General features: G+C 40.7%; 8 protein-coding genes across 14 annotated transcripts in view; 1 reads left to right on the forward strand and 7 right to left on the reverse strand.

The window, feature by feature from the left end:
* Positions 1 to 3680, reverse strand: part of LOC308083538 (myelin-associated glycoprotein-like) — a gene marked incomplete at its 3' end in the record, with an annotated part of 4664 nt that extends 984 nt beyond the window's left edge. The window contains exons 1-7 of the mRNA XM_080425852.1: positions 3632 to 3680; positions 3392 to 3432; positions 2920 to 3288; positions 2427 to 2645; positions 1567 to 1836; positions 692 to 964; positions 1 to 214 (exon numbers count right to left, since the gene is read on the reverse strand). The exon at positions 1 to 214 is cut by the window's left edge and continues 53 nt beyond it. Coding sequence (XP_080281978.1) covers positions 1 to 214; positions 692 to 964; positions 1567 to 1836; positions 2427 to 2645; positions 2920 to 3288; positions 3392 to 3428 — 1382 coding nt within the window. The 5' untranslated portion in view covers positions 3429 to 3432; positions 3632 to 3680. The remainder of the gene's footprint in view (positions 215 to 691; positions 965 to 1566; positions 1837 to 2426; positions 2646 to 2919; positions 3289 to 3391; positions 3433 to 3631) is intronic.
* Positions 3681 to 4532: 852 nt separating this feature from the next.
* vsig10l (V-set and immunoglobulin domain containing 10 like) lies at positions 4533 to 11796 on the reverse strand. Of its 2 annotated transcripts, none has more exons than XM_080426861.1 (12): positions 11567 to 11796; positions 10917 to 11249; positions 10030 to 10302; positions 9050 to 9244; positions 8502 to 8747; positions 7581 to 7859; positions 7152 to 7244; positions 6410 to 6622; positions 5343 to 5462; positions 5179 to 5216; positions 4990 to 5082; positions 4533 to 4899 (listed from the first exon to the last, which is right to left on the reverse strand). In XM_080426861.1, the coding sequence occupies exons 1-12, from the start codon at positions 11640 to 11642 to the stop codon at positions 4822 to 4824; spliced, it is 2037 nt and encodes a 678-aa protein (XP_080282987.1). In that variant the 5' UTR covers positions 11643 to 11796; the 3' UTR covers positions 4533 to 4821. The 2 variants fall into 2 exon arrangements, with proteins under 2 accessions (XP_080282987.1, XP_080282986.1); XM_080426860.1 differs by having other exon boundaries at positions 8975 to 9244.
* A 2263-nt stretch (positions 11797 to 14059) lies between these two features.
* irgq2 (immunity-related GTPase family, q2) lies at positions 14060 to 15190 on the reverse strand (the record flags this gene model as incomplete). The annotated part of the gene is made up of 1 exon (XM_080425853.1): positions 14060 to 15190. One exon carries the CDS (start codon positions 15188 to 15190, stop codon positions 14060 to 14062), a length of 1131 nt encoding a protein of 376 aa, XP_080281979.1.
* Positions 15191 to 16382: 1192 nt separating this feature from the next.
* mag (myelin associated glycoprotein) lies at positions 16383 to 39195 on the reverse strand. Of its 3 annotated transcripts, none has more exons than XM_080426867.1 (12): positions 39079 to 39195; positions 29076 to 29200; positions 27283 to 27400; positions 26941 to 27013; positions 24953 to 25321; positions 24157 to 24453; positions 22875 to 23132; positions 21717 to 21977; positions 20885 to 21187; positions 20522 to 20621; positions 19831 to 19933; positions 16383 to 19056 (listed from the first exon to the last, which is right to left on the reverse strand). In XM_080426867.1, exons 4-12 carry the CDS (start codon positions 26984 to 26986, stop codon positions 18898 to 18900), a joined length of 1896 nt encoding a protein of 631 aa, XP_080282993.1. In that variant the 5' UTR covers positions 26987 to 27013; positions 27283 to 27400; positions 29076 to 29200; positions 39079 to 39195; the 3' UTR covers positions 16383 to 18897. The 3 variants fall into 3 exon arrangements, with proteins under 3 accessions (XP_080282993.1, XP_080282992.1, XP_080282994.1); XM_080426866.1 differs by lacking the exon at positions 39079 to 39195 and adding an exon at positions 33488 to 33619; XM_080426868.1 differs by lacking the exons at positions 19831 to 19933; positions 39079 to 39195 and adding an exon at positions 33488 to 33619.
* An 802-nt stretch (positions 39196 to 39997) lies between these two features.
* On the reverse strand, positions 39998 to 56181 carry lsr (lipolysis stimulated lipoprotein receptor). Of its 2 annotated transcripts, XM_080426862.1 has the most exons (11): positions 55959 to 56181; positions 54490 to 54819; positions 53326 to 53445; positions 52762 to 52818; positions 48901 to 49047; positions 47733 to 47939; positions 47463 to 47519; positions 44778 to 44906; positions 44019 to 44337; positions 41223 to 41691; positions 39998 to 40765 (listed from the first exon to the last, which is right to left on the reverse strand). In XM_080426862.1, the coding sequence occupies exons 1-11, from the start codon at positions 55996 to 55998 to the stop codon at positions 40730 to 40732; spliced, it is 1911 nt and encodes a 636-aa protein (XP_080282988.1). In that variant the 5' UTR covers positions 55999 to 56181; the 3' UTR covers positions 39998 to 40729. The 2 variants fall into 2 exon arrangements, with proteins under 2 accessions (XP_080282988.1, XP_080282989.1); XM_080426863.1 differs by lacking the exon at positions 52762 to 52818.
* Positions 56182 to 57743: 1562 nt separating this feature from the next.
* Positions 57744 to 70431, reverse strand: LOC308084296 (uncharacterized protein). Of its 2 annotated transcripts, none has more exons than XM_080426873.1 (14): positions 70322 to 70431; positions 68331 to 68355; positions 67552 to 68003; positions 67380 to 67445; positions 65563 to 65601; positions 63502 to 63741; positions 62876 to 62911; positions 61700 to 61774; positions 60207 to 60446; positions 59893 to 59919; positions 58892 to 58972; positions 58742 to 58787; positions 58544 to 58561; positions 57744 to 58297 (listed from the first exon to the last, which is right to left on the reverse strand). In XM_080426873.1, the coding sequence occupies exons 1-14, from the start codon at positions 70350 to 70352 to the stop codon at positions 58279 to 58281; spliced, it is 1395 nt and encodes a 464-aa protein (XP_080282999.1). In that variant the 5' UTR covers positions 70353 to 70431; the 3' UTR covers positions 57744 to 58278. The 2 variants fall into 2 exon arrangements, with proteins under 2 accessions (XP_080282999.1, XP_080282998.1); XM_080426872.1 differs by having other exon boundaries at positions 59884 to 59919.
* A 2864-nt stretch (positions 70432 to 73295) lies between these two features.
* On the forward strand, positions 73296 to 78371 carry LOC308084297 (uncharacterized protein). Of its 2 annotated transcripts, XM_080426875.1 has the most exons (6): positions 73296 to 73339; positions 74571 to 74716; positions 74823 to 74961; positions 76229 to 76336; positions 76428 to 76973; positions 77091 to 78371. In XM_080426875.1, the coding sequence occupies exons 2-6, from the start codon at positions 74571 to 74573 to the stop codon at positions 77430 to 77432; spliced, it is 1281 nt and encodes a 426-aa protein (XP_080283001.1). In that variant the 5' UTR covers positions 73296 to 73339; the 3' UTR covers positions 77433 to 78371. The 2 variants fall into 2 exon arrangements, with proteins under 2 accessions (XP_080283001.1, XP_080283000.1); XM_080426874.1 differs by having other exon boundaries at positions 76428 to 78371.
* Positions 78372 to 83415: 5044 nt separating this feature from the next.
* Positions 83416 to 114175, reverse strand: LOC308084298 (beta-1,4-galactosyltransferase 3). The gene is made up of 8 exons (XM_080426876.1): positions 113999 to 114175; positions 98172 to 99361; positions 97470 to 97745; positions 92436 to 92671; positions 88858 to 89045; positions 86600 to 86722; positions 85718 to 85822; positions 83416 to 85235 (listed from the first exon to the last, which is right to left on the reverse strand). The coding sequence occupies exons 3-8, from the start codon at positions 97732 to 97734 to the stop codon at positions 84782 to 84784; spliced, it is 1371 nt and encodes a 456-aa protein (XP_080283002.1). The 5' UTR covers positions 97735 to 97745; positions 98172 to 99361; positions 113999 to 114175; the 3' UTR covers positions 83416 to 84781.
* Positions 114176 to 123225: the final 9050 nt, after the last annotated feature.

Genomic DNA, 123225 nt, shown 5'->3' on the forward strand with positions numbered 1-123225 from the left:
GCTAAGCAACGAAATGATCCAATGTCTCTGGTCAGCTCCATGAGGCAGAGGTCCTCAGTGTTCTCGCTGCGCTGGACGACATGTTGCCCCTGCATTTGGTACCATCTAAAGGAGCTCAGGGGTGGGTAGCCCTGGCCCAGGCAGGAGAGGGTAACAGTTTCTCCCACCATCGGCCGCACCGGTGACTGGCTGATGGTCACATTTGTCGGAGGGGCTGGTGGCTGGCTGATGGTCACATTTGTCGGAGGGGCTGGTGGCTGGCTGATGGTCACATTTGTCGGAGGGGCTGGTGGCTGGATGATGGTCACATTTGTCGGAGGGGCTGGTGGCTGGATGATGGTCACATTTGTCGAACGCACCGGTGACTGGCTGATGGTCACATTTGTCGGAGGGGCTGGTGACTGGTTGATGGTCACATTTGTCGGAGGGGCTGGTGGCTGGATGATGGTCTCATTTGTAGGAGGGGCTGGTGGCTGGATGATGGTCACATTTGTTGGAGGGGCTGGTGGCTGGATAATGGTCTCATTTGTCGGAGGGTCTGGAAAGGTTATATCCATGTAAGTGTGCTCCTATTAATGAGGCCATCCCATACTATGATACATTTTAAGATTGAGAATATCACTTAATTTGAAGCACTGAATTTGAGACATTTCTTTTGAATGATATCTTTGCAAAGAAGACATTTCACTACCTTTAACAAAGACTTTGAGAAGTCTTTTTTGTTGGCCGTGGGTGTTGTTGACCATACATGTCACAGACAGGTCCTGAGTAGCATCTGTAGTGGACCAAGTGTCCACTACTACGTGATTCGGGAGAGAGTCGACTGCAGTAGAAGTGGAGGCTTGTTGTTGTCCATTTACCTCCCAAAACACTGCAGCCGAAGGATGAGCCTTGACTAAACACCTGCACACCATGTGACCAGTGTGATAGGAACAGCTGGACTCTGGCAAAATTGTTGGCTCATCTGAGAAAAAAAACAATGAATGATGAATTGCCATGTGCAACGATTTGAGTGGGAAATCAGGCAACGTGTAATTAACCACTTAAACCCCATTATACCTGTTGACCAGGGTACCCAAGGGTCCTGTACTTCGCCCCTCCTTTTTCCTTCAACATCAAATCTCTTCACCAAATATAGGTCTGCTATTTTCGCTGAATGTATAAAGTTAATATTTGGGTACATGAACAAGCCTCACCCTCAGTCAGGATTAAGATAGCTGGGACTGTAATCTCCAGCAGGGACAGTAATCTCTAATGTAACATTGTAAATAGCTGACATTCGGGAACACTGGAAACCGTCTCTAGGTGATTGGCAATATAGAAATATAGAAATATACATGCATGTTGCCATAGACCCGTTAGTTCTACCATGAAATAAACCTTACTTGACTGTGACTGTGTACTTCGCCCCTCCTTTTTCCCTCAACATCTCTTCACCAAACATAGGTCTGCTATTTTTGCTGAATGTTTGCCTATTTTCACCGAATGCTCATCTACTGTATGATGACATGTCCAGAATAGGAATGCTAGGGTTCATGTGGTTAAAGTCATCTTTTGAGAACTCACATTCAGCCATGATCTCATAAGCAGCTGAAGAGTTGGCCCTGCCCAGAGCATTGACTGCCGTGCAGTGGAAAATGTTCTTGTCAGGGTTCAGCCTGGAGACCGTGATAGTCTTTGTGGTGTGGTTCAGAGCTGTGCAGAGGCCATCCTTCACACTGTACCACACGAAGGAACTGGCAGGGGGGTTAGCATCACTGGTACATGCAAGGGACACATCTGTACCAACTCTAACCACTGTCAAGTCTCCACGGATGTCCACAGACCTGGGGGAATCTGTAATAATAGGGCCAGAGGACGTGGAGGAAATTGACGATGTCACAAAATAAAAACACAACTGTGGAACATACAGTATTGCATGCAACATTGTTTCAGAGTGACGTCTGTTGCAACAGCTCACTTTCCTTTCTTTGTATTAATTATTAGTTCTTCCTCATTTTGGTGCTGACACAGGAGCTTAGAATGAGTTTCCTTTGTACACATTACCTTTGTACGTAACCTTATTCACCAAGAAGACATGGCAAAGCTGCACATTTAGTGAGAGAGACTGTTTTTCACTGCTCTGTACACCAATCCATAGCTCTAATGACTAAATGGACAAAAGATTCAGTTCAAGATCTCAAGGTAGTGGTTTTCTCAATCATTACGAAATAGCACCCTCTACTGCACGGAGTAAAACCTACACGTATTCTCAGCCTCATCTATTCAAAAGGTGGTTATTTGCACAAGCAAAGCTCACATTAACGATACAGTAACATGGTCATTGTAACAACAATGGTGACAGTACTCACAGCTCACGTTGAGAACTAACTTTTCAGCAGCGCTCTGTCCTCCTGGGTGCATGACCTCACACACAATGACCCTACCATGATCCTCTGCTTTGGCAGTGAATGTAAAAACAGAGCGGAGACGCCAGCGACCGTCTCCCTCATCCGTGTCGTTCACCTCTGCCTCACCTCCTTGCTTCCCAAAGGAAAGGGAGGGAGGATGTGCGGGGCAGGAGTGGATAACCTCACAGGAAACCCTCACATGGCGTCCCTCCACCTGCTCTCCGCTGACAGTCATTTCTGGCTTAGCTGCAGTTTCTGTAAAAGAAGACATATTTATAATATGTATGCACATTGTATGTGAAATACAAGAAGGTACCATAAATGGTGAGTGACATTTTTCTGACATTAGTAATTCACCCCTTTCAAAAATAAATACTCACAGGGATGGCATGTTTCAATGCTAGGTTTTCCAGGTTTTAAATTCAATCACCTACACATATTTCTCATCAAAGATCACTGCGTTTCCTGCATTTGATTACATCCCTGACTCCTGAGTAATTGAAAGTGTTGTTTGTCAGCTGACAGTTACCTGTGACTACCAGGGTTACCACCGTCTCATAGAAGTTAAACTTAGCTGAATCGATCCAGGCATAGATTTCCTGTCCATTGTCCAGGGCAATCATGTCATTAATCTTCAAAGTACAATTTCCATCAGCGGCATTGCCCATAAGTTCAGTTCTGCCTCTGAAGTGCACTATTACGTCTTGTGGCCAAGTCCTACTGTATACCAATGGGTAGCGCATCTTGGAATACTGGTACCAAACAACATCATGGGGCTTGTGAGAACTTGGGTGAGTGAAGGAACAGGGGATGACCACACAAGACCCAGTGAAGGCAGAAACCTGGGTTGGAATGGCAACACTCCACTTCTCACCCACCGCTAATGCACTCCAAACCACTGAAGACAGAAGTTGAGATAGGTGATTGATTAAAGCCCAAGCCCAAGCTAGCCATATACAAATGTGCATAAGACAACCAAAAAATGATAGAATCAAAAGTACCTTGAAGGACAAAACAGTGATGTCCTCTAAAGGCCATGATCCTGGGTCATGAGTTTAACATAAAAGTTAATATAATTTATGCAGGTTTCTGCTATACAGAATAAAAGATGAAAAGTCAAAAACACAGAATAATGTGGTAAGTGAATCAAATCATTATTTGCAAATTATATTCCACTTGCATAGCCATGCCCACATCTTGACATCATTAGTGCATTTAAAAAGTACTTTTAAAAAGAATACCTTGAATAACTTGTTGTCTCTGTTGATGATGGACCAACCAGTCCTTGACAGTCTTCACGTCACTCGCAACACTCTTCTCTTTTGTTTTTGATCTGTGGTCAAATCGGTTTAGCCACTCCCTCACATACAAACCACATCAAACTGGTATCATTTGACACGCAAGTTCCAAACAACTTTTTGTAGATGCTATAGAATCAGACACTCATCATCAAAACACAATAATAGCGCATAGACCGGAAGGGAGAAACAGAAAACATCTAAACACAATAATAGCGCATAGACCGGAAGGGAGAAACAGAAGCAGTCACAATCAAGGCCAAATGATATGAACAAAATATCATTTTTCATCACTATCTGCATTTCCCTAAGGTCAGTTCAAACATGCACAGTAGGATATGTATAATTATAAACATGTGTCAGCTACAGTTGCAAAGAAACCAAAACAGGAAAAATATATCTGCAAGTGATCTTTAACAGCTAAAAGATGACAGTCGATGTAAAACAATAAACACATTTATTTCCCACAATTATTTCATAAGATATGGGTTAAATATTTATAAAATGAGGCAATGTTCTGAAACTAAGAGAATAGTAGAGTGACATTGGACATGAAAGCAGAACTGTTATGAACTATAGTAAATGGGAAGAGCCAGGAATGTCTTGAAATAATTCTAGCAAGAAAAGGTTAACATAGAACATCTTATAGTCCACAAGAAAAAAATCTCTATATTATGATCAAAACTAGTTGTGTCACTGAGCAATTCAGCCTGCCTTAAAGATAGGCTAAATTAATTAATTGATGCAAACATTACCTGAATTTACATTTGTTTTATTGTAAATAAATAACATTGTTACAGAACATAAGAAAATAAGAACTCATAGTTTAACTTATTAACCCTGTCGTCCCCATTTTGGGCATGTCAGATATAAAATGTAAAATAGGGCTTAAGTTAAGTGGTTAAAAGGAGTATTACATGGTTGATGCCTCAAGCAATATCTCTCCCCTAGTGGAATAAATAGTATATGCCACCAACTACTGGCAATATAAATTATGATGTATATTTACATAATAATTGTATAAATAAATAACACATTAAAACAATCAAAGTATGAATAAAATAACACCCAGCAACTATTGATAATCTAAATCATGATATCTGAATATATAAAATGTGCATTAAAAAAAAGTGTTACACAGTTGTGGCAAATCTCACAGGTGGAGAAGGGACAAATGTGGGGAGGGGCATCGATCTCTCAGACGAATCGCTCTGAAAGAAATTAACATGCATTTACTCATTGCATATATAATTATAATCCTTTTTATTTGCTTTTCTTTTTAAATCAGACAGGGAGGGTACCTGATGTAATCTGTTGTAGTCAGGGGGAGGTTTCAGGCCTCCAGTCAGCAGGGTATGGGGGACTAACATTATATCTGGTGGTGTTGTCACCGCCTGTGTGAAAGCAGAGATGGAAATTAAGCTCAAACAAACCACAATAAAACACTAAGAATTAATTAAATCATTCCCATCTGACATCCGAATTCTAACCTTGACAACATTGGACTTCGGGTAACTTCTCTGTTGACCTACAGTATGAAACGGATTATAGTGCAAGTGTTAATGGGGAAAGTGTCAGAATTTAAAACCCAACAACATGTTCAAACGTCTTCACAGGAGATTAGGGTTTGGTGCTGAAGAAAGATGAGCGTTACCTTTTTTCTTGTAGCACGTGACACAGAGGCCAATGAGGAGGACGAGGAGGATGAGGAAGAGGAGGCTGCAGGGAATTCCTGCTGCAAGACCAGCGATAGCTGGGCCACTTAGACCCCCACCTACAGTTCAAATACCACAAATTATGGTCAAGTTAAAGTACATTAGGCTGTGCCTGCTATAACCCATTCAATCCAGAAACGCATTTGTGTCATTTTAAGATTTCTTTGGCTATTCAAAAATAGCCGATCTACAAGCTCATTTTCACGATTTTTGAAAAATCTTAAAAATGTGTGCAAATCTAATACATATATTTTTAAGGTGAACATTAGTAACTAAAATCTTTACTTCTGGGGTCCCTGGAACAAAACATTTTGAGATGAGGGTCCATGGCCAAATACATCTAAAAATGTTTTCTAAATCCTAACAGTTTACAGTTTAGGCATTTAGCAGACGCTCTTAATCCAGAGCGATTTACAGTAAGCAAGGACACAAGATAATACATCATAATACATCAAATGCATAAAAAATTGTAATCTAATAATAAAGTAATACATGAATAAACCAATAATCTAATAATAACTAATACATACATAAACCAAGAACCTATCATCAGCCTACATTGAAACTATACACACTATAGGATGCCAGGTCAACAATGACCTGGCATCTGTCTACATAACATGCTATCTAAGTTCCATTTTAACAGTATGTTGCTATATCAGTGGTGCTCCAACTTTTCCATGTCAAGGACCCACAAAATGATCTCTATTTGGCCGTGGACCCCCCCCCCCCCCCCCCCATCTCAAAATATGTTGTTCCAGGGACCCCCAGAAGCACAGATCGGAGTTAAAAATGTTCGCTTTAAAACATATATTCAAGGACACAAGCGCTATGAGTTTGTATATCTGCCATTTTTTTAACTTAAAATGACACAGATGTGTTCCCGGTCTTAATGGATTAATTGACAGATATTGAGGAATAATGAACATCAGGCAACAATTGCTTCGTTGAAATGGATGTCTAATAAAGTTTTAAAATAGAACTTAAGGGGCCTTTCATGTCATACCTGGTCCAATTCTATGGACCTCAGATGGTTCTCCGGCGGTTCGACCAACCTTCGGGATGACACGGAACCTGTATGTTGATTTGGGATCCAGGGTAGAGATATCTGTACTTCGAGTGGAGCCAGGTTTCTGCTGAATGGTTTCGAATTGCCTTGAGGCCCCTCTATTTTGTTTGGTGTCGCTGAGATCAGGTCCTTTCATTTGGATGGCAAAACCTGCAAGGGAGCATATGTGACCATGTTGAATCAAAATGATAAGATAAGTGCAAAGAATGTAATGATCTGTAGCCCCCATTGACACATGGCCCCATGATATTTAAGATAACACACATTCAGACTTCTTCAGATTTTTCTTTAAATCTGCTGTCTATAAGGTTTATGTCCTAACCAAGTTTCAAACCCTGCCCTCCCGTGTGGGATACCAATTAATTAAATTAAACCAGTGTACAAGTTTAACCAAATGACCATTTTTTATATTTAACTACCACAATCATTTTGTACTTTTCCAACACAAAACCTAGTAACCTAGTGCTCAACCAATGCCTTGGCATATTGAGCAATATTTACACCCCTATGTTTAGAGTTTCTGTTTTCAACATACCGTGTCATCATTCCTCCCGCGCAGTTTTGCTGACATGCACATAGTTTTTTTAAAGGAAGGCTAGGTTCCCATGCAATGTAAGGATTATTGGTGGGTGGGGGGGTTACCGGTAACCCCGTTGCAGCAAAATCATGTTTACTTTACCTGTAACGACAGAGGTAGGCGGGACCTCCCAGGTCAATGTGATGATGGTTCCATCTTGATTAGGGAACAGACTGGAATCTGAGATGGTGGGGCCTAAAGAGAGAGAGAGTGGGGTGGATTTGTGAGAGACAGCTAGGGAGAGCGAGAGAGAGAGAAAGCAAAGGGGGGAGTGCAAGGAGACTATGGAGCCTTGTTTGAGCAAGAAAGCAATCTCAGGTATTACTTAGCATTCTGTCTAAGGGTTCATTGTGCAGCTGAGGTCTTGCTAACACTCTTGTCGTGCCCATGCTCTACATAGGAATGTGTAGGCAAATGACTCCTTACTACTTTAATACAAATATCTAAACTGGGAAGTGTAGTATGGCAACAAAAAAAGAGCCTATAAACAAAACAAAATACAAGAAAACGCTGACAAAGGAAGCACTATACCTTGTAATTGAGTGTCCCTTGTCTGGCTGCCCAGTGGGTTGCTACAAGTACATGTGTAGTTTTCCTGGAGAAAGCTGCTGATATTGAAATCTCTAATACGGAGTTGTGTGGTGTCAGTACTGATCTGGTACTGCATCCCGTCGGTTAAAGATTCATTCCCTTTGGACCATGAGATGACAGCCGTAGGTGAGGCATGACTGACGCACTGAATGGTGACCAGTATTTTGCCAGTCATCTCAATTGTGGTCCTGACAATTGGTAAGAACGGCATTGGGCTTCCTGGCAAATATTAAGATTTTTACAAAAGTGAGTAATAGCATCATTGGGACATTGTGCAATCGACCATATCCAGACAGGGGCCATTTGCGCTCTTACGTCATATTACGTTAAAGGAGGAGTTCACCCAAAAAAAATCTTATTTTCTATCAATTACACACCCCATGAAGCCTTGATTTCATGGATTTATTTTTGTTTTTGTGGCATTCCTAAGACAATCATTTGATGACCGTGTGTATTTCCAGTAGGAGACGGTAGGAGACGGGAATCAAATTATTAGCTTAGGAATGCGACAAAAACAAAAAAGAATCCATGGATTCAAGGCTTTGCAATTGATAGAAAATAAGTCGTTTTTTGGGTGAAAATGGCCATCGTGTGAATATGGTCAATGCTACATCTATCTTCCAATCATATATCATTATGAGGTCTAACAACTTAAAGCCTATACAGCCTTAGTTCACCAGAGTCCAGCAGGGACTCTATACTGTACTAGGCCCCCCTTCTGTTTTTCCTCTACACTAATATCTTCGGCGAAGATAGCTGATCTACAAGCTCACAACGTGTCGCAATGTGACACGTTGTGAGCTTGTAGATCAGCTATTTTTGCCTAATGTTCACCTAATGTGGTTAAAGTCTGAAACTTACGTGCAGTAATGTTGCAGTTATTCTGTTGGAGTTCGTGATCAGCAACGCATATAACAGTTTTCCCGCTGAGTTCCTGTGAGGCAGGCATTGTCAGGCTAAACTCCCCAGCACCACTACTGCCATTGGCCAGAGCAGGGAATGAGAGCAGGGCCTTTGGTGTGCCCCCAGGCCACCGACAGTTGTACTGCAGACGACTGTTGTCAGAGACTGAATGTACAGAGCACAGCGGGCTGCCCAAGGGCCTCTCTGTCCAACAAGAGATTAGATATAGTATGTATTGCAGTTGAATTACAAAATAACAGAAACATTTATTCAGTTACTACTAAATCACTATGGTTGTGTATTGTTGCATAAAACATCATTCATCAATGTTTCCTCTAGGACAGATTACAGTTTGAATTGAATATGTCTAAAGACATTGGGAGCAGTGCAACCCTTCATACACTTTAAAGTATGCCCAGTATTCTGCATACCATAAACATTGACGGTCACATTCCTCTGTCGACGTTTTCCAGTCTCCTCATTGAGTAGCATGCAGGTGTACACACCTCCCTGATGATTGGCTTGTAAATTAGTCAGATTGAGGAATCCTGTGTGGGAACTGGGAAGGCTGTGTCCTCCAAAGAGCCATTCAGCAGCTGGCACTGGGAAGCCCTCAGACTGACAGGAGAGGTTGAGGGAATCCCCAGATACATAGAAGGGCTTTTCTGGACTGACCACAACTCTGGGTTCATCTGGTCCATCTGTAGGAAACCATAAAGCATGGATGAGACATGGGTTTCATTCCAAAATCCAATAGGAAAATATTATGATTACACATTCATTCACAATGGATTATTGTCGAGCAGGAATGTTACTACTCAATTAACATAGGTTTAATAACAGTGTGGATCTCGGACTTCATGTGGCCAGTCTATGAAGTCAGCCATCTATGATGTACGACTCCAGATTTGGGTAAGGTTTCGGTCCAACCTGACCCCCATTAACTTCCACTATAAAATAAAAGTTTAATTTTTCATAGTTTGCAAGATTAGCCCCAGAGAGTCAAAGAGTGTAGACCCTCTTTCTCCACCAAAAACAAGACAGGAGTACAATAATCATGTAGCCTCCCAAAGCAATCTCTACTCTAGTTGTCAACAGCAAGTTAACTAGAGAGGGGCGCTCATTGGAGCACATATGTGAGAGAGAATCATGTCAAATATGGAGTGGTGGATGGGTGATTATGAGATTATGAATTCACAAAATCTGAACAATATTCACATATTAAGACACCAGAGAACTATTATTTCAGAAAGTTGCTATAAATCCTACAGATTATTAAATGAGATGTGTGAAGTCAGATCAAGAAAAATCTTCCTTTTGGTCTGCAGATAGGGAATACAAGAAGTACAGGCTTTTCAAAATGTATGCTTGTGGGTGAGTATGTATGAGGTCAGATCAAAATAGCCGCCATGTATATTTTGGTCAATTTGTGTGTAACAGTCTTATCACAATTAAATTCCTGCCACAACGTTCTCTTCCTTCTTACACAGCACAGTGATGTTCTTGTAAGTCGTAACATTGCTATAGGGGTTCCTCAGGCTCAAACTGTATTGTCCCGTGTCGTTGCGGTTTGGCTGACTGATCACAAGACTCTTTTGCTTGACTGAGTAGTGGGAGTTGTCCTTTATCTCCTTTCTGTTGAAGTACCACGTCCACTGCTCAGGCACTCCTTGCACCGTGCTATAATGCAGAGTGAACCTGTTGGATCCCTCCAGAGCATTATCAGGTTCTGTATTCACAGTAACAGTCTCAATGAGTTCTGCAAAAGAAAAGGTTAGGGTTACTGATGAAGATGCATCAAATATGATATACTGTATACAACAATGGTGTTTCAAATCTTTTGAAATGCAAAATCTGACTATTGTTTAACTCATTTAAGTCTGTTTTTAGGCCCACTATCATCAGGGCTCCAAAGATCAAATGGGTGAATTGCCATGGCAAATGCTGGGCGAATTCATTAAAATGGATGAACTCTGTTGATTTTGGTGACCCCATGGCCTTTCCTCTAGCACCACCCTTTGGCCAAATTGTCCAACTGCACACTAGATAACAAAAAATGTTGGTGTGTGTACCTCATAACAAACTATTCCATAGCCTAATTATAAAAAAAACAATATCTAATTCAGCTCATCTTCATTTGAGGAACTAGAGCAATTTAGTCTTTTTATTTCAAGGACTCCCATAAAACTCAGTTACAGACCTTTAAGGGTCCATTTGGAACACCCTCAAGGAACCCCGAGGCCCTCTGGACCGCACTTTGAGATCTACTGCTCCAGAAATTCCAGAATAATTTGCTGACCCAACTCTATCTGCCGGTGAACCACCTTTGAGTTTTGCCCAACACATCTACAAACAATGACCTCATATACTTACCATATACTTTAAGAGTGAACAAAGCAGAGTCTGTACCCAGTCCAGCCTTTGTTATTTCGATAGTGTAGTTGTTGCTGTTCCCAAGCTGTACATTTAAAAAAGTAAGAGATCCGTTTGTTTCAAGCTTCAATACTCCTTTGTGGCTATCTGCTATATCCGGGATTGAAGTAGTGGAGCCAATAATCCAGGTGACCACGGGTAGACTATCCATAAACCACCCAATCGCAGGATCTGAAGCGCCACTGATGGACACGGCCAACGTCACATTGCTGCCAACTTGGGCATTGACCAGATTGGGCCCAGGGGGTGAAATGTCCAGGGCACAACGTACACCTGGATAAATACAACAGGAAATTTACATGGGTAAGTAGCACTCATTTAGATCTATTTCTCTCCATATGTAGATCCAGCCATCCAGATAGATGCCCCCCCACACACACACACAAAAATAAAACATACATCTTAAGACAGATAGAATGCTGTTATGGAATTTAAGGCTGCAATCTCTCTATATAAATAAATACATAAATCATACACCATCTTAGATAGGTAAAAATGCTGTTATGCAATTAGGCTGAAATCTCTCTCAAAACACACACACACACACACACACATACACACACTGCAACAGTTTCAGTCTTCGTTCTTACCTGAAATAGTCAACAACGTCAACAAAATTGCCCTCACTGAGTGTCCCCTGACGATTTCGAGTGTGTTCAGCCACATAGCCTATATTGGAGGTAAAAATCCAAGGAAAGGGTTGTCCGAGCTCACTTTATAGCAGTTAGGCTATGTTAAAGTTTGTCCCCCTGCAGCCTCTAGAACAGAAAGGCTGGGAAATGTCCTTGAAACGCTAACCCGAGTGACGGTCAATGGCTCCTCTATGTCCTCCAGGTGCTGTCTGCTGTGATGTGTGATCACACTGGGAAGGAAACGCACCTGTGTAGAAAACCCTGATGCTGCACATGAGACCACACCCCCATCTCTTTGGAAATACAACTTTGATTTTTTTTTTTTTAAATAAGGGGTGGCTCGGACTTAGTTTAGTCAATGAAAGTCAAATGGAGAGAGAGGGAGTTTTGATTGATTGAATACTTTATTAAGAAAGACATGGTAAAAGTACATGTAGTACAATTCACTAAGAGAGAGAGACCATTTCAATACAAAAAGGGAAAATAAAAAAATGGATTTGGATAGTTAGTTCGTTTAGTTAGTTACTTTATTGACACAATTGTATAAAACATTGGGTCCAAACAACAGTCAAAAACCCATGAATAAAAACGGTACAATACATTAAAATATACATTACACAACACAAAATCCCTTGACTCATAAAACAGGAGCTTTCTGATGCTCCAGAAGTGACAGGCAGGCATGTAGCATACACAAAGTTCCTTTTTTAGTGCCCACAAAGAGAGCAATGTGAACTTGTCCATACATGAGTTACATGAGATACATTTATTCTGGTTCTGTCGGTCCAGATTGGTTTTGGAGTTGTTGAATGCTCTGGAACACAACACCACACTGGAGGAACTTTGGACATCATGGCATCATCTCAGACGAGCATAGAGAACAATGTACTGTAACTGTAGTAAAGCAAGAACAGCTGACTATGCAGCGCTCACAGCTTTCAGAAACATGATCACACTGCCATCTACTGGTGTGTGCGGTGAATGACTCTTCCCCGGTGGTTTGATCAGCATTGTGGGGGAGGACAAGAAGGAGTGGGGTTATGTGTCCTCCTGACTGTCCTTACTTGTGACATGACCCCACCACTCCTAAATGAGGACCTGTTTATCCTTTTATTGTGGTCAGCAAGAGAGCTTCACCATCATCTTCTCAGTTGAAATTTGGCCATGGTGTTATTATAGTTTGAGCCATTTACCTTTAAAACAATCTTTCAATTCTGGTGGGTCTGTAGTATGATGCTGCCTACATGAACTTGAAGTGGTAACACTGGACTGAATGTCCAGCTCCTTCATGACTGTTAGACTCAAAGATGGTCTGGCAGGGATTGTCTGCCATTGTGCACAGGTTGAAGGCCTACTGTAGCAGAGCAGGGATTCGAGTGAATTATGAATACAATAATTTGTCACCTGGATTTAAGTCTATCTAGACTCAAGTCAAAATTGTATTTAGCCTATACTTGAGGCAAGAGTTGATCTATAGGGAAAATTGATATATTACTTGAGACTTGGTGTGGGGATATAATTTTCATATTTGAACTGAAAGTTTGCGTTTAGAGTTTAATATGTAACCATTCACAAACTCCCTTGTACACATGAAAAATGTGTGGCCCTTACTTATGGTACTCTATACTTTGTGTAATAAAATAAATACACATTATTAAAGTTAATATATATTTTTATATATATTTTTTACATATCACTGCTTCATAATATTTTTTATAAAGCAGTGATGTAAGTATATAGTAATTTGTTTTTACTTTTGTTATTGCCAGAAACCAATAAAGGCAATATTCTCAAAATCTTAATTATGCAAGAGCACATCCATAAGACTAAACAGAGAACTACATATTCATATAACAAATAGTTTTTTTGCACAATTCTTTGGCTCATGGCTCAAGGGAAATTCTTACTTAAGGGACGTGAAGTAAAGTACATTCTTTATTTTTTATTTTCTTTATTTTTTTACTTGGGGCAGATGTTTCCATCACAGGCAAGCACGGAAAGAGTATCTTTTATTGGATGTGGTACAATATTTTTTTCCTACGCTCTCTGCATGATGTAACATCATGCATAGTGTTGGCTGAGTTAAACTTCCTCTCTTCAGTTATTTCATGCATATGTGAAAAATACAACCCACCGACCAGCATCTGTTTCTGATGACATTTACAGTACAATTGTTCACAAACAGTATATTGTAACTTGACTTCGTGTTGCAGATTTTCTGAATGCTGCTATCAGCTCTTACTTTATAATTATCTTAATGTTATGCCCCTTGGATTGTTTAGTTGTTTTTCAGAAACAATAATGAAAGTGTTCGATTGAAGTCCAGGAGCGCTGCATCTGACAGTATGTCAATCAGTCTTATGTGCTATTGCAGATACTGAGCAAAAAGCAAGTAGAAACAAAATGTACAGTATGAAAAGTCACATAAAAATAAATTGCATCTGCCAGGCCTCACTTCCCCTCCCCAATAGCAACAGCCACTATCTTCTCAGCATCAGACGCCATCTCATCGATGGCACCATTGAGGGCCTGCAGCATGGCAGTGAAGGACCGACTAGCAGAGCGGGCTTGTCTAGGCATAGCCATCGACACCAGCCTAGATGAAACTGTAGCCAAGTCCTTCTCTGCAGCTTTCAAGCGCTTTTTCACTCCCCCCTTGGTAACCTCTGTGGACAGGTCACAGGTCCGTAAGGCTTTGAGCGTTGCTGGATCCACACCCCTTTGCCGGGCCAGCCTTTCGACTGAGTCATCATCCAGACATAGTGATGTCCGCGCTTTGTTCAGGATCCTCACTCCTACACTGCAATCAACCATAGATGACACCAAGGGGACAGGGATAGCAGATACCCCACCTGAAAGCGAGGCAGCTGCCCAAACCAGTGCTTTAAAAGCATCCTTTTTCTGGGAGACCAGAGTGGAGGTGAGGGTTGGCAGCGCCAGCAGGAGTGCATTGGCTCTTATCTCTGGGAGGTCCCTGCCTATGTCCTCCAGCAGGGCAGGGAAGTCCAACTTCTCCAAGGCTGATGGTCTCACTAGGTAGATTTTCGGCAGGGCCACCCCCTCAGCCTTTAGAATCTCCAGACTGGTGTTCCTCTTGGTCTCCAGGCTATTTTCTGTGTCATTTTCTGAAGCTAGTAGAGTGAAGTACACAGTTTCTCGCTGGAATGAGCGGGCCTCCAAAAACACAGCCACGCTGTTAGGTTGTGGAGACTCTGTGAATGTCATGAAGACAGCATTATAGCGCAGGAATTTGACCTGGTCTGTGTATACATGAGGTGTAAAGGGTGAAGTGGTTGGGACTGGCGGCAAATCCCACAGGCGAAAGTCAGGATGTTTTGGGTTGGGGTAAACTGCCAATGCATCTGGGGCAGTATTGGGTGGAGACAGGGCGGACCCCTCATCATCAGGCCCGAGGCCATGGAGTGCATTGATAAAGGACATCTTTTCATCTCCACGGTCCCCCACTACGGCCAAGTTGATCCTGCTGATGAGAAGATCCTCCACAGCCTCCTTGACATCTGATAAGTTGTTGCTTTCCATAGACGCTTTGAGGGTCTCCATGAGGCATAGGCTTCTTTCCATTTCTGGGGGGGGGGATAAAAGATCATTTGCAGGCAGTATTATTGGGTATTGTACCAGCTGTAGTGCATATTGTACTTCTATCAAGGGTGCCATTTCCATGATCACGTGGATGCATTTTTTTAGGATATTTGTTTTTAGGATACTAACAAATTATATGAGGGAATAGCAGGGCTCTTTGATACCTGGATGTAAACTAAATCACTGTCAGTGGGCCAATGGTACTCATGACATACAGGTTCAAAACACAAAATAAAATTCCCTCTGTGTTACAGAAAAACTGTTACATATTTTACCCTTTTATGAATGTCCCTGATGTGATTGCTTGACATGGTCAAGTAAAATAATAAATCATTAAAAAGTAAGATTCATTTGGTTTTCATATGACACCCAACAATATTTTGAACCTTACCTCAAAACTGGATTGAAAATGAGCACTACGGGCAGAATGCGATCGCTTGAAAGGCCTGTTCTCAGTCGCCAACTGCAGATTCCTCGTCAAGATTCTACTACTGTATTGTACCTGACGGTCTGTCTGATCTATTTAAGGGCTCTGTGCAGTTAGTGGAACATTCTAATCCTGTAAGCTCATCCCTAATCCTGAATGATGGAATGCACACACATGGATACTGTTGATACATAGACTGAATGTAATATGCTGACACACATGTTACCGCACACTATTTACAACATTTTAATGACCATTAGTGAGGACCAATTATATGAATGATTTCCAATTATTTCCAGGCAAATGTCATACTTTTACTTCACTACAATTATTTGAAAACTTTAGTTACTGTAGATTTTGATTATTATTACAAAACATACATTAACCATTTCAGCCCTGGCCCCTATATACTTTGGCTATTTGAAAATAGCAGATCTACAAGCTCACAATGTTGTGAGCTTATAGATCGGCTATTTTCAAATGATTGTTTAACTCATCAAATTAGTCATTACGGTTTTTTTTTTAACTAATTGTTGTGTCGTAATAAATTACAATATTTATCTCTGAGATGTAGTGGAGTAGAAGTACAAGTTACAAATTGGAAATACTCCAGTAAAGTAAAAGTACATAAGTACTCACTTACTGTACTTTACACCACTGCTTGTACCTGGAGAAAAGGGGGTGCAACTGCTACCCTTGTAGAATATGAAACATAATACTAATGTCAAACCTTTTCATTTAATGTTTTTCACTTTATTTATCTTTGCATGGAAGTGAAGACAGATGAATTTGCTTGAGGCAGGAAAGACATGTTTTTAAATAAAAAAGCGAGCAAACAACATATCACTGAAATCGTATTGTCATTAAGTACTAACAGTGCTAATTTGCAGATAGATTGCAAAATCCTGATGAGAATTATTGTGTCAGTGATATAGAAAAAAATCCTCTTCATAATAATTATGATCACCACAAAGTATAGAATGTACAAAGTTTGCTTTACAACACTATGTGACAAGAGATTAGATAATACATACTTGATACTTCTCCAGTGTGTTTACAAAAAATATAAAGCCTCATGAGGCATTCAGAGATAGAGATTGGTTATTGGCTGTTTGTTTGTTTTGATAATTTCATATATGTCATATACAGTATTATGGTAATAATAGCTGACTGACCATTGACACTGAGGTTCCTGGCTTGACTGATACACACATTTTAGAGTGTCTGGCTGTTTCCTAACATCAGCTATGATGACTAGTTATGAAATAATTTAAGCATTGAGTCACTAAAAGACATATCGGCTGTATGAAGTGTCACCAAAATATATGACTTGCCACGCTGGCATGGACTATTATTACAATGTCCATAGTGTCCATAGATTACTTACATATATGCCTGCTAGCAAAAGTCATGCAGGGTATTTACATACTGGCATCACTTTACCCCTTCTTATACAGCTTATTAATATATTATCAACACAATAATTATCTAGTTAGACCATTAGTGAGCTTTGATATTACATTACATGAGTTGATCAAGTGTCTTTGAATAGAACAGCCAACTGGCTAGTGAGTATCACTTTGTGTCATTTGATGCAAACCCATGAGAATCAAGGCTAATTCAAGATTGAGTTATACTTAGCGTGTGGGTGTCTCACACTGAAAATAGCTGATCTACAAGCTCACAACATATCACGCTTATAGATCTACTATTTTCAGTGCACGACACCGGCAAGCAACTAAGTATAAATCAGATGTTATACTTTGTTTTGCACGACCTTTTCGCTTGACGCAAATTACAGATATTCAACTGAAAAAAAGTATGTAACTTTTGTCAAGCGACAATTGTTGAAAGGATCATACGACAAAGTATAAATTAAGCTCAAAGCATCAACATCAACCACAACCATGGACAAACAAACACACTTTGAGAAGCAGTCTCAGGTAAAGTGGACTCTAAACACCCTTAAGATCCCATTGATCAGTATCCTCTGATCTCTCAGCACTGTTTGAATACACACACGCACACACACGCATTGTCTCAACGAGATACATTTAGGCCGGCTGCACAACTACTGTACATCACTGGAGTAATTCAGTATTTCCAGTGCCTATCCCATAAAATGCTTTGGGAGATATCTTCAAAAAGTTGGAATGAAATCGGCATAAGACATTCTTTGTTGCCTCCTAAAGTACATTATAAGCACAAATTATGTGCTTTACACTGATTGCTGGAAACTGACACTCTTCAAAACTGTTCAGCTCTTGAACAGACTCTCAAGGGGAGAGTCTGTTCAACTACTCACCTGAAGGTACAAAACCTGCTAATTTCTTATCCTACAGAGATGACGGTGACAGATTCCCAACATTTTCATTAACCATCAGAGGCTACTGATTCACAGTGCACACTAAATATAACCATGTGGAAAGCCGATGCAGGGATAATATGTATGAATAGGATGCAGACCAGACTATCATCTTCAACAATTATCTTCTCGGGACATCTTGGTATGTAAATAAAATAACTGGACTGAGAGGAGAAGCAAACCCCTTTCCTCTCAGCCCAGAATCAAGAATATAGCTAAGAAAACATAAAGAGCAGTCACCCCTTTCCCTGACACTTCGACAGGCAGCAGACACAGTGGTATGGTAGCAGACAGATATAAATCAAATAGTGAGGACTAAAGCCTAATTTTTACTTTTTCCGCATGACAGTTTTCAAGGCAACAATGCTACTACGCATGTGCTTGAAAATCTGTTATTTTCAGCGGGCAACACCATTGTGCGACAGAGTATAAATTAGGCTCAGTCAAGAACCCGGAGAGGCCCAGATTTCTTATGGGCAACATTGACAATACAAATTAAGATGATGGATGAATGAATCAAACTGACACAACATCCATTAGGGACTTGAGGCCATGTATTGCAAGAGTTGGTTGATGAAACTTCTGAGAATTCAGAGGGCTTTTGTATGTTGTCCAATGGGTCATTCTCCAACCCAGCAAGTATGAGTTGTCCCATATGGTGGTGTTACTTGCATTCCATGGAGAAGGTGTGTGTGTGTGGGGGGGGGAGGGGGTGTACTTCGAATCTGGAGTAATGAGCAAGCGAGAGGTCATCGCGTAAGGAACATTTTCCAGTTGAGATGAATCAGACAGTTTATGGGGTACATGGCCCTGGAGCAGAAGGGTACACGGGGAGGCATGGGGAGTATGGCTGCCACTGCGTCTCGCATAGCCGAGGGATCAGGGAAGGATCGCGATTCATTTGGCTTTGATTTCACTATAGTCGCTGCCATCATCCCCCCTCCCCAAGGGCCCCTCCCTGGACCTGGCCCCGATGAACTCCAGAGCAGCATAATTCAGCTCTTGCCTCTCCAGGTGTGCAAGAGAGCCAACAGGTTGGTAATCCCCCTCTTCTCCCTGTGGAAAGAAAGACAATGAATGATCGAGTCACAACACACCTGCAGTATAATGTCACTATGTCAGAGAGACACATCAGGTCAAAGACATGAGTGACACGAAGCAGCGTAACGCCAGGGAGAAAGGACGATATTAGTGATTATTGGTCAACATAGGGTAAGAGTTAACAAGGAGATTTGATTCTGTTATTTTAGCAGTTCCAGTTAGCAGTGATGCGGCCATGCAAGAGCAATTTTGGATGTCGAAGGCAGTACAGAACAAAGAAGCTGATATGTAGCCGGATGATGTCTCTCACTGAGAGACGTGATATTTTTGGAGGGGAATGTGTTTAGGAACCTTACCGTGGTCTCCTCTAGAATGGAGTTAAACTTTGAGCCCAACAGCTCTGTCTTAAGCTGTGCAAGAGTTAGGGAAGAGAAACAGAGACAGAAAAACGCAGAGAAGCGATGAAAGCAAGAGAAAACAGTGTTGGAAAGGTCATGCTTGTAGCTACTTTCAATGGTAGTGGGAGAGATTGGGTCTAGGAATTAAAAGTGCTTAGATTTCTCCGCTTTCAGAGGTTAAATGGAGTTTCACACTTAATGACTTAGTTTCACAACACAAAACTAGCCCCAAAGCCGGACAAAACTAGCCCAGAACCCCAAAACGGGACATAATTAATAGGGCCTGCTCTTAACACAGAGTGATTGTAGTAGTCTAATGGTAACAGTCAGAGAATGGTCATCCAACCCATTCTCCATAATAATAATAATCAGTGACACCAACATGTCTCACCACTTTCTTCCTCAGATTATGTTTGTCCTTCTTGACTGCGCTGTAGTACAAAGCTGGGTTCTCCAGTTTACAGACCAGGTCCTGCCCAGGGTTGCCATTCTCTCTGGGGGACGGAGTCACATAATCAGACTCTCTCTGCCGCTAACGCAGGGCGACACTCCAAGCCTGGGCATCCATTTTAAAACAACAAGCTCTACGAGGTTATGCTCGCAGCCAAATGTGGTCAACGTGGTTATTTTCATGGGTTTAGTTGCTGATATCACGGTTTGCTTCAGAAGGGACTTGCAATGGCAAGTCCCTTCTGAAGCACGTTTATTTTGGCCCAAATATGCCACTTTGGTTAAGAGGGCTACCCGGATTTCATTTAGCATAGCAGGTCAGGGGTATAAAGCAGTGTCAAAGCAGGGAATTGTGCCTGCAAACTATGGTTAGTCCAGCTTGCTAACCCACTCGAGGCAGCCAATATGGATCTCCAAGGAGTTCAAAAGAAACTGGTGATGGCAAATAAAGAAGTTGCGATACATGACTCTGTCTCCCACGGCCTTCGATCCAACACTCACTCATGTGTACACAAGTGTGCTTTAGAATGGATGACTAGGCTTAAGTGTTTCCATCAAAATAAGACTTTGACAGGAAAATGTCTACCCATGCCTTGCAGGACGCTCTCCATTAGTACATGAAGTATGCTCACTTTTTGTTGTTGTGCCCCACGTATCTCACTGCTGCAATGATGAAGGCTATGACCGCCACGCCTCCAATGGTGCCAACTATAACCGCCATCATGTACTTTTCTGAAATAACAGTGATCCAAAGTGAAAAGGAGGGCCTATCGATTAGATTATGGACGTATCACATCCACTTATTAATGACATTTGGGTGCTTTAACAAAAAGGTCAAAAAATATCTAGTAATGACTACTACTAGTAACAGTAATATTACTGTTACTTAATATAATATTAATATATATTTATATTGTGCTTTTGGCAGCCACAAAGCACTACAATATAAGAAACTGGCGCTATTTGGTTTCACTAGCCTGTCAGGCTCCACTCACTCTCTTGCTGTAGTTCCAGAAGTACGCTCTCCGTTCCATACGTGTTAGTGATGCTACAGTGGACGTTGGGGCTGCCATTGCCCGCCCGATCGCCTTTCTCTCTCAGCTTGATCATGCCCGTGGAGGTGTGTCCGTCGGTGTGCGTGTAGAAGTTGTACCGGCCGTCTGTTTCGTTGATGGTGATATTCAGGTCAGGGAGATAGAACTCAATGACGGGCTCAGGGTTGCCTGTGGCCATGCACACGCACTGGACGCCCTCCCTCACCACGGTGCACTTCGATTCTTCCAGCAGGATCGGGGCATCTGGGGAATGGGGGGGGTATAGTGAATATAATTCGGTCACAGATTCTCAACCTGGGGTCTGGGGCCCAACAGGGGTCCTTTACGGTGGGTCCCCAGCTACATGACCGATAGATAAATGTCTGATCCAAATGGACTCTTATGGGTCTGTAACTCTGAGTGTACAAATGAAACATAACACTGAGGATTTAACACTGTAGATTGGGATCCCAGAGATATATTTTTAAAAAATCAAATGGGGGAATACTGTGGTTCACTGAGGTATTTTGGAATCACTTGGCGTGACCACGGATGAGCACAATGCATTTGAAAATGCAGGTATTAAAAGTGTCAGCAGTGCACAATGAAGTGTTCATTTAACTCTTAAGAGTATAAAAATCTTTACACTCTCAGAGGTAGTTAACACTGATGATTTTACTATTTAGCTAAACGTCTTTGTGACAGAGTATCTGTAGCGGTCTATGTGTGTAAGTGTCGTATGGTTTGGTTTGAATGGGAATCTATAAAGAATGATGTCAGAGGACCCACTCACACTCGACAGTGATGTTGAGGGAGCTGCTGGCTCGGCCATGCTCGTTCTCAGCCAGGCAGCGGTACTGTCCGTCCCCCTGTGGCGTGATCTCCACGATGTCCAGCACTGACAGTTCATCTGCAGTGATGGTGCCCACTATCTCCCCGTCCTTCAGCCAAGTCAGCGTGGGTGCTGGGCTGCCTTGTGTGCTGCAGTGGAGGGCCAGTGTAGAGCCCTCCAGGATGGTCAGAGAATTGTTCACCAGGGGCTCACGGGGAGGATCTGCAAGTAAAACACAGGGAGGCATCCGGAGAACTTAACTTAACTTTTTCTGTCCTGAGCTGGTTCTGATATAACCTGACTCTGCCAGACGGAAGAAGCTTGCGTCACATTTGTTTCACAGGCTACTTCCATCTGGGGGAGTCCAGATGGAGGCTGTATTGTGAAGTCAATACCGCCCCCATCTGGCGGAGAATCAGGTTAGTTCTGATCAACATAAATGTGGAACTGCTGTGTTGTTATTATATATATAATGTGTAATGTGCCAATGTGCAAGATTCTCTATAATCGTTTGATGATTTTTATGTGTATTTTGTTTTTACTGTTACTAGTGTGAGGACCAATCATTTTCCCAGTTCTCATCCCCGTCAGCACATGTCTTTCTATTGTCTTTCTCCTTTTTTGAAAATAAAATCTACATCTTTAACATAATGAAAATTATAATGGAGATTGTGCATCGGTTAAAGAAAGTGGTCTTCAGTCCAGAACTAGAAAATAAGACAGAAATTGAGAGCAAGTAGCCAATCAGGATAATCAAACAGCCACTACTCATGAGTCACAACCGCTCATGGTATGATGTACGACAAGAAAATTAAAAAATCGTCTTTTATTTAGCTAGCACTTCTACGTACATGATAATTGCAGGGACACAGGAATACTTGGTGGATCTATTGTCTCAACCCTTGCAACCTTTAAGTCTGATTTATACTTAGTTGAGCACCGGTGTCGCGCACAGAAAATTGCAGATCTACAAGCTCACAACTTGTCACAGCATGACACATTGGGAGCTTGTAGATCAGCTGTTTTCACCGCACGACATGGCCCGTAATCAAGTATAACACAGGCCTTATTGCGATATTTTTTACAGTGCATCAGTTGGGAAATGTGTCTGTCACTTACACTTGACAGCCAGGTACATTGAGGTGTTCATCACACCGTAGCCGTTGTCCCCGACACAGGTGTAGAGTCCCTCCTGAGACGACGTCACGTCGTCCAGGGAGAGTGAGGCGTTGGACGCCGTGTCCCACAGCAGCTCCTGGTCCCCGAACATCCAGGAGATCCTGGGAGTAGGGTTGCTGTCCACCTCGCAGTGCAGCATCACAGAGCTGCCCTCCATCACCTCGGAGGAGACGTTCACCCACACTGAGCGAGGAGGATCTGGGAGGCCAGAAAAGCAGGATGATGCAATGTCAAATTCAGTGTGTAGTTGGGCTGTGCATATTTTTATGTGAAGTTAGATAAAAGAGCCAAAATACGAATTACATGACCAATGTCTATGATGTTTTGTCTCCTTTTGTCTTCTGATTTTGTTTTTCGGTTGTGTGTTTTTTTTATTAACCATGAAATTGAGGACTGTTGTTGTTAATCATCAAATACGGAAATAATATTGTATGATGAATTTCATGGAATAGATAAAAAGAAAATTGTGTTAATCTAACTTGGAGAGTGCATTGGTGGACCTGTAAGAGTCCATATACACCCTCAGAGTGAATTAACACAGGATTTTGAAGTGTACATACGTTTACAATCCCTGAATGTGTGTGGATGGGGAACACGAAAGAGGTGCTTCTGTATATTGCAGCAGAACTGATCTGCTAAAAACGACTGTGTGTGTATGTCTGCACGCTTGTGTGTGCCTGCATGCACGTGTGTGTGTGTGTGTGTGTGTGTGTGTGTGTGTGTGTGTGTGTGTGTGTGTGTGTGTGTGTGTGTGTGTGTGTGTGTGTGTGTGTGTGTGTGTGTGTGTGTGTGTGTGTGTGTTAGCAATAGACAGATTTTCAAGAAAATTGGAAGGAATGATCAGTTATTAAGAGACGATTAATTTTTGGGTCCACATATTCAAAGGTCAAGGCAAGAATCAAGGTCAAATTCAAAAACGGGTGGGTGGATTCTTTGGAAACTTGATGGGAATTATCAGTAAGTTGACGCAAAGAGATGATTACATTTTGGATCAAAAAGGTCATGGTCACAGTCACCGTTATGGTTAACATCGTGAATGGAAGGGCAGATTTTTGTTTATGCAAATAATCAGTAGGTTGCCCAGAAAAGATTATCACATTTCGGTTCAAAAATGTCAAAAAGCATGGTCACAATTGAGAGAAAATAGAACAAGACATTTTGGTGCAGGCAGGGTTTCCTAGGCGCATTTGTTTAATTTGAATATGAAACATCCGTTACTTACACTTGACATCTAGGGAGATGAGCCTCTCATAGACCAGTGTGGTGTTGGGGTAGTAGACCCTGCAGCCCAGCAGTTGTCCATTGTGCATGGGCCTGGGGGTGAAGGTGAGAGTGCTGGAGAGCACCGCCGTGTTGCTTTCCTCCACGTAGTCAGTGGTGAACTCCGGGTCAGGCAGATAGTCGGTGTACATCCATTGGATCTCTGGAGCCATTTCTGGACAGTTGTCTGGAGCGTAGCACGTCAGCTCCAGATTCTCATCGCTGACAATCTCATCTGGGACGTCAATGTTGGGTTGATCTGGAGGAAAGACACAAAGGACAATAATATTGTGCTACTTCGGTGAGGAATCTACTGTACACAGTGAAATCCTCAGTGTCAGTCACAGGTCCAGTTTGTTCCATTTGTACACTTTCAGTTTCAGTTTCAGTTAAGGCACTAGGTGGGCCAAATGCTACACCTGTTTAGTCTTCTACAAATAATTTACAATTCAAACAGTGCAGTTTTACATTTGTTAACTTAATGTTTTTCCTTTTGAACCATTTATCTATGAATCAATGTAAGGCAATACATTACAAAAAAAACATTACAAGAAAACAACTTATTACAGAAACAATGTACCCAATGAACACATAAAAACAAAAAAAATCAATGAAGTTTTAGGTCTCATTTTAGGTCACACATTTCTACGCTTTTCCAATAATTTACTAAATTAACACTGAAGATGTTACTGTATATGCAATGCTGTACGTACTGTGGCCCTACTAAGGGCCTTTGACACACCAATCAGTCAACTTACCCAGAACTTTAAGCTCAGCAAAATCTGGGTATGTGTAAATGTTGGCGCCCCCCAGGTCAGCGCGAAAGTAGTATCTCCCTGAGTGCTCTGTGCCAATGTTGTTGATGAGTAGAGTGCAGTTCCTCTGGTGCAAGTCACCCAACAACTTGGTGCGGCCCTTATAGCTCTCATGGACAACATCCGTGCGTGACTTGTACACTACAGGTGGGAAGAGCTGAGGGTAGGGTTGACCAAAGTACCAAATACCGTGAATTCCACGGTACGGCCTGATGCCAGAGGGATACATAAAGGTACATGGGATGACAACGCAGGAGTTAGTCATGGTGGAGATGTCTCGAGGTACCCATACGTTCCACTGGGAAGTGACATCTAAGAGAAGAGCAGAGACAAGTGTATAGTGAGATGCACTGAGAAGCAGTCAAGCCCATTAGATGAGGTGATATGCTTAGGAATGGCCAGTAGCTTAATAAATATTGCATTGATATATGGAATTATTAGAAACATTCACTGTTCACTATTTCCCTAATCTCTCGAGACAGACTGTTGGCTCACAGCGTTTTCAAATGCTTCCGCCTAACAGTCTGTACATCGGAAGCGTGAAAATGCGTCTTGCCTCCCCCACTTATGTTTTGCCTTTGCAGTCGTATAAATAAGTCCTACTATAAATCAAATTAGTCGAAGCCTATCTAGCGTGCTGCGCAGAAATGGACATTCTAAAATATATATATATATATTTTTTATATTTTATGGACGGTAATAACTAATTTTGCAAGGCACAGTTACAGACTATAGTATTCAGAGTTTGTGGAAATCTGGCTTGAGAGACTACAATTTCGCTGCTCCTAAAGCCTGCTAAAGTAAACATGTTAACATGTTAATGCATATCTAAAAATATATGTACTGTACATGTACAGTATGAACAGATACATTGTTATACAAAAATTAGCAACTTTTGTGTCAGCTTGTGCTTATAGCCAACTCTTGTATGGAGATGTTGTCTTGTTGTAGAAAAGAAATAAATCCCAAAGACATTGCTATTACATAACGAGCAGAGAGAGAGGCAGAGACTGTAGCGCAGGCCATCCATGAGACACTCTCATGGGGAGATAGAATGAACAAAACTTCCCATGGACAAAGCATTATGTCTACAACACGATTCAGCCTGAACTAAAGACATTATTGGATCAAAATGGAGGGCAGCCAACCTCTACTGGAGAGAAGACAAGCAAGCCCACTGCATTTTGTCCACAAGAATATGCAGAAGTAGAGCAAACAAAGCCACAGAGGCTTTGAAATGTTCACTCAAGACTCACTTTTTCTCCCTGGGCTTTAATCATATTAGTTGACCCTGGCCCCTTGCTGTGTATTGTTGCTGTAACCTTCTGTCTTTTTTCTTTCACTTGTGTAATACCTGTTTTTTTCCCCATTGCAACCTTTTTCTGCTGTTTTGCTTTCAGATTTTTTACTTGTACAGCACTTTGGTCAGCCATGGTTGCTTTAAATGTGCTTCATAAATAAAGTTACATTTGAGTTGTGTGACCTTGTAAGTTCCTAGCTTTTCAAATTCTCACCTAGCATTTAAGTAACAGGGGTCTCTCCTCTCTATCTTTTTATTAAACAGAAATTACATTTTCAGGTGGGTTGACAATTTCAGGAGAGAGAACCATCTATTAGCTTCAATTGTATCGTGCTCCAGTTCCAATTTTGTCAGTTAGTTGTTTCATCACTTCCAATTTCACTTGTTTATCCTGTATCTGTATGAGTTCTCTCTCCTCATTGGATGAAATACCGTAAATATCCCGAACTGAAAATGTATTTTCTGTTTACGACAGAGCTGGAGAGACGGGGAGACCCCTGTTACTTAACAAACAATCTATAGCAATGAGTACTATCAGAATACAGGGCTTTAATAAAAATATCACTTACAGTATCTTTAATAGGTTCTACTGTTTAACATCAAATGGAGAAGAGGAAGATTAACATGTTACCTTTGATTATTAGCAACAGTGGCACAAGCAGCTGTAAACACCACATGGTATCTGGTTAGCGTATCATAGACTTCTGGAACAGATAAGAGACATTCAGTCAATGTAGTGTTGCAATACAGTACACACACAATGAATCAAGTCATTTTCAAAACACTTGTAAACTGCATGATATATAATTAGCTACATAAATACTATAATAGAATAAAGATTTGGGGTCCTTCTGTTTCTTAATATGTAGAGCATAACAACCATTCCATAAAAGAAACCCAACATTTAAACTACATGAACAAGTTAAATTAAGTGCATCTTCACAAAAATGTTGATTGACTGATTGGGGTTCACCTTGAAATGTTGATTGGGAGCAATGGACAGAGGGTCTTGTAGGACAGCTTGCCAGCAGCTTCACCAGAGGGCGCTCAATAACACCCAGACAGCTTGACAGCCTTTGCACGCCACTCCGCTGCAAAAAAAAAGAAACAAGTGACATCAGCATCATCAGATGATGAGTGATGACATCAGTTATAGTGTAGGCCCTTCACTCACACAAGGCATTATGCAAATGAGTGCACACTCAAACACAAATGTAAACACACACACACACACACACACACACAGTCAAGCACCTGTTTGTGCCTCCTTAGTGGAGTCAGTCATTATCGCAGTCATACGTAATCCAATGAGCAATCAACGACAGTCACTGTTAGCTCTGCTCTAGCACCATGACGCACTACAGTATATGAAACCTCAGTGTGCCACATAATGTCATCAACCTCGTCACCATTCGCATGGTTGTTTTGGATGCATCTGCCAGTTAATGTGTCCTCCTTTATGTCATAGCTACTGTAATGCAGTTGATGTACTATATAGAAGGCTAGAAAGACTATATAGTGTGTGTAGTTTTTTGTGTGTACACATTTTATAGCGTTTCCATCGTGGCTTGTTTTACCGTACTGTTGTCCTGTTATAGTTAGCGCTTTAAACTTTGATATTGATGAATCATCAATGATTAGGACTCTGTAACTCTTGAAACATGCTATACAAATTAACTCTTAGCAGCAGTAGTAGTAATTTCAGTCAAAGTAATAGTATTACTGCTAGTAGGAGCAATAGTAGGTATTAGGTAACAGCAGAAAAAAGAAAAGAAAGTAGTAAAGATGTAGGAAAAAAAAGTAAAACAAATTCTAGAGGTAGAAGTATAAATATAAGTACCGGTAAAAGTATTAGTGCTAAGATTAACTAATACTGTCACTGAACAAATTAAGATGATTCCAAGGCCCAGGGTGCCCCTAAAGATGACATAATTTGGCCTAGTATTCCAAACAGATTCCTCACATGGACTAACAGCACTAGTAGAAGTAACAATGGAAGTACTACTAGTAGCAGTAACAGTAGTAATAGAAGTGGAGGTTTCAGCAGCCGGGTGGAGCAGCCGTCGGTGCAGATGGCAGGCCTAAGGCTGGATTGTCTTTCAGAGCTCTGTGATTAACACATCAGAACATCTCCAGATATCTATCACCAATGTAAGCCCTGTTGATATAGAGGGAAGGGACAAACTCTGTTTGATTCATTGGTTTAGCATCATGATAGGGAGTCATTCATTTGATGCAAGTCTCATGCAAACCAATATGCATTGGCAAACTGTCACACATTCCCAAATGCCATGCTTTCAAAACTATTTACACTTTGAAGACATTTACTCGCTATCTGGCTCCGCCATCTGCCTCCCACTCTCTTCATAACCCACCACATTTTTCTTCTTCATTCAAATGAACACACATCACAACTTGGATAAATGATGAGATGTCTTGACCTCGTCACCCTAAACCATAATGCAGCACTGTAGGCCTGTGACAATCCTAACTTTTCTCCAGTGCTGCGTCAAGCTCCACCATCTGCACTCCAACAAAAGGCCAATCGCTGGACAGCGTGTCCAGGCAGAGAGGCCGTGCATCAGGAATGGCAGTAGAGAATAGCCAGGCGGGGTCACTATAACCCCACCAAACATGAAAACAACAGCACCATTGACAGAGCAGACAAATGACTGGCACAGAGCAAACATATACGCGTGCTCACACACACATACATACACACACAGATGCGCGCACGCACACACGCACTCACACCACACCACTTGCCTCATACCAGCCTCAGCACCAGGCTCCAGCTCCCGCTTGATTTGGGCTTTTGATTCCTTCTGATGGTTTGAATGCCAGGGTTTTTTCCCCTGAGGTGGTTCCCTTCTTCAGCAGGGTGACGGAACCTAGACGCCGGGTGCCATGTGTGGACAGACATGGGAGACAAGGCAAAAAAAAAGAAAAATCTGTGTGAGCTCTGGTGTATGTGAATGCATGTGGTGGGCAGTTTTGAATATGCATTCAGACATTTCTGGGCTTGCTTCGAGGCCCACTCTGTGCATTCCTCTCCTCTGTTCCACCATTAACGACCTGTTCCATGCGTCTGAGTGCATCAGACCAATGGCCTGATTCATGACTCCTGCTCAGGTCAACCAAAATGTATGGTGCCATTGGTTCACTGTTCCCTCTATGCATCATGAACAAATGCTGACTCATGGTATCACTTTGACTAATGATGATGATACGAAGGATCATGTCAAACATTGGTCAATTAATTTGGTTAAATTCAGATTAGACTAGGCTGCTTACTTACTTATTTAGACAAGGCTACAAAACAGATTGTTATCCTTTCACAGATATCCAAAATGTGAGTTGGGGTTCGTTAAGTGGCTGGGGAGCACACATACAGTTAATGACACCATGTTGGGGACAAACTGGTGTGTATGTGTGTGTAATGAAAAAATTAAATATTGTGGGAATGTCAATCATTCATCTTTATAGCCATCAAATCTTTAGAGACATCAAATATTTGGCCAGCTGGGGCATGTCTGTGGGCGAAGAACACAAGTTGGACCCATCAGGGCGCTCAGACGACCTCCTACTTTACATATCAGTGTAACAAAAGGAAACTTGTTTTTCAATGTGGGGCTGCAATTTTTTTTCATTACATGTAGGGTGAGTCACCGTCTTTAGGCTCCGGGCCAAGTGGTGGCATCGACTGAGCCACGGATATTCTCAAGGGAATCCCTCCACAAACACGAGTAACTCTTGAGAACGGCTGCAGCCAGGATAATAGAGGGGTGTGGGGGGCAGCAAGGAAGAATGCTGCATTGACGGTGAAGAGCCATGTATAAATGAATAAGCGCATGCCATAACCCCCCTACACACACACGCAACACAAGGATATGCCAACACACTCCTCACTGTGAGGCTTACAGCAAAACAGCAGCTATGTGACCTTCCTCTCCACCCCCTACTAACCCCACTCTACTCTGCCGTTACGCAGGGGACAAAGCAGAGGCTCGCCAGGCTGTGGTCATTGTGTACGGTATAATATACTGTACACAGTAAGAGTGCATGTGCCACACATGTGCTTTACATGTATAAACATAGGCTATACACACACAGTAGCAGAGCATAATGTAAAAATGCAATGGCTTATTGGGACTTATCAGAACTCAGTATGTCAGACATACAGGAATTGGTTATATCTGTATGAGTTTGTGACCTGGACCTGGTCAACACAAAATGTCCACCTTCTGTTGAAAATGTATTCTACATATAGTCATATACTACAAGGGCACAATTATCATGTCAGCAATCGCTGAAACTAAAACAAACTATGACACCTTTTATGAGTCATTGTCAATAGTTGAAACAATAGCCAAATGACTCGTACAAACACTCAACTGTGCCAAGATGAACATTTGTATTGTTAATATCATATAAAGTGCGTGTTCAAGAGATGTGTCTTAGGGGAATAATGGGTACCCTGTATGCACAACACTGCCTATTGTGCAAGGGAGAAACTGGAGGAATTTTTTTCCGGAACAGGCCCGCTCACAGCTTGCGCTTTGCTGTTTGCCCATGACGCGTGTTGGTCCACCGGCTAAAACCCCCACTAAAATACTCAAAGGACCAGATGGTCTTAAAACATGACTGCTCACCCTCCTACGCACGGCTCACTGAGCTGGGAGGGGGCCCGACTCACCGCACACACACACACACACACACTACACCGCGCACAAGCGCACGAAAGTAGCCTATTGCCAATATTGAGGAGCACATTCTGTTCAAGGTACTGCTGAGCACACTGGCTTTAAAGGATAAAGGATATAGGTTTGGCTTGTAAATAATCACAAGCGGGGCAGATTGGTATTGCTGGATTTGATGTTTACAAGGTGCCTGTGTCAGAAACATCTTAGTCAGAGATTTTAAGTAGAATGTTGTCCCCAGGTATTTTAGTCATATCCATGTACTGTATGAGTTTTGCATGTTATTTGTCTGTGCATGCATGCACACACACAATATTGTGTACTAGTATATCATACTGCTAGAGCCAGAGAAGGGATGAATCTGTGATTAGGTCGATTTATTTGCTTATATTATTATCGCTATCAAGCAGAAACCTTGTATCTCCATATTTCATCTTCTGTTTTTTCATAAATGAGTGCCCTATTGTATACTTCATCATATGACAGTGTTGCACAAAAGTAGCAAAAATAGCCACTCTACGCTTTGCAAAGCAACTCCTGAGCTTGTAGATTTGCTATTCTTGAGCTGTGCTTTAAAGCACAGCTCAAGACCTATGTCTTCGCTTTTAGTTGATTTTTAATCTCTGTGTTGTTATTCATGTCCTCTCTGTTTTGCCTGATTCACTGACTTTTTTGCGTTTATTTTAATGTTGTTTTATGCTTTTGCTTTCCTTTTTCCTTTTTTGTTAAATTAGTTGTACTTTTTCTGTAATTGTATTCTTGCTCTGTAAAGCACTTTAAGCTGCATTTCATGTCATGAAAGGTGCTTTTACAAATAAAGTTTATTATTATTATTATTATTATTATTAGGTTTTTGAAATATTTATTTCACCTATGACATGCCTAAAATAGGGACACCAAGTTAAAAGTAGTTAAGCCTGTCTATTTTTTTTATAAATATTTAACTAATGAAGAATATGAACAAGAGCTTGTTACTAAAAATAACTACATCGGATCTATTGGAACACAGGTTCTTTTTTTAATTTAATTTCCTGGTTTTGGACAATAAGGTTTCCGCCCGGCAGCAACATTCTGCATCTCGCTGTATTCTATGCCTGGCAACCCATGCCTCTGAATCAGCTCAGTGGTCCCCAGCCCAGTGGACAGATGGTGAGCCACAGGCCTCAACTCTCATTAGACCATGATCCCTTTCCGCTCTCAACAGTAGGGGGCGACAAACAGAGCACTCACGAGCCAAAATCCTGATCCCATACCCATGTCCCCAATAGCCTTTCATTTCTACCCTTTCCTCTTCGGAGCCAAATAAAAATGTCCATTTTGAATAAAGCTTTTTGAGTTGAATTGCAAAAATACAGAAAGTAAGAGGTAACACTTTACTACTTAGGATAATGGCATTATTCCAGTGTATTAGCCTGTGAATTAACCAATGGGAAGGTACTAGACGTACACAATACAGTGTTAGTTTGCAACATTTGCTACATTTGTATGCTAATCAGCCAGATGTGGACCACATTAATGTACTATACAGACAACAGGGAACTAATGTAATCACAAAATCTCTCTAAAGATGTTCACAGGTGGTGATGGTACACACGTTCATTGTAACTATGTTTTGAAAGGCACTTTATGAAAAAAGTTTACTTACTACTTAGCACACAGGCTGTCTAACTGACTCAGTATATCTTGATACATTTTGGATAGCTGTTCTACCTGGCATCAGATGTCTGTTTGCATGCGGTGATACACTCTGGTAATTACAGGAGCTGCTCATCTCAATGTGGCTCAAGCTGAAAAATCTGTGCTGTAATAATTGGCAGAGCTTTTAGGAGCTCCAACTCTCTCTCTCTCTCTCTCTCTCTCTCTCACACACACACACACACACACACACACCACACGCACCCCACACACACACACACACACACACACACACACACACACACACACACACACACACACACACACGTTCATGTTTAAACACATAACTTTGTGTGTGCATGAGCGTACCTGCCTGTTTGTGTGTGTGTGTGTGTGTGTGTGTGTGTGTGTGTGTGTGTGTGTGTGTGTGTGTGTGTGTGTGTGTGTGTGCCTGTGTGGTCAGTCATGTAAATTACACATACTTTAGTTAATTTGTACCCGTCCTAAAAACAAATCTCATATACACAAATACCCACACGCAAACACACAAACAACCATTAGTCATTACTCTATTCAATCTCAAGTGTGAACTGTGAGCATATCCCTCATTCCTTCACTTATCAGTAAGCACACGTTCAGTTTAATGTATTAATACAAATAACAACTTAAGAGCAACAGAAAATGAGTCATCTCCGTCAAGCCACTGAATAACAAATCATGTCTTTAAAACTATTGAACCCACTGGCCACAGCCATATGCCATCATAGAAACAGCATCGCGCAGAGCAGAATCGTTGAGCATTAAGGGATAAAAATATAAACACATCATGAATGTTCCACTTACCTTCACAGGTGAATGTGGTAGACTTCCAACTGAGGAGGCTCCTGTTTAAACGGTGCCAGCAGCTTGTCCCCAAGACTCACATGCACAAACTCACAAAGTGTCACACCAGCTCGCTGCCAACAAGACCTCTCGCCACTCTCTGTACCAAGCCCCAACGGTGGGGAATAAACTGCCCTCCCCACCGCCACCACCACCTTCACCACCAACATCACCATCACCCCTCCCATATGGAAATCAGTCCCTGAGTGTAGCAGCATTGTTCGGAGCCTTCGCCCCAAGGCTAAGCCATTCATAAATACGCACCCCACTCTACACCGGGTCACAATGGCCCACACTGTTCTCTATCGCCCCAACAAATATGGGTGAGGCTTTGAGCTCCAAGGCCTTTCCAAACAAACACATGCAGTTGGTTTACACTGGATGGGACAGAACATATTCATTTATTTTGGATTGATGGAGTGTGCATCCTCTTCTTTTTTTGAGGTCACTACGTCAAAGGGCAACAAGCAGGATGACAAGGATGGGTAGGGACACAAACAAGACAACCAGGCAGGGAATGATGGACGCACATAGGGCTGGGGGTGGAGGAGACCCTCTCTGAACCCCTCAATGGCAGATGAGGTGACAAAGAATTCCATATCGCTGTAGAAGGATTTACCTTCATTACATGTGAGGCGAAGGCGATGTAAAGTCCTTGAGTTCCCCTTTGTACTACAAGAAAAACAAAAAACTATGAATCTTACTAAATAACCCCATGTCCTAACATTGACCAGCATATGACGGGTGTATGAAAATAAACACCAGCATCTGTATAAGGAGCAGGTCATATTTGGGTTTTCATGGATGTCTTCCTTTACACAAGCAATACTGAACCACACGGTAAAATCCGGGAGTGTTAATGTAACTCCAACAGCGTAGAAATGGACTCTGGATTTTACCATGTATCAAGTATGACTTTTTGAAAATCCACATTGACGCCATTAACCTTGAAAGTTCGTCTACAGTCCTAACATATATTCAGGTATAGGTACTCTGAGATGTGGTACTAATGATGATTCATTTTAATTAATGGTCTGCCTTACCACATCACACACAGTGGTTTGCTAGAACTTACTTAGGTCTGTGGTCAATGACAGCGACTGCCAAATTCTAACGTTGTGCCATATTAGCCTCATTCCTCATCATCAATACTCACAAATACAGTATATCTCATAAGGCATACATGAGTCATGCAAGATTGAGCACATGGTTGTTGTTGCACAGTGCACAGTAAAATAATTTAAAAGTTAAATGAACACTTGGGATTTGACTGTGTAAAGCGATTAGCCCTGCCACTGTTCTGAACCCCCAAGACTCCTCCACCAAGGCCATCACCCCCCCCAGCCTCCCCCACACTCCTCTGGACACTGTAGCTATTGTCTCCCATGGCCTTCTGGGACAGCGGAGCAGCACAGCTAGAGCCTGACACCACACAACACTGGGAAGTCGATGTGCACAGATAATTGTCTTTTAATCACAACAATCCCCTTTTCTCTGCTCCACTGCTCGTTTTGCTCCTTTCTCTTTCTCTCTACCCCTCGTTCCTTTCTCTCGTTCGACCTTTTCTCTTGTCGAAAGCAGGCATTAGCTAATTCCACACCGTGTTCACTGGCTCTCCCTATACAGATACAGGTCATATTCATGTCCTATTGTTTTTGGCGACAAAGGCACACAGAAATAAAACTGATAAAAAAAAAAATTCTACCTTCTACGTTAAAGCTCCCAGTAGATGCTGTGATTCTCAACCTTTATTATTTCTAGGACCCCCAGTTTGATATGCATTAGGCCAATTTTTATCTCCGGAACCGAATGTAAAATCCTGTGTTACTTTAACTCTGAGTGTGCAAAGGGAACCAAAAGGACCTCTAAGGGCCCATTTGGTTCCATTTGTACATTCTCTGAGTTACAGACCTGTGCGGGTCCATTTGGTTCCTAACTGTCAATCATTTAGCTGGGGACTCCCATCAAGGACCCCTGTCGGTCCCACCCTGTACCCCACATTGAGTACCACTGCTGTAGACAAACAGTGATGTCATCATGTATGTCAAACACACAGATACATTGACAGTGTTTTACTGTATGTGTTGTACAGACAGAGGGGCGAGGTGGGGACGGTTAAAGATTGTGCTGGATGAAGATGAGCAGGACAGTGAGAGGTGACAGGACAAATCACTGACAATGGGTCCATTGTGCCTCAATCAACTTTACTGGACAGCCATGATGGATGGATGGATGATGCTTGTAAATGCACGGACACTCGGACAGTTATTGGGGACAAACAGACATTGGCTTGTGCATTTTAAGAATGTATCTATACGACTAGCAGGTGTGCTCCTAGTTTATTACACTCTCGTATAACACTTTAGGCATTTAGCAGACACGTGTAGAATGTGTTTTACCAAGAGTGAGCATTTACTGTAAGGGTTCAGAAAGTCACTCAGTGAGGTTTTGTCACTCAGCTTCTGATTGACTGCGTGCCCTAGGGGTCTGGACCTAGCCTGGAAAACCAGACGAATCGGCCAGTGTGAAAATATTAGTCTGGCCATGCCAGGCTAGTCTGTACCACTACCTGGCCCCCTTCTTTTTTCCCTCTACACCAAATCTCTTTGCAGGAAACAGCCATCTACAAGATCTGTAGATCTGAATGTTCGCCTATCATGACATGCCCAGAATAGAGAAGCAAGGGTTCATGTGGTTAAAAAGAACATATTTTTAACACCTAGGCTACAATGTAGCCTGACGGCACGTCGCGGGTTTGAGTCCCGATCCCGACGGCCTTGGCTGTGTGTCACTCCCCATCTCCGTGTCAGCCTACTGTCCTATCAATAATAAAGGCATAAAAAAGAACATCTTTCACCCTGCCTGGTTCTTAAGTTTCTCCAAGTTAGGGTATAAATTGTCTCACATAGCCAGACAACTATTCCACAATCTCCGAATGCTATATAGAGTCTGGAACTACACCTCCTGAAAGCCGAGAAAATAAAAATATCTTTACATTTTGTTTTTGAATTTCCATTTCTGAGAAGCAGCAAGCTATATAGTATATAGGCTTAGATTATATAGATTTACAGTATATTAGGTCAAATTTGTGCGACTGTAAAGACGAAACGGAAGCGGAGGCGTCACATCTGCTTTATCCCTGGATAATTTTCAGCGCTTCCGTGGCTCCAGACTGTATGACGGAGGCATTTGAAAATTGTGGGAGGCAACAGTCTGGCTCAAGAAACTAGGGTATAAATAACTATTTTAAAAACATCATTGCATGTATTTACTATGTCCATGTATGAATGAGTTGTAAAGTAATTTAACACATTAAACAAACGATTCTGTATTACTAGGAATACATGTGAGCAAACGTAGTGGGGGCGTAGAAAGGCCGGCTGGTAATAAGAAGGTCACCAGGTCGCCTCCCAGCCCGCCCATGTCTGTGTCTCGAAGAGTCTCTGAGCAAGACACTTAACCCCCAACAGCACAGCCAATTTCCCCACAGGATTAATAAAGGTCTACAAGGTCTACAAATGGGTTGTGTGATTTAAATTATCAACATAGCATTACATGAACTTGTGATGGAGACATTTATTTTTCTCCATTTGTCCAAAATAACATAATAATTAGATCAGAGCTCTGGATTATTGTCCCCATTTCATACAATATATCCACTGTAAAAATTGGTGTCCCTATATCATATGGGATTTTATTCCCTGTGGTGTTGTTGCATCCAAATCTGTCCTACTTGGCTCACTTTTCCACATTAATATGACTTAATTACATGGAGTTGAAGGGTGATATTGTGTGAATCTGTGTTTTCTGTTAATACTGAATAAGGTCTGATGTTTTGACAATTGCTTGCTGTCTTTTTCATTACTGTTTTTTTTTTGGCAGCCATCCTGATTCAAGATGTAACAGTTTGGTGCCATATCAATCAGGAATTGTAGAAATGTGTTTCAGTGTGCTCAAGATGGATACAACACAAAAACAATTACTATTATTGTATTCAGTACTGAAATGCACAAATTAGGCTTGTTAAAAAAACGTAGAGACTAATAGCAGAATACCTTACTGCAGCAGTCCAAAAACTGTCAAGTAGTTTGAAAATAAACTAATTACTGCGTACATGAATATTGTACACAGGATTGTATGGATTTTAAGCTGTCTATTTTCAGATATATTAGAGGCCTTTGGCAGTGATAAATGTACACACAATAATGGGTACAATATATTCTAACAAAACAAAAAAAATGCGAAAGATAGAACCTATTATGTCTCGTTTCAAGTCACATCACTTCTGTTGGTAATTGCATTAAGAGTGTAAATGTGTTATGCTATGTTGTGTAGGATCATGAGATGATACATGGAATGGCACTGAACAGAAAGTACTGACATCATTCTCAGCTTTCATGTCATGTCATACTCTGTCAAATATACTGCAGATCTTAAGAGGACATAGCAGGCTACCCCTACTGCATAGATTCTGTACATCACCCAATCACATGAGTCATGGTTAGTCATTAGTGGTGCACAACAATAAGACCACAAGAACTTTCCCATGAAAACGTAATGGGACGTCACGTTGGACACTAGGGATGCAACAGTTAATCGGATTAATCAATGTAAAATATTGATCTCAATAAATGTTTCTCTTTGAGATATATATACAAATATAAAAAACACACTTCTCGATTATTCAATTAATCGAAAAAGTTATCAAGAGAATAATCTCTAACATGGTAATAGATAGTTGCAGCCCTATTGGACACATACACAATGATTCATTGGCAGTGGAAGCACTGTGATGCACAGAAACGTATATCCACAGATAACTAATTCATAAACTGCAGGACAAAGCAGGTTACCTTTTTGGATAACCCTTTCAAGAATATTCTGGTCATCAGTTAACTGTAACCAAAGGATGTGCAAATGATGACAGCACAAATAAATCAGAACCTCAGTACAAGTGAAAACTAAACCAATAGCACTTTATTGGTTTGCTATTAGGCGTAAAAGAATGACATGTTTCCCCAAACCTCAACGGTAGCCTGTGTCAACGGTATAATAGAAATGGATAACAAAAAAGTCCCTCTCTATCTTCACCCTCTCTCTCATCAGTGTTTTCCATTTTCAGCTCCATTACAAAAATTACCATGATCACCCGACCAAAGTTCAAATATTGTTCAAATTTCTTAGTTACATTTGATTGCATTGATCTGATATATTACATTCATTGAGATTTTTTAATTATTCTTTTGCAGTTATTTTACTTTTATTATTTTTGTTTATCGTATTGTAGTGTCCCTTTTTAATGCGTTTCCTTTGTTTAATGTTTTCAGTAAAGCACATAGAATTGTCTTGATGTTGAAATGTGCTATACAAATAAACTTGCCTTGTCATACACATTAACACATCACAAAACATGTATAACACCCCTAATCAAACCTACACCTAACAATCAAATGTAATTGACGATTTATGCATTTAGAATGTACACAAGGCAACTTTTACTAGCAATAGACATTAAAAGATAGCAGAAGTTGAGGAGCAGGAGCAGTTCTTACCTTGTTGGCGGGTCTGTACACAGTGAGAGGCTTAGCTGCAATGCCCACCAGAGAAATACCAGCATGTCCTCGTCTCCTCTGGCATCTGCCTTCTCTCCTGTTTCCTCTCCCTCGCCTTACTTCCCTTCTCCTACTCTGTCTCTCTTTGAGGCAATCTAGGATGGTGAAATCATTTGTTGAAATTAAGATTCACTTCTGATTGAACACTTGGGAGTTCTGATTACATCCACGTGTTTAATCACTTGAACCCTAGCGTCCCTACTCTGGTCATAATAGGTGAACATGGCCAATTTACAAGCTCACAAGGGATTGCAATGCATTGTGAGCATGTAGATCAGCTATTTTTGGAAAAAATAGATTTGGTGTAGAGGGACAAAAGGAAGAGACTAAATATAGAGCCCTGGGGGAACCTGGTCACCAACGTATTGGTTCAAATGGGTAACAACTTGATATAAGTTGCTACCTGAAAGTAACCACAGATGGCCAACGCAGGTAATTTATTTTTTTAAAGGCAAAGGTAAAGACATGACCATGGCACAGTAGATAGACTGACTTAAGTCTACAGTATTCTCTGTATTGAAGAATCCAAATCATTGCAAAGGAACTATACAAAAATGTAAATGAAATATTGTAATATATGGGCAAACATACTCAACTATGGCAAGGATTCTCAAAGATCTGCATAAACACGGGACCCAAGTGGACCAAAATACAGGACCCCAGGAAATATACTGTAGCAGTATGGGGATCCAAACAAACTAATAAATACCTACATATACACAAATACTACCGTCCATAGATTGTCTAGGTAGGATTAGCTAATAAGACCCAATGAGCTAATAGCATTTAATTCCAGAGATACAATATAGTGGCATCTAGTGGTACAACCCTGCAAATTGAGTTATTTCACAACAATATGGACCCTTTTATAAAAGCTTTATTGTAAAATGTAGTTATATTACATTTAAATAAACATGATTATAAAAAGAGGGAGTTTAAAATTGAAACCAAGTATAAAATAAAAAACTAAACAACACTTAAAAGCTGAAACACTTAATTAATAATTCTATGCAAGACTAGCAAAGCTTAGAATTCTGACAAATTCTAGCAAAGCTAGGATCAAATCCATTCAGATGTATTAGATTATGTTAAACACTTAAACCCCATGCGGAAAGTAAAAAAAAAAACATAAAAACACTCAAGATTACTTGAATGCAATCAGCATCACCATCATCAAACTCCTCTTAATCTAAATCCATTCACACAATGACAAAAAGTAACTAAAACTAAAGTAAAGATTCAAGATGGCTGAAAACTCAACAGGTAATATTTACTCATCATCAAGTAAATGTCATTACATTGCGGTCAATCAACTAGACTTGTAGAAGTGAAATTATTTATATCATAAGGCACTTGTGGCTGCCACAATGTTTTGTAAATTATGAGGCACGCAATAAACAACATTTCTGCTACTCGCCCTGCAAATAGATATGTACAAATATATATCCAGTACCAATTTGTGATCAGAGTTCCTGTAGAACATTTCATATATAAAAACATTTTTTTCATCGGCAACAGCAACATGAACAATATTTACAGTCTGAATTACACTGGTCAGTTTAGCAGGACAGGTTGTTCACATCACGTTGCTCTACACCACCAGGCTCTCTCGACTCACAGCGCCGTTCTGTAACAACAACATTTGTGGTGGGTTAGAGTTGGAAAAACAAACTTGGAATGAACACATAAATGACAATTGAATCATGTCAAGTTGTCAACTGTCTTAAGAGCAATTTGTCAGGCCAATTTATGCTTTGTGCGATAACGACAAGTGTCATATGACACTTCGTACGACAAAAATGTGTCCGTCACAGACAAAGGACCTGGAAAGATTTATGGACGTGCACATTTCATATAAGGTTGCATACTCTGCTTGGTTGAGAAGACAAAGTAAGGTCCTGAATTCACTTCCTTGTTTACATTTTGTGGTGATGTTGTCGGCAAGTCGCAGACGTTATGAATAGTCAAAACTCACTCAAACTTGTGAGACACGTAGTGTGTCTTGATGCTCAAAGCATAAATTGGCCATCAGCTTCCAATCCACAGCCTATAGTAAGTCGCTCTGAAGACTAGACGTAACTCACCTTGCGCAGGTTGCTTTTGTGCTTTGAGGAGGAAACACTCTCGTCTTCAGAGGCGTAAGGTGGGGGCGGCGGTGGCGGGAAGTCGTCGCGGCGATTAGGATAGGAGGCGGCTGGGGTCGAAGGGAGGGGTGGGGCTCCACGTGGCGCCCTGCCGCGGTCCGAACGGTCGCTCTCACTGTCCAAGCGCTCGCGGCTCTTGGCCCTCTGCTGCTCGCCCAGTTTCTTTCTCTCCATGGCCTCTCGCAGGAAGCTGTCGTCATAGGCGTCCCGCCCACCTCTGGCACCACCGCCGCCACGCTCACGTTCTCGCTCCAGGTCCATCAGGTCGTCACGGCTACGGCTGCGTTTGCCCTGGAGGCCGCCTCCGCCTCCGCTTCCTCGCCGCCGGTCGTCAGGGGAGTAGTCGCGCCGTTTGCGGTCGTCATGGTCATAGCCGCTGCGTGCGCTGCTGCTCCACTCGTCATCCGAACTGAGGTGACAACACAGGGTTGTGGGTCAAACAAGAGGTTGTGCCCTCTAGGAATATCGTTTGAGACACAATCTGGTTCACTATGTCTAACGTAGCAAAACTTGATCTGTTTGATGAAGACAGATCAATAGGTCTAATGTCTGACAAATGTATTTGCAAATAAATATAAGAATACAAGACTGTGTATAGTATCTGTAGACATCTTAGATTTTTGCCTCTCCTCGACATGTTTTTTTATCTCAGTTTGATTTTTCTTTTTCTCCTTGCTCTCCCTGCCCCCCTTTCTTTTCTCTTTATCAAAATCACAAAAAATGATTTCACTTTACAAATGTAAACCTGTGATGTGACAATAAAGTTGATTCAGAATTGCTCAATTCAGATGGTTTCAGGTATACATACACATGGAGATAGACAGGAACGCCCACAAACGTCACATCCGGTTTTAGCGTGGGGGAAAACTGAATGAGCTGCCTCATAGAGTTACATTAAGTTACATAGTACACGATCGTTTGGATCACTTTCGCGATTTTATGGACGATAGAAACATTGACAGCCAAGAAGAATCTATCAGAAGGACATCTGGAACGCAATCGTTCACTCGCCCTCGGAAAGTTGACTTATTATTAGGATATATGAGACTAAAAAGACCAAACATTGCCAATCTATGAGCTCACAACACGTCAGAACGCAACATGTTGTTGTGACTGTGAGCTAGATTGGCAATTTTTGGTTATGTTTCCCCCAGAATATGGAAGCTGGGGTTCAAGTGGTTTATAAGTTTCGAACATCTGATTCCCTCTCTGCTCCGTCTGATTACCAAAACGCTCGCCCCAAAACACAGTCGCCCCGGCGGTATTCACCTGGTATTCCTAAACGTAACCTCAGTAAAATATGACTAAACCTAACCTTATTTCTAAACGTAAACTCAGTTAAACGGTGACAAAACATAAACTTATTCCTAAACTGAACCTAAGGTAAAACTATGCCTAAAACCCTAAACTTATTTCTAACCTTATCCTCAGTAAAACAAATACAACAATAAGTTGGTCGGCGATAAAAAATGGGCGCAAGCGTTTTGGGGCGAGTGTTCCGGTTACCCTCCTTCTCCCTCCGTGTTACAACTCATGTTTACATATGCACAGTGTTTAATCGCCTGGTAGAGACACTATTACAAGATATGATCAATTAAACTTACCATAATATCATAACCCAACAGCCATTAAGTCATCAATAATGTTTATAGTGAATTCGAAGTAGTTTAGAGACCGGAGTTTTGTGACCGGCAGGTATCGATGCCATTATCGTTTGACGAAGTGCGCCATTTAATATCATGCAGGATTTACACACTGCTTTAGCTTCGTATTCATTGCCATGTTTTAAACTGTGTTTTCTGTAGGTTTGAAACAAGGATAGGCTAGGGTTTGGCTTGTGTTGTGTGTAAATCCCTGCATGTTGATAACTGCACACCTCCAAACTGTAATGGCGTCGATACTGTCTCATACTTGGAATTTACTAAAACGTGTTCTATAAACATCATTGATGAATTAATGGCTTTTGTTTTTTGACATTATGATCAGTTTAATTGATCATATCTAGAGAAATGTCTAGAGAATGTAATAGTGTCTCTTACCAGCTAGGCAATTAAATTAGATAACCTCGGGCCATTGTGTTGTATTGGATCCTGTCCAGTAAAGGACAACATTCCAATCAGACTCTTGTTTAATTTGCTAATGTAGCGTTCCTTGTCGAGTGGCAACAAGGTTCTGTGCCTGTGATCTGGCAAGCCATGACGCCTGCTTTTTAAATTAGTATACTTTTACAGCATACGAGTTTGAAAACCCCACATCTCACGGTCTATACCAGCTGGGGGAAATCTGTGTTTTCCCCCACGCTGACTCCGCCCCCAGCTATGACGCGCTGATGACACTACGCCGTGTGAATGTATTGTAGATTGTGAGTCATAGCAAAGTACTGAATTGTAAATACAGTTCCTTTAGGCACTCAACAAACCACACCCATTCACAATGACGAAATGATACCAAAACCCAGCCCACATCTTTGGCAATCAGTGTCAGACAAGTCCCATCATGTTAAGCCGTGCTTGCTTAGCCCTGCCGTTCTCAATGAGGACCCTAATTTTGACAGGGCTGTTGAAGAAGATATACTTGTACAAAATGAAGCTTCTACTCTTACAAACTTGCACCCATCTTATAAAAGTATTAGCTACATATCAAATACATAAATCAAATCAATGATGTTAATGGAGGAGGAGGAATGCGTTTGCTGCAGAATGTAACTGAAGCTTGCGTCAACAAAAACAAACTCACCCTCTCCTGTGTCTGGGGCTGGGCCCATCGTCACGGCGATGTGGGGGGTGGTCGTCTCGGGGATAGCGGCGGCCGATTTCATCAAGGTCGTCCATGGAGTGGGCACGGCCGCGGGCCCCCATGTTGCCCCTTGAGGGGCCTCTGTCTCCGTGGCGAGGATAGTCGTCCCGCCGATGGCCCTGCTGGGACACGCTGCTGATGGTGCTCATGGCTTCGTCATGGTCGTAGCCTCTGGCCTGTGGGGGAGGCTGAGGACGACCTCCGCGACCTCTGGGCTCGAGGCCGTCGTGCAGAGAACTCACTTCACTCATAACGTCCACTGGGAGAGGCAGGGAGAGGGAGAGAGATAAGAAGAGAGACAGAGAAGGAAAGAAGGACATAGTGGCTCTCAAAGTGGGGTCTGGGAACCACTTTGAGTGGGTTCCATGGGGTCCCCAGCAAAATGTGTTAATATGCGTCAAAATCAGTTCAACCACTTCAACCCTATTTTATATTTTGGCTATTAGAAAATTGCCGATCTACAAGCTCACCTGCGAGATTGGCTGATTTTTAACAACAAAAAACGTCTCTTTGTCCCCTTGCACAAACTATTTTCAGAAAGGCTGTGACCAAATAGATATATATTTGGGAGTCCTTGACATGAAAATGTTTGAAAACCACTGAAATCGAACAGCTGAAACAGTGAAATGGCGCGGGCACACAGGTACAGCAATGTAAAGCTATTAAACTGGTTTAAGTTCATCATTTGCAGCCACATACTGCGGTTGTACGGCCCAGAGTCGCCGCCAGGTCTGGTTGGGTCCATGTTAGCCAGCTCTCGCTCCATGTAGTAGATGGCACGCGTGGCATTCCCGTCTGGGTCCACCTGGATACGGTACCCACTGCGAGCTGATGGGACAAGGAGAAGGGGGAATCAAATTCAGATTGCAACCCTGTGTTTACCAGTAAAAACGTAAGCTGAATAGACACCACGAGAGCCCTGTTAAATACTCCCACAGGATGTGTCTAATGAGCCAATCAGAGTGTAGGCTGTGACGAAACAACAAAAAACTAATCTGGACAATCGTTGCTTAACTAACACCACTCAGCCCTTCAAATCACTGCAAGTTATCACTCAATGTTAACACTCAACACTCAATCCAGTCCCTAGTCAAATCAAGCACACAATAATTCTCCAAACAAGAAATAAATGACTATTTCACCTAGTCCAGAAGATATAAGTTCAACACTTCAACACAAAAAATCAACAAAAGAAAAGCACAGATTTAAACTTAAATAAAGAGTGTTTATTTAATTAATTCCAACACTAGGGATTTTATTGTGAAGGCCTGGGGTGTTTCAGAGTCCTTGAGAGTTAACACTAGACTGGCATCACCATACGAATTCACAAAGTGAAGTAGTCTGGAACTTCTGAGTTCATTTTTGATTTCTAATGGCCGTTATCGATGGGTGCAGAGCAGAGCAGACCAAAATGTCTCTTGATGTAAATGGATAGAGCTACAATCAGAGCAAGAAAGTCATATTTGCTCAGAACGGCCTAATGTGACAGTTTGATCTGATTTTCTTGAACCTGGTGCATTGCGCTGTCAGTCATCATATCAAGCCCACCCAATATAAGAAGATTAATTGTTGTGATTAGCCTGACTAGAGATCGACTTAAATGTGCTCCCTAAAGGGGGTTTCCTGTAAAAAATTAATCAGCAGAAATATTTGCATGGACTGACCAAACAGTTTTTAAATTAAGTTTGTGATTGTAAAAGCTGTATTACAGGAGCATTCCAGATAGTAGGACAGGTCAGGACAATCAAACTTTGCATTTGACAGTTGCAAATTAACTTTTGTTTTAGCAGGTCAACTGCACTAGACACAAAATACCTTTTGTAACTTACATATTTTGTCTCCGCCAAATGTATTATATTTAGCTTGTAACAAACTCTATTGTATGCTTAAATGCAGATTTTTTATATATTTTTTTATCTGGCACCATCAAGAGTATATTTCTACGTTGTCCGTTTGGTGTAGGTATTTTATTAAACATATACGTAACCTATCATTCTGAATGCATACAATCTACTGACAACAGCTCTCATAAGTGTGTGTGTGTGTGTGTGTGTGTGTGTGTGTGTGTGTGTGTGTGTGTGTGTGTGTGTGTGTGTGTGTGTGTGTGTGTGTGTGTGTGTGTGTGTGTGTGTGTGCACCATGACCACACTCCAGTTACTGAAACTCTGTCACATATTCTGAACGGCTGCCATGTATATAAGGGAATGTACATTGCTAGGCATGACAGAATTGTTGACCTATTAGCTAAGGACATAAGTTCATATGTTTCATCATCTGCCAAAATGTATAAGCACTCTTGTGTTTCAACTGCCATGTTCATGCGCAATAATGAAAATGATGCCTTTTCAGATGTCACAGCTAATACACCAGATGTTGTTGTTGTTGATGAGGACATTTTGGAAGTGGCATGTACATTTGATCACAGCCTGGAAGAGGCATTCCTTACCAAGGTGCTTAAGTACCAACGTCTTAAGGATGCTATCATGCAGCTTGGTTACAAATGTAAACTGCTTGTGTTCATATTTGGAAGCCTCGGTAATGTCCATAAATCAGTTGTGAGAGGCTTGCAGATTGCAGGAATGCCCAAGCCAAAAGCTAAGGCATTGGCAAAATTCTGTTCAATGTCTGTGATAATTGGCAGTCACCATATATGGAGGAGGCGATGCTTCCTGTACCCGTGATCTGTATTCTTGTCGTTGAGTTTTTTCCAAGTTTGTGCATCTACTATTGTTTGTGTTCAAGAATGTATTGTTAAAATGTGAACGCAAATAAAGATGTTAAATGTGTGTGTGTGGTTCAGTTGCGATTCAGGTCTGTTTTACTAAGAATAGAGGGTTTAAGTTAAAAGGAAACCGTTACTCTCAAAACCAAAGCTGGAAACCTCAAGTGCTCTCAGTGTTCTTCCCGAGTTATCTGAGAATCATAGATTAACAACATAACCCCCCTTTGTGCTGCATGTGTGGTTTCCTTTGAACCACATAAGACTTGGTATGGCAGACATTTCATGGCAAGCAGCAGATGATGAAATGTCACCAACACATCATGTAGGGCCACGCCAGTGGCTTGATGACAGCATCAGTAAAAGTTGCATTGTCACTGGCAATGTTGTCAACAGGATGCTTAGTAATCTATGGCTTTCATACAGTACCTAAAGTGTGTGCACTATCAAAACAATATTGAAAATTGCTATATAAAAATGCACGTTCCTTCCTTGTAGGTACCTACAAAACGATGCCTACTGGAGACATTTGTACATTTTATCCAACATAAGTCAAGTCAAAACATGGTTTGAATGCATTCGCAGAATGCTGTGAAGCATTTGAAAGACAGGATGTAGTACTAGTGACACTTGGGAGTTGTGTATGCATTGTCTCAGCTACTCACTGTGGTCCCCGCCGTTGTCTGGGTCGTGCAGCAGAGGCACCTGAGAGCCTTGTCCCACTGCAGAGTCAAAACCACACATGAAAATGAGTCATAAACAAGGTTCGTAACCTGAAAAGCTCCCATAGACAATTACCAAAAACCGCTGACCACATCAACCTAAGATGTAAACTAGCTTCCACTCAAAGTCTTAGAGTGTACAAACTTTGTTTCCCGTTTTACTTTCAACCCCAGCCCTTGTGTTCAAGTTCAGCTCTAGGTTTGTGCACTCACCTGAGCTGGCCCCATCATATTCACGGCCATATCCATTCATGGGAGGGTGGCCGTGGCCGCCACCTCCATTGGGCAGTGGAAGCATAGGCATCGCTGGCTGCGACATTCCCCCAGCGTATGCTGGCTGGGCATACATACTGGGGGCATAGAGCGTTGGAGCATAATGACTCGGTATACCTTTCTTCACTGCTTTGCCTGCTTCGTATACTAGGAAAGAAGAAAAAGGTCATGTTATCTCCTGTTGGCAGATCCATAAGGGAGGGAAACAGGAAGTAAGCTGATTATGGCATTTTGTCAATCTGTGTGGACATACACAATCAATGAAATACCACATACAAGTACAATGTTAAAGGGAGGTAAAAAAAAAACAGGATAAAACAGGTATGACATATTCTAAGAGGTCTTTTGAGCCAGGTGAGATTGGTATGAGGGATGGAAAGTTTAAAAAGTCAATGTACAAAAAATAAATAAACTTAAAAATCAGGATCCGCATGGGAACAGCATGTGGCCAGACAGTGATGTCAGTCATCTATGACATATGACTCCAAACAATTGGGCAAGATTTCAGCCCAATCAGAGCCACATTGACTTCCATAACACATTTGAAGCATTGATATATAATATATTTTTAAAAGTATAAAACCATGTAGAAAAAAAGAATTGTGGACGTACTTCTGTGGCCTGAATGCACAGGAAATGTAATAATGTTAATCCTGTGGGATTTATCCAACATATGAATTAAATATTCAATGTTGCTGGTTGCTATGAAATCTATTAACATCAAAATAAGCGGCACATTAACGTGTTATGCTTCACTTTCGTTTTAATGCCAGATAAATAGAGGAAGCCACAAGACTGGAAAGAGTCGAGAAGACTGTTATGTTCACCTTATAGGCTCTGTCAGTAATGAGATAACGGGTGGCTCCATTCAAGTGCTGATATCAGTTGCGCTACATACAAATATGAATCAGTTGATGTGTACAAGGCGTGTGATATGCATTGCAATGTTGATTTGTATAAATATGATGTCACGCTATGTTTAACAGCTAACAATCCCCAAGTGTAAATGTTTACAAAACAAAATCCCACACCCCTATCCCTAATTGGTATACATAAGGTGTGTGTATGGGTGTGGGGTGTGTATGCGTGTTAGGGGAGGGGTACTTACGTGCTCGTGGGCAACAGCAGCGTTCGGGACAACAGGGGCAGCTGATGTAACAGCAGCAGGTGTGTGGACAGCACTGGCACCAGCAAATCCCGATGAGGAGCAGAAGCAACAGGAAACCGAAGACCACCAGCACAACCAACAGCCAATCTGCAAGGAGAGAGTGCAAGAGTACAGTAGGTGGAAGGGTGACACATCTCTAGCACCATTACTTCCTCTTCTACATCCTCTATGATTTCCTAAAAAGGAAAGTCAGTTGGACATGCTGCACATTCAACTCTTTGCTGCACAGTGTTGCCATGCCAACAACTCGTGATTTTGTTTTCTTTTTTCCTAGCCTTTTAGGGAACCTCAATGACAAAGGGACAAACACTTTATACCCCAATGCCAGTATACAGTATAAAAGTCCATTCACAATGTCAAGGTATTCTTTCTTTGATATTTTGATTTAAGCATTAGCGTGATCTTTTATAAAAGGGAGGACATTTTGTACTTTGACTCAAACCCAAGTTTATAGGTTTCCAACCAACATGCATTAAAATTGATGGCTTCTCTGAAAGGAATTCTAAAACATGGTGTAGCCATTTGTCCTTAATAGAGACAGCAAGCAATAAAGCATACTATGAATAGGACCCACTGATTCATATGGGCATGTTGTCACGTTTTAAATGTGGCCTCTTCATGTAGTGCTTTCATATTCATAACACCAGTCACGAACTGTTCTAAACCGAAACCTTATCTACTGAGGTCTAAGTACAGGTCTAAGTAGAGAGGCAATACTGTGTCCCATTTTCTTGAAATGAGCTGCTACTGGGTTTCGTTCATCCCCACACCTAATGTTACTTCTGTGTTCGCTTATGCGGGTACGTAGGGCTCTACTGGTTTTGCCCACATATGCAAGTCCACAAGGACATTTTATCAGGTAAACAACAAAAGTTGAGGAACATGTGATCACTCCTTTTATGGGCAGCTGCTTCCCACTGTGAGGGTGAGTAAAAGATTGACATTCAGAGGTATAGCTACATTGAGTAGGCACTCCCTTTATGGGCAGCTGCTTACTCAATGTAGCTATACCCAGAAGTAACATTAGGTGTGGGGATAAACGAAACCCAGTAGCAGCTCATTTCAAGAAAATGGGACACAGTATTGCCTCTCTACGCTACTGGGGTATAGAGAAGGTAGATAGGCCCCCTCGAGGAGGTGATCAGAATCGATTATTACTGGAAAGAGAATCCTTCTATATATATATACACATTAAATACCATGGCCCCTCATGGGCTGAATGAGGAGTTTGACGTTAAACCTTTTCTGTAATAGCTTCTTGTCTTTAAAATTGTTCTCTTTATTATACTGTCTTTTTGTCTATGCCTTACCTATGGTACCATATTTGTGTACTCGTTCACTTATTTGATCTGTGCATCTAGTCTATTTGGAGCTGCTGAAGTTGAACTATTGCTCTATTCCTAATGTGTCTTTTTTGGGATCCCAAAAACACCCATGTACTGCCTATAATTAGTCCATTGGCTTTTTTGCCTCTTAAAACTGTATTGTGCTGCATTATGTCATTACATTATGTCACAAAAATGAATGAATTTCTATTTTTCTAAAGATGAATTGAATTTCTATTTTTCTAAAAATGAATTAGAATGAATGAATTTCTATATTTCTATTTTTCTAAAAATGAATTGAATTTCTATTTTTCTAAAGATGAATTGAATTTCTATTTTTCTAAGAATGAATTGAATTTCAATTTTTCTAAAAATGAACTGTTTTTCTAAAAATGAACTGATTTTCTGTTTCTCTACTCATTATACTGTTTGTAGCCTGTCCCCTTAAGATGGGGGGGTGTGTCCATTATCCCCGACACAGCTGGGACTTGATTGTTTGCGCCCTATTTTAACCTGCCTATGTCTGCACTCCTCATACCTGATGAAGACCCAAAGGGGTCAAAACATTGTGTGCTGTGAGCCTTAAATAAAATTGTGGTCGCTGGAGCGTCAACAGTGTGCGGACTTCCTCTTCTTTCTATGGTGTGTATTTTTGAGTCCAGCACCTGCAAATTTTTATGGAGATGTGCGTGCATCCCTTTTTGTTCTGAGTTCTAAGTACAAGACCCATACATTAATATTAAGGAGTGGCACTTCTGAGAAACAGATTTTTTTTTTTTTTCATGAATGGAAACTTGTAGTAGCTTATAAGTTTAGGTCTACAAACTCTCCAATACTGCATGGCCTATTCCTTAAATGTGTTTTGAATTTGATTAGTGTCTATTCTATTGATTACGTTTTTGATGAATAATCAAGCAATTTTTTAATCATTCGTTTTATATTTATATATCGAAGTGAAAAGTTCTAATCGATTTTTTTATAATGAACTAAATTAACAATGTATCAACAATTAGTCTGGTTAACCACTAAAGCCCAATTTAATACTTTGCCGTACAACAGCGTCGCACAAAAATAGTGAAAATAGCCAATCTGCAAACTCACAAGACACTGCTGTTTTTGCTATAAAAAAAACCAACTACATTTCAACCCCACCCTCAACTAAATTAATTTACTTTTTTTTTAAATCAATTACGGATTATTTTTTAGAATCGATTAAATCCATTAGTTAGTTTAACCCATTGAGACCTGAAGCCGATTCTACATGTCTCCTAAATGTGAAAAACGTATGTTTCTATATCAGTGGTGCTCAATCTTTTTCATGTCAAGGACCCCCAAAATGATATGTATTTGGCCGCGGACCCCCATCAAAATATTTGGTTCCAGGGACCCCCCAGAAGCAAAGATTTTAGTTAAAAATGTTCGCTTTAAAAAAATATATATTCAAAGATTTGCACACATTTTCAAAAATAGCAGATCTACAAGCTCGTAGCGCGGCACTCGGTGCCGCGCTACGAGCTTGTATATCTGCTATTTTTGAATAGCCAAAATGTAAAATAATGCTTTTTAGCTCAAATCTAAAAATGACACAGTTCTAGGTCTTAATGGGTTAAGTGTTGCACCCCTATGAAGTAGGTGAAACTATGATTAATGAGCTAATGATAATCCAGCTGAATTTCTGGCACAACTTTTGCAAAGATCCAAATTGGATTGATAAAAACACGTGGAGTACATGTGTAGTGTAGCACACAACACAATGCAATGCGCTTTGAGGTTTAGTAAAACCAGACAATCAGGTTTAACCTTCGCAGACTACGGTTTCTCTCAGGGGTGTCTGTTCATGCAGCACACATGAGAGTAACACCACCAACACCACAGAATACAAAAAGAGAATACAGTTATATGTTCAGTTTAACCCTCCCTTAAAATGGTGACTGTTTATGGTAGAGTGCAATTGTTCTGCAGAGGAGAGTGTACAGGAGTGAAACTGATAAGGAACTGTGAGATGAATGCCCTTGTTGTTACAAGGTACCCAGAGACTGTCTCTGTGCTCAAAATCAGGCTGTAGTAGCAGCCAATCCATATGAAATGAAAGAAAGAGAATGGAAGACAGATACATGGAAAATGAGAGCAGTTTTCCACATAGATTGGAGTGGAGGCAATTTTACATGAAGCTTTTGTTTTGAAAGGAACGTCTAATGATCTACACGACGACATACTTGTATGTATTTCAGTTACTACAGATAAATAGTCTTTTAATATAGTCTTTTAGACTTAAGATGTAGTATTTTAAAAGAGATTTATATTTTTTGAACATGCTATAAATGTTATGGTAGTAATATCAAATAGGGCCACTATAATAAATTGAAATTGAGTTTCATATACGACATGTTTACTAATGTAATCCCCAAGAAATTGAAACTCATATGTCTGCTATTGGACTAAATATGACTAAACTCTATTAAGGGGCTTGTACTACCTTCCATAACCAGTAAGTCAATGCCAGGCAGGAGGTCAGTAGTATTTGACTTTCTCTCTGTGAAAGAAAGATAAAGCCATAATTACTTAAAGTGCCCCTGTATATCTATCTGTGCTGCCTACAAATTGTGAAGTGGCACTCAAACCTGTAAACCTCAATGTATTCACCTACAGTACATGCATTAGCCTGAAGTGTGACTCAGGTGCAAAATCCTGGCGCAAAATCCTACCAGAAACTCACAAATATTAATTGAATAAGGATCATTAAATGTCTGTTTTTAAGAAATTTGTTTACATTATATTTTTAAGGGCTGTCAAATGTAGCACTTATTTTCTTCGTTGACCTCAGTCTAACCCCAAAGAACCCCACCAAGTAGCAAGGTAATAGTCAAAGTAAAGCCAAGATGATGAGTTTTTTCTTGTACTTCATTTGTCCCTGTGGTGATCAGCCCCAGCTCTAAGGCTAGTGCTTTACTCATTTACTTACAATGGCACTAGCAGGAGAGTGAGCGAGCGAGCGAGCGTGTGTGCGGGTGATAAATATGAGCTGATGGGGGTTACTTACCAAGAACTATTAGCTCTGTATAATCTTCACCGTTTCCCGTGAGGTCCTGGGCAGACACCACAGAACAGATATAGACACCACTGTCACCCCATGCTGTCTGGGCAAAGTTCAAATCAGCATCTGTGGGAAACAGAGGAGTGTTTGAACCCACAGCAAATGAAACAATGGCCACTTTGAAGTAGCCCAAGCTATTTCAACAACTGGATTATTCTTCCAACCCATTTCCTCTCCCCTAAACTGCTTCTCATGCATCTTCCATCATCAATCTTCCTTGTCCAACCTTGGAAAGCCAATGCTAGTCTGATTGCATGTTATTTTTAATGCGAGAAACAAATATTGTCCTGCTCCTCTATCCGCAGAACCATAATTACTGTCTCTTGGATGGAGAGATTATGCCCCAACACTGTCTCCTGTCACAAGGGCTAGACATAAAGTATGCAGAGAAGCATCGGTGTGTGACACATTTCCCCACAGAAGCATAAGTGTTTCTGAGGTAGTGTGTGCTAGTGTAGGTTAAGTGAGGTAGTGTGTGCTAGTGTAGGTTTAGTGATTAAAGGGACAGTCCGCCTTTAAAACAGAATTCACTTTGAGTATTCACTTTGAATATATAAATAAAAAAAACATTCATAAACCGTTAGTAGAACACAATTCAAAGGTGCAGCGCAATGAATGATGTATAGACTAACCGACCGTATACTATTTGTTACTAACAAGAATGCACTGCGTAGAGTGCAGACCTCTGCAAAGGCCTAAAATCTCTGGATACTCCTTTTTAAGTTTGGTCTGATGGTGGCACTAGAGGAAACATCATACATTTATTCCTGTAGGGAGCATGCAAGTGCACAGAACATTTTTATTAATCCACATCAGCCGCTTTGATAAAGGCTATGGCTGAAACATCAGGTCTGAAGTGGTAACATCCATTATTTGTTGATATCAATAAACCATGAACGGCCATGAATGACCATGAATGAAAGAGAATATTGATTTCTGGTGCACCTTATTTAATTTTTTAGTGCACCACATTTTCAAGCCTGCTATTTAGTTTCTTTCTTGGTCAGCACCAATACTATAGACTGCCACAGCTTATCTCCAGTGTTTCCCGAGAGGACCTTCTTCATGAGTGATTTATATCACGCTGCCCACAATGCAAGAGCCACTCACTGTTGATGACGCTGATCTTGCGTCCCTGGTATTCAGGGCCAAGCGTGACGGAATTCTGCTTGGAAACCACAGTGCGCACTGTCCTGAGGCTGTCACTACACTCAATGTTGGCATTATAGTTGGGGTTGTTGTTTGCCAAAACGTTCTCTGCACTGCTGGGGTTCAGGGCAGCCTGGATGGGGTCTCGACAATACGACTTGTACCTCCAGGTGACAACGGGCGGCGTCCCAGTGGCGGTTGTCTGGTAGTTGCACTGGAGGGTAACAGGCTGAAAAAGAATGACAATGTACCTCTTTGTAGGGCACTGTACAGATATTGCCATGGTAGACCCTGGTGGGAAAGAGAAATAGAGCAGGTTACAATGAGGACAAATACTTTGGTTTGTGTTGTTTATTAGATTTCCTCAGAATACATCATTTTATAAAGCCCACTGTAATTTAGAGCCTAGGCTATGACATTCCAATAGTTGATACAATCTAAATTGTGCCATACCGTCATATTCTCGGTTGGTATACTGAGTGGGTGTAATGATGAGTAATGACACACCTTTGACTTTATTAGAACAAGAGCCTGGAGGCAGGCCAGGCACTATATGTTTTGTGGACTCTTGAGATTCTGAGTAACACTTTTTAGAACAAATAAATTGTACGTACTATTGAATTATGGTACAGAATGGGGAATATAGACGAGTTGAGAAGTTGGGTGCCCACTTGATAACACTGATCCAGCCAACACCCCACCCCATCTGTACTAGCCTACCATTTTGAAACATATAGGACATATAGGAAGAAAAAAAAAGACCCTGATCAGGAACTCGCTAATGAATTTAAAATATGTACCAAATGTTTGTTTTGTTTTCTTGAGTAGCCTATTAAAGATAATCACCAACAGTATTGGAGGCCCTACAAAGTTTCGAGCTGTGGTGGGAAGTACATTTACCCAAGTACTGTACTTAAGTGTAATTTTGATGTATTTTTACTTTACTTGAGTATTTCCAATACTTTGACTTCTACTCCACTACATCTCAAGAGGCAATTATTGTACTTTTACTCCACTACAATTATTTGAAAATGTTAATTACCAGTTTGTAGATTTAGATTATTATTTGTCTATTTGGGAAAATAGCCAATCTAGCTTTGTGAGCTTGTAGATCTGCTATTTTCAAATGATTTTATACATTTGGAAACTTGTGAAATGGGACATTCTGCATAATCAGTACTTTTACTTTTGGTACTCCAAGTATATTTTGATGCCAATACTTTTGTACTTTTCCTACAGTAGATTGTGAATACCAGACATTTACGTGTAACAGAGTATTTCTACATGGTGGTATTGATACTTTTACTTTCTTAGAATGTGAGTATAGGCCTACTTCTTCCACCACTGGTTGGAGCACATAGAGCAGCATTATCAACAGGAAGCGGGCCCACCCTTTAGGGGAGAAAAAAAAAAGAAAAGTCGAGGCCTACCTGCTGCCATCAGGACGGTTACAACCAACGTCCAAAACATTGTAAATCCACTTTTCCTGGGGGTCTAGCCCACGGCACGCAACTATTATAAAACTCTCTCAAGAAGTTAACTAAATTCGAAACTTATGTCATTTAATCTTCCATTTTCTCAACCAGGTAACTCCATTTTGTTTTGTGTCTTTGTTTGGCTACTGTCGATAAGACGGGAGAATGGGAGTGTTTTCTGTTCTGCCAGGTCTAACACCCACCCAGGTGAGTCCAGTCCACACAGGAGCACTGTTGCCAGATGTTGTGAGAGAAACAAGCAACTAGGTCTATGAAAACGGTAACAGGACAGTAGTTGCGCTGCTTGGGCACCAAAACCATGACCAAAACCATCTCTGGGCACTAGGGACATGTGGGCACCTGGTCGAGTGGGCACTTAGGGGTGGAGATAACTGGGCACCTGGACGAGTGGGCTCCATGAAAACAATCCTAAAACATACATTGGCTATTTTCCCCCAAAAAAAACTTGAAGAAAATTTGGAACATTTTTGAAACATTTTAACAACAGAAATATTGTATGGGGGGGGGGGGGTCTGTGAACAAATACATATTAATTTGGGGGTCCTTGACTTGAAAATGTTGGAGAAACACTGGTTATAAACAACATTAGGAAACAAGCCCTAAATATAGTCAGGCATTTGTTTTGCACCAAAACCACTCCTTGGGCTAAAAACGGCCCAATCTCAATGGGCTTTTTACACAAAAAGTATACCTGGAAAAGGGTGGCTATGGCCCTTTTTAGCCCAAGGAGTGGTTTTGGTGCAAAACAAATGCTTGCAATGGATTCAGAATCATAAAAACACCCGAGTTTGACCCCTCACATACTACCTAAAACAGAATTAAATTTTGATTTTTTGGGGGATTTTTTAAAACCAAGGTTATGGTGGGTAACCCAACTTTAAGGAGCTGTCAAAAATTCTCCTAGGGAAACTGCATTTCAGTCTTTGTGAGATGTGTTACTAGACACCTTTACAAACACATTGGTGAAGATTTTTTTTGGTAAGGAATTTATTCCAAGATTGGAAAATGTTCTGCTAATATCCCCTGACTAATAAGCAACTACACGTTAGAAACGAGCCCAAAAAAACGCAACCCAACCGCCAATAATTACAAGCAAATTAAGTCGCTTATAATAAGCAGACATGGCAACACTGTACAGGAGGTAGGCTCCATTGCGACATATGGGTGTGGGTGAAACCTTACAGTGTTATTTTGTTTCCAACTGTAGTCCAGAAAACAACGTATGCCTTGTTCTGAAAACAAATCGTGTTTTCTAAGTAAGCACTAAACTATTACATTCTGTGAAACGGTTCGTTTCAGTAAACCCGTTTCATAAGGCTGTGTCCTCTCCACCTATCGGTGAGTTGGTACGGTCCAGAGAGACTGACGCTGAAAGCAGTTGGTTAATTTTCAACCTGTGTGTGTGTGTGTGTGTGTGTGTGTGTGTGTGTGTGTGTGTGTGTGTGTGTGTGTGTGTGTGTGTGTGTGTGTGTGTGTGTGTGTGTGTGTGTGTGTGTCACACAGTGTGTGCGTGTGTGTGTGTGTGTGTGTGTGTGTGTGTGTGTGTGTGTGTGTGTGTGTGTGTGTGTGTGTGTGTGTGTGTGTAATTTCAATATTCTGGTATAATTTACTTAAAAAAAATAAAAAATCAAGGACAAGTAAGTAAACTTAGACTACAAACCATATTATGACTTATGACTACTATTCAGTGGATCATGAAACAACACAACCATTTTTTCAACCATTTAATTGGACAAAGCATGATATTTGATCACATTTAAGCTCTGCTGAGGTTAATTACAAATTAATCAAAATGATGGATTAGAAGAGCTCTATGCATGATTATTTTCAGCGGTGAAAGGTACCTAAATACATTTAGGCTACTCTTGCTACTCCACTTTATTTCAGAAGCAAATACCATAGCCAACTTATTCCACCCCAATTACTATTTGACAGCTTTAGTTAGTAGTTACTTTGCAGATTTAGAAAACACAAAATACATGAACTAATCAACTATTATGTATTTGTTAAAGCAAGTTTTTAAAATAAAATCAGGTCCACCTTTACCAGCTGCATGCTGCTACAACATTAAACAAAACATGAATGCATTCATAATAACAATAATTACAATATTATTGTGAAATTGGCCATTCCTTTACATTTGGTAAGATACTGTAAGCTTATATTATTTTGATGCCAATGCTTTTGTATTTTACTCAAGTGAAATGTTGTACCGGTACTTCTTCAAAGTACTTCTTCCTCCACTGGTTCTTTGTCACACCACAGAAACTTTGCTGTAAATGTAAGGAAATCAAAAACACACAATGTGATGATATATTTAGTTTGAGAAAACCTTTAATTAAAGCTATATCATATAATGTAATTTAACTAGAGTGACATTTATGGTATCATTTAAGAAATTGTAAAAGAAAAAAATAATTTCAATTTATTCAATTTAAATGGCAAATGAATACCAAAAGAACATTATCTGACATACTTGGGCTTATTCATTAGCAGAAATGTAAACAGGTCGAACCTACCGTGCACCGCTCTTCTTGCTGTCAAGGAAAGAAGAATATATGACTTAAATACTCAAACTGACCACAATGGTAAAAAGAGCATTTTTTTTTTACAGGGGATCAATATACTGAACACTGCAGGAGATTAACATTACTGAATTAGCAACTTGTTAGAACTAAAGTTCTGATGAGAAATTCCATGAAAACGTTTTTTTGTACCTCGCTTCCTCTCTGCAGCAGCACACCATCAACACTATGGCAGCGACTGTAAACATAAAACTGTTGTCATACATTGTGGCTCATGGCATTCCCCCCAAAATCTTGAAATCTAAAAATTATAATTACCCAATTAATGTGTTAAATACATACCTGTAAAAGTGCCAAGAGGCAGAAGCAGAACCTCCCTGAGTCGAGGACTGAAGATCTTGGTATTGTCAGAATTGAGCGTTGCTAAAGAAAAAGAAAAATAAATTAACTGGTTGGTAGAATTATGATCTCACCAGAAGGACCCACAAACCACTGTTTTAACTATTACCCATGTGAATAGGTCAGTTGTTTCCAAAATAATATATCATTAATTTCTTTATGTTCATCATTATTATCATTGCTTACAGTTCAGTGTAAATAAGATAATCTAAATAAAGGGTGTTAGTGATCCGGGCCACCATGAGCTACCAGAACAATTTGTAGTGTGCATTGGGATACATTCTACAAGTGTGCAACACCCTTCTTCAAGAAATGACCCCATTTAAGGTTTTCACTCCCCTCTCGCTGTCCTAGACACGCCCCCGGAATTTCCCTTGAGTGCTGTAACTAGTATTCAGTAACCACATGTCCTGTTCACATTCCTTTCACAGCTACACTGTAGCATAAACATAATCACTGATAATGGTTTTATATAAATATTGAAACATAACACATAAGTCACGTTATTGTTTGTCAAAACGACACCACTTTTATAAGGTTCAGGAAACTGCAAAAGTTAAGGAATCAGTTGAGTTAATGAAGGATGCTTCCACATAGGAGGTGTCCTTATGCTTAAGCCTTAAGCAATAATTTATCTTTACTACAACCTCATTGTGACACTGCATTTTAACATTTGGAGGCTGAGAGCTTCTGTGGTGAGTTTCTGATGTTTCACTAATAGCAGGCTTCTATGCTGAGAGGGAGTTTGGCATAATAGTTTGAGCTAAAGACATCATCGGCTAGGGGCAGCGGTGGACACAGAGAAGTGCAGTATATACTTGTCTGAGGCCAGTACTGCCGAACTCAATAAATAGGTTCTTACTTTGGATGTGTAATGTGTGTATGGACATTTATTTAGCTGTGCAGCTAATATTCTTAGTGGGCTAAATGCTTACTGTTGTTACCAGGGGCTTTTTCCATGGATGGACAGGCTGTCGAAGAGGCAAAGGTTTTTGATTAGAAATATAACATGGTGTGTAGTTTATACTGTACACTGCATACATCAATTGATTCAATATATGCATGTACCATTTCCAAAATGTCTCTTTTGAGTACAAAAGCATTGTTTGATGTTTACCACAGAGTGGGTCATTATTTTCAAGCAACTTCATCTTGTGTATTAAAAAGTAATTTATGTTGAGTACATTTGCAAAAATAAATGTCTCTTTTTGGAAATGTATAGTCACTGTATCTCATTTATGGAGAGAGAAAAACTTACCCTTAGGGTAAATCTTCTCTGAAGTGTCACCTTCCACATCCAGCCATTTAAATGGCTTTGAGCAGATGATGATGATACCCTGGCCAAGACACACGTTGCACCTCGTGTTGGGGGAGAAGCTGATGGTGGAGCATTCTGAGAAGTTTTCGTTGTGGTTTCTCTGGTAGACAAGTGTATCATCTGGTCCATATATCGTCTTCAAATGTTGACATGTGATGTCCATGCAGGGAAAGCAGGTGCCTGGAGATGAAATTTAGAGACACAGGTAAACAGCAGGAGACAGGATAAACAAAACACAAATAAATCTCCAGATTATTCCAATGGAGGTGATTAGTGTCCTGCGGTTTGAGACTGTGGTTGTATTGTGAATATCTTACGTTCAAGTGTGTGGTATTGTGTGAATGTGAAGTATAAAGCCCTGGCAAATAGTTATCCTAGCAAAAAGTTACATTAAAACAAAACAAAAAACCCAACCACTCACGGCTACCTTCCATAATCCTATTTATAAAGGGGCTCGGGTGGCGCAGGGGTAAAGTTCCTGCCTAAAACCACACAATCAAGGGGTTTGACTTTGAATCCTCTATGGTGCATCCAACTTGGCCGGGCACTCCAATGAACAAAATTGGCCATGTTCACTGGAGAGAAACCGAGGGACGAACATTTCTGTTGCTGCACTAGAAACTCCTACAGGTTGGCCAGGTCTGTTTTTTAAAAATTGATATTCGAACTGTGGTGCCACTATATATGTCTATGAATTGAATACCAAGGCCCTCATTGGAAACAAGACCGCAAGGACTTTCATGAACGGACCTGTTAGATAAAGTATTTTAAATGTAACTGTGAATTTGGAAGGGGGATTTGGAACTGACATAATGACTAAATTGGGAGAAAATTAAAAAAAAAAACTAATTCATAAAATGTTTTAAATTATGGTTTTGCACCACTGCGATCTGAGCATCTTTGGGGCATCCTAAAATAAAACAAATCACATAACATGTCAGAAACCTACAAAGTAAATTTCTCTGCTTTAACACTCATTTTATACTCTCAGACATAAATTAATACTGAGGAATTTACTGTGTAATAATATATGCGTTAGATTACCACAATGTAACAGCGCTCTATCTCTTGTTTCTATCCAAAGATAATATGGATAATCTTTGCATCAAACGCATATTGTACATGGAAACTATATTGTTTGTTTCATAAGCCCCTGTGTAAAATCTTGTTGTTCCCCTAAAAGGTCAAATCATTGTTAATGCAACCCTAACCCTAACCCTGTTTTTAGATTTATTTTATTTTAGATTAATAATATATGTATTACATGAGGCATAAACATACATGAGACCCTAACCCTAACCCTAAAAACCTAACAGTAAAACCTTAAAAAAATTATATTGAAGATCGAATAGATTTGCAAAATGATGTGAGCATATTCAGATGTATAAAGAATCTTGAAGCATTGCACATGCTATCAAAATTACAATACATACCTGTACCATTGCCAACAGTCAGAAAAGGCTTAATTTGAGGACTGAAGGTGTTGTTATTGACAGAATTAAGCATTGCTAAAGGAGAAAAAAGAAAAACAACTGGTTGGTACTTGGTAGCATCATTACTTCAACAGAAGGACCCACAAACCAACATTTTAACTATACACATGTGAATAGGTCAGTTGTTATTTAATCAGTTTCCTGATGTTCATCATTATTATTGCATTTACAAAGTTCAATAAAGAAGAGGAACTACAGGTAAACACCAAAATAACATCAGCACCTAAATTAAGGGTTTTAACAGTGAGCTGGGCCACCATGAGCTGCCAGAACAGTAACAGAAGTGTATAGCAATAAATAATAATAATACATAGAATTTATATAGCACTTTTCTAAGTACTCAAAGCTGCTTGTGTGCATTGGGATACATTCTACAAGTGTGTAACACCCTTCTTCAAACAATTCCTCCATTATCATCTCCTGTCCTAGACACAGCCCTGGAATTTCCCTTGAGTGCACAAACTAGTATTCAGTGACCACACATGTCCTGTTCATGTCCTTTCTCAGAAATGCTACACTGTGGGATAAACATGATCACTGATAATAGCTTTATATATATTGCCAATCACCTTGTATCTCTGTGTCATTCATTGGACCTAAATAATGCCTAGGCAAATGCAATCAAGGTACAACAAGAAGCCAGTATTTTTCCACTGTTAGTGTTCAATGGACAATTGCCTATGTCCTTGGTGGAATGTCAGGTTCAAAAGTATATATAAATATCCTTCAAAAGCAATTATAATGTATTGATAGGGTTATAGGGCTTTATGAGAATTACTCATCCCCCACACACATACACACAAAAAATATGTATTGATGGATATGATAAAGAGACCAGTACTGCAGAACTCAACAAATAGGTCCATACCCGGTGAAGTGCGCAGGCGCCCACCCCACCCCCCCCCCCCCCCGCGTACCGTCACGCGCACGGGGGGGGCTTCGCAACGGGCTTCGCAGTTCTGTTCAGCCACTGTGGTTGCCCCAGCCACTGAGGAGAACCGGGCACACAGTTTTGGTCTCACCACCGTCGACCGACCACCCACCCACCACAGAGGTTTGTCAAATTATAGGAGGATGTGAGTACAGAGCATGGACTGTAGTGGGCTAGATGCTTACTGTTGTTAGCAGGGGCTTTTTCCATGGTTGGACAGACTGTTGAAGAGACAAACTTTTGATTAGAGATAGCATGGTGGTCAGGTAATACCTACAGTATTACCTACACTGTATACATGTGTATACATGTGTATACATCAAATGATTCAATATTATGCATGTAACATTTAATTTAACATAAAATAATTAGATCTCTTTTGAGTACAAAATCATTGTTTGAAGATGAACACACAATACTGTATGTCATTTACTATGACATATTGTCAACTAACTTTATCTTGTATCTTTTTCTTTTCTTTTATACATTTGCGGACCAAAAGTGTACCTAAATCATATATCATTATTTACTGTATCTTAATTGTGGAGAGAGAAAACTATAACTTACCCTTCAGTATGTGCATGTAACATTAAATTTGAATATATCATTCTATTCCAATTGTTAGCTGTCTCTTTTGAGAACAAAGGCATTGTTTTAAGTTTACCACACAGTGGGTCATTATTGTCAACCAACTTCATCTTGTATCTATTAAAAAAAAATATATGTTGAGTACGAGAATAAATGTCTCTTTTTGGAAATGTATAGTTAGTTACTGTATCTCATTTGTGGAGAGAGAAAAACTATGACTTACCATGGGGGTAAATCTTCTCTGAAGTGTCACCTTCCACATCCAGCCATTTAAATGCCGTTGAGCAGATGATGATGATACCCTGGCCAAGACACACGTTGCACCTCGTGCTGGGGGAGAAGCTGATGGTGGAGCATTCTGAGAAGTTTTCGTTCTGGTTTCTCTGGTAGACAAGTGTATCATCTGGTCCATATATCGTCTTCAAATTTTGACATGTGATGTCCATGCAGGGAAAGCAGGTGCCTGGGGATAAAAAAGAAATACAAATATACCGGTAAACAGGAGACAAAATAAACAAAACACATCCTGTTTCGGGGTTTCCCCTTCCCTTCACTTGGATTTTCCTGCAAATTTCCCTCCCTAGAGCTTATTTCCTTAATAGTCCCTCTTCAGTATACCTGTCCATTTTCACTTCTTCTGTGCACATTCTCTTTTGCGTTACACTAAGCCTTCCAGCAATTACTAATCAGTTCCTGACCCATCTCGATGAACTCCAGGACTTTGCCTGGACTTTGATTCTCTGCCTGATCTCTCCCAGTTAACAGGATATCTCACTTTCAAAACAACTTTTGCTCATGTTATCGTCTACTCAGGCTTTTGGGACCCTGGACAGTTTTTAAGTTGCTTGATTCAGTATTTAGATATTTGATATTCATTTTATCAGAGATGCCCCCTTCTTATAGCCTGGTAAACCCTCCCTCCGGAAATCTCATTTCTATCACTCCTGGAATCAAATAGAAATGAGATTTCCGGAGGGAGGGTTTACCAGGCTACCCTTCCTATACAAACCCATTGTAACTTCAAACTCCATTTTAACCATGTTAGATTCATTGGAAACACCTGTCCTTGGTTCTGATGACTGATATTGTCCTTCTAATACGAGTCACCAGAACCACGGTCGGGCGTTTTTGATTAATCTAAAGGTGGCTTTCCATATGCATGGCCTCACCCCTACCCCACACCACCCACTTGTGCCTCGGTTTCCACTACAATGAAGTGGGTAGAGTGGTGTGTAAGTGGTACTAAACTGGTGCCTAAAAAGTACCCAGTCCTGGGTAGGTCTGAGCTAGGCCAAACGGGGCCAAACACTTCATAATGACTGATCACTCACCGACTTTTTATTTAGAACAGGATATAGTTGTAAAACATTATAATACTTTATAGATTATTAAATCACAGTTATAGTCTATTATAGTGTATTATAATTATCATAGTTGTAAAACATTATACTACTTTATAGAGTATTATGATCACAGTTGTAATCTATTATAGTGTTATAATTATCATAGTTGTAAAACATTATAATTTATATTGTATTATAATCAGTTATAAGGATCCATTTGGTTCATACCGAAGCACATGGTTAACCGGCACGTGCACAGGTGATTTGCATTTGTATACAGGACAGTTGGCCACTCACCTACATTACATTGTTAGGCAAGAAGCAACCTATGTTTACATTACAAATGAGTGTCAATGACCGGAGTCTGCTACTCATACCTGTGGATTTGAGAGGGTGGACTTATGTGTAATGGAAACGGTAGATATTTTGATGCGGTGTGGTGTGGTGTGGTGTTGTGTGGTGTGGTGTGGCGTGGTGTGGTGTGGTGTGGTGTGGTGTGGTGTGGTGTGGTGCTTAAGCTGCAGTGGAAAGGGGGCTTAACATGTTAAAAATGGAGTTTGACGTTATAATGGGTTTGTATAGGAAAGGGGCGTGTCTGATAAAATGAATATCAAATATCTAAATACTGAATCAAGCAACTTAAAAATTGTCCGGGGTGCTCACAAAAGCCAGAGTAGATGATAAAATGACCCAAATCTTTTTTGAAAGTGAAATATCCCTTTAAGTTTGCCTTCGCTATTTGATATCCTGGTTCTGACACTTGCCTGTTTTAAACCTTCAAACCTGTTTATTACTTACATGACCATTTATGTGTCATGCTTGTGGGATTTTATCTGTTCTGAGACAGTGACCATTACAAATAAATTTAAATTAAAAGAACAAAAATCCACAACCACACCCACTTACCATCATGATTATATTCATAGAATATTTTCACTTACAGTTTTGCCACACTGCAGTCTGAGCATCTTTTGGCGATCCTAAAATCAGAGGAACATACCATATCAAAGAAATTCACAGTAAAATGCTAATTTTGGACTTTTGGACACCCATTTCAAAATTGGTCCTCGCTAATACTAATTATAAGATATACCATTTCTGTCTACTCAGTCTGTGACTCAGAGGAGGGCTTTGGACAGTTCAGCAACCTACCTATAACATCATCGGTAGGCAGGTTTGGTCATTTCAAAGAAGATTTCAAACTTTTAATATTTTATTTATAGCCCATCAATGAGACACAGAGTGAGTAGATAGATATTGTGCCATCTTATAATGAGCATTACTAAGGACCAATGACAAGGTTGAAAGTGCTCCTTTAAATGAACACTGATGATATACAACATATGGGTAAACTAAACCACATTACCACAGTCTAACAGATGCTTCTATCCAAAATCATCAAAAGAATATTGTAAATTAAAACAATAATGTAAAAATGTTTATTTCATTGTCCTTGTGTAAAATGTTGTAGTTCCCCTAAAATATTAAAATATTGTTAATGTATATTACTATTTTAGATAAATAATATTCAAGTAAACCGTCTCAGATTATGAACTAAAAAGAAGAGCATGCACATCCAATAGCAGAGGTACTGTACAGTGAAGACATACATGAGATATAGACATAGAGAACACACACTGTAAACTCCTTCATTCTGATGAATAACATGTCTAGTTGGGTTTTTTTTCTCTCTTTTTTTTCTTTACTTTTGGAAACAAAGAGTGTGGAAATATGTTTTTTGGTTTCAGATTCAGAAATATAAGGCTCAAATCATGAAGTGTAACTTAAATAAAAATTTCAGAATATTTTCAGAAACTGCAACATCAAATCATGTTTAAAGGGCAAGACCACTTTGGTAGAGGTTTGGGTTGTGTAGTTACCTTGCCATGATGTAACTCCAAAGGTGGGCAAGAAATACAAAATAATTGCTCCATTGATTAGAAATTGATAATTCAAAATATGCTCCTCATTGACTTACATTGTACGGTAAAACTGCTCTCAAAGTCACTCTTTTAGCACAAAAACGAACGCAAACAAAGTTGATTCAGACAATATAGAACATCACCAAACCCAGTACTGTTTTTTTTTTAAATTAAAATGTCAACTTCCTGTTGATTTTGCCATTTTTAATAAGTAGAAAACCCGGACTGGATTGTCGGATCCGGATCCAGATCTTCAAATAGTAAAATCAACAGGAAGTTGACATTTTTATTAAAAAAACAAACAGTACTGGGTTTGGTGATGCTCTATATTGTCTGAATCAGCTATGTTTGGGTTTATTTATGTGCTAAACGAGTGACTTTGAGAGCTGTTTTACCGTACAATGTAGGTCAATGAGGAGCATATTTTGAATGATCAATTTCTAATCAATGGAGCAATTATTTTTGATTTCTTCCCCACCTTTGGAGTTACATCATGGCAAGGTAACTACACAACCCAAACCTCTACTAAAGTGGTCTTACCCTTTAAGTGTAAAGGTCCTTACACACCGGGGCGAATTCTTCATGCGAATAAATACGTTTTTTTTAAAAACCTTATAAAGTCAATGCAAGCGTCCACATCAGTTTCGCGAAGCGAAAAAGCGTATTTTAATTATTCGGAACGAGTCCGAATTTTGCGTATATTCGCATATTCGCCGGTGTGTAAGGACCTTAAATGTTGACTTTTTACTCATCATGCAGAACAAAGATTTAACTATTTAACTATTAGCTGATTAATTAGCATTATGCATATCATCATTCAGACATTCCCTACATACCAACAGCTCCTTCTTGTGCCATAGAAATGGTTAGACATCCAGTTGCCACCACAAATGTAAGAAACACTGGAAATGAATCATAGAGCATATAGAAAATTAACTTAAAAGTGAATATAACTGAAAGAAGGGAATGGCATGCAACAATTAAAGAAAGAAATTTAAATTAATTTACATTTCCAGTACTTATCCATCCCAGGTCTTCGTCTTGGTTTGCTTCTTCTTCTTCTCTCATTTGCTGGCAGGCCTTTGGGCATTTCCTGAGCAAGAAGGCCCATGATGCTGCCATTTCGGTCTTGCTCAACATTTTCTTTCCCTCCATTTGATGGAGGGATGATCTCATTCTCATTGGCTGAGACAATGGTAGGAGGAGCCCCTTTAGAATATTCATCAGAAAAACGATGACTCTTCACCATGGAGACACCAGTCTTAGACAGGAGGGTGTCATAGCCTGTAGTAGACTCTTCAATGAGCAGATCTGGCATCTCAAAGGGGCAGTATGAAACGTACTGCTCTTCCTTAGGGATGGGCTTAACAAAGCTGCCAACAGCTTCCACAGGTGAGGAACTTTCACATGGAAGATATTCATTCCACCGGTGCTCCATGTTGGAAGAGAAGCCATCCTCACTGAATACATGAGGGAGAGAGGTTGTTTTATTTTTCCAATATAATTTAACATGAGTGATTTTTTTTTTGTATTACCGTATAGGACCACAGTAGCAATAAAACTCATTCAACTCATAAAAAAACAAATGATCCATCATATTTTAGTATACTTTTCCCAAGCACAAACAATGGTCTAATCATAAAGTTTACAAATGTTTTTTTCTAAGAAAACAGGAACTTAAACATAATGCAAACATGAAGAGATTTCATTTGGTTTGTGCACCATCATGGAAAACAACATAAATTATTATGTTTTATTTTAAAACACAGATATTAATACAGGCTTACCCGCTCTCCTGAAATGGCCGGCCACCTGTAATAAATGAACAATAACATCAGTGACACCTTTGAAATTGCTGGGCAATAAAATAAAATAAATCACTGCAGGCCTAAAATGTGGGTTTTAATGTCGTGCATATTGGGTTAGCCTGCATTCAGACTTTACACTAGGATTACACACACACACACACACACACACACACACACACACACACACACACACACACACACACACACACACACACACACACACACACATACACACACACACACATAGGGCTGTCACGATTACAAATTTAAGTTGACGATTAATTGTCACTCAAATAATTGCGATTAACGATTTAATTGTGTGTTTGGCATTGAATATTGGAACATATGAAGCCTTTTAGGCTTCGTAATCAAAAATTGCACAGGGCAGATTTGACAAATAACTGAAATATACAAATAAAGTATTGACATATTTGATTTTTTTTTTTTAAATGTAAAAAAAAAGCAGAAATAGCAGATCTACAAGCTTACAATGTGTCACTTTGTGACGCATTAAGCCCGTAGATCAGCTATTTCTGCTTTTTTTAATATTTGAAAATGTGTGAAAATCTTTCAACATGGAAACGATTATGACGATTATGCAAAAACGAATTGCGATCATCTCAAATAATTGCGTTTAGACGACTATGTAATAATTGTGACAGGCCTACACGCACACGCACGCACGCACGTGCGCACACACACACACACACACACACACACACACACACACACACACACACACACACACCCTTTACATTTCTTTATTGGAACGAGGCTTCATGATATCCTCAGAAATAGCCATTTTAACGCAACAAAGTTATTTATCATCATTTTAATTAATTCTGATGGTCTAAAAAAAATTAAGTGACACTTGTGGTGTTAGGGTCCGAAATGACCCGGCAAAGAAGTGTGGCTCAATTCCCCCCCCAAATTGTCAATATTCAATGTTTACATGTTTGAGAGTGAGAGAGACTTGTCCTCAATTAGCATTTGCTATCAGGAGTAAAATAAAGAGTTTATGAAAAATAAATGACTTTTTACCTTCTATGGTATACGGGTCATTTCGGACCCTAACACCACTAGTGTCACTATTTTTTATAATTTTAACATTTTTTAAAGTTTAAAAACGAAAACAAGTATTTTTTTTTGTGTGGAAGTGTGTTCTAATTATTATTCTTAATTATTCTATTATAGCTAGATAACATCATTATCCATTGCCTTCATTATAGGAAATGAGTGAATTTTAACATTTTTATAATAGAAAACGAGATATATTGAAAGATGAAACCCTAGCCCTAACCCAACATAATATTTTAAAAGGTGTTTACATGGATATGAATGCATTACAAGTCACTTGAAGTCAGCTATGAGGTGGGAGGAAAAAAATAATGAAAATACTTATTTTTTGAGTATTTTGGGCTGATTTAAATCACGGGTCAAATTCGCTAACACCACAAGTGGATGCAGTTTTCGAACACAATGCAAGGGTTAACACAGAGGTGCTCAGGTGATTGATAGATTGAGAGTTTTACTCCAAAAAAAAGGAGGAAGAAGAAGAGGAGTAGTGTAGGCTACAAGGCTGGGTTAGTGTATTATGGGCCAGTAGAGTTGACCAAAGTTTCTTTGCAATGCAACGCGGCGACGCCACACTGGACTGTGGAAATGTTTTCACTGAAGGAATCTGAATGACCAGCCTACTACCTGTCGAGATGTGCGCCCGTTATCGATAGCGCGACAACATTGACAAATAAATGCTATAGAATATTTGAACACCCACTGATTAATGTGCCAGCAGGTCAGGCAGCTGTGCGCGTGCCGCGTAGCCTACTGTACTGGAATGGCGGCAACCGGCAAGACGGGTGTTTACCGGCATCCGTGTCGCTATGACAAGTTCATATTCATATAATACCATATACCATTCCGTTACTGCATCCCAAATTCTGCATTTCAAAATAGCCTACCAAACTTACTTTCAGTCCGAGTCTGATCAAAGACGTCCATGATCTGATGGCACTTCTTCCAAAAATCCCCACCAGCAGTCCAGTGACAACTTGTTGCTCTAATCCCAGGTCTTAAAGGAAATGCGTTATTATCAGGAAATGATAGCTGGTCAAAGACAATAGGAAGGGTGTCATTTCAATAACAATATCTCCATCTGGTGGAATAGCAGGCCCACTCCAGGCAACATCCAAACCTAATGAGCATACACCTATTTATAATTTGGCTATTCGTTTTCAGATCTGCCATGACAGCAGCTTAGCCTACTTACTAGGCCTATCTGCTGAAAAAAAAAACACAGAGAGACAGACATTTAAAAAGAGAGGATGTTCAAAGCAATCAATCAATCTAATGGTACTGAAACCAGAACAGGCATTGCATTTGATTGAAAACCTTTAAAGGCCCAATCCGGAATTGCTTGATCATTATTGTAATGACCACAGTGGGTTGAAGATTCACATTAAGCAACAACAACATCACAAGAAGCAACATCATACATTTCTAAACTCAACCTCATGCAACCAAGAAGGTGGGTGGTGTTTCTATAGCCCATGGTTTTGCAGCACACGCACACGCACACACACACACACACACACACACACACACACACACACACACACACACACACACACACACACACACACACACACACACACACACACACACACACACACACACACACACACACACACACACACAATATGACTAAACACACTGGAGGGGAGAGAACAGGTGGTGGAGGTCTTTACTCTTCCTAATATATTTAGATTTTTGTACAGGATCTCCTCTCTGTGATGTCAGTAAGAATACATTGAGGATTCAATCAGGAGCACTCATCCAATGCCACTTCGACTACGCATGCACCTCATGGTAGCACAAAGGCCTTAAAAACAAGGCTCCAGACATCCCAAAACAAACTGTTCAAGCTATGGCCTTACATCTACAACTAATTTAATCCCTGCTCACTTTGCTAGGGTGGGATGGCTCAGGGTAGAGGACAGAGTACAGCAACTTGCAATGGGCCTGGTCTACAAGATACATAGCCCTGGTCCAGAACGCTCTGGACCAGGCTACAAGATACACTACACCACAAAGACACCCATGTACCTGTCAAACTACTTCAAAAACGTCAATGACGTCCACAATCACAACACCAGTTCTACTGCTATGCCACAAAAATGTGGAATGCCCTACCAACAGTCATAAAAAAATTTGAATCCTTACTCTCCTTCAAAACAGTAAAAGAGCACTTACAGGTGGCTGCAATTCAGAACTGGCCCCTGTAAAAACTCAAAGCCTTTGTAGTGGGATAAACATTTCCTAACTCTGTTGGCTCCTCCTATGTTGTAGGAAGCCAACAGACTAGGCTACTGGCCACAATAGATCAGACAATGGATCAGATTGTAAATACCATAATTTATTTATTTCAACGCAGATAGTCTACATATTAAATTCAAAATCATCCTTAACCCTTAAAGGGTCTACACCATGAAAATCACTTTTTTCTTGTTTTTTTGTATTTTTTGGGGTCCCCAGTGTCTCTTGTACCCAAAAAAATGTTTTTTTTTAAAATTCAGTCATTCCTTCTCATTTCATGGATTTCCAGAATGGGCGTGTCTGAACAGGCGATCTCAGAATGGAAATGTTTATGATGTCACAAACATTATTGATGGCAAACCCAATGTTAAATGAAAAGTGCCCGAATCACTCCGAAACTTTTTCTACCCCCCCTAAGTGGGGGTCTACGAACAAATACTTCGGGCTCGGATTTTGGCTCCGCCCCCCGGAAGTGGGTGAAACAGGCACCTCAAACACTTGGTGGAATTGTTCAAAAATGTTCAAAGTGTTTTTTTTTCGATTTTGTATTTTTCTTAGATGCTTCTTTTTATGCAGAATTTTTCCATTTTTCCTTCTTTTTTTTAATAAATTTTTTAAATATTCTTTTGTATTAACAGACAGAATTGCTCAGTAGCCCCCCCCTGCCCAAGAGGACGTTTTGGTATTGCAGCTGAAAGCGCTGTATAAGCCAGAGACAATTGACTTGGGATGAGTATATCTGAGTGATGATTTAGGCTCAAACCTTTTGAAAAAGGTTTGAGGGACATACACCATATGATATTAAATATCAAATATTTTTTTTAAATTCATGGTGTAGCTCCTTTAAATTCAATTAATTTCAATGGACTAAAATCTTGGACAACACCAAAGGCCAATTAAGTGGCCTTGCCCCTAAAATGACGAAATTCCAGGCCTGGACAGAACAGTCATAAAAATAGAAATTTGTCAGCATTTATAGGCCCTACTTCTGAACCTAGATATAGCTGATATCATACAGAATGTGTGGTTGCATAAGGCCGGGGTCAGGGAGCATCTTGATAACCTTTTTTCCACAAAGTCAATGAAGTTGCATTTGAAGTTAACAGCTTCACATTTCTGTTCCAGTGGCTTTAAGCCTGATTCATACTTTGTGTTAAGACGGTGTCGCACACGGAAAATAGCTGATCTGCCGTGAGTTTGTAGATCTGCTATTTTCGATGGGCTATGGTTGTACTATGGGGCATAAATTAGGCAAAAATAACAGGCCTAATATAATTAGTTTTTTTCTGAGGAGGACACATTCCAAATAGGATCTCAATAGTCCTCTTGACATGTATCATCATCATCATCATCATCATAGTAATTATAATTATAATTATAATTATAATTATAATTATAATTATAATTATAATTATAATTATAATTATATAAATAACATATAAATAGAATAATAATAGATAATAAATGTAAATAATATAAAAAGGTTAATATAACCCACTAACAGTGTCCTTAAATGTCTTTGTGTTTAGACATTAAGTTGCGTAATGCTTCCTGTTAAGCAAGTTAAGGAGAAAGGCGTGTCTCCCTCGGGGCAAACCCTGGAAGTGGTATAAAACAGACAACTATGTTCTGTTGTGTTCAGACCTGCTACTGAGCCTTTCTACAACACAGAGGTATGTACCTGGAAATATTTCTGTGGTCCTATCTTCAATTTATTTCAATTTTATCATGTATGTTGTTGCTCATTTATATTAATATAATTTCCATAATACGATATATGCATTCATACATTTTAACTGTTGAATAACAATTTTGACATTGTCAAAAACATAAAGGATGCTTTTTGTAAATGTTAATGTTGTGGGATCGATCACCTTGTCACCAGGTAGCTTCAGTATCTTACGTTACCTAATATCCTTCAAGTGGTAATATAATCATTTAACGTATTCTTTGCAAAAGAGTTCTCATATGCATACAACTCTCTCTTTATAGAATAGGACCCTGTCCTTAATTCACTCTCAAGTTTTGAAACAGTCAATCTCTTCTGAATAATTTCATAATTTATGAATGCTAAATGTGGTAGCGATCTGTGTTGTTGTGTAAGACTGTTGTTCAAGTACATCAAAATGATTAAACCATTGGTTCTGAGCTGGGTTTGTTTGGGAACTAGAATTGTGTCCATGAATTAAAGAACCAATATGATTATTTCCCCCCTTTGATCCTGTCAAACATCACCTTTGGGTCCAATTCGAAGTTGAAAACATTGCATTAGACTGAAAACAGTATGTCTTGTTTATTTTAAGTTTACACATTGCAAGCCACGAAACTAGTGAAACTAGTCATTTTACATGTAAACTTACCAGTTTCAGGATTTTTCCTGCTCCATTACAAAACACTAAGCTCAAAGTTCTGAGACAAGCAGAAAGCTGATGTCAGGTAGTCAAACCTTTAAAAAGTTAACAAAATTGCAGTTTAGCTTCAGAGCAGGTGTTGATTTAACACATCATAATGGTAAGCAGCCAACATGAATTATCGGAGCACAGGATTCATGTTCCAATGCACTAGTCATGCAGTTGGTACCATGCATAACTTGTTTTCTAATCTAAGCATCATTGGAAGTGGCACACCCTCCATTTACAGCGAAATCCTCACTGCTCTGTGAGTGTTAAATATTAACCCAATGGACCATTTTTACCCTCTCACAATTGTACACAGAGGATTTTACTGTGTACCCAAGATCTCCTATCACGTGCACATCTATTTCTCAGTTTTCAGGAATGTTAACAGGGTGAATCTAGAAGAGACGCTATACTGAAAGACAAGTGCAGATTGTTTAAAGACAGAATATACTGTATAACTTTTACAAAACCTTCCCTGCTCTCCATCTCATTCATAATCCTTTAGATGGCGTTCAATAGAAGAACTATTGCAGCAGGCGCCTTTGGAAAGATATACAAAGAGAAGTATGGTGATACATGGGCGGCGATAAAGAGGGTTCCACAGCACCTCATCAGCAAGAAGGACCTAGAGCGAGAGTGCCAAGTGTATAAGTGAGTATGAGTGTGCTAATTGTAAATGATACATGATATAAAACCAGAAGAAATGCAAAAAACACGAGGGTAATCCTTTGTCCTTCTGTCTCATGGACGTCTGCAGTAAGGCAACTCATCCTAACATAGTGAAGCTTCTGGGAGACATAACTTTCAAGGATTCCAAATGGGTCCTTCCACTGGAGTTCATCTTTGGAGAAGATTTAGAGACCACCATCTTTAAAGCATCGAGGTCTAAAATACAGGTAAATACAATATCACTTCTCAGGGATGGGATTGTCAAATATGGATTTGGAGTAAAAATAATCACACACACTATCTCCTGGTGAGATTAATCCAACTGAATCCAACAATAAATCAGCTATTAAATCCACTTCAACCATGAATGGGAAATGTACATGAAGATCAGTGTGAACTTAATTAAATATTTCTAAGTCTTGGGATGAGACATAAATGAGATTTGGCAAACGAGAGTGCGACTCATTAATTAAAGCACTATTAATCATGCTGCACTGTGAATTCTGTTCCTTCTGCTGTTTCTGGCTCCTCTGTCGATTGTGAAATGTTTTCAATCTTTTTCTTCTTTTATGAGATCAATGGTTTCAACTATAAGCCTGAATCCTTGTGCTTTAATTCAACACTCATTTGTCCTATTCTACTTATTGAGTTCACACCTATCTCCCTCCAACACTTTTAGATATAGTCACCCGCATCATAGCCCTTTGGATGTAATCCATATTTCTAAAATATGCCTGTCCTATCTCCTATCCATTATAAACCAGTCCCTCACTTTAAGACCTTCCATAAATCCAACCTAGTTAAACAATCACAGGCCTGTAAACTTGATTTATTTCCTCCAAAATACTTGGAAAAAGTTGTTGTGGAGCAGCCCCTTCACGTGAATGAAGGACACAACATCTTTGACAAATGTAAAAGACAAAGATAAAACTGGTAACAAGGTTTGGCAAGTTTAATATTCTATTGTGGGGTTGCTTCATTTAGTGCCACTTTGGATTCCATTGATCATGCCTTCCTAAGTTCCTATTCAACAGGCATAATATATTGTAAGTATTTCTTATTAGGTCCATGTTATCAGCCACAGATCTGGCCCTATTAATTCATACACTCATATCACTTTTAGACTACCGACTTTATAATGCTCTTTTCACTTCCGTCAGTCAAGCTGCCTTGGCATGAGGGCGGCAACCAGGTATTGAATTACATCCAGTCGTTTACTCGTTGGTCCAGTATTTCACATACCTGTATTCTTGCCTCCCTTCCAGTGAAATTCAGAATAAACTGAGCCACCACCACAATCATCAGATAAAGTCTCTCTTATTCATCCCTTATTCCAGCCTGAAATGTCATATCTGTGTTTTCCTTCCTAAAGTGTGTTTAAAATGCTATATAAATACAGTAAAAAAAAAAGAATTAAAAAAGAAAAAAAATTGTTCTAATATATTCTAAACATTCTAAAACGTTGAACTTCATTTACCCTTTTTGTCACTACAGTTGACTCCATCTAACAGGGGAACTATTATCCTAGGCATGTGTGAAGGTCTGCTTCACCTCCACCTTAAAGACATCGTCCATCAAGACCTCAAGCCAGAAAACATTATGGTGAGTTTGTCTTCAAAATACCAGCATTATTTGAAAGTGCATGACAAGCTTGACAACAATCAAACATGAGGGCTCCACTGTTATCTTCCAGGTCGAGCATGGCACAAACAGGGCCGTAATCATTGACTTGGGACTGGCCAAGTTCTTCCGCAATGGTCTCAGCTCTGCCATAGACATGGGTAATGAAGCCTACTCAGCTCCCGAGGTGCTAAGGAGGGGCAGCCAACGTGACCAGCGCTCAGACGTGTGGGCCATGGGCAAAATCATCGCAGAGCTCTGTGCCCGCATTAGACTGCACACGCCAAGTGTCTGTCCCGCTAAGATCAAGGAGACCCTGCGGGATCAGCCGCACTGCCCTGCGGTCTGTAGGATGGTGGAGAGTGACCCTACTCTGAGGGCTTCCATGGCTGGTGTCATAAATGACATAAGGAGGGCCGGGGGTGGAGGGATCACTGGTGGACCTCCACCAAGAGGGCACCTCTTGGTGCCCGAGACGCGGAACCGATCTCCATCACCAAGGGGCAGAGCTCCATCACCCGTTATTACATTACCAGTGAACAGAGCCCCACCACCAGTGAGTAGGTGGGAGCGTGCAGCCTCTCCCAAACGAGAAAACGCAGGGTTGCATCCTCAAGCTGTAACACACCGATCTCCATCACCAATAGGCAGAACTCCATCACCAAGGGGCAGAGCTCCATCACCCGTTATTACATTACCAGTGAACAGAGCCCCACCACCAGTGAGTAGGTGGGAGCGTGCAGCCTCTCCCAAACCAGGAAACGCAGGGCTGCATCCTCAAGCTGTAACACACCGGTCTCCTTCACCACGGCCAACAGATAAGAGCAAGATCCAGGCGCTGGTCCCAGCAGAAGGAACAGGACTTAGTCAGGACATGATGAAGATGATGCTCTACAAGGAGGCCACTAAGGACCTCCCCTGCGGCCTGCCCACAACAGGGGTGGTGACGGTACGCCGCTTTGAGGAGAAAGATGGGGAAGTTGAAACATGGGGGCAGACGGAGGTGGTGACACGAGGTGGTAGGATAGTAAAGTATGACGATATAAGGTTCAACAACAGAGAAGGACATAAGACATAACACTTGAGTGATTGTTTCCATTTGAAATCACATCTACAAAAATGTGAGCATTCATTTTCTTTAGTTCCTTCTAAATTGAACATACCAAACACCAGGTTTGTTCATTTAATAAACAACCTGTACCTGTTCTAAAAGAAAGAAAGAAGGAAAAAGAAATGGGTAAATATTTAGAAATGATGATATTGATTATAATGATAATGATAATATAACACTGTTTCCTGCATCGTGCTGCTCCTACCTACACAGGTAAACACAAACATTTTGTGCGTTATGCTCCTTTGGTCAACATTATGTATGTTATAATACCAAATTATTATTTACAGTTAGATTTCTAGGGAAATATATCCAATTCTGAATGTTAATGTCAGGGCCTTCCTTAAAATGTTTTTATTTTCCCTATTGAACCGGGTTTTTTTCTTAATGGATTTGATTTCCAAAGAAACATAGCATCCTGAATGTTAATGTTAATGATTTTTCCTTCGAATTTTCATGTTATTGCCCCTATATCTCAGGGTGTGGTGTGGACACCGAGATATTCCTAAGTCACTTTTTACACTTAACACTCTTAACACTTTTGCAGTGCACATTCTTAGTAATGCAGGAGCAAATTAGGTGGATATACTGTACACTATTCTGCCAAAGGAAAAATAACTTAAATGATATGCACCAACTGGAACTAGTGTCAGCTAACACAAACTTGTTTACATACTGTCTTCTAGACATTAAACATTTGTTGTGCTTAGTCTACGTAATGAATGTAAACTATGCTGTGATGAAAAAAACTAAATCTGTATTTGTAATTTGTATAAATGGTAGATGCATTTTTGAGTAATCATTTTTATTAATCATTTTATAAGGCCACTGTGGACTATGTGCAGAATTCACTCAGAGAGAAGAATGATAAATCTGAAATAAAAAGACAAAACATAACACCAAAAACATTGTCCTCGTTTACATCAACACTACCTGTGATGAGGTCTTTCTACAGACGCTGACCAATACAGCATAATTATCAACCTCACAATAGAGGCAAATCAAATGGAACAGCAGAGCAGTCTTTATGTAGCCTATATGAAATCAAAATACTGTGTGAAATGTCCAAAACCAGTGGTTTTCATGTCAAGGACCCCCAAATTAATATGCATTTACTCTCATCTGAAAATATTTAGTTCCAGGGACTCCCATAAGAGAGGATTTGTGTTGTTAAAAATGTAAAAAAATTATTCCACATTGCTATATAGGCGATCTACAAGCTCACGTGTCGCGGTGCGATGTGTTGTGAGCTTGTACATCTCCTATTTTAAAATACCTGAAGAATAACATAGGGGTAAAGTGGTTGAACTGTTCCTTATTTTGGAACCCTCTCAAGGACCCCTGGGGGTCCCCAGACCCCATTTTGAGAACCACTGTTCTGAACCATACATGGTGGAGAGAGTATATCATGGCTCTTGAATTATAAGGTTCCAACCAGGTGTTTCGGTGTCAAAAAAAAACATTTTCTTTGACAATTTTGTTCATGTAATGTGTGACTATAAATGGCTCGAGCATGTATAGAAAAATAACGTGTATACAATAATGTGAATAAAAAACAAAAACAAGGTCACAATGGTTTTTCACTCTGGGGTGAAGAAAGTGTAACACCTGATACCTTGGAACCATGTAATTCTGAGCTCACACACTTGCACTAACAACACAGACATTAACATGCTCCAACTTGTCAAGATGAGAATTTGTGTATATATTGTGTTCCATACATTCCGGTCTCCTTACAAAGGCTATGTGTCATGCATATTCAATCTTGATATAAGGTGAAAGCAGCATTGCATACATAGTGACTAGTATTAAGCCTAATCTATACTCTGTCGCACGACAGTATCGCTCGCCGAAAATAACAGATTTTCTAGCCAACAACGGGACACACATTGTTTCTAAGGCCATAGGAGATTATTATGAAATCACATCAAATAAGACTACTGTTTGTTGTCCTGCAATATGCACTGATGCAACACAAAATGCCACTGGTAGTATAATTAACTTTTTTTACTTTAGAGAAGACAACCTCCAAGATGGCACCCCCTTTCCATTGAGTTCAATGGACAGGTGGTGCCATCTTGTGAGGTCCGAGCTATTAAAACAACACGGTGTGACATCACGTTCTTTCTTGATAGTGGATTAAAAAACATGACAATGACATGGAATCAAAATTAAGATTTACATTCCAGAAACATACAGACTGGTGACAATTTAAAAGAAAAACCCGGAAAGAGTATTTAACAAATGCTTCCATACAGGTCTACTGCATGATACAATAAAGCAAATAACATCCTATCATGCTCTGTGGATGAATAAAAATGTTGAGCAGGTCCAGTTGACCTCGATTTTGGATCAAGATGTTAAGAGAAAAAGATATGACTATGTAAGAAACACAGTTGGCATGAGCTTCAGTCACACAGACTGCTCAACTGGTTCAAAAGGAACTGTGACATCTGCATTTTGATTTTTCAAAAGACATCAGTAAATAGGCTTAAAAATCATGGCTGAAAGCACACATTCAATGACCGTGATGCTTGTGTGTTAATGCAATATGTAAGGAACAGAAGAGCAACTCTTCATCAGTTGACTGAGAATGTCAATACAGGATATGATCAGGCTGTGTCAGCAAGAACAGCCCATCAACAACTACATAGACACAGAGGGATATTATAGAAGGGTTGCAGTGCATTAACTCAATTCAACTACAAAGATGCATGCACATTTGAGAGTTAAGTGGTGCAAAACCCATAGGCCCTGGTATACAGAGATGTGGAAAAAGTGATATGGTCAGATGAGTCATTAGTCACCATATTCTCCACAAGTGAGTGCATGTGTGGGCATTCTGGGCAAATGGCATACACCAAGGGAACGGTACAGGCCTTAATGCTTGACCTCTACAGTCCAGTGGCCTCTATGTTCCCATAGAGGGAAGGGTCACTGCAAATCAACACAAACTTATTTTGACACCTGAATGGTTTGATGAGTATGAAAATGATATGTATCTATGCTATGGCCTTCACAGTAACCAGATATCAACCCAGCCGACTGACATTTTGGAGTGTGCTCTCCATCACCATCATCAAAACATTTAAAGAGGGAATATATTTTTTGAATGGTGTTCCATCCCTCCAGTACAGTTCCAAAACTTGAGGAACATACCAAGGTGCAGTGAAACAGTTCTGGTAGCCCGACACCTTACTAAGACACTTTACGTTGGTTTTCCTTTAATTTGTCACCCGTCTGTATATCTTCCATATCTCCCAAAGCAGGGGAGAACACCACAAAATGCTGGAATTAAGGTAAAACTCAGTATTGACCATCATTACAAAATTGCATTTTAGGGCATGTCATTGTTTTCAAATATTAAGCATTAACCTTTTTTGTTGGGTATAGGTATAATTTTAGAATGAAACCCTTGAAGTAGAGAATGACAGGTCTTCTGGGTGAAATTGTAATGACAACTTGTAGGAAATGTGATAGGCCAGTCCAGGTCGATTGTGTAATACACTGATCGAGAGAAAATATTTACAGACAGCGTACACACACACACACACACACACACACACACACACACACACACACACACACACACACACACACACACACACACACACACACACACACACACACACACACACACACACACACACACACACACACACACACACACTCCATCTACACAGCCATCATAAAAGAGCTGTCTTTGGTTTCAGCCTATACACTTACAGAGAGTTGCGTACTTGTGTAAACGATCATATCCAAAAAGTACAGAGGGTAACAGGGAAGAAAAGAGATTACATGCAGTACGTGGGCCTTAGTGGTAAGGACAAGGCAGATGCCATGGTGCATTATTCTTCAAAATGAAGAAAATCGGCTTTACGCACCCTCAACTTGCAATTAATGCAAAAGTTGCAATGCAAATGTCATTATGACACCAGCATATTTTGGGTGGAATGTTCGCAGCAGGAAACACACACACCCTCTTATTTAGACTGGTTGAAATCCCATTTTCTTTGTTTGTGAAAGACCACCACCACCATTTATGTTGTGACATGTCATTCCTCAACAAGTGATTGTTAAAGAATGTTCTCCAGCTGTTAAGTTTCACCAATTCTTCCTTACATTTCACAGAGTAATGTACACCTTTTTGTTGTTTTCCAATTTAGTGTTGTATTTTGGGCACTCATTATGATCCCACTTTCAAATCACCCATTTAACAGAATGTATCAATAAGCTTTGTGAGCTTGTATATATGCTGTTTTCGGTGCTTGACACAGCACGTAACAGAGTATAACTCAGATAATGCCACACCAAACCAAGAGGGCTTCTGTGCAAGTGAAAGCCATTTAGTGGAACACTAGGAAAACTGGCTTTGCCTTTACAATTCTCAGTGAAAAAGATCGACATGGATACAGAACAGAAACATGACAGCTGGGGGTACAGCCCACAGTTAAGTTCCACAATAGACTGTGTGTATATATGTACTGTATATGTACACATAAGCGTGCATATATTTACACTTACACACTACATAATTTAGATATGATGAGGCCTATTGTTGAGGGATCAAGCCAGCACTGATACGACCGGAGTAAAACATGTAATAGGTTCTAACCAGTGATTCTCAACCTTTTTCATTTCACGGAACACCACTTGATTTGTATGTCTTTGACCCCAATGTAAAATCCTCTACAAATCTATGAGTGCATGAATGGAACCAAATCATTCCATTTGTTCACTTCATAACTATATCAATAATTTAGCCCCCCGAACCCCTTTCAAAGACCCCTGGCTGGGTGTCCCCAGACCGCATGCTGAGAACCACTGATATACACAAAGAGAAGACATGGGGAAGAAGGGGGAGACGGTCTGTTTGGACGTGAATGAGCAGCTCATCTGATTAGGGCTGAAACTATTGATTATTTTCTTAGCGATTATTCTATCAATTACTTTTTCGATTAATCGAATATGTTTTTTTAAATATTTTTGAAAGTCTTTCTAAATCAACACATCAATTAACCACTTTTACTTAGTCACAGCATTGTGCAGAAAAGGGGAAAATAGTAGATCTACAAGCTACACAGATTTTATTTGAGCTTTTTGCCTATAATGACAAAATAGGGATAGATTATTTATAGATTATGTTATTAAATTATCAAATATAGCTTTATTCATAATCGATTAAATCGATTACTTCGATTAACTGTTACACCCCTAAATCTGATGGCAGTGGGCTGATCATTGTCACCAGAACCATGTTCCATTTGACAATGGCAGATACAGTATGCAACCACACACACACACACACACACACACACACAAACATAAAAACAGATGGTTGATATTGCATTATGCAGAGATATAAGGATGTTGAATGTAAAGTCTGCTTTGACAGCACACATTACCATAAAGATAAAAACTATTCACAATAACTGTACCTACAGTACAGCAGGCCTATACTGTACCTACAGTTCTATGATCTCAGGGGCCTCCTTCACAAAACATTCTTCAGGTTTAACCTAGATCAGTGGTTCTCAAAGTGCGGTCTAGGGACCCTCAGGGTTCCTTGAGGGAGTTCCAAATGGAGCAAAATTGGCCATAGTTCCATTTGTACACTCTCAAGAGTTATGGGGGTCCTTGAAATTAAAAAGTTTGGAGAACCATCGACCTAGATTACACTATACGGTCAATGTGCTGTAGATTGTACATCGAGGACAGTGACATTTGCATTTTATAACCAATGCTTGTGTGGGATTAAAGCTACAATCCTGGATTTATTTGAATGAGTAAAGGTTATTTGAACCAGAGTATGTTAATGTAATACAATATATTTACAACATCTGCAGTGGTTGCAGGTAGTCTCGAGAAAGTTTGGCCCTTTTGACTGGTAGGACACCTAGTGGTTGACAGTGTCAATAACGTCATTTGAAGAACAAATTCTGCTGGAATGGACTCTGCACAGCCTTTATTGTAGTTTGGACATTGTTGCAAATTACATCTCTCCATCATGAGAGAGACAAAACTTAAGGACAAAATGTGTGCTTCAGAATCATTTTATAACTGAGGCCCCATGATGTGTTGGCTGTGAACAGGATATGCATGCTGTTAGCAGCTTTTAAGCTATGACATACTGTATAATCAATGGTTCTCAAACTTTTTCATGTCAAGGACACCCAAAATGATATGTAATCGGCCGCAGACCCCCCCATCTGTAAATACATGATTTAAAAAGAAATCTACAAAAATGGATCTACAAGCTCCCAACGCATCGCAGTGCCATGCGTTGTGAGCTTGTAGATCAGCTATTTTCAAATAGCCGATGAGGGTTAAAAGTGGTTAAACTGATTTCCCTGGGGACCCCCTGGAGCCCCCTAAAGGACCCATGAGGGTCCCCAAACCCCACTTTGAGAACCACTGCTGTATATACACACCACACAGTAAAGTTCCTTCATTCACTATTCACCGTTTCAGCTTCACACTAAGGGAACTAAGAAGATCCCTATCTGTGCTGCGTTTTCAGTGGCTTTTTGGTGAAATGTAAAAAAATGAAGGAAAAGAAACATCCATGGTAGAGGAAACTACGGCAACATGTCCCTGACAACCTTTTTTTTTCAACATAAGGTAAATAGTGAAAAAATAAACAGAAGCACACATAATTCTAAGGCATCACACGGTTTGACCAGCGATCCCACAACACTGTGGATATATAAACTCATAGAGTCCGTCTATTAGATTTCTCCTCCTCTCTGCCCCAGATCCCTCAGAAGTCAAAAGTCATGAGGGCGGAGAGCAGTCAGTTATTCACAGACTCGTAAGGGTTCGTGTCAACGACTACAGCATCTTTATTTTTAATCTCAAAGGGTGCCATAATCACCCAAAATCACGACGAGCCTCCCCAGCCTCCACGTTTTGCAGGCAGTAATGAAGTCTCTTGATCATCACTGATCGTCTGCTAATTCAGGGTGAGAATCAAGGGAGGAAATGAGATGAAAAAAGCATACATGTGTGAGTGAACTGCAGACCACCCAGGAGAAATCATCAAATCCTGCAGTAGGCACTGAAATGATCAACAAAAAGAAAGTAAAATAAAAAACATCAACAAAAGGCAAAGGGAGGCATCTTCAATGGTCAGCCTTGCTGGGTCCCTCATGCTTAAGCCTAATCTATACTAAGTCACGCCATGGTGTTGTGCGCCGAGAACGGCCGAGCTACAAGCCCACAAAACGTCGCAGATGCGACGTTTTGTGAGCTTGTAGGTCAGCTATTCTCGGTGTACGACACCGTCACACGACAAAGTATGAATCGGGCTTCAGGCATTATCTCTGTGGGTGGTCCTCTTTGAGTTTGGCAGGCCCGTTGTCTGGGACTTTGGCTGGGGAAATGGCTGGTTGATTGACTGGGGGATTGGCTGGTTGATTGACTGGGGGATTGGCTGGTTTTTTTACGGAGGGGTTGGCTGCTTCCTTGACTGGGGTATTGGCTGGAGGTTTGGCTGGAGGCTTAACTGGAGGCTTGACTGGAGGCTTGACTGGAGGCTTGACTGGAGGCTTGACTGGAGGCTTGACTGGAGGCTTGACTGCTCCTTTGGCGGGAGTGTCGTGCTTTCGAGTCGGTAGAGGAGGGGGAGGAGAGTGTAAACCGTTCTCGTTGCCGATGTTGACGGTGATGTTGGTGTACAGGGGAAAGTACTCCCTTTGCAGAACCTCGTATTCAGCGGTGTTCATGCCGTCCAGCTTCCATGACTGACGAGTCTTGGCCAGCATATTGAACCTTGAAATGGGAGCAAAATGTATCGTTCTGTGATTTTATGATTCTTACACAGAGAGGAAAAAGTGCAATAAAATTTGATTAATAACACAAACAGCCACCAATAAGACGTGCAAGACCTGACACCAGTGGTGACACATCTATTGTATTTCCCGCAAACCCATCATAAATGTTGTCGCAGTCGGGCAAAAGCCATGTCCAAAACCATAACTTTTCAGGAAATATAAAAAAAAGAACCTGTGTTCAAATGGATCATATGTAGTTATTTAGTGAAGCCCTTGTTAATACTTTTCATTGTTTCAATATTTATAAAATCCACTTTCACCTTAAATGTATTGCCAAAATAGCGAAAATAGCAGATCTACAAGTTCACAATGTGTCGCAATGCAACACGATGTGAGCTTGTAGATGGGCTTGTGTGACACTGTTGTATACAATGCATGCACTTGAATCTGAAAACAAACGTGGTCACTTTTTGTCTGTACCTCTTTGGATTTATGTCATTGCCTTTATCCAGCTTGTGCTTGATCATCTTGTAGCGGCCCACCTTTACGTTAGGACGAGTGATGTACATGCCACCCAAAGAGACTCTGAAATGATGGGGGGAAATGTTTATCAGAAAAGCACTTTCACAGACCTACAGGAACTCATCCAGCCATTCTAAGTAGGAGCAGAACGGTTGGCATAACTCACAGAGTTCGATATGCTGGTGTCAAAGGTCCATGGATACTCGATATGGCATGGAAAAATAATTCCTGCCAATAGACTTCCACATACCACTGTGGTTAGCTCTGTTAATATAAACTACTCAATGGCCATCACTGTCATCATGTACAAGGAAACCAGAGTAGACCTGTCACAATTATTACATAATCGCCTGCTTTCAATTTCTTGAGATAATCTCAATTATTTCGCATAATCGTCAGTATCGTCATTTCCATGTTGAAAAATGTTCTGCGCTGCGATGTGACACACTATATAATAAGAAAAATAATTACCACTAAAAAAAAAAAAATTACGGTAAGTATAAAATTATTAAATATGGCCTATTTTGGCCATAGTACATTATTTACAGTATTTTGATTAATGGTACCGGTCATTGTCAGTCATTTCTTTGTATAATTATTGTCATATCTCCCCAGTGTAATTTTTGTTCACAATGCCTAAAAGCCCAAATGTAATTGGTGAGGAGCCAGATGATATCCTAACTTTTCCTAACTCAATAAGAGTTGGTTTCTCTTAGTGTTTCTCTTTGTCTTAGACAAACATAACAGTTAAGTAAATCATATCATTGTAGCATTTCTTATCATGGAAGAGTTTGCCATTAGTGCCTAAAACAAAGTCAACTCAGCACAAAGCATTCTCACCTGATTCCTATATCATCATCCTCTCCCCCCCAGCCCCAGTAGTTGTTGGGAAAGCCATTCATCTTCAGGTAATGCAGAGGAGTTAGGGCAGACACACCTCCAAAATACATCTTGTATGGAAGCCTGGAGAGGAATGTTATGCCACATAAAGAAAAAAGAGCCTTGTCATGAAATGTCTGAAGAGTCCATTTTAGAGTCATATTAGAGTAACTAGAATTTCGGCCGCGCTGTGCGCGGCCTCAGCTCTATATCATATGATTATTGTATTTGATTAAGATATATGATCTTATAATAATCATGGGGCACATATAATCATTATCTAATAATCATATAATATAATGAATCATCATACATCTTATTAAGTAATGTGTTCACAGAGAGACAGACAGGCTAGATATAGTTAGATAGATAGATAGATAGATAGATAGATAGATAGATAGATAGATAGATAGATAGATAGATAGATAGATAGATAGATAGATAGATAGATAGATAGATAGATAGATAGATAGATAGATAGATAGATAGATAGATAGATAGATAGATAGATAGATAGATAGATAGATAGAATATTCGTTTTATGCTGATGGATAGATAGATAGATAATGTACATTTGTTTGTACTCAAGTACTGGACAAATGTGAGGGGTTTTAACTTTACTGGATTATCTTCAATTTTCAGTACTTGTACTTCTACTCGACTACATCTCAGAGGCAAATATTGTCCTTTTGTAAACTGTAGATGCATTAACCACTGTATCCCTATATACTTTGGCTATATTAAAATAGCCAGTGTACACGCTCACAACGCGTGGCTTTGCGAGTTGTTGTGAGCTTGTAGATCAGCTGTTTTCTAAAGATTTTTCAACATGTTGACTTATTAGAGGTTGCACATGAACTCTGCAGCCGCACTGTGTCTCTCCAAGGCTGGTGATCATTTGGACGTGACATTGTGTCACAAAAACCCACAAAATACACCAAAATAACACTGTTCAACGGGCTAATTAGTTAGCATTGATGACATTGACCACACTAACGTTCATAGAGGTTGTTGATAAGATGTTTAACATAGCCAGCTCAGCTCGCCCTACTCTCACGGAGCCCTGTTGTTGCTGCGTCTGCCTGTAATGGCGACAACAAGCTCGCTGCGATGCCAATGCCATTGTCTGGAAACTGGCCTCAGGATGACACGACCAATGAGAGTGAGCGCTTTCGTTGTTGCTAAGTGACGGTATGGCACATGGCGTCTCTGCCCCATAGCTTGTGGATCTCTGTCACATGATTGGCGTAGCCTGCGTTGCCAGGTCTGCCTTTTGTATAATCGATTTTGGTCTTATTTGTGCGCGCATTTGGGCTCGTTTGCATAGACCACGGCAGCGCTTGTTTCTTTCCCGCTTGACTGATGTGGCAAAGGTGCTCAGTTTGGTGAAACGAACCATCCGGAAGTAAATTGCGAGCTGGCGAAGTGATTTGCATAAGTATTGGGGCATAATACGTTTGGTATTAATTGTACATCCTGCAAGTACAGTAACGGTATGGGAAGCAGGTATGCTGGGAGGCAAAATATTGAGGAATTTTTGTGAAAAGTTTGGAGTTAGTTGGGCCATGGGTCTGCTTGGATACCCTCCACATGCAATCATTTCGTCTCCATGAGTTTGCTTGTCAATTATAGTGGGAGGATGACAACAAAACCAAGAATCTCTCATTCATGTGCAGTGGTGGAGTTGAAGCAATCAAGTGAGGATAGCTCCGCTCTATTGGTTGCCATGACAATTCATCTAACCATAGCAATGTTGCAACAGCATTTTACCCAGTTTTTAAAATAAATAAATATTTTTACAGTTTTTGTAAACCAACAACTTTTTTACATCTATGTACATCTACCCTCATGCACATACCTGCTATGTGGACTACCAATGCGTTTCCACTCTTTTAGACCTTAGGTCTAACCTCATGCACATACTGTAGGTACAGAATGTACCTACAGCTGCTTATTTATGCTTATTTATGCAATGTGTATACGTATGTTTCTTTTTCTTTCTTTCCTGAAAACAACAAAATGGAGCTGGCACATAAACACATTTCACTCAATGATTTACACCTGTGAACCTACAGAATGATGTGACAATAAGACTGATTCTGAACTTTTCAATCAGAGCATCACCATCATAGTACATCTCCTTTTACATGTCTTACCATGTGCTTCCCTTGTGTATATGTACAGTATATGATACAACAAAAAAAGAAAAAAAGACTCACTTGTAACCAAACTTGTCCATGGCAATTGCAGCATGCTTGGGGTTGGAGTCACAGACATACAAGTTGCGGTCATCCTCTGGGATGAGGTCCACATCATGGTAAAAGAGGCAGTCCCAGTCTTCCTCCCTCATGGCCTCCCGGAAGCCTACGTTCATTAGCTTGGCGCGATTAAATGTGTAGTTCCCTGCCTGAGAAGGACACAGAGGAGAATGTCAGCGTTATTGTCAATTTACACAGAGCGTAGATTCGATTAGATAAGTCAATCTCTAAACGCTTTGCTCAACGGCATTGCAGAAGCAATCCAAAGTCTTTAGGGTGGTCCGTCATATTGGGTTGGTGACAGGATTGGGTTCGGAAGCAGTAGGTTTAAGTTTATTTAGTGGCCACTGTTCTAGCAAATCTAGCAAAGCCTAAAATCGGTAGATAGAGATTTCCAATCGGTCTGGCAATGTGAGACGACACTAAGTGCAACTGAAATGCATCTTTTTGCATGTCCCTCAACACACGGAATCCTAAACGGCATCAACAGAGGGTATTGTGTTTGTTTGCGCATGTATTCACTATCACACCCTGTCTTTAGTTGTTGACCTGGAGAGTACTTATCTTATGAGCCAACAGTGGCACAGATGTGTGTGTGTGTGTGTGTGTGTGTGTGTGTGCGCACGTGTCTCTAGGATACAGATGCCTTGTCAAGATTTCAGATAAACCAAATCTCTGCCAGTGAAATAGCATCTTTGAACATGCATGATGTAATCTGCTATTGCTTATTTGTTAAAATCTTAACTGCCGAAAGTTTAGTCAGACCTACGTAGAGAGAACAATCCTGTTTCATGAGGGAGGTCTGTTGCACAATGTCATACACTTATGTTCAGGCATTTGTGCATGAATGTTATTCTGCTGGTCCATTTGAGAACAAATACATTATAATGTCCAACTTGGCAGAGGCAAGACACAGCATGTAAGTGACAGGGATAAGGAATGCAACAGGTAGAAACAATTCAATGACAAAACAAGCTCCAAAGATGTAAGGGATAAAATGCTTGAGGAGGAAACATGAACCGGCTTGTTACAAGCAGCTAAGAACATCAAACTCTGTAAGCTGTTGAACTCAACAATTTACAAAGAGATGCATGTCCACACAACGAGCACAAGAGGGCACTATTGATCCAGCCTGAATTCTACATGTCCATCATCCGTCTGCACTACTGAATAATGACAACTGTTTGCCCTTAAGAAGGGCAAAACATGTAGGCATATGTTTTTATCGTTCAAAGATTAACTAGGCTGTTTTATTACAGCTTTTCTACATTGGAGTGCCTTGGAACCTTTTTCTGTTTGTATCCCAACAACTGTGTTTTGAAAATGTGCAACGAAAGAGGTGTCAACTCAAGTCGCCGAATGGCTCCATTTTATTCATGTAGTAAGGAAACCCCAAATCACAATACAAATATTTAAAGAGAAATCTGTTACCATGGGTTACAAGTGGATGCATCATAAACCTCTTGAGCATGGGTGGGTAGTCATTGCCATTATTTATTTATGATAAGGCATTTCCCTGATACCCTACTGTGCAGTAGGCCTGTCCCCGACTAAGGATTTGTTTAGTCGAATCTAATTGGCGACTAATTGCCAATAGTCGACTGGCAGTCGACTAATATAAAAAACTTTTTTTTTTTTTAGGGCCAGAATACATTTTATTTCAAAGGGCCAAGTCTACACAGTTTGTTTTGTGTCTCCAGCAGAGTTTCTAGTGTCTCTATCTCTCTCTGGAAGAGGTTGCACATGAACTCTGCAGCCGCACTGAGGCGCTCCAACACAAACAATACCAATACAAAGACGAGGAATAAGAAGAATAAAGTGGAAGTTACGTGTGGTTGCAGGTGTAGACTTGGCCAAAAAACTATTAAAAACATTTTTGGCCCTTAAAAAAAAAAACTCGACTAGATTCGACTAAGAGACACGCAGTCGACTCGGACCCCCCGCGACTAACCAGTCGACTAGTCGACTTAGTCGAGGTCAGGCCTACTGTGCAGTGGTTCTCAAAGTGGGGTCCTTGGGGGGGTGGGGGCAAGCCCCCAGAGCCGCGGTAGAACAGTGAAGCGGCCGTCCTGGTGGTCAATCTGAGAATGCAACACTTCCGCATTTACTCTATGGTCACGCCTATTCGACCCAATATTGGTACTTGCGGCAGACAGATTCTATTAGACCCAATGGACCCAATTTTAAACTCCCGGCAGACTTCCGGGTGCTTCAAACGCCACTAAGCAATTTTCAAATAAATGAATATCTCTGGGTGGGGCACTTCGTGCCACGCTGCGAGCTTGTACATCCCATTTTTTTACATTTTTGAAAATCATAAATATTCTCTTCTGGAGGTCCCTGGCACAAAACATTTTCAGATTGGGGTCCGCGGCCAAATATATATCAATTTGGGGGTCCTTGATAAGAAACATTTTGAGAACTACTGACAATTGAAATAATCTTTGGTTAATATGACTATCTTGATTTTGCACGTAGAAGCCAGGTCAGCTTAAAACCTTCCCATACAAACAAAATAATTTTAAAATCATATCAAAGAATACATACAGAAGATAAAATCTAATAATAAACGCCATTATGTTCATGAAAACGTTCTTAAGTACACTTTTCCTAGATCCATTTCAAAAGAATGTTATTCTCCAGTAGGCTAGATTTAATACAAATTTCAGGCAGTGTGATATTGCCGTTTTTAGATCATATTAACTGTTAACTGTAAATTGCTATAATTACATGATTTATTCATTTTGCTAAATGTTAATTGCACTAAGATATTAAGGGCAAAAGGAGACAGAGGTACCCTATTCACCTCATGGAGGAACACACACTGCCAATTGAGCACCATGGGTTGGGCCGTCATCATGCCAAAAAGCAATTGTCTGCCAAAGGCTATATTACATGTACAGCTGATTTTATCTAGATTAAACTGTCATAATACATTAATATTATATCCGTGGTAATAGCAAAAGTATGTCTTTGTGAAACTTGAATGTTTCTTCTAACTGAATAATCACAATTGTGGCCAAAGAATAGTTTGTAGTTCATAGCGTAACGAGACATTACATTTACATGATTATAGGCAAGCAATAGTATAGTATTGGTTCAAATGTTTATATCGGTTTGGTATAAACAATAATATCCTTGTTTAGGCCTATATTTGGAAGCTAGACTGTAATAAAACTGTAAACACTTCTTTGATCTCAACCGTTATTATTCAGTCACTGTATGTTCATGGTAGCAAAGGTAAGCCTTCGTGAAACATTTCTTATGTATTATCTTAAGTTACTTATGTATATTTGCAAGTTATTATGACTGTTTGACTTTGAACCAGATAAAAGTCGATTTTTCGGAAGTTTTAGGAACACTGGACCTTTGGAGATATTAGGTTGTTTTTGGGATTACAAGCCGTCAGACTAAAGGGTTTTTGGTCCAAATGGGATGTTTTTTTAAAAGTATTGGGGTTTCGGAATAATGGGCCATCAGAACAATGGCATGGCATCTTGGATTTTATGTGCATGCGTCAGAAAGAGCAAGAGCCTCACTTGGTGGATGACATAAATTCCATAGTTGAGCTGTTGACGCTGCAGGAATGGATGCAGGTAGTATAGTAGGAACTTCAGGTGGTGTTCCCTGTGTCTGTGGGGAATGATGATGGCGGTGCGATGTCGTGCCATACAGTCAGGTGGCCTGTATCGTCCGCCGCGGACCACTAAAGGATTCTTCCTCTGGACTTCTTTCAGGGTTAGCCCTGATGGGAAGCTAACATGGATGGGCCCACCTGTGAACAAGGATAAAAGGGTTATTACAAGTTGGCTTAGTAGTCCAACCAATATAAGAAATCCCTTGTTGCTGTCAGAAATCATAGGAATTTATCTATCTTTCTATCTATCCATCAATGCAGTGTTCAGTACTGCATTTGAAAAATACAGACTGGCTGCTTATGAGAATGATTGTCCTAGTTGGGTAACGGTCTATGCCTTATTGAGCAAATTTTAAATTGCGATCTTTATAAATACTTCACCAATAAGAACAAACTGCTGCATAAGAGCAATGTTGGTGCTAAATAAAATATTTTATATGCATAGCTTCACTGCTCATTGCATCCCTTTTACTCAGCATTTCAGGCTTTCATGGCCAGAGATGTGTGTCTTAGTTGCTTATGGGAGAAACAGTCCTCAAGATGAAATGTTATGAGTGGCTCTATGCCAACAAATTCTCTATTTAGATAAGTAACATATTGGCATAGAGCCAATAGAGATAGAACATATAGACATTGGTTAGTTTATTTAGATAACAAATGTCAATGAATGTCAATGAATTCCTGGTAGTCTTGCTGGTAGACCTGTACATAATTCAAGTGTAACATTCTTCCTTTTGCATACAGATTTTCTCAAACAAAGAGGACACAAGACAGCGATGTACTACAGAACAGACATACATATATTGCTGTAGCCAAAAAAGAGCCATTTAAATTGACTTTAAAGTGAGACTATCAAACAAATTTATACTTCCTTGCTCCACAGAAATAACTAGAACAAGTGTTCCTTGGAGCACAGGTCTCCGCGCCAGGTCAGATAGGTTATTGTGGGTCAGCAACGTTCGGAATTCACCAATCAGGATGGAATATGAAAAATCGGATGGATCCGTCTTGATCACTTGACTAAGGGGTAATGTGTACCGATTTGCGTGATGTTTGGCCAAAATTTGTAGGACTAATATCAAAATATATAAAAAATATGTCTTTCATGTCTCCTGGTGGCGCAATAATAGGCATTTGGTGGCGTTAAAAGAGTGGCATTTGTTACTCAACGTAGTGCAAATATGCGTGATAAGTTTCACCGCAATCGGACTCTGCATTCATGATTTGCAGCATTTTGTTCATTTTGTTCCGCTCCAGCAAATATAATATAGGTAAAAACGGAGACAATTATATTAAACTGAAAAATATGCTTGAGCTCAAGCAGTCAACCAATCTGACACTGTATATCAACACAGGAGGTCACCTGGCTTATGAGATTATTACACTCCATTATTTACCACACTAAAGGTCATTACACACCGGCGATTATGCGAATATACGCAAAATTCGGACTCGTTCCGAATAATTAAAAGACGCTTTTTCTTGCATTTTGACTTCTGCCCTGGCCTGCACCTGGCACTTTAGAGTGGCCACAGGTAAAGTTACAGTATGCGAGGGCGGATTAAAATGCAATTTGCCTTCAGTTCAACCCCCAGAATTTGAATGCATTGGTGGCTGCTCATGTTACATGTGATTGTGTAATAATGCAAGGTCCAGACGCTTGACTTTCTCTAGGCACACACACACACAACTTTGTCAGACAAAATAACATTCCTTTCATTACTGCTAAAATGTCAATCACATTTGCTATATCGGCAACTTTGCATTTTAAGAAGTCCAAGGGTGCGAAAACATGCCTTCTCACAAAAACAATAAACTATTGTTTTTTTTCCTGTTGAACAGAGGATAACCTTCTAAAATCTCCTAAAAATTACTAGTTTGTTGTTCAAGCTCAACGACACACACGTTGATCGCTCTGCCAGGTCAACTGTCATATAACACACTATCCTGGTGTTGTTTTCGGCATAGTGCAAGATAGTGTATACTTTTGTATACTGTTCTTTATTGATGGTGCTTCTTATTGTTATCTCTTACCTTTGTATTGCTGTATCTGACAGTACTGTCAACTAACTCTGTATCTGTAACTTTGTAACCAACTGCTGTGCTGCCACTGGGTGACTGAAATTATAAACATACACGGTATGTCCCATGTTGCTAAATAAACCAACCTACTATGGCAATGTTATGCATCATCATGCCCTAAGACCTACACTGCCTACACTCCAAACATTACCATGCTTTAATCCAGTGGTCCCAGGGGACCTTGGGGTGGTTCCAGGGGGTCCCCAGCTAAATCTACAAGCTGTAGATCTGTTATTTTCAAAGAAATCTGGAATTACGTTAATTTTTTTATGTATATATTTGTTATGTATATTTTAATATATTTTAACAACACAAATGTTGTATGGTGATCCCTGGCACAAAATATTTTCAGATGGGTTCCGCGGTCAAATACCTATTAATTTTGGGGTCGTTGACATGAAAAGGTTTGAGAACCACTGCTTTAACCCATTCAATCCGGGAACACATCTCTGTCATTTTATATATTATATGATATACAAGCTCAAGTTATGAGCTTGTAGATCTGCTATTTTTGAAAAATCGTGAAAATGTGTCCAAATCTTTGAATATATATTTTTTAACTGTCTGTTTTTCAAATGTCTTAATTTTTCTGAAAAACTATTGTTGCTATATCAGTGGTGCTCAAACTTTTTCTTGTCAAGGACAAATTATGTTGTTCCAGGGACCCCCCAGAAGCAAAGATTTGAGTTTAAAATGTTGTTTAAAAAAATATATATATATATATATATATTCAAAGATTTGCACAAATGTTAATCTGCTATTTTTGAATAGCCAAAGTATAAAAATAATGGTTATAGCTAAAAATCTAAAATGACACAGATGCGTTACCGGATTGAATGGGTTAATTAACCATCAGCCTCATACTAGGCCCACCATTACTGGCAGAGCTGAATGTCAGTAACTGGCCTCGCCAAACCTGCTTTATTAATGAGTCCCCAGGAGGCTCCTGCTTACATTCTTCTCCCTGGCAGTGAGGGATTCACTGTCTCCAGTGACCTTTTTCTTTTCTTACAGTATTAGTGTAAAAAGAAAAAGAAAAACTCCTTCATTCATTCTAGTTCAGTCAGCCGTGCCATCAGTGATCATGTTCTAGTGTGAAATTACTAGAAATAATGGGGAGGACAATGGAGCAGAGGGCAGGGCCCAATAACTGCAGGCTACACCTACACGTGAGCCTGCTTTCCTGGCTGGTACACAATCTAAGAACGGACTCTGACCTTCTGCGTTGATTGATTGAATTGGGTTGGATTAGACTGTTTGGATTTAGACACTTGAAACAGCAGATGAAGGCGTTTCAGTCACTTCTCCCTTGTATGTTATGAAGGCGTTTTGAAATGTCACGATTGGGGTTTAGATTTCATATAAATGAATGCTACTAAATAATTAATGGAATTTGATGATGATGCTATGCATTTTCTTGTTTCTTTTCTTTGTTGTCCAACGCTGCTCCATTCACTCCCTGGTTAACTTATTGCTTAACCCATTAAGACCGGGGACGCATCTGCGTCTCATTTTAAGATTTCTTTGGGCTATTCAAAAATAGTAGATCTACAAGCTCATAGCGCGGCACCGAGTGCCGCGCTACGAGCTTGTAGATCTACTATTTTTGAAAAATCGTGAAAAAATATTTTCCGGATTTTTTTCAAAACTGTTGAGATTTACAATTTTTTAAAGAATGGCCTCAGGTCTTAATGGGTTAAAAATGCTCGGCAAAACATGCTATTTTCAACTTGCCACAACTATGGAACGGATTACCGCTATCGGATACATTATTTCCCCCCATTCTACGAGACCCCTGTGTGTGTAATGAGGGGATCACCGTGCGGATAGAATCCACAGAAAAGATTCCATGATTTTTCAAAGGTTGATAAAATCACTCGTTTTAGCTGGCAGCAGCGTAACACTATTACACTATTACTCTGGCAGTTACTCATTCAGTGCCATTGACGTCGCCGACGTCACGTTTTTCATAAGCCCAGAGTGCCAATGACGTCGCCGACGTCATTAAAAAAAAGAAATGCTCAGAACCCAAGATATCATGATTTGAAGATTTGCTGCTCCATTCACTTCTTGTTTAACTTCTTACTGAAAAAGGCTGTATCTCAGCTCAAAAGCACTTTTTTCTTACAATGTATTTTTGGCCTTGGCACAGGGGTGATAAAGCCAGAAATAAGTTTGGCACTGAATGAGTTAACATGTCCACCCATCTGACCACTTAACACGGCAGCCATTCGGCTGAATGGCTGCCGTGTTAAGTGGTCAGATAGGTAGGCCGTGAACGCTTTTGAGACCGTTCACGGATCAGGGCTTTTGGGCCCTGATCCAGAAAAGGTTGGGAACCACTGTACTAGACAGTACTCTCCAGGAAGGATTAAATGCATCTGTTAACTATGGCTGCAACTTTTCTATTGGAGGTAAGGTGCTACAGAAAGGTCTCCTAAACAAAGTAATCTAAACGCATATTTAAGCTTGGAGCGACATTTGTTGAACGACATGGCACGGGACAAAAGTGACGTCAAGACGACAAACGTTTTTGCCTACCTCTGCAAAAAATTCTGCACCCGCTTCATAAAATTCTGCGTACTCTGTTTGGTTGGGAAGACGAGGCAAGCTCTGCTACCATGGAGATGTGCGAGACCACATTCACTTCCTTCACAGACAGTATGACTGCTCAAAGCTCAGAACATAGTGAGACACCAATTGTAACGTCACGTTAGACACTTGTTGCCCAACTTAAGCATAAATCGGCCTTTATCTGGTATAGTGCAGAATCTCTGGTCAACTGGTCAAACAGAAAACATACAGCAGTATAAAAATAAAAACAGTATAAACATTAATGTGCAGCACTGCTCACCTATAAAGGGTGATATCTTGGGGCAGAAGGGCATGTCTTCTGCTTTGTGAGGAGCCTTGCCCAGGGCTGAGAGGTTGGCATACACATCTCCCCCAAAGGAGAGTGGGCCCACCGTGTGGTTGCGGGGGCTCTCCGGCTTGCGGAAGATACGGATGAAGTAGTTGACCCGCTTCTGGTAGCCCTCTCGGGACAGCAGTGCCATGACGACCAGCTGAACGCCCAGGAACATGAACAGGTAGCGCCATTTTGAGTGGATGCTGAACATGGCGACAGCCACTGCGTAGGGTTTGTCAGCATCATGGAAATTGGAGTTGATGGTTAATTGTCGAACAAATAATTGCGATAAGTGACTTAATTGTGTTTTTGGATTGCATTGGAACATAATGTATACATAAAAAATACATTCCTGTTTGCCTTTTAGGGTTGGTAAATAAAACAAAATTGCACAGGGTAGATATGATAAATAACTTAAATATACAGAGACATTTCTGATAATGACATGTAATGACATGTAATATGTTTTCTTTAATAGTGGAAATAGCTTATCCACAAGCTTGCTGTGAACTTGTAGATCTGCCATTTCCTTTTTTTTTTGTGTTTGAAAATATATGGACAATTTTTCAACATGGAAACGATTATGACCATTTATGGAAAATAACTGTGATTATCTCAACTAATTGCGATAATTGTTGACAGGCCTACCTCTGCGTTGTCACTGCAACAGGCGTCGGGGGGCAGGATGAGGTTGAGTGCAGTGAGGGTTTGTTGTGGGTTGTCCCAAAGGGTGGATTAAGTTAAGAGACTCACTTGGTGGATGGTTTGATTGTCAATAGTCTTCAAAGGGGGGCTAGTGTTGATACTCTAAACTCCTGTGCACAAGGACAAGTTGTACTACAGAGCTGACCAACATGGCAGTAGCAAAGAAGTCTGGAACGTTACGTACATTATGTTCTCTCACTCAATATGATGGAATGTATAATGTGGAAGAACTAGTTTACTACAGAAACTAATAAAGGGTTGAAGGCACTTCGGGTCAACTGTACTGGCGACTTGACAAAACCAGTCTTTTTTTGCAAAACTAAAAAGAAAAATCCAGAAAGGGGAAAAAAAAAAGGAATAAGGTATTGCGTGTGTCTATTGCAACCACATTCCCCACCGCAGGTCAGGATGTGGCAGAGAACTCTGAAAGCTGCTGTTGGTCCTCTGGTGGCCTGGCGTGGGATGGCAATGCCAGCTCCACATCATGTAGCGTCCCTGCCACAGAATGCCATCAGTCGCCCAGCACGGCTCATTCTTCCTCGGGGTCCAAACAAAAAAGCAAAACAGAAAACAAACTGCAGCATCAGTCTCTCGGCTCCCTTTCTCCCGCTGTGCGCTTTTATCCTGCCTTCTGTTCTCTCTGTTGTCTGTTGTGTTCTCTCATGGGGGGAGGCCTCCGCTGCAGCAACAACAGCAGTCACCCCACCCCAACAAAAGGCACATATGCGGCCGCACAGGCCCTATCTTTTACAGAGGATTATTCAACTTGCTCTTGCTCACTGGGGAGGGCGGGCCGACTGACGGACTGGCTGGATGGCTGGCTGGCTGGCTGGCAGAGACAGCGGGAGAGTAGACTGTGACCAGAATGGGAGGAGTGGTCAGGGTGTGTGCGTTTGTGTGTCAGAGGAGGGTTGTGGAGGAGGGCCAGGCACAGAGAGAACAGAGAATAAGAAGGGGAAGTAGTGGAAGAGGAGGAGGAGGGGGGGGGGGGCAGGTCTGACTCCCACTGCTATTGACCCATCTTGGTGATGCAACGTGGAGCCGAGAAGCCGCTGGAGGGGCTGGAGGGTCAGGAGCGGGAGGGCTTGGTAGACCACACGAAGGGGATTTGGACCAATCAAGCGAGCGGGCCTCTGAAAGACAAACATCAACACAGGAGGTTACATTCATGACTGTCACTGTTCTGGTTAAAGTGCTGATGCGTGCACGTTTGGGTAATCAGGGTAGCATGTGTTTACCGCATAAACAATGACTAGCGGCGCACAGCGCAGACGCAGAAAAATGAACAGATTGGGTTGTTTACGCAGTCAACAAGCACAGCTGGAGAGTGGGGCCTCACCATTGTGGGCTCTAATATGGGTGCCTCCCCCCACAGTGGAAGAGACAGATACCAATAAGACAGATACCGATAAGAGTATTATGGGCGGCTTAGTGGGTAGAGAGGCTGAACTCAGAAGGTCACCAGTTCGCCTCCCGTCTATGTGTCAAGAGCAAGACACTTAACCCCTAACTGCTCCCCCCCGGTCTATGTGTCAAAGTGTCCTTGAGCAAGACACTTACCCCCTAACTTCTCCCCCAAGTGCTCGACATCATAACCATCTGAGTAGCCATCAGCTGGGTGAAGCTGAAACTGAATTCCCCCCCTCATGGAATTATATGGTATCCAAAATCCAAAGCCAAATCCAAATACGGAGACTATGTTAGAGGCAACCTGCAAGTGTGGATGAAACCCCTAAATTATAAAGCCAAAGTGCTCTGGGCTCTTGTGTGGCAGGGATTGTTAGAAGATGTGCTGCATTCACCACAGCTGTGTAATCCCCAACTGCCCTAGCACTGTCTGTCGCCTCGGACTATGATCCGACACATCCGCACTCACAAATCAATTAGCGCTCGTTAAAGTAGCCGGCCTTGGACCTAATCCTAATCCTAATCCCACTGGCTATGGGCTGAAACTGGCGTACGGAGACAGAGAGGTATGGGAGTGGTGGATAAATACAGGGACTTTGATCAAAAATCTTCTTCAGAAACATGAATACATTTTAAAAGTCAACAGAGCATGTGGACTTAAGGAAGTTCAAAATGTATGAAGAGTCAGGAGTATTATGACAGGTACCATTCAAATAGCTCTGTAGGTTGAGAGAATGTTCTCCAATGGATTTCAATCCCCTTATATTAATCCCTCTGTTTGTCGGTTTAAAGACACTGATGACATGAACTGGTGACACTTTTCACTTACTTAATTACTTCACTCAGTGTACACACAGAACAAATTTTAATTTTTTTTTTTTCTTTAAATGCCCACACGACAGCCTCTGGGAGGAAGACGTTACAAGCCATTATGCAATATTCATGTGAATTCAGCATGCTGTTCTCCCCCGCGTACTGCGTGTAGGCCAATATTGTGTAAGAGAAATGATGCATTATTTGCATTCTATCTCAGGAATGCCACATCTACAAGCTCACAACACATCACGCTGCAACACATTGTGACATGGTACAGTGGTTCTCAAAGTGCGGTCCAGGGACCCCCAGGAGTCGTCACCAGCTAAGTTAGTTAATTTAACATCAAAATCAGTTTAACTACTTTAACCCTACATACATCGGCTATTTGAAAATAGCTGATCTACAAGCACACAACGTGTTGCAATGAGATGCATTGTGAGCTTGTAGATCTGCTATTTGAGGGGGGAAAAATAGGAATATTTTTTTGAGAACTTTTAACACAATTTTTCTCTTATGGGGGTCCCCGACTCCCTGGCACAAAATGTTTTCAGATGGGAGTCCACAGCCAAATACATATTGATTAGTAGGTCCTTGACAGGAAAAGGCTTGAGAACCACTGACCTAGTAGATCGGCTATTTTCGCTGAGCATGCAGCTAACCGGTGCCAGTCCAACCTCTTCAAATTAACCAGAATCAGTTTCACTTGATAATTGATTTGAATACCAAATCATTGATTTTGCAAAATAAATGCTATGTGATGCGTTATGAGCTTGTAGATCAGCTATTTTTGCTATTTTATGCGACACTGTTGTACGACAAAATGTAAAACAGGGTTTAAGTGGTTAATCTAATCGATTTTGCTGATTAAAAACGTAATCAATAGTATAATCGCTCAGAAAATAATTGACAGTTGCAGCCCTACTCAGGTAACAGAGAGAGAGAGCCAGGGAGAAAGGGTGAGATTACTTACTGGTGGAAAGATTTGAGAGGGAATGAATTAAAATAAATACACTCAAGAGAAAAGAACACAGGTTGTCAGGCACATTATTTCATGATGAAACACTGTTTTGCACTTGCTCAATTTGATAACTTTTTTGAAAAACTTTTAACAAAGTATCCAATATACTGTTTAGACTCTTATCCAGAGTGTCTTAGAAAGTGCAAGATCAGAATAAGTGGCGTGCCTAGTAGTCGACCAAAAACAGGCTCCATTTTTAGGGGTCCATCCATCTGATTTAACATTGGCAAGACAAACATCACCATTCGTGGAAGACAGGGATCATTAGCCTACTCTTCTTCATAGAGAACACACCGATAAAAAAAAAAAGAACCCACTGCTTTCTGCTCTCTGCAGATGATTTTATCATCTGCACATGAAAATGGGAGCAGATGGGGATTGACCCTCACCGGCTTTGCCTGGAGTGGATACTATAAAAACCTGATAGATGATGGATATGGTTTATATAGAACAGGCTGTAAAGACTCTGGTTAATCCCACAGGAGAGGGTTTCAATTCCACAGCTCAGGGATATGATCAGGAACAAAAATGGAGTGGAAAAAAAGAGACCTTTAATCTCTTGTGAGAGCTGAATAGTAGGTGGCGTCTGCCGCGTCTGGTGTGTAGGGCCGGGCAATAATATCGATATAATAATCAATATTGATACTTATATGAGCCAAATGGTTCTGGCTGGGTATACAATATATTGTAATAGTGTGTTATCTTTTCCTGGTTTTAAAGGCTGCATTACAGTAGTGAAGTGATGACATTTTCTGAATTTACCCGACTGTTCAAGCTGTTCTATTATTTGCCTTTATCCATTTAAATTATATAGGCATTACTGATGATTTAGTCATTGTGTTAATATTTTGTGGTAACAAAATATCATGATATTGGGGGGGGCCGGGCATCCCAGGCGGTGGATCATCGAGTAAGAGCGCGTACCACATAATTAAGGCTATAGTTGAATCCGGGTTGAATCCGGTTTGAGTCACTTTACTGCATGTCATCTCCCCCTCTCGCTTGTCTTTTCTTGTCCGTTACAAAATAAATATTTGATTGAATCTAAAAATAATATTTGCTTTTGTCCTATCCGGGTAGAAGACAACTCTCCTACCTGGATAGTACCGTCAGGAGAAGGCGTGCTCTACTCAAGGGGATCTTGAGGAGTAGTCTCTTGGGATTAACTGGGTGCAGATTCTTGATAATACATATCATAAAGGAACATCCGCACTCTCTTCAGTTATATTCTTGATTTATTCTTTAAGGGTGAACAGCCGCAGCAGACATGTCTATCTAGTTTTCTTAAAGTCATCCGTTTCTCTAGATAGGCATGTCTGCTGCGGCTGTTCACCCTGATTCACTGCCAATCACGTAGATGTACGCGAACCTATTTAAAGCCGCCACGTGCCAATCGCGTAGATCTACGTGAACTAAAAAAAGAAATTAAAAAAAAGAAAATCCAATTTGACCCAAAGACCAAGGAGATATGATTTTTCGAAGATCTAGACTCCTATCCACTTCCTTGTTAACTTAAAACTTAAATTCTGTATCTCGGCTCCTGAGTACTTTTTTTTTTTCAATGAAAAAGTCTGGCACTGAAAATACCTCTGGCAGTTAATGGGTTAAAGAATAAATCAAGAATATAACTGAAGAGAGTGCGGATGTTCCTTTATTATATCTTTTGTCCATCTAACCCAGCGCTAGTAGTGTAAAATAGCCCAAATGACCATCTCGGACACCAGGTAAAAAACCTGGTGTCCGAGCAATTCCGGTTATCTTCCTTTGATCTAGACTTGAGCAAACAATGGTAAAATAAACAAACACAACTGTTTATACAGCAGAAAATCCCAAGAACAAAACAAAACCCAATGACTCACTCTCATTGACTGCCAAACTTGCCAAACTTGACACAACTGCTCACACAATAAGATCAATAAGTCCCTTCTATGTAACCTTCTATGATGCACCAGTCCTATTGTCCCATTCCAGCCACAGGTCATAGAAGTATATGTAATGTATGTAACAGAGTATCGTTCTATTTACAAGGGGCCATTTTAGTGCCAGAGGGCCATCTTGTACTTGAGCAGGGTGTACAGTGGGAAAACTGGGCATTGGGCGCCTCTTCAAACAAAGCCAAAGCCTTGGTCTAGCATGGAGACAAAGAAGACCCAGGGACAAGATTTAAAGGCTTCTTTCTTTTTCTTTTATCGAGGCTGAGCTTGCCTCGACAAGATGAGTGGCGAGCGAAAGAAGAGAAAGACATGGAACAAAATAAGGGGAGCTTGAGACCAGGGGAGAACAACAGGACAGTTTAGATTAGACTACGCTTTCCCGTCTCTTCTGCACAGATGTCTCCCATCCTTCTGAACATTTGCGACTCAAAGCGATGCAGGATTGGTATGACATAACAGGCTCCATTGTGTCACAGTAAAACATCCTCTAGTCCTTTTAACTGAACATCGCCTACCCCGCCCCCACCTCATTCTCTTTCTATACTTAACCCCCTCCATCAAACACTGTGCAGCGTACGCTTCAAACAAGGAGGAAAAATAACAGCCAACAAATAGGACATTTTCTTATCTGCCCACGGCACATTAATATTACATATACGGTATGTCCACATGCATGCTTGCACACACACACACACACTCTCGAATTAAGCAGACATGGACAGTGTGGTTGTGGTGGTGGTGGGGGGGTTGAGATGCAAGCAGACAGGAGAATAAGTAGTAGGCGGGAGTATGGGAGCTGTATATATAGATTATTATCTACGGCCTGGGTCTCGTGGTTGATGTGGTTGATGGGAGGGCATAGCGTTCATGTGCTTCCCACAGCCAGCTAAAGTGGGAGGGAGGGAGGGCATAAGCAGGCGGGTAAAGCAGTCTAATCAAAGTAGAGAAGAGTCTAAAGAGGCTGAGAGGTATTGGTTATTGATTCCAGCACCACAAGCATGCTTGACCAGGCTGCAAATGAAGGCAAAGTTTCTCAAAGTAAAGGCTTTTGAGAAAGCGGGAGGAAAGTATGTAGAGAAGAAGCACATCTGGCAAGCATCTGTGCTGAAGAAGGGCAGATTGGCAGCAGGCAGCAACAGAGTTTAACAGTAGTGAAGGTTGACAAACATGCTACACCACCAGACGTGGCGTCTGTTGGTGAAGGCCAGAACCTGTTAACCCAAAGAGGGTTAGTCGATGTAAAATCTCAAATCTGCTCGGGAGAGCATCATCTCGCCTAGTTGGGTCTCTCCATCCCATTGCATCAGCCTGTAGGGGATGAGCGGGCGGCTTGCTCTCTCTCTAGACTTAAAAGCATGACCTTCCCTGACAAATCCGCTCAAACACAGCAACGATAAGGGGAAAAGGCCATGAAAATTGGATGAAATTAATATTGCAGGCTATATGCTAGCCTAAGGCAATGTGGTTTGCATCACTCCAGAATATGCATGCATAAATGGGCATTGGGCCAGTTGATTTTCCTTTCAATAAAAAGGACAGAATGTTTAACTTGGTATCCAACTTTTCTTAAAGTCATACTGTGTAACATTCATTATCTCCACCAGGTGGGATGGCCAAAAGTTGGAGATTATGTTTTTGTCCCTGTCCGTCTGTGTGTCTGTGAACAGCACCGCTAGACTGATCGGTAAGTTTGGTTCTATTTCCAGTTTGTCCGTTCCGGTGTATGAGATTAAAGTGGTTCGATTTTTTGAGACGTGCTAGCAAGGTAAAAATAATTGTCTACAAGCAACCTGTGCCAACGACCTCACGTTTACCAGAATGCTAAATCCACCTTGTATTGCATTAGGCAATATGACAACATGATTAGCATTGTTTACAAACAGAGCTTGCGATGGGCTTGGTTTGGAATCAACGTCAGGACTGCACTTTAGGCGACTCACTCAGTGCAGTTGGCGGTTGTGTGTGTTTGTTGTACAACACGCATAGGCTACAGCTGCTTCTGGCTGCTATTGTACAATGTACACATCAAATGCAAAAAACTGAAGACTGTGCAAAAAGAATGACCATGGGAATTACTGAGCGTCACTGACAGACATCAACCTGTTTAGCGTGACATCCAAACATTTGACCACAGTAGCTGCTGTTTTAATCATCAAGGTTTATCCAATCTGGGAACCCATCGTCAAATGAAAAGGAAAAACAGTGCCAGCGTTTTTCACTTTTGTGCAGCCCTGAATCTGTTCTTGAGAGATTAAGGTTTATCTGACGTTAATCCGACGTAAAATGGTAGGCTAAATGAACAACCCATCTTTGTCAACTAAGTAGACGACTAGACGTGGACGGATGTAACACCAAAAATGGTGACCTCTATAATCTGGTCACTATATAAACAAGTCACTGCCATAGTGACTTAGGGCGGATTCAGACTACGGTGATAATACTAAACATTCCATGCAACCAACTGGACAATGAACACCCCAAACTAGACATGGCAGATCTTAAACATATATATAAGTTTGCGTACTAACACTATGGTCTTGAGTGCGCAGATGTTGTGATTAGTGTGAACGTGTGTGTACCGTTTCCCGGAAAACAGCGCCCGCCCTGAGGCACATAAGTACCGTACCATTACAGTTGAATGAAGTGTACGCGGGTACGGAAAAATCATGGCCCATGTGAATGCTGGCCAGCGGTGGCGGGCAATTGTACTCGGGAATGGTTCGAATCAATCGGACCCAGTCTGAATCCGTCCTTATTTGTCAAAATGGAAACTGATGCAATATGGCAACAATATGGATTTCAAGAAGACAGAAGAGGTGAGTTGAAACAAACGCCACAAATGTGAATAGTTGCACATACGACTGCTACTCGGCCTAAAGCCCATGACCCACGTAATTCCAACACATTTTGCTAGTTAGGGATGGCTCAGGGTAGAAGAGAAGGTTAAGCAAATAACAATGGGATTAGTATTTATTGATACAGGATCAGTGCCTACAACCTGTTTAACTACTTCTCCAGAGCGAGACTGACACCCACAGGCACAAGACCAGAGGGAGCACCGACTGGTACGCCCCAAATTTACATGGGCAAAGATTAATTCTACTACTCTGCCACCATAATGAGGAATCCCCTGACATCATCCATTAAACCAGTGTTTGTCAACCTTTTTGGTGCCAAGGCACACCTGGCATAGCCAAAAGATCCCAGGGCACACCTAGATATACGGTATATATGTATGTATGCATGTGTGTGTGTATATATATATATATATATATATATATATATATATATATATATTATATATATATGTTACAGTATGATTGGAGAACCAGTACGATTGAAGAAGGCTCGCTCGTTTTTACCACCCACCCAGCAATTCTGTAGAAGCAACACTAGAGGGAGCCACAAGCCAGGCTTGTGCACAAGCATATATTGCCGCGACCACACACACGTGCGCGCGTGTGTGACCGGCTTCGAGTGCTATCAATGCATTGAATGGGGAAATAGGCGAGTTTATTAGACCTTTCAATGGGCGAAATAGGCTACTACCTACCCGCGATTTATCAGACCATTCATTCAGGAGCTACTGACCTACTTGGAGGCGGAGCAGTCCGCACAACAATATTTACGATTCTGTGCCTATCGGTACATAACTCAAACGGCGCTGAGTAGGCACAGGCGAACGTCACACCGTTCAGGACGGCAACTCGGTCGCCTTAGCTCCCTCTGTGGTCCTTCACGGGGTGACAGTTCGCCTGTGACTGCGCGCCTCCGTCAGGGTCCAAAACCAAAAGCGAAACCTAAACTGAACTATTAAGTCATGTCAGTTGGTAGGTTAGTATGTCTTGATAACACCCAATGAATGGTCTGATAAATCGTGGGTAGGTAAGTAGGTTGCCTATTTCGCCCATTCAAAGGTCTAATAAACTCGCCTATTTCCCCATTCAATGCAGATAGCATTCGAATCAGGTGGACTGTTAAGATACTTTTATTGTGTTCTGCTGGCTTTTGTTTTAGTTTCTCCCTGACACACACACACACACACACACACACACACACACACACACACACACACGGAGGAGGAGAAGGAGAAGGAGGAGGAGCTCCTCCTCCTCGCGAGCCTCGCTAATAAACCCTGTCTCGAAAAGCCCCGCATCGCCCCGAAGCCCCGTGCCTAAAAACGAGCGCTCTGTCTTCAATCGTACTGGTTCTCCAAACGTACTGTGACATATATATATATATATTATATATACATATACATTCTAATATCTGATAATAATATCTAATAATCTGATCCTGATAGCATTATTGCGGACGCATGCGCTGTTGCCCACTACAGACGAACACCAAAACTCTCCCCCAAAACCCCGGGGGAAATCCGGTGATATTCACCTGGTATTCCTAAACGTAACCTCATTAAACTATGCCTAAACCTAACCTTATTCCTAAACGTAACCTCAGTAAAACTAATAATATGGCTAACCGTAAACTTATTTCTAACCTTATACAAATACTCTTACAAATACAGGAATACAAGCACCGCTGGTCCGCCAAAAGAAATGGGGGGCGAGCGTGCTTTGGGGCGAGTTTTCCGGTTATATATCGACGGCACCTCGGCTTGAAGTTGCAAGAGATTCTCTCCGTGGAGGAGTAATTAAACACCACAAACTACACGGATTACGTTGACACAAACACACTGGAGTGATTTAGAAGCACTTTATAAGAAAACTAACACTTATGTAGTGTTTTATTGTTGGACATTCATCATGGCAGGTTATAACATGGGCTTTTGGGACAGGACAGCCCCTCTTCGCAGGTACGACGTTCAGGTCCGCCGTATCGGCCCGTTCCGACCCACTTTCACCCCTGAAAAGTGGGTGAGCCAGGCGAGTACAGGTGATGGCCCCGTGAAGACAAAGCCAAACATTTGCATTTTATATGTGCGAGGGTCGATTCACTGGATGTGTGTCCGCGACGGACGATGAGCAATGGCTTAAGGCAGCAGCAGCCCATGACGTATCTATTGTTCTGGGGGGGAGGGGGTTGATTTCTTTCTTTTTCATTCGGCACACCTAGCATAGACTCACGGCCCAAAAAAGGTCCGATTGCCAGGGTTGACAAACACTGCATTAAACGATGTGAATCACTGGCTTCATTCAAAACTGGCCTGAAAAAGCATCTGTCAGAATGCTACAAGTGGAAATAGATATGAAAATTCCCTTGAAATGAGGGGACATACACTGCCATGTTTTTCCATTTTCTCCTCTCTCTGTAAATATAGCTATTTGTTTTTGTTGATGACATGTATTAATGTGTTAATATTCTATGGTCTGTTGAAGAATTGGGCAACAACGGAAACAAGTTCCCAGGACTTTTTCTTGTGTCATCCTTTTAGCCCAAATGTTTTACAGTACTTCCATGCTGTTTTTATATTTTTGTCTAATAAAGTATTCAATCAATCAATCGATCAGTCGTATGAACGATTTCCCCCCACACCTTCCTCGTGTCCTGACGGCTGCACCCCACAACTGACACAGCCCTGGGTAGCAGGGTGCCCTAGGCAGCATTTTACCTAATAAAATACATAATACATTTACATAATAAATAAGGCTATTACACCAAACCCAAATAACTAGGACACCGTGTAAATTACAAAAGCCAAATTACAATCTAGGCATTTAGCAGACGTGATTTACAGTAAGCAAGATAAACTTGAGGTAATACATCAAATGCATAGTGTAGTGCCTCAGTAATCTAGCTGCTAGCTCTAATCTGCTTATCGAAAATACGCACCCCTTTAGTCACTTTATTTAGGCACTATTTACAAACAACTTAGTGAATCAGGCCCAAATATGTATATTTTTCTATTATATATAATTTAAAAAAAACTAAAATCTTGGCTTGGTGGGCGCCTCCCCAGCCTAATGGCGCCCTAGGCAATTGCCTATTCTGCCTATTGGCTGGGCAACCCGGCCTAGCGGAGTTTTACGCTCCTAGGAGCACACTGTTCTAGGCCTAACTCACACATGTCTGACAGACAACGCATCTGCAACACGAGCAGGAACGCTGTCGGATTGTCAGACACATTGAATTCAATGGGCTTAAAGTGGTGCAAATGCAACGTGTCAGGACACTCCGCCCCATTTCTTCCATACAATAAAGTGGATGAGGGAAGTGGCTGTCGGTCGGACGGACGTGTGAGTTTAGGGGACTCCCTCTTCCATTGGTGTGTCGCCCAGGTTGCACCTAAACCCTAACTTCACGAAAACTATGCCTAAAGTACCTAACCTTAACCTCACAGAAATTATGCCTAAACCTAACCTCAAAACCCTGTCCACCTGGGCGAAACACAGGGAAAAGAGACTCTTCCCTGTGAGTGAGGCCTTATAGTTTTAGCAGTCTTTTTGGCAACTCCTTTCTGGTAGCTCAAAAAGGATTGGAATGCTGAACGATCCTAGTGCCCAAGGATAAGTTGTCAGAAACAGTATTTATTAACTGAAAAAGACATTTCCGGTGCCTGCGTCATGTTGGGCAAGTATCTGGGGCAGACATTCACGAATAAAAAGGTTTAATAGTGTTTAGAGAAGTCAAAAAACACATTTATGTGGAATGGTTATTGTGAAAAATATAACTGAGTGAATACCAAAAATAACTTTTGTTTAACTTAAAGTAAGTTACACAGTATGACTTTAAGTCAGCATGTCTCATTGTTCCTGTAAAGTTATAAAGAAACCTTACCAGACAGGTTTTATGGCAAATAAAAGACGTAAGCTCCTTACACACCGGGGGCGTTTTTTTCATGTGAATAATACGTTTTTTTTTTTAAAGTCAATGCAAGCTTCCATGGAGCGAAAAAGCGAAGCGAAAAAGCGTCTTTTAATTATTCGGAACGAGTCCGAATTTTGCGTATATTCGCATAATCGCCGGTGTGTAATGACCTTAAGTATGCTAATCCCTATCTCATTGTTTGTGCTCGTCTTCCTAAACTCTGCTTGTATTAGAAATCTTTCAATACAAGATACAGTTAGGATGTGGTTGAAGATTTGTCAGAGAAAGAGAGGGGGGCACCACCTGAAATTGAGCACAATGCGTTCAATAGCCTGCTGTCTGGCAACCAGTTGAGCCACAGTGAATTTCCCACCAAGTTTCATTTTCAGACACAACCTAAATTCACATGGGTCCAGCAGACCTTGAGTTTTGTGGCTTCTCATCATTGGAGAATCATTTGACAAAGCACACAAGTTACGCATTGTCCTGGGGGAGAATGTGAGAAAGGAAGGTGATCGGCAAAGTTCCAAGTAAAACAAGAACCAGTGCTTTGTGTATTAAATACAAAAGAATATAATGCTACCATACGCTCTTTGTTGCCAGGGTAATTTGTACCTTTAAAATACAGTCATATCACAGGTGAGAACAAAAACATTTACAGGAGGGGGGGAAAAAGTTAATTGTGTGGTATTATGACTGTGGCCTCCTATGAAATTCAAGAAATCCAGACATAAGATAGGCTACATGGCATAATAGCCTTGTAGTGGTAGACTACATTTAGATAATGCAATAAGCATTATTAATTCATTTAATCATTACATTTAGATAATGTAATAAGCATTATTCATTCATTTAATCATAAAAACATTTATGAGACATGTGTTTCACAACATCAATACCGACATCCTACTGCAATTAATAGCCTCCATGGCAACATAACGCGAATACAAATAATTAAAGAGAGAACAGGGAGTTCTCTATTCTCTTTCACTATTCTAACTCTTCCTGTAACAGCAATGTTGAGAGTTTGCACTAAAAGATTTTCACACATACTTTTACACCTGTAATCGTGTGATGTGACAAAGTCACACACCAATTCTGATTCTCAAAGAATAACAGGACTTTAAAGTACACCCTAAAATGCATTTCACTCCAAAATGTGACTCCAAAATGTCCCAAAACTGTGGACAAGCTGGCACAAATGTGGCTAATATAAATTCAAGAATGGCAGGAAAATACGGTATAAATACAACAGCATTATCTTCCTTTACTTGACTGCTTTTTAATAATAAGATAGTAATTAAACAAAAACAAAAAACACAACACCTTTGTTTCAGGATTTGCAACTATGCTCTCATCCATCAACTGTGCAAGACCAGGCAATGGAATCATGAGCAAACATGTCCTGAGAAAAGAGGAGTCTGCATAACAACGAGAGCAAGCGTCCCTGTCATGGTAACCCCTCCTCTCTGGCCATTCATTGCTGGTGCAGCTGGTACACGTCTCTATGGCGATTCCCTTAGGTCTGACTCCATTGGGACAGGCTGTTCAAGTAGGGAAGAAAAAAAATAACATCCTCCTTCCTCACGCATTCTCTTGTACGCTTTCTTCACTGTGCAGCTCATGCAGTTTCCATAGTGCAGCGAGTTTGTTAGTGGCCAGTTCCTCAGAGGAGGCCTTCTAATTAACCATGATGAGCATCTCATAGTGGCTTCTTGGCAACTTATAAATGACAACCATGCATGGATGAAGACACAACAAAAACTCCATGGTACATGAACCCACAACAAAACTACGGTTTATATGGGGGGGGGGGGTATTCAATAGCAGTATTGATACAACCACCAATCTATAGAAAAGACAAATAGCAGATCAGGCAGAGAAGGTGATCGTAGCGGTTGTTCAGTGGGAACACTGCGTCTGATAATGTTGACTTTCCCAAATGATAAAAGGGAGTTGGAGAAGAGAGGGTCACATTACTCAAGCTATGCTATCATGGACAGTTTGCTCAGAGCTAATCAGTGCTGACCATGCTGGCCGTTCTAGAGTTGTAACTGGTGTGTGACTGTGTGTGTGTGTGTGTGTGTGTGTGTGCGCGTGCGTGCGTGCGTGTGTGCGTGTGATGGAGATGAATCTGGCAACTTCAGTTCATAAATAAAAAGTGGGCTAACAGCAACGCGGAAACTTGTGCTTTGAAGAGGCATTCCTCAGGGGATTGCAACCCACAGGACATTAGCCCGGGATGGTGCATATACTTGGATATCCTTCAGCATGTTGTAAACATTAAGTAAACTTGCTTGATTGACTTGATCTCTGATGAGCAGAAGCGTGTCTGATATTGTGCGGTGTATCAATGTCTCTTTACCCCGGAAAAGGATAAGTGTGAACAGTAACTTTCAAACGCTCAGCAACGGAATGACCTATTGTGTGCAAAAAGCTTGTGAGATCCTAGAAAGAAAGATAACATCCAGACAGTGTAGAGATAAGGCTATCAAGTTCTCCCTAGAGAATTAGTACTCACTACTCAGGCTACAGCTCCTCTCTCAAAGTATTGACTCAATCACTCTGACAGTTTAAACAGGAGGAGGAGGAGGGGGGGACAGGACCTTTTGTTCAGATCCTCTCCTGCTCTCTCCTCTTCCCCTGGTGTGAGAACAACACACAGAGCTCAGAGCTGAGGTACTGAGACTCAGTTGAGCAAAACCAGGTCGATTATCATTTGCTTCACATGTAATAATTACATGTAATAATTCAAAATGTGATCAAAACAAAAACAGAATATGCATTCCACAAGTTTTAAGTTTTATTTTACTTTTAAAACTCATCTGATCCCTGCGTAAAGTTAACATAAAAAAGCTATTTAGGCAATGCAACTATAAATTAGCTATTTCCACCATATAGCCACGACTGAACTTTATTTCTACTTCATATCAGACCAGTCACAAGCCAACGTTACACCCAAACACACACACGCACACTTTGTTTAGGGTTATAAACCTCTAACTCACGTTCATAATCAGGTGTATTTGAACAGTTTACTGTCAGGAGTACAATGCCTGTGTGTGCATTGTGCAAGCGGGCAGACAATCGTCTGAAATTGTGTTTCCAAGCGCAGGAGAGGGGGTGGGGGGCCAGTGTTGCCAGGTTTTATGAGAGAAATAAGGAACCTGATCTAGGAAAACAAGCCCAAAAGAAGCAACTTGTAGGCCACATGAGCACTTTAAACCTATATGCATCGGCTATTTGAAAATAGCCGATCTACAAGCTCACTTGTAGATCTATTTTCAAAAACTCTTGCAATAAAATGTGGAATATTTTGAATATTTTTAGAAACATTGTAACACAAAAGCTCCCAGGGCACAAAACATTTTCATTTAAAGAACCACTGCTTTAAATAATAATTACAAAATCTGGAAGCAAGCCTAAATAAGCAACTACACTTTAGAAACAAGCCAAAAAAAACGCAACCACCAATATTTACAAACAACTTCACAGAAAAGGGAGCCCAAAGTCGTTTATAATAAGCGGACATGGCAACGCTGAGAGGGGGTGGGGGGCATATGGCTGTATTGAGCAATATAAAAAACACCTTTTATGGCCGATTTATTGGCAGTAAAGTAATCATAGCCTCATCATACTGTCCTTTCGTAATAACAACGACGCGTCACAGTCCAGAAGGACTGTTGTTAGTCCCTAATCGGTTTTCTAGCCAACAGTTTCCTATCCAGCTGTGAAAACAGACAGTCCTAAGCTAGCCCGTTAGCCACACAAGCTACGAGCCTCTTGGTTTGAGTTTTTTTTTTTAAACGTCGTTTCATCCTCCTTACCGTTGACTTTGTTTTATCCTGCGGTTTGGGTTTAAACGCCTGGTCCCAACAACAGCCTCGTATCGCTCCTTTTCCCCTTTCTTTAGGCTCCCACAGGTTTGGAAGTGGCTGCTGTGTGTAAGTTAACGGTTTGTTAGCAGCAGCCAGGCAGCAGCAACACACTGGTCTACACCCTCAAGACGGAAACCATCGGCAGACAGCAGCAGCATGTCGACATCTAACCACTCAGGAGGGGAACCCGGAAGACTCGCCCCAAAACACGATCGCCCCCATTTTTTTCACCCGCGGACCAGCTGTTCTTGTATTCGTGTATTTCAGTGGCTCTAAGTGGATTCTAGGGACTCTCTGGGTTCTAAATTTACCCTTTCTAGTCTGTAACTTTGACTGTATACAAATGGAACCAAATGGGCCCATTAGGGTCCATTTGGTTCCATTTGTATTATTGTATATTGTCAGAGTTAAGGGGAGACCTTGACATTTAAAGGTTTTAGAACCACTGTTGTATTTGTTTTACTGAGGGTGAGGGGATAAGGTTAGAAATACGAATAAAGTTTAGGAATAAGGTTAGGGTTTGGCACCGTTTTACTGAGGTTACGTTTAGGAATAATAATGTTAGAAACGGTTTAGGCATAGACTAGTTCACTGAGGTTACTTACGTTTAGGAATACCAGGTGAATACCTCGGGGGTGACTGTGTTTTGGGGCGAGCGTTTTGGTAGTCCACAGGAGGGATTGGTGACTCAACTTTGGTACAGCCCAAAAGGTGGATGCGTGTGTTATTAATACAAATAAGCAGTGATGGAAAAAGTATTTTTTTACGTAAAAGTATCAATACTGCAATGTAGTAATACTCTGTTACAAGTAAAAGTCCGGAATTCAAAATTTACTTGAGTAAAAGTACAAAAGTGTAGTGTAAAGTACTCATTATGCAGAATGTCCTATTTCACAAGTTTTCAAATGCATAAAAATATTAGCAGATCTACAAGCTCACAATGCAACCGGAAGACTCGCCCCAAAACACGCTCGCCCCCATTTCTTTCGCGGACCAGTAAAACGGTGCCTAACCCTAAACCGGTAGGCACCGTTTTACTGAGGTTACGTTTAGGAATAAGGTTAGGTTTTATCAGGCATAGTTTACTGAGGTTACGTTTAGGAATAAGGTTAGGTTGTAGGCATAGTTTACTGAAGTTACGTTTAGGAATAAGGTTAGGTTAATGCAGGGCTGCCAACACTCCTGGATCCCGCATGAGTCTCCTGGTTTTTGACCACGTCTCCTGACACTCTCCTGGATCGTCATTGTCTTCCAAAGTTTGCAGGAAGTTTGCATTTTGAACAAAATGCCTCAAATCATGAACACAGCATGCAATTTCCGTGAAATTTTGCACGCATATTTCCACTATGCCGAGGAAGAAATGGCACGTGAACATTTTCTAATCAGCCTCATGGGGGCGCTATAACAGGCCAATTCATGTTTGTGCCTATAACTGCACCGATCTGTGTAAAACTTTGTATGCGCACTCCCTAGAGGTCAAGGAAAAACCTTTGCCCTGCATTTTTCACATCTGCCTTTTATAGCGCCACCAGGAGGCCGACTTACGTAAAACAATTTTTTTCATATTACTCCTTCCGATTTTATCCAAACTTCACGCAAATCGGTACACATGATCTCCATAGTCATGTGATCAAGACGGATGTGTTTGATTTTTCATATTCCATTCTCATTGGGTAAGATTGACATCTAAAGTTTACAGTAGTGGCTTGTTTTGATTTTTTTTCGCAAATCATGAACGCACCGTCCGATTGCGGTCAATCTTGCACGCACGCACCTTCACACTATGTTGAGGAACAAATGCCACCCTTTTAACATTGGCCTGTTTTAGCGCCACCAGCAGGTCTAATTTAGCAAAACATTTTTTTTGCACAAAATGCCTCAAGCCATGAATGCAGTGTCCGATTGCCGTGCAAGGCCTAATAAGAAATGGCACCCTTTTCACATTGGCCTATTATAGCGCCACCAGGAGGCCACAATAACCTACCTGACCTGGCGGAGACCTGTGCTCCGAGGAGCACTTTTTCTAGTTTCTTCTGGTTTTCTCCTGGATTTGTTATCAAACTCACAAAATTCACCAGAACACAGGAAATGACATCTACTATGTTAAAAAGTTTCTGGGGGAGGACGCCCCAGACCCCCCGGTTCGGGGGTGTGGTCAGTGCATACCATCATACAGAGATATTGACTTTTAAGTAATTGATTGATTGATTGATGTACTTTTATTTAGTAAGACGTGAGAATCACAGTACATGGAAGTACAAATTCACAATACAAGGTCTACTAAACTGGAAGACTCATTAAGCACTTGGCTTGTTTAAGATGAGAACCCCATGCAGACAAATCATGATGACATATAAGAGACAGACAGATATACACACTACTATACAGAATGTCATACAATCAGCTTTCAGGTTACTGGTATGAAGAGAGAAAAAAATATATACAAAAGAGGAAAATGAAAGAGGGGGGGTAGGTTAAGACTTAGACAGGGGCCATTTTCGAATTGCAGCCTCCTGAAGGTGTATCTTTAGGGCAGTTTTGAAAGTGAGTAGGGTTTTACACTCCTTTACTCCTTTTGGTAGGGCATTCCACATTTTTGATGAATAGCATGAGAACGAGTTCATTCCCTTAGTTGAGCCAAATCTGGGTTGAACATGATTTGTGGAGCTGCCTCTGGTGTTATGATCATGGACTTCATTAACATTTTGGAAGTATTTTGACAAATACAGGGGGATCCCAATGTTGTGGTGTATCTTGAAGACCAGGCCCGGTTCTATGTTCCCCAGGTTCTATGTTCCCCGCTTTCCTAGGAGAGCGGGGAATATAGGACCTAACCTAAACCTAACCCTAACCATAACCTTAGTGGGGGAACATAGGTCCGGGGAACATAGGTATGACCCCGCAAGTTGCTGTACTCTGTCCTCAACCCTAAGCCATCCAATCCTAGCAAAATGAGCAGGGGTTAGATGGGTTTTGTGATTGAGGCCAAGAAGTAGCCTTACAAGTTTGTTTTGGGATGTTTGGAGCCTTGTTTTTAAGGCCTTGGAGGTGTTGTGATACCATGAAGTGCATGCATAATCATAATGACCTTGAATGAGGGCCCCTGCAAGAATCTTCAGAGTATTCTTACTGACTAGACGATCAATCCTCCACAAATAGCGTGTTGTTTGGTTGACATTTTTGATCACTTTTTCTGCGTCTTTGTTACCAGAGAGGTTTGCCAAGATGGAGCCCACCCAGGTAGGTAATTTCATCCTTTCTTTTGATGACATCATCACCCACTTTGATCGTGAAACTCTCTGCCTTGCTAAGGTTAGGACTGGACCCAAAGAGGATGGATTCAGTTTTACCCAGGTGTAATGAAAGTTTGTTGTCAGAGAGCAAGATGCAGATCTTGTTGAGTTCAGAGCTGAGAGTTTTCTCAACCTGCAGCCTGTCCCTGTCCGAGACTAGCAGGGCCGAGTCATCTGCGAACAGGAACAGTTTGCAGTCGCAGGCTGAAGACAAATCATTCACATATATCAGGAACAGTAAAGGTCCTAGTATACTTCCTTGAGGAACACCACAAGTCACAGGGAGGGGGGGGGGGGACTGGGTGCCGTTTACTTCCACCAGTTGCTCCCTCCCTTCCAGGTAGGATCTCATCCAGTTCACTGACGTATCATCAAAACCTATTGCTTTGAGCTTATTGATCATGATTGGGTGATTAACGGTGTCAAAGGCCTTCTGGAGGTCCAGCATGACCATGCCGCAATATTTGCCCTTGTCGACATCTTGTTTGATAGAGTCGTTCAAATAGAGAAGGCATGTGTCAGTGGAGTGGTTTGTTCTGAAACCAGATTGGAATTTGTAGATTCGATTTTTCTCTGTAAGATACTTATCGACCTGTTCATAGACTATTTTTTCCATGACTTTCGAGATGGAGCTAAGAATAGAAATAGGGCGGTAGTTGCCAGGGTCTAATTTGTTTCCTTTTTTGTACAGAGGGGTCACCCTTGCTTTTTTGAAATCGTTAGGGAACCGTTCCTGTATGATGGAGAGGTTTATTATGTGGGTAATGATTGGAGCAATGGAGGCGGCTGAGTCTATTAGAAATTTGGCGGGGATATTGTCGAGGCCTGTGGCTCTGTGTTGATGAAGAGCACTACATTTTTTAAACACCTCTTCTGTTTTCACAGGGGAGAGTTTAAAATCATCTTTGCGTACACCCTGTTTTTCGTAAAATTAGTCAACATACTCTTCACCATAGCACCCAGAGTGAGGGGGTAGTTTTTCAACCAAATCTGAGGTTATGGTCGTGAAGAATATGTTGAGGATTTTACTCACTTCATGTTTGGATGTGGTGAGAGTGTCATTCACCTTGAGGCTTATGTTTGTAAACCTGGTTTTCAATTTCTTGCTGCAGCCTAGTAGGTTGTTGAATAGCTTCCAAAGCTCTTGTGGTTTGCTTTGATTTTCCTCAATTTTGTCATCGAGGAAGCTTTTTTCTGCTAATAGGAGCATGCCATTAACCTTGTTTCTTAGCTTGTTTTTTTCTTTTTCAAGTTTAGCTACGTGGGATTCGAGACCCTTGTTATAACATTTGGCGAGTTTGATCCTACCTGGTTATTATTAAATATGAGTCTTACATTGCTTCAGTCATCAAATCAATTTTTGTATTTTTAATGGATGAAATTGTACACATTATTTTCCAATGCTAGTAAAGCAAGCCTGATAAAAGTATCAAACTCACAAAATTCACCAAAACACAGGAAATGACATGTACTCTGTTAAAAAAAAATCAGGGGGAGGACCCCCAGACCCCCCGCTAGCCACGCCCCCAACCAATCTCCTGGATTCTGACAGTCCAATGTTGGCAGCCCTGGGTTAATGTATGTTTTCTAATAATAATCCAAATCTACAAAGTAATTGGTTAGCATCTGGGACCATATGTTGGAAGTGTTGTTCTCACTTTAACATGTTTGGATTTAGGTTACATCTAATAGCCTAATCCATAAAATCAATCAATTGGTACAAACTTTGAACTTGATAAACTAGCTGGCAAGATTCTTTATTTACAATTAATGTCACCAACTCAACTTCAGTTTGTCATGTCACAAATGTATCCAGGTAGCAGTGGTGGAAGGTAATTAAGTACATGTACTTAAGTACAATTTTGAGGTACTTTTACTTTACTGGAGTATTTCCATTTTCAATACTTTTACTTCTACTCCACTTAATCTCAGAGGCAAATATTGTACTTTTTTACTCCACTACAATTATTTGAAAACTTTAGTTACTAGTTACTTTGTAGATTTTAATTATTATTACAAATCATACATTCACCACCATTGGATATTTGAAAATAGCCGATCTACAACGTGTCACAATGCAACTAATTGTGAGCTTGTAGATCTGCTACAGAGCCGGCCCAGCCAATAGGCAGAGTAGGCAATTGCCTAGGACGCCATTAGGCTGGGGGGGCGCCCACCAAGCCAAGATGTACGTTTTCTGTTTTTTTTTTAAGAATAGAAAAATATACATATTTTTCAAATTTGGACATGCCTAAATAAAGCGACTAAAGGGGTGCATATTTTCAATAAGCACAAACGGACGTGTGTTCCAACCGGCGTGTAAATGATACGTGTGTATCGCTGGTCTTCCTCATTTTTGTCTGACAGTCAGAGGCGCGTTCACGTGGAGAATCATTGCTCCACATTACATTACATTACAGTCATTTAGCAGACGCTTTTATCCAAAGCGACTTACAATAAGTACATTCAACATAAGTAGGGAACGAAACTACTGATCACCAGAAATATTAAGTGCATTCTCTTCTAAAACAAGCAACTAAGATTATACCTAGCGCTAAGGTAAAAGTGCATTATATCAGCGACCTACTTTCTTAAACAGATGAGACAAATAGGAAAATCAAATGAGCAAGAGCTAAAACAAATGAGTGTATCGAATAAACAAGATCCAATAAAACAATAAAATAAGAGTTCGTACAACTAGTTAACAACAAGTAGGCAAGGCGAAGAGGAAGGGTAGTGTTTCCTGAAGAGGTGGGTTTTCAGCCTGCGGCGAAAGATGGGCAGTGACTCTGCTGTCCTGACATCAGTGGGGAGTTCATTCCACCACTGTGGGGCCAGAACAGAAAAAAGCTGTGACCGTGTAGATCGGCCAGAAGGACCACTGAGCGACGAGGCAACCAGTCGCCCCGTGGCGGCAGACCGAAGTGGTCAGGCAGGGGTGTAAGCAACGACCATAGCCCGGAGGTAAGAAGGAGCTGTTCCTTTCACTGCCCTATTCACCTGTTTCCTCGGCTGTGTGTTTTCCACTTCCTGTCGATTTCATTGGATATCATTGGTCATCTGACCAGTTTCATTGGATTTCATTGGATCAAATCGACAGGAAGTGGAAAACACACAGCCTAGGAAACAGGTGAATAGGCTAGCACCAGGGTTTTAAACTGGATGCGAACCGCTACGGGGAGCCAGTGCAGAGAACGGAGAAGGATAGTTGTGTGGGAGAACTTGGGGCGGTTGAACACCAGACGAGCCGCAGCTTTCTGAACAAGGTCCAGAGGTCTGATGGCGGGGGCACCAGCAAGGAGGGAGTTGCAGTAGTCCAGGCGGGAGATGACAAGAGCCTGGATGAGCACCTGGGCTGCCTTCTCCGTGAGGAAGGGGCGAATCCTCCTGATGTTGTAGAGGAGGAATCTGCAGGACCGTGTCACTGATGCGATGTTTGCCGAGAACGACAGTTGGTCATCCAGTGTCGAGCCTAATTGTCTGCCAGGAGTGATGGGCCTTCTCCCAGACACTTAGCAAGGCACTTGATTGGGCTAGCCTGGTGAACTGCTCAACTGCTTCAAGCCTCCTGCTTCAAACACAAAGACTTCAACTCCTACAAATACAACTAATACAAACTTAAAGCACTAATATACTTTAGCACTTAAAGTACAACTAATTAGACCCTCCAGAAAAACGCGGGCAAAAATCCTTGATTATGCGGGCTAAAACTCTTGATTATGCGGGCTAAAATCCTTGATTTTGCGATGAAATATACGTTTATTTTTGCAATTTTATGCAGTGAAATTGCGGGAGGTTGCGAAATATGCGGAAAGTTGTGAAATATGCGGCAATATGCAAAATATGCGATATGCAAAAAGTTGCGAAAAATGCTAAATATGTGAAAAGTTGAGAAATATGCGGAAATATGCGATGCGATGCGCATATTATGCGATGCGATGCAGCCTTTTTGAAAATACGTTACCCCCCGCATAATTATGCACCATTTTGCTGATTATGCGGTAAATTCTGCGATCGCATAATCGCATTTTTCTGGAGGGTCTAACTAATAGCAACCTGTTAGATAAGAAAATCCTATACTTACACTACCCCAGATGAGTTTTAGTATAAGGTTCTCTACAGAGTTTTGATAGCACACTGAAGAGGACACTGCCAAGGCAGCCTTTATAGTCCTTGAGCTGTGATGGGCCAGATGAAACTGAGGGCGGAACACACACGCGTTGCATAATGAACTATATGTAAAAACGTCAGAGGCTTGACATGTTTGACATTTCAAATCCACTTCAATGAGCAAATAACGCGACCTGTATTGTTAGAAAGATGCATTCCAGATAATGTAAGTGCTGCATTCATCCCTAGGTATGTGCAGAAACCGGTTTATTGGTTTTATGGTAAAGCAAAGTAGAACATGAAGCGAACATGCGTGCACAAGGCGTGCCATGTGAATGGCAACGACGTCTCTCTCTCTCTCTCTCCATGTCAGGAGATAATAAAACACCTTTCTACTCAGAAGTCTTATGCAAACGTTAAAATGTAAATTAGAGAGCATTTTATTTAGACAGATGTTGACCTGCCATTCTAAGTGTGTGCATAGTTGCAATTTACTTTTTTTTAAATACATATGTACATATTTTACATATCTTTTGATATTATTATGTTTAGACTGATGATAGGTTATTGGTTCATCTATGATCCTAGATTACTGAGGCACTACATTATGCATTTGATGTATTACCTCGAGTTTATCTTGCTTACTGTAAATCACATCGCTAAATGCCTAAATTGTAATTTGGCTTTTGTAATTTACATGGTGTCCTAGTTATTTGTGTTTGTGAAATAGCCTTATTTATAATTAAACAATAGGCTATGGGGGTGGGCCCCCGGGCAGCAGGTAAAATGCTGCCTAGGGAACCAAATTCCTCAGGGCCAGCACTGATCTGCTATTTTCAAAAGATTTTAATACATTTAGTATGATACCTTGTGAAACGGGACATTCTACATAATGACTACTTTTACTTTTGGTACTTTAAGTATATTTTGATGCTTGTGGGTGGTCAGATTTTGTGCAAGCTTCCTCCTGGATTTGCAGTTACGTTTTAAATGAGTGAAAGTAAGAGGTAAAATATCATATCAAAAAGTATGTAACCAAAGCACCCATCGGTGCCACCCCACCCGTTTCTTCATCCATCGGATGCTTTGGTATCAGCTAGGCCCTGTGGCACAGTAGATAGACATCACAATGGACCAAACCACCGTCTGGATGCCATATATAGAAGGATGTCCCGAAGCCCAGCCCCAGACGGTATCCATCTTCCCTCACTAACAAAGATCTAGTAAGTGGCTAGATTACTGGCCACTTACATGAAACATGTTTCTCACATCTGTTTAAATGATATTGTGCTGTGCAGGTTATGCAATAATATATCAGGATGATGCCGTAGAACGCCCTCCACCTTGTGGCATAAAGGGAGAACTGCAATTTGTTGAGTTCAGTGTTAAGTTGATAAGACCAGTTCATTCACTGGTTCCCCAACTTTTTCAGAGACCCAATTCACCCAAAATATACATTTGGTGTCTTCCCAGGACCCAAAATTGGATAAACCACTTCCCTATTCTTTACATGTTTTCTTAATTTGGAAAAATGTAAAAAAAAATAAGAAAAAAACATTTGAACATTTCTGAAAATGTTTGATTATATAAATAATAAAATGAAGTTAATTATTTTTGGAAATGCAAAAAAAAGAAATGAAATAAAATGACTTGCGACCCATACAAATGGGTCCCGACCCATATTTGTTGGGGAAACAGTGAGTTAACTAGTCAAACAGTGCAAGTGATACTGGAGAGCTGCAGTCACAATGTTTTGCCAACTGAGATGAACAT

The sequence above is a fragment of the Gymnoscopelus braueri genome (assembly GCF_963280865.1).
Source record: "Gymnoscopelus braueri genome assembly, chromosome: 4".
Classification (NCBI taxonomy): Eukaryota; Metazoa; Chordata; class Actinopteri; order Myctophiformes; family Myctophidae; genus Gymnoscopelus; species Gymnoscopelus braueri.

Bases quoted from the DNA above. Each gene is read 5' to 3' on its own strand.
- vsig10l (XM_080426860.1), bottom strand. From the start codon at position 11,642: ATGTGGCTGAACACACTCGAAATCGTCAGGGGACACTCAGTGAGGGCA. The intron at 7,860-8,501 runs GTAAGTTTCAGA...AATATTTGCCAG, and splicing joins TAACTGCAACATTACTGCAC to GAAGCCCAATGCCGTTCTTA. The intron at 7,245-7,580 runs GTATAGTGCTTC...CTCTCTCTTTAG, and splicing joins AAGGGACACTCAATTACAAG to GCCCCACCATCTCAGATTCC.
- mag (XM_080426867.1), bottom strand. From the start codon at position 26,986: ATGTGGTGTTTACAGCTGCTTGTGCCACTGTTGCTAATAATCAAAG. The intron at 25,322-26,940 runs GTAACATGTTAA...CTCTTCTCTTAG, and splicing joins ACTGTTGCTAATAATCAAAG to ATGTCACTTCCCAGTGGAAC. The intron at 24,454-24,952 runs GTAAGTTGACTG...TCTTTCCTCCAG, and splicing joins TGCTGAGCTTAAAGTTCTGG to ATCAACCCAACATTGACGTC.
- lsr (XM_080426862.1), bottom strand. From the start codon at position 55,998: ATGTTTTGGACGTTGGTTGTAACCGTCCTGATGGCAGCAG. The intron at 54,820-55,958 runs GTAGGCCTCGAC...CTTTCCCACCAG, and splicing joins AACCGTCCTGATGGCAGCAG to GGTCTACCATGGCAATATCT. The intron at 52,819-53,325 runs GTAAGTAACCCC...TTTCTTTCACAG, and splicing joins TACAGAGCTAATAGTTCTTG to AGAGAAAGTCAAATACTACT.
- LOC308084296 (XM_080426872.1), bottom strand. From the start codon at position 70,352: ATGGACGTCTTTGATCAGACTCGGACTGAAA. The intron at 67,446-67,551 runs GTAAATTAATTT...ATTCATTTCCAG, and splicing joins GATGGATAAGTACTGGAAAT to TGTTTCTTACATTTGTGGTG. The intron at 60,447-61,699 runs GTATGTATTGTA...TTTCATCTCCAG, and splicing joins GACTGTTGGCAATGGTACAG to GCACCTGCTTTCCCTGCATG.
- LOC308084297 (XM_080426874.1), top strand. From the start codon at position 74,571: ATGGCGTTCAATAGAAGAACTATTGCAGCAGGCGCCTTTGGAAAGATA. The intron at 74,717-74,822 runs GTGAGTATGAGT...GGACGTCTGCAG, and splicing joins CGAGAGTGCCAAGTGTATAA to TAAGGCAACTCATCCTAACA. The intron at 74,962-76,228 runs GTAAATACAATA...TTGTCACTACAG, and splicing joins CATCGAGGTCTAAAATACAG to TTGACTCCATCTAACAGGGG.
- LOC308084298 (XM_080426876.1), bottom strand. From the start codon at position 97,734: ATGTTCAGCATCCACTCAAAATGGCGCTACCTGTTCATGTTCCTGGGC. The intron at 92,672-97,469 runs GTGAGCAGTGCT...CCTTGTTCACAG, and splicing joins CAAGATATCACCCTTTATAG to GTGGGCCCATCCATGTTAGC. The intron at 85,236-85,717 runs GTACAGACAAAA...TCCCATTTCAAG, and splicing joins AATGACATAAATCCAAAGAG to GTTCAATATGCTGGCCAAGA.